Source organism: Hemitrygon akajei, chromosome 17 (assembly GCF_048418815.1).
Source record: "Hemitrygon akajei chromosome 17, sHemAka1.3, whole genome shotgun sequence".
NCBI classification, from domain to species: Eukaryota; Metazoa; Chordata; class Chondrichthyes; order Myliobatiformes; family Dasyatidae; genus Hemitrygon; species Hemitrygon akajei.
The window spans coordinates 66,711,452-66,855,630 of NC_133140.1; the positions used below are offsets into that span (position 1 = coordinate 66,711,452).

The following is a 144,179-nucleotide window of genomic DNA, read 5'->3' on the forward strand; positions in this document are numbered from 1 at the left end:
CAGTCTAATAATAGCCAAATTAAATGAATGAAAAAAAAACAAGCCCACACCAATATCCTTAGAAAATTTGGGTTGCACACACTGGGAAAAATTTGTCTGAGGACTGACATTTAAAATACATCATAAAGACACATCAATTAAGTTGCATGTAGAATCTCCCACATATCAATGACTCCAAAAGATTCAGGAATGGGGGTCCATCGGTGTGCCCCAATTCATTTACAACACTGAGTGGAATTAATGTACTGCAGGAGTGTGTAACTACTACAGGATCAGCGAGGAAGGCACAAGTACTTGTCATTTGTGTCACTCAATTAAGCGTGCTATCCTGTTAACTGTTAGCTTCCACCTGTCAGTAAATGAGCTGAATCATGATGTCCGATAATTACCATCGTGCAATTAAACACATTATATTCAATAAAAGTTAATTTCTTGTTTCTCCAAGTTCCTACATGATACAAGTACCGGTAGTCTAAAATTATATTTGTGTTTAGCTTCAAGAAGTCTATCATAAACAAAATAAAAATTCTGAGGAGCAACACTTACCAAAAAAAAATAGTCTTGTGTAATTACTGTTATGCAAAGACAATCATTAATAATCACTATTGCTTGGGTATGTTTCAGATTTCTGTGCAGAAGAAATAAACACAGAAATAGGAGACATGTCAGGATCAGGAGGCGGTGTATCTGATGTGTCTGCACCACACCTGGAGTGGTTATTGATCCAAATGAACTTCCCATCTGCCTCTCAGTTTTACACCAGAGGACACTGATGTAGGAATGGTGACACCATTCATTCGTACAGAAGTTCCGCACACTGGAAAAAGGTAGATGCATTTTCTTCCTCTGCTTTATTTCATGCTACTTTGAGTTTTCCCATGTTGGTCACTGGACCATCTTGGGATACTTGTTAGATAGAGGTGACTATTATTGCTATGAGATCAAGCCTGCCACTCCACACCCCACTCCCCACATATGGTGAAAGTGCCAAAAGGAGGGAACATAAATTTCCTTTTTGCTACCATTCGCACTCACAAATCGGAGGCTTTCCCAATTGATATGGCCTTTCATGCTATTCTTTCCCAGTCGTTTCATGAAATTGTAAGCATACTTTTTTTTAAATTACTAATCTTCTAATGTGTTTTCAGTCGGTTAATTGCATATTGAGCAGTGGGATAACAAAAGCATAAAATCTGCCTATTGCAGTGGAATCTTAATGAGGTCACTAAACATTCTAATAAGGACATTTTTACAGTGCTTGGTGTGAAATTAACCCTGATAGCCACCCTCTTTTATTCATTATTCTGATGTAGATTTTCAACATTTTGCATAATTGTTAATTAAACACTACACTAGATTCTTGTCAACAATCAATCTCAACCTCCCTTAACAGATCCTGTCATCATATGTTTTTTTTGACACTTTGGTGACTCACATCAAAAAGTTTGGCTTTGTTTTGATATTTCTTTTAACCCCAATATCGCAGTGTTTTAACTTAGATCTTCAAATTACATTTTACTGCACTAATATTGAGATAAGCTGAGGTTTAATTAAAGTATTTATTTAATGGTAATATCCACAATGGCATTTTCTGTAATATTTACAGTACTGTGCAGAAGTCTAAGCCACATGTATTTGTCTGTTTATTTATTTATTTATTGAGGTCCTTCCAGCCCTTCAGCCACGCTGCCCACCAATCCCTGATTTAACCCTAGCCTAATCATGGGACAACTTACAATTAAACTACCAACCAGTATGTCTTTGGATTATAGGAGGAAACCCACTCAGTTGTAAGGAGAATATACAAACTCATTACAGGCAGTGGCAGGAATTGAACTTGGGTCACTGGTACTGTAAATCATTGCACTAATCACTATGCTACTGTGCCGCCACCATATAAATACAGGTAGGGTGCCAAAGACTGTTGCACAGTACTGTAGTAATTTATGTATTGCACCGTACATTAAAAAAAAACAGATTTCATGACAAATGTGAGTGATAATAAACCTAATTCTGATATGGGTCTCTATCGTGGACTGAGAGTGGGAAGGGGGTGGGGAGAGGGGAATGATGGTTGGGAAAAAGGGAAAGGAGTGGGGAGGGAGTGGGAAGCACCAGAGTGATATTCTGTAATGATCAATAAAATCAATAGCCTGGTCTGCATCCACACCACCCCCACCCTGCCCTAGCACTGCTTTTCTACCATCTGCCCCACATCCATTCAGTGGCTCTCTATCCTCACCATTCCCACCATCCTTTGCTCCAGCTGCCTACTCTATGATGACAAATACAGTACTAAGCAAAGGTCATAGGCACCCTAGCTATATGTATGTGCAGTCCTTTAAGTCTAATTTCTTTCCATTTAAATTCCAATCATTTAAAATGGATTTTACAGTAACTGGATGTAGCTGTGAGGCCAAAATTATGACATGGTGTGAAAGAAACAATTATACTGGTGATACAAAGGGGCAGATTGTTAATGTGACTTGTAGACGGCATTGCAATATGTGACTGATTAATTGTCAATGAGAAACTATTAAGAGATAATTTGTGAAGGGGTTTATAAAGTGTAATAAACTATGGGTAGTTAACTCCTAAATGTATATTTAGTAGCTTATTGTTCAATGTCTTCACCGAAGGCTTTGCAAGATTAGATAGTAAAGAGATTACAATTTTCTGAGAAAATCATTGTTTTAACAGAGGAGCAGCTAACAAATTAACTGCAAGTTAGTTCTCAATACTTGCATAACACAATGACAAAATCAAATTATTTCTACACTATAACTTATACTTGATTTAATAATGTATGATAGAAGAACACTAGTGGGATGCAGACACAACAGATTTGTTTCCCTCCCAACAGCACACAGACATCTGTCACAGGGACCCATTTAGACCTGAAATTCACAGCCCGCATCCCAGGTCAGTTAACATGCACTGTCATTTACCCTGCTTCCAAAATGCAGTTGGATATGCCTATATATTAATACAAAATGCAGGAGGAACTCAGCAAGCCAGGCCAGCTTTCATGGAAGAGTAAACAGTCAACATTTCAAGCTGAGACCCTTCATCAGTTCTCCTAATGAAGGGCCTCAGCCCGAAACATCAACTGCTTACTCTTTTTCATAGATCCTGCCTGGCCTGCTGAGTTCCTCTGGCATTTTGTGTGTATTACTTTGATATACAGCATTCGTGGAGTTTCTCTTGTATAAGATATGCCGATATAGTGTGAGTACTGATCCCCAGCAGAGATAGTTTTATTTTAGATATTAGACTTTTATCATTCTCCTAATCAAAATGTAATAATCTTAAAAAGTCTATTAAACACCCCTCTGGCTTTTCCTGTCCATTGACTTTCATATATATAATCAGTTGATCCTCTAATAAAAAGGCTTGCATTTATATAGCACCTTCCATGTCTCCTTTATGTTATACTTCCCTTACAAGAAGTATTTTGGAATATTGTTAACTGCTGTATATCAAGTAATACTGAATCTATTATTGATTTTTGGAATAGATCACTTCTTATCAAGTTAAGTCCCAATTAATAAATTCCTTGTATGGTTAGAATGAAATGCTATTCTAGAAATCCAAAATAAAAACAGAAAATGTGGAGACACTCAGCAATCCAGACAATTTCTATGGAGAGGAAACAAAGTTAATGGAGCAGAGTATGTTGGAACTGTTCCGCTGCCTGAGCATAGTAACCACAGTGCCTGCCTGCATTTCATCATGATTTGGAAGATGTATAGTCTAACTCAAAGATAACATTTCCTGAGGCCCCCCACAGAAATCCTTCTGATAGCTCACTGCTATCAAAGGTCTTTGGACAGCTTTTAAATGAATTTCATAGGATATTTAAGAACTAATCCAATCCTTTGCCCTGCTCTTTCTCCATAACCTGGCAAATTATTCTCTGAAGCACCTGTCCAATTCCTTTTTAAAGATACTGACTGATCCTATTTCCACCACAGGCAGTAAGATTCCAACCTTAACTACTTTCTTTATTCTTCCATTGAACACTTAACCTCATACTTCAGATCTGTTTGTAATTATCCTTGAACAGTCTCCTTGTGATGTATCTAAAGCAGCCATGATCTTCTGCAACATTTATAAGTCCTCTCCCAACTAACACATTGTCTTGTAGCCAACTACCAAACTTTGCTAACTTTTATGTGAATCAGCTCGAACCATTTGAACATATTAAGGAAGCAACATAAATGCAGTCATTATTGCGCTTGATTCATTATTTATTCAGTCACAACTTACAATGAATCTCACCTCCCATTATAGCGTAGTCTGTGCAACTAATGTCTCTCCAGTATTGACAGAATAGTTAAAGTATTGGCTAGGGGAGTTATACTTCAAGCATGTGCTAGCACTCCAATAACCTCTTTAAATCACTGAAAATAGTTCTGATAGTGTATATCGCTGTTCTAGTCCTTCACTGTAAAAGGCAAACATTGATTGAACAGCAATTAGGTGTCGGATTGGGGAGTGCTTTGACAGTAAAAGGCTTCAACATGGCAGGCCATCAAATAAATTAACTTCGGTTGATATCAAGTATATATTGAAGTACGAAGGGTGATTGATAAGTTTGTGGCCTAAGGTCGAAGGAGTCAATTTTAGAAAACCGAGCACATTTATTTTTCCTACATTTACACACTTAGTCCAGCACTGGTGAAGCATACGGATCCCTTCTTTGTAGAAGTCGGCGTCTTGGTCCTCCAGAAGTGGGCCACAGCATGGGGTGATTGATATGTTCATGGCCTAAGGTAGATGAAGAGGAGGTATTAACATCAAACTTTCTGCATTTTTACTCAAAGAGTTAAACAGCATGTGCAAGCAACAAGAGCTGTATAAGTCATCTCAGTCTAGCTTGGGCCACAAACTTATCAATCACTCCTGCTGTAGACCACCTGGAGGTCCAAGACGCTCTCGTAACATGCACGTTCAGCTCAACTCTTTGAGTGACAATGCAGAAAGTCTGAAGTTAATAACTCATCTCAGTCTACCTTAGGCCACGAACTTATCAATCACCCCTGCTGTGGGCTACTTCTACAAAGAAGGGATCTGTGTGCTCCACGACCGCTGGACTAAGTGTGTACATGTAGGAGGGGACTATGTTGAAAAATAAATGTGCTAGGTTTTCTAAAACCGACTCCTTCTACCTTAGGCCATGAACTTATCAATCACCCCTCGTAATAGCATTCTGAGTATGTCATTTTCAACTTTACATATACAAATTCAGGACATTTATACAGTCAAGTCTTATAAACGTAAAATTCATCTGTACTAAAAACTACTTTCTTAACTTTGATTGTCAAAAGAATATATGTGGGTTTTTGCGGATTAAATTGAGGATTTGTGAAGTAATTTCCTATCCCACAAAAGACCAAAATGCTTCACAGCCTGAGCACTGAGAGGGAATGGTGTTGGGAAGAAGGAATGGGATATGATGGGGGCTTGGTGGCACCAATAGTTTAAAATTCTCTCAGATGGACCCCCACCACTCAGGACAATGCTCTCTTCTCACTGCTACCATCAGAAAGAAGGTACACAAGCCTTAAGACTCACAACATCAGTTTCAGGAACAGTTATTATCCCTCAACCATCAGGCTCTTGAACCAAAGTGGATAACTTCACTCAACTTCATTTGCCTTTATCTTTGAAATGTTCCTACAACCTATGGACTCACTTTAAAGGACTCTTCATCTCATTTTCTTGTTATTTATTTATATTATTATTATTTTCTTTTTGTATTTGCACAATTTGTTGTCTTTTGCACACTGGTTGAGCACCCAAGTAGGTGCAGTCTTTCATTGATCCTATTATAGTTATTAATCTATTATGGATTTATTGAGCATGCCTGCAAGAAAATTAATCTCAGTGTTGTATATGGTGATATATATGTACTTTGATAATAAATTTATTTTGAAATTTAGATAAGAACATTACACTTAATGGGCATATGAACTGTATCATCCTTAAGAGATACTGGGTTGGATTTGCATTAGGAAAATAATGCCATTAATGAATGGGCAAATATGATTATGTCTGAAGTTGGCTTTGTGTGTTTTCTTTTTTTATATTACTGTTCTTATACTAGATTAATATTTCTTTAGTTTCAGCTATAGATGAAAAACCTCATATCTATCCTTTGTGCAGTAACTTGTGTCTTGGAGGAAGAGAACAAAGAGTCAAAAACTCTCAAAATAACTACCCTTGGGAGGGGCAATCAACCCAGATCACTAAACCAAGAAGTTGGATTTTACATTTTATTAAAGCAGTTCTGCATATAACACATGCTCAAAAGCATGAAATTATGAAAAGATTATTTTAATAGTTTGTAGTGTTGTTTGTAATGCTGATTGCTATATTAATTTACAACCTTCATTGTTTTCAATGGCAACTGCCTGTAATGGCAGGACCTATTGCAGCTTTGCCATGTACGAGTGACTCCCCAGCCCTGCGAGCGACAGGCTTGTGCAGACGCTGCCAAAGGTCTTTTGAAAGCTTGAGCTAAGTTCTGTGGATTACAACCGTGACACAACAAGTAGATAGATCCTTGAAAATGTAAGTATGTTCAAGCAGATAGCAATGCATCTGGGACCCTGAGCAGCTTTCTGTGTGGTTTGTTCATTCAACCATGAGTTCAAAATTAACATTTTAAGTTATATTTTACTGTCCCATATTCTACCAGCAAGATGAGATACTAATTCTGAGGGCATCATCAACATTATGAATTAGACCTCTGCTCAGTCCAATTTCTCGATGGTTAGGATTTCCACCAAAAACAATCATTAGTTTGCACATAACAGTGTGTAATGTGATAGCGCATAACAAATTAGGCACATGTGTGTCCAAATTTTTGGTTTGAGATTCCAGTGATCTGGGCACATCTGTCTCATGTGGGCTGTAGAAATCATTCCCACTCATAAGGTAAAGATTATGGATAAATGGGATCAAAAATGGCACTGATAAGTGGAGACTCTTCCCAGCCCCAATGGGAATCTTCAAATATACCTGTTTAGGACTATTACAGTTGAAATCTACATCACAGCCATGGGAACTTCAGTAAGCAGCATCATTTTAAGACGTTTAAAAAACAAAATCTTTCAATCCTCAAAATTGACAGGCCCTAAATGGCAGACTTAGTTTGCAAGTGCAGTTCCAATTTAAGAAAACAGAATTGGGGAAGGTGCACTGTTCTACAGGTACAATTGAAACACAGAGGTCTTCGAGCCCTAGCCCTGTCTATCCTGCTTCTGAATGTACAGCCTCTGGAAAATAAAACTGAATACCTCAGAGAAAGATTGCAGTACCATTGGAACATTAGGGATGCTGTGTACTTTGGAAACACGCCATTTCAGACACAGCACTGAAGTTCGATAGCTTTACCATTCCTCATAGACAGGTCAGTCAAGTCTTTTAAAGGTAGAGGACGGGGAGAATACTTCATGATTAACTCATTGTGGTGTACAAACATGACAGTTCATTCTCACACTTGCTCATCTGACCTGGAACATCTCGTAGTCGAGTGCCATCCTTTTTTTTCGAGTTAGATCCACTGGTTGTTGCTGTCACAACAACAACCTTGCACTCAACCAAGGACTTGATTGTGGAATACAAGAAGGAGAAGTCAAAGGAGCACACCAGTCCTCATCAAGGAATCAGCAATGGAAAGGGTGAGCAGCATCAAGCTGGGCGTCAACATCTCAGAAAATATATACTAGGCCCAACGTATTGATGCAATTATAAATAATGCACAGCAATGGCTATATTTCATTAGGAATTTGGGGAGAGTTGATAGGTCACCAAAGACTCTTGCAAATTTCTGTAGGTGTACCATGAGGGGCATTCTAACTGGTTGCATCATCATCTGGTATGGAGGGGCCAATGCATAGGACTGGAAAAAGCTGTGTCTCAAATAGCTTCCCACAACGAAGTCCAGTTCCTGGCTTTCACATGTGGCTTTGCTACTAAGCCTGGTAGAGCTGTTTCTATGAACAAGAAAGGGAGCAAAGGCGGGTGACTCCCTCCTTAAAACCAGTCACTTCAGGCAGATGGGGCTCGTCAGCCATGGTTGGCAGACACACACACACACAACAATAAATTAGGATGGCGATTCTAACCACATCCCTTGACTATGTTTAATAATGGTGGAGCAAGGTACAAAAGTAACTCACAGAAAACCGGCAGTATTTAGGAGCACAGTACGTATTGTCTGAATTTGAGGTTTTAGTCCTAAAGAACATATTTTCTTTGTTATTCCTAAGGAAGGTAAAAAAAAAGGTGGGGGAGTGGCATTGCTAATTAGGGATGGAATCACAGCTACAGAAAGGGACGATGTCGTGAAGACATCATTTACTGAGTCAGTGTGGGTTGAAGTCAGAAACAGGAAGGGAGCAATCACTCTATTGGGGGTATTCGATAGACCCCCCAATAGCAAAAGGGACACTGAGGAGCAGATCAGGAGGTAGTTTTTGGCAAGATCATGATGGTAGGAGAAGAGATGTGGGGAGAAGTTAAACAGAATAGGGAATGGAAAATGAGAGAAGGGGGTTTGGTGGGAGGGCAAGAGGATAGTTTTCCAGACTGGTTTGTGCAGAAGTGGATTCTACATTTCTTTATATAAATGCACGTGTGTGTACATATGGAATATTATGTACAGTTAATGGTCATAAACATTTATTAAAAATTATCCTTTCTGGTTAAAGGTATCATTAGCAGTACAATATGCTACTCACTCATTACCCTTAATATGTGATAATAACCTCCCTATTTAAAATTTTGCAGTCTTGTATTGAAACTATTCCTGCAGTAGTGTGTGTTGAGAATTCCAAAACTTAGAGTGACAAAGAAGTATGGATGTATTTTCAAATCTGTATATTTTGCAGGTTTGGGATGATGGTTTTCTAATGCGACTACTGCTCTTGCCTTTGTAAGTGGAAGAATTTGCAGTCTGCGATACCTACCTGCTTCGAATGTGCAGCAATCGTACCGGTGCTCAAGAAGAGCAGGGTGATTTGTCTCAATGACCATCAACAGGTAGCACTCAGAACCACGATAATGAAGTGCTTCAAGAGGTTCATTATAGCCAAAATTAACTCCTGCCTGAACAAGTTCATGAACCTGGTGCAATTTACCTACTGTTGAAGCAGGTCAACAGGGATGTAATCTCACTGGCTCTCCACTCTGCTTTGGAGCACCTAGATAACAGAAAACGTGGGCCAGCCTCTGTTTATTAGAAATCAATACATGTATCCCCTCAATAATAATCAACAAGCTTCTAAAGTTAGGTCTCTGTATCTCCCCTTGGAACTGGATCCTCAACTTCCTCACCAGGAGACCACACTCAGTATAGATCAGTGATAATATCTCCTCACTGACAATCAACATGGACGCAGCTCAAAAAATACACGCTTCACCTATTGCTCTACACTCGATACACTCAGAAACTACATGGCTAAGCACAGCTCAAATACTTTTTATAGTTTTGTTGCTGGTAAAATCTCAGATGGCAACCAGGAGGAGTGAGATAGATCAGCTGGTTAAAGGGTGTCACAGCAACCTTGCAATCAACATCAGCAAGGCCGCAGAACTGATTGTGGACTTCAGGAAGGGGAAATCGGGAGAACATGTGACAGTCGTTATTGACAGGTCAGTGGCAGAAAGAGTGAGCATCTTTAAGTTCCTGAACGTTAACATCTCTAAGGATCTGTCCTTGGCCAAACATGTTGATGCAATCATGAAGAAGGCTCTAGTTTATTAGGAGTTTGAGTGGATTTGGTATATCACCAAAGACTCTTGCAGATTGCTATAACTATGTGCTAGAAAACATTCAGACTGGTTGCATCACTGGCTGATTTGGAGATTCACAAGAGGCTGCAGAGTGTTGTAAACTCAGCCAGCTCCATCACTGACACAATGCTCTCCACCGTCAAGGATATCTTCAAGAGATGGCACTTCAAGAATACAGCATCCTTCATTAAGGAGCTTCACCATCTAGATCATGCTTTCTTCTCATTACTATGACCAGGGAAGAGGTCTAGGATCCTAAAGACCCGCAGTCAATGATTCAGAAACAACACCTTCCCCTCCATTATCAAATTTCTGAATGGCCCATGAACAATACCTCATTGTTCCTTTCTTTTCCACCATTTATTAACTATATAAGTTGATGTCTTTGCATGCTATGGGTGCTGCAAAACAACAAATTCCATGTCATACAAGACAGGGATAATAAAGCTGATTCTAACTCTGATTCTGAAAGCAAACTCACTAACCAGCACAAATTGAGGAGCTAAGCTGATCAATGACTAGAAGATGTTCATGTATTATGTGGCTAATCATTTCTGAAGTTTCTCTCTCACGCCTAGTGTCTGAATACATATATAACATGGTGAAAAAGATTAACGATAAAATCTTGTAAGTTATACATGTTTTAAATTTTCTACCTTTCTCTATTCTGCGGCAGGAACAGTTACATAGTAAAAATATACATAATTTTGTATACCTTAATAATCTGAATGTTGACCATGATGATTTATACACTTTTACAACAGGAATTTTGGTTGTATATATGATGCCCCATAGATGGATAACTTTGGTAGGTGATACTGTGTAATTAAATTCCATAGTTAACTAATTGCATAAATTAACAATGTCATGAAGGTCTAATTTTAAGAATCTTCACCTGAAAACATGAATTTATTTGTTCTCCTCATGGACACTTCGGACTTGCTGAAAATTCCCAGCAGTTTCTCTTTTTTTTAAACTCAGAATCCAGTCATCCATCTCAGCACGAACTCCAGCAAAATATCCGAAAGGTCATGAAGACATCTATCAACTCAGTTGGTGTATGAGTATAAGCCTGCTTCTAAATAACACTGTCTCAAATATGGTATTTCTTAGTAAATCACCTTCAACCTTATAATGATGGTAAAATAAGATTGGAAGTATTTTCTCAACAGGTCATTTCTTCTCAAATAAAATATGTGTCTATTTGTCCAAGGACATAATGGTGCAAATCCATTTCTATCCAGATACAGACTTGGGCAATTTTAAGTCCAGGTGCTTTTGTAAAATGGGTAACATCCATTCAACTACCTATTATACATCTCTCCTGGTCTTGTTTCCTATTAAAGTCATTGTATTACAAAGGCTGAATTGATAGCGCTGTCTTAACCAGCATCCAATATCAATGTTAACCCCCACTGTGCCATTATGCTCCTGAAAAAAAAGTACAATTTCACTGGCTAATGCAATGTTCCCTCCCTTGCAGGACTCTATATTAAGACTAAAGCTGAAGCCCAGTCATCCTGGGATTCAAACTCAAGAAATCACCCCTTGGATCCTATTCTAGATCCAAAATGTCGAGACCTCATTAATTTCAAAGGGGTTTGCAAGGCTGTGATTTAGAGGTCAACAGAGGAGGCAGGTTATCTCTTGCTGTTCAATGTTATGATGTGGATGCTGATGCCAAGGTCAGCATTTATCCCTCGATCCTTAACACCTTTGAAAATGTGATGGTGAGCCACCTGCTAGAATTGCTGCAGTCCTTCCTGTGAAAGTGCTCCAACAATGTGGTTGGGAATTCTGTGTATCCATGAGGATAGTATTAGGATGGCACAGTGATGCATTAGTTATTGATGCTGCTACACAACTCCGGTGACCTGGGAGCAATCCTGAGCAGCGGTGGTGTCTATGCGGAGTTCTTCCTGTGCCTTGATGGTTTCTCCAGATGGTCACCCCAAGTGTGTGCTAAAGAAACACATCATAATTGTAAATTGCATCTAATGTTGGAAACTGGTAGGAGGATCAGAGGGAGTTGACGGCCATGTGAGAGAGAACAGGTGACAGCAAAATACGTGGGGAAATTTGATTGAGAGCTTACGCAGATTCACAGAACTACTAGTATGTCATATAAAAATGAGAAATGGACTTTAGTTCAGAGCAGTATGTGACTTGGGGGTAGACTGTAGGTGGTGCTATTTGTCATGCTCATATGATTGGTGTCCTTCCTATGCTAGAATCATAAATAGGAAAGCTGTTGTTAGAGCCATTATTTTGCTTTAGCCTAAAGATTTTTTTTAAATCATATTAAGCATTTCAAGATATCATTAGAAAACTTGATTTTTATTCCTTTGTACGTTTTAAATTATATGCTAAATTGTTTACTTAATTTTGAGAGTATTAATTTGTTTCTAAATGTCAAAGATATTTAAAGCATTTTAATATTCTTCACAGAGTTTACATCCGGTAGGCCAGGTATGAGGCATTGCCAGCTGTCAAAGCTATCAAGGTTGTTTTATAGTTAGGAAATCTCATTGTGATGATGGAGCTTTGCCGTCATTCAGACCTCTGAGCAGGGGCCTAGAATGCTTCTGACCAATGAGATTCAAGATTGTTTATTGCCATTCTTCAGTACACAAGTGCAAAGGAGAATGACATGATTATTACTCCAGATCTGATACAGCATAAAAAAACACAATAAGCATAATTCACCTCTGCAACAGATCAGCTAACTGTACTAGTTGGGGAACTACAGTGGTGCTAGAAAGTTTCTATTTCTATTTCTGCTTAAGTATGAAATAAAACGTGTTATTTGTTGGAAAAAGTTTGCTTTCAGTAACTAGTGTGACTCCCTTGGACAGAATCAGAATCAGAATCAGGTTTATTATCACCAGCATGTGTCATGAAATTTGTTAACAGCAGCAGTAATTCAATCCAATATATAATATAGAAGAAAATCAATCAATTGCAGTATATGTATATTGAATAGATTAAAATCATGCAAAAACAGAAATAATATATATTTAAAAAGTGAGGTAGAATTTATGGGTTCAATGCCCACTTAGGAATTTGATGGTAGAGAGGAAGAAACTATTCCCGAATTGCTGAGTGTGTGCCTTCAGGCACCTGTATCTCCCACCTTAATAACGTACAGCAATAACTTCAACCATATATTTCTGGTAACTGTTGATCAGTCCTGCACATTGGCTTAGAGGAATTTTAGGCCCTTACTTTTTACAAAACTGCTTCAATTCTGGGATGTTGTTTGGCTTCCTTGCATGAACTGCTGGCTTCAGGTCCTTACAATATTTCTATAGGATTAAGGTCAGGATTTTGACTTGGCTGAGCCAAAATACTAGTTTTCTTCTTTTTAAACCATTCAGTTGTTGATTTGCTCTTGGCTTTTGGATCATTGTCTTGTTGCATTCTCAAACTTCCATTAAGCTTCAGGTGACAGACTGTTACCCTGATATTCTGCTGTAAAATGTCTTAATACAGTTTTGAATTCATTGTTCACTCAATGATTGAAAACTCTCCAGGCCCTAAGGCAGCAAAACAGCCCCAAAGCACTATGCTCCTTCCACCAGGCTTCACAGTTGGGATGAGGTTTTGCTGTTGGTGTGCAGTGCCTTTTATCCTCTGAAAATAGCAATGTGTATTTCTTTTTTTTAATTTTTTTTATTAGTTTTTCAAAACATTTTACAAAATTAAAAACCCCAAATCCCAATGAGGAGCATTAATACAGTGCAAGATTAAGCATACAATAACAATATGCTACAAAGGAAGAGAATTTAACAAAAAAGCACCTAAAATTAAAGACAAGTGAGCTTAGTGTCCTCCCTAAGCCCCACAACACAAGAAAAAAACAACTCCAGACCAACCACCACATAGTATAAAGAGTATAAGTCCGGACAGTCAAACTCCCAGACTGTGAATACACTTAGCAACAGAGGATAATAATGCCTACTGCCAGAAAAAAAAGGGAGCTGAAAGCAAGGGACCGAAAAGAAGAGAAAAAAAAAGAAAAAAAAAACTCTAGTCAAGAGGAAGGTTATGAAAGTACTCGATAAAAGGTCCCCAGACCTTATGGAACTTTAGATCCGAATTAAGAACTGAATAATGAATTTTTTCGAGGTCCAAGCAGGCCATAATGTTGTTAAGCCATTGCGCATGAGTAGGCGGGGCATCATCTCTCCATCTAAGGAGGATCAAGCGTCTCGCCAGGAGAGAGGCAAAGGATAGTATTCGGCATTTGGTCGGACCCAGACATAAATCAGTCTCGCCCCAAAAACCGAACAGAGCAATTAAGGGGTTAGGTTCTAGGTGCTGATTCAGAATACCCGATAATGTAGTGAAGACATCTTTCCAGAATTTCTCCAAGCTAGGACAGACCCAGTACATATGGATGAGAGAGGCCACGCCCCTCTTGCATTTATCACAGAGCAGGACAGGGCAGGATCGAGATAGTTTAGATTTAGACATATGGGCTCTATGAACAATCTTAAACTGTAAGAGGCAATGGCGAGCACAAAGGGAGGTTGAGTTAACCGATTTGAGAACTGAGTCCCAGCTCTCCTCGGATAAGGAGATATTTAAATCCTGCTCCCAGGCCATTTTAATTTTATCCACAGGGGCCCGTCGTAAGGCTGCTAGCTTATCTCGGATAATTGAAATTAAACCTTTACCTAGTGGATTAATGGAAAGAAATAGGTCCATAGCATTTTTCGCAGGCATTTCAGGAAAGTTAGGAATTAAAGGAGCAGTAAAGTGTCGGATTTGGAGATATCTGAAAAAGTGAGCGTTAGGCAGGTTGAACTTAATGGAGAGCTGCTGAAAAGAAGCGAAGCGATTATCAATGAAGAGATCTTCAAAATGTCTAATGCCCTTCCTGTACCAAACATGGAATGCTGAATCGTACGTAGTAGGTAAAAAAAAGGTGATTATGTGCAACAGGGCTAGAAACGGAAAACCCCTGGAAACCATAGCATTTCCTGAACTGAGCCCATATATGCAAAGTGTGTCTAACCAGAGGATTAGCTATTGATCTGGGCAGACTGCTAGGGAGTGCAGAGCCAAGAAGTGCAGATATAGATAATTCTTTAGTGGAGCTCAACTCCATTGCCACCCAGTTAGGGCACTCGGGTTGACCGTGGAAGAAAGACCAGAAGGCAGCACAACGTATATTAGCTGCCCAGTAATATAAGCGAAAGTTAGGTAAAGCCATGCCACCCTCTTTTTTAGATTTTTGGAGGTGGATTTTATTAATTCTAGAGCACTTATTCTGCCACAGATATGACAAAATAATAGAGTCTAAGGAATCAAAAAAAGATTTAGGAGTAAAAATTGGGATAGATTGAAATAAGTATAAAAATTTGGGGAGAACATACATTTTAACAACATTAATACGACCTACCAAGGACATAGATAGAGGTGACCATTGTACCAGACTCTGGTGTTTTATAGCATATGAAAGATTGACAAAGTTTTCACGAAAGAGATCTTTAAACTTCCTTGTGACTGTAATTCCAAGATAAGTAAATTGATTATGGACTACTTTAAAAGGGAGATCACGAAATATTAGTTCTTGTGCTTCTTTATTAATTGGGAAAAGTTCACTCTTATGTAAGTTGAGTTTATAGCCAGAGATCTGGCTAAACTGGTCAAGAAGTGAAAACATTAGAGGTAAGGATGTAGACGGATTTGAGAGAAAGAGTAATAAGTCATCAGCATAGAGAGAAACTTTATGCTCAGCACCCCCTCTCCAAATCCCGGTCAATTCAGGACAATTTCGAAATGCTATCGCCAGAGGTTCTATAGCCAAATCAAAGAGAAAGGGACTTAAGGGGCATCCCTGACGGGTGCCACGTTTGAGATTAAATACTTGGGATTTCTGAAAATTAGTTAGAACAGAAGCAGTAGGACACAGGTACAGCAATTGGATCCAAGAGATGAAACTTTGGCCGAGGTCAAATTTTTCTAAGACTGCAAAAAGGTAGTTCCACTCTATACGATCAAATGCTTTCTCCGCATCAAGGGAGATAACACATTCAGGAGTCCCAGTTGGAACTGAGTATAAAATATTAAATAGACGCCGAATGTTAAAAAAAGGGAGACGGTTTTTAATAAAGCCTGTTTGGTCATCAGAGATAATGGAGGGAATAACAGTTTCTAATCTATGAGCCAACACTTTAGGTAAGATCTTTACATCAACATTGAGCAGAGAGATCGGCCTGTACGAGGAACACTCTGTTGGGTCTTTGCCCTTTTTTAAAAGAAGAATAATAGATGCCTCATTGAAAGAGGGTGGCAATTTGCCGTAATTAAACGAGTCAGATAGTACTGAAAGTAACTGAGGAGAAAGAAGTGAAGAGAATGATTTATAAAATTCCACAGGGAACCCATCAGGTCCAGGAGATTTCCCTGAGGACAGTGCAGAAATTGCAAAAGATATTTCTTCTGGTGATATAGGCGCATTGAGTTTGGCTTTGAAATCAGATGAAAGTGAGGGGATATTCAGATTCTGTAAAAATTGATCCACAGAGATATTGTCAGCAATGTGTATTTCTACCAGTAAGTTCAACCTTTGTCTCATCTGTGCACAGAACGTTGTCCCAGAAGCACTGTAGAACATCCAGATGATCTTTCACAAACTTGAGACATGCAGCAATGTTTTTTTTTGGAGAGCAGTGGTTTCCTCTGTGGTGTCCTTCCATGAACATCATTTTATTCAGTGTTTTTCTTATATGAAAAGAGACTTTAGCAAGTTCTAGAGATTTCTGCAGGCCTTTTGCTGTTACCCTTGGGTCCTTTTTCATCTCATTTAGCATTGCACGTTGTGCTCTTGGTGCGATCTTTGCAGGATGTCTACTCCTAGGGAGAGTAGCAACTGTAGTCAGTTTCCTCCATTTGTAGACAATTTCTCTTGCTATGGACTGAGGAACACTTGGGTCTTTAGAAATGCTTTTGTAGCCTTTTCCAGCTTCATACATCTCTACAATTCTTCTTTTAAGGTCCTCTGAAAGTTGTTTTGATCAAGGCATGGTGCACATAAACAGATCTTTCTTGAGAAGAGCAGGCTCTATCAGTAACCTGACTCTATGTCTTTTTTTTTTAGGGCAGGACACCTCTACAAACCACACCTCCAATCTCACCTCATTGATTGCAGCACCTGAATCCACATAGTTTTTGTAGAAGGCATTACCCCAGGGGTTCACATATTTTTTCCAACAAATACATATAATATTGGATTAATTTTCTCAATAAATAAATGAACAAGTATACTGTTTTATGTGTTACTTATATAATTGGGTTATCTTTAACTAGATTTTTGGACTTATGTGAAGATCTGATCACATTTTAGGTCATATTTACACAGAAACAGAGAAAATTACAGGGTTCACAAACTTTCCAGCATCACTGTATGTATTAAACGATAGGAGGACTGGAACAGTATGACCTGAAACAGTTCGACAATAGTATTTTGCTTTCACTTTCAGCTGGTGTGATGTGATTACCGAGTTGCTACCGTGCCGTAATCAGCTTTTTCTTCTGAACAAGCCCATTTACTGCATTACTTTTCAAGCTGCTCTTATTAAGCTCGTTTTTCTTTTGTATTTACTTACTGATTCCAACAACAAAAATATGTGAGCTTTCTTAGCAGTTTATATTGTTGTGCATCTATTTAGCATTTATTAAATCCTGCAGGGGTCAGAGATAGCTTAACCAACAAATCAAGTTCTTGATTTATGTATGCAAGCAGCAAACTGTTCAACCTTGTGGTTTCACAACGGGCAACTGAAAAACAAAATAACCCTGCAGATGCTGGAAATCTGAAATGCTGAAATAAATCTGAACTGTTAAGAATACTCAGCAGAAAGATAAAATTAAAACTCACGTTTCTTACTGAAGACCTCCAATAAGAACTGGGAATAGTTAGAAATATAAGAATTATCGAGTTGCAAAGAGAGAACAAGGAAGGTGCCTGTGTAGGAGTAGAGGACCAAGAGATATTGAATGACACAGGTGATGGTGTTGCTTACTGAGAGAGAGTCGCAACTGATGATGCTGAGAGGGCATACAGGAGCGAGGTAGACCAGCTAGTTGAGTGGTGTCGTAGCAACAACCTTGCAGTCAACATCAGTAAGACCAAAGAAGTGATTGTGGACTTCAGTAAGGGTAAGACGAGGGAACACACACCAATCCTCATCGAGGGATCACAAATGGAAACAGTGAGCAGTTTCAAGTCCCTGGGTGCCAATATCCCCGAGTATCTATCCTCGCAACATATTAACATACATTGCTACAAAGAAGGCATGACAGCGGCTATATTTCATTAGGAGTTTGAGGCAATTTGCTATGTCACTAAAAATGCTTGCAGATTTCTACGGATGTATCATGGAGAGCATTCTAACCAGCCACATTGCTGTCTGGTATGGGTGTGGGGAGGTGGGGGTGTGGGGGGGCTACTGCACAGGATCGAAGTAAGCTGCGGAGAGTAGTAAACTTAGTCAACTCCATCATGGGCACGAGACTGTGTAGTATCCAGAACATCTTCAAGGAACAAGGCCCCAAAAGGGCAGCATCCATCATTAAGATCTCCCATCACCAGGTCATGCCCTGTTCTCATTGCTACCATCAGGAAGAAGGTACACTCCTGAAGACACACACTCAGCAATTCAGGATCACCTTCTTCCCCTCTGCCATCTGATTTCTAAATGGACATTGAACCCATGAACACTACCACACTATTTCTTTATTTTTATTTTTGCAGTACATATTTAATTTAACTCTTTAATATATACATTTAATTCATTTCTTTTCTATCATTACGTATTGCATTGTACTGTTGTCACAAAGAGAACAATTTTATCGACATATGCAGGTGATATTAAACCTGATTCTGATTCTGATTCAGCTATTTTCCTCATTTCTTTGTGCTCAATAATCTCCCTCTGTTGTTACCTCCCCCTGACAGATCAGCAATAATATACGAGCCTTCCCCATATCCTCAACCAGCACACCACTTTCTGTGTCATTCAGTCTCCCTTGGTTGCTATTCCTATCATAAACATGTTCTTTTTTTGCTCTCCGCCCTTGGAATTGGAATTGGGTTATTACTGTCACATGTACAGAGATACAGTGAAAAGCTTGTCTTGCAATACTGTTCATACAGATCATATCACTGAAGTAGAAGTAGAACATTGCATTGAAGTAGAACAAGGTAAAGCAATAAAAATGTAGAATAAAATGTGACAGTTACAGAGGAAGGGCAGTGTAGGTAAACAATAAGGTGCAAGATCATAACAAGATGGACTGTAAGATCAAGAGTCCAACTAACCATACACAGGATCACGGAACCATTATTATACTATGTAATAATTTTACAGTCATAGAACAGTTGTTAGAAAACATCCACAAGCCTGATGATACATGCTTTCAGGCTTTTGTATTTTCTGCCCCAAGGAAGAAGGGGGAAGAGAGGATGTCTGGGGCTGTTGCAATAGTGAGGTAGCAAAAAACATAAAAACATAAAATCCATAATGAGGAGGCTGCTTTCCCTGCAATTTAAAAACAAAATGTTTGATTTCTCTCTTTCCTTACTTCTGACAAAAGGTCATTGACTTGAAATATTGACTTGTTTCTCGCCGCAGAGACCACCTGACCCGCTGAGTGCATCCAGTGTTTTCTTTTCTCTCATTAGGCATGCATGCATTTCACTGCTGGTGTCCATAATGACATATCCTCTAATAACAGGACTCCCAAGGCATCGAGCACAATTACCATTAGGAATCCACTAATACCAGAAAGTCAAAGCCTAAATTTAAATAAATTTCAAGAATTCTCATGTTTTGAATATGATTTAACAGCAGGTTATTGATCCTTCAACAAAACAAGCATTAGGCTAAATATATGATTATGGTGTTAAAGTGCTGGAACTTCATGGTCTATCCTTTATTAGACAAATGACGATTGTTGAAATAATACAACATTCCGCAAACCAGCAAAAAGAGGGCAGCATTCAACAGAAAAAAAGCTGGAATATGTGCCATTATGAATTGATGAGCATCCATTCAAAAAGGCTAAGCTATTCAGCGATACTGCTGTTTGTTTGATGTTCCCTTAACTGATGCAAATGAGGCAGCATTTGATGACACACTGCATTCAGTAGTGATCCAAACCGAAACACAAAAGCTTGATGTGTTAAGATGCTACATTTTCGTGGCAAACAAAATAATCTTGATTCTGAATATGATCCTATGTATCCATGAATAAACATGAAATTATGCCTCATTAAGGTTATAGACTATTAAGTTTGGGCGTACATTTAGTGCTTCACCTGGAACTTCCATAGCAACAACTGCCAAGGCAACTTTGGAAGCAGGACCTCTTTGTTACTGGAGGCTTGCTGTTGTCCAGACTAGGACACTTTTTGATGCAAGTGGTTTAAGGAGTGTAGGACAGGGGAAAAAAAAACTTCATAAATAAATCCTAAATAATTTCAGCAAAGATACCTAATCACATAGCACGTTTCATCTAGCAAAATACCTAAATATGTTTAAAATAACTTTTACACACATTACTTAATATTATAATCATATTTTTATAGTGGCGATATATCCCAGAGGAGAGCCAAGAGGACGCAGATGCTGGAATTTGCAGCACTAATTTCCTGTTGCAGGGTTTTGACCTGAAACATATATAGTTCCCGTTATCGCTCAGATACCGCTTACCCACTGCAGTCCTCCAGCAGTTGGAGTGTTGCATGGTGATACATCCCTTCTAAACACTTCCCCCAATGAGAAAATGGATTATATTGCTTGGAACACCAGCTTTACTTTCCATCTTTTTTTGGTCTTTGATCAGCTCAGTGGAGATTAAAATTGAACACTTTGCAAATTTGTCTTTCCCTTTGGCCAGTTTATCTACCTGCCAGGCATATTAGGTCAATGTGCTTCACTGCATTTAAATAACAGAAAAACCATGTGCAGATGAAGGAATTTATTGGAAGGAGGGATTAATTAGAATCCAGGCAGATGGATGTTTAAACAAATTTTCATCTCAGCAGCTAAATTGATGGGAAAGTCCAACACTGACAGTTAATCTTCCTATTAAAGACAAATTACTCTCAGACATTTCCCCATCATTGTCTATCCCCTTGTTCTTTATTTGATCTGAATCTGTTCATTTATTTTACATCGCCAGATTGAGGTGGTTGGATTAGTTCCCTTTCCCAAATGCGCTCACTTTTGGTGAAAATAGATAGAAGAGAAGTGAAAGGAACTTAATCCAGAAAAAATATGACGTGATGCATCAGGAATAGCTGATAAAGGAAGTGAATACTGATAAATGGTAAAATAGCAAATAGATAAGTAGAGTGGTGAAACAGAGCAACATTGGGCAGCATGTCTACAAATCCTTGAAGGAAATAGGTAAGCAAATCAGGTGGTTTAAAAAAAGGCTTCGGGCATTGTTGCTCCATAATAAGAATTGAAGGTAAGTAAGGTAGTTTAAAAGACATTTTGAATAGTTGATTTTGTGGGCTGAAGCATAAAATACAAGAATAGGAAGGAAATGCAAAAGTGGTTTAAAAACACAAGATACTCTTCAGATGCTGGAAATCTTGGGTAACACACACAAAATGCTGGAGAAACCCTACAGATCAGGCAGCATCTATGAAAGGAGATTAAATAGTCGATATTTCAGACCGAGACCCTTCGTTAAGTCTGGAAAGGAAGGGGGCAGAAGCCAGAATAAGAAAGTGGGGGTAGGGAAAGGAGTGCAAGCTGGTAGGCAATACATAAGACCAGGTGATGGGGAAGCTGGGTTGGTGGGGGAAGGAGGGTATGAAAGGATAGGGATAAGAGGTAAAGGGCTGAAGAAGAAGGGATCTTGTAGCACAGTACAGTGGTATAAAGTACTAATTAGGCTAAGGCTGGAATCCTGTGTATAGTTTTGGTAGGTTTTCTAAAATTGACTCCTCTACCTTAGGCCATGAATTTATCAATCACTCCTCGTATAATAACTAGGCAAGATCAAATAATGGACCTTTCTCTTGTACTAATAAGGCACTTCTTTCAAATACAGTAGCACTCTCAGCTGGAAACTCAAAGTTATCCCAGCCGTCTTAGTTGTACCTCAATAATAAAAACCTACTGCAGAATCTGGCCCAAAATGTTTTCTCCCACACTGTCCCTAATCTACTTAATTATGTGTATTGATAATATATTTATGCACACTTGGGGCCCTGTTATTTCTATCTTCTGTCTTGTTACAAGCTTCGATTGCCGCTGGCTTAATGGTCCGTTCTGCAGCCCTTGAAACTAATGTCCTTATTGACTGTAATCAATTCTCAAAACATTGGTCTCCACTAATTTAATTAAAGCAATAAATGAAACTGTGCCCCATCAAAGCTAAGAATTTAAATGCAGTCTACTAATCCGATAATGAACTAATCAAATAGGATGTAGATTGGACAAAGGAAATAACAAAGTAATTGTCAGATGGGTGATGCCTAATATAAAATGTAGTAACAAAGCAGCTTGTTCCTCTGTTTCTCCTGAACTGCAATCCTGAAATCAACTGGGAGAGGCAAAAAAAGAAAAACATTTCTTAAACAAGCTTAGGTTGGGGGGAGAAAACACTGGTGATCTCTCTTAACTCTGCAAGGTGAACAGAAGAAGTTTGTGGAGATAAGTGTGAATTCTCTGGATGTAATTTTTAAACAATGACATTTTGGGCAACGTGGAATTAATTTTTGATGAATGCTGTTGTTCCTCTTACCTTAAGGCTGATCCTGTCTTAATTCTTTACATTCTGAGGTGGAAAGCGCTGGGATAACTTTTACAGTTCCAACCTGAGCTACAGTATTTAAAGGAGGTGCCTTATTGGTAGAAAAAGAGAAAGGTCTTTTGTTAGAGCTTTACTAGTTTATTATAAATCAATAATATTAATAGTTGATCACAAGCATCACATGTATACACAATCTTTGATGCTTAGCAGACACTCTGTTCTCGGTCTCTGGACAAGAACAATGACTTTGGAATAGGATCTAATCATTTGGAAATAAGATATATGAGCGTAGCAGGTCAAGCCTTGCTAACTTGATTAAGTTTTTTGACAAGTAATGAGAGAGACTGATGAGGGTAGTGCAGTTGAAGTTGTCTACAGGAATTTTAGCAAGATGTTTGACAACGTCCCTCATGGGAGAATATTAAGGTGCATGGGGTCCACAGCAAATTGGAAGTTTGGATTCAGAACTGGCTTACACAAAGAGGACAGAGAGTAGTGGTTGAAGGGACTTTTTAGAGCTGGAGGTCTGTAATTAGTGGAGTTCTGCAGGGATCTGAACCAGGACCTCTGCTGTATATAAATGACCTGGATGAAAATATGGATGGATGGGTTAGTGAATTTGCAGATAATGCCAAGATTGATGGAGTTCTGCTTGGTGGAGAAGACTGGCAAAAAATACAGAACAATATAAATTGTTTGCAGATATGGGTTGAGAAATAGCAGATGGAGTTTAGACTTTTGTATGGGACGTTGGAAAAAAAGTTGAATTTCCCCATGGGGATGAATAAAGTATCTATCTATCTATCTATCTATCTATCTATCTCTATCATAAGACATAGGAGCAGAATTAGGCAATCCAGCCCATTGAGTCTGCTCCACCATTCAATCATGGCTGATCCTTTTCTTCTATCTCCTCCTCAACCCCAGTTCCTGGCCTTCTCCCTGTAACCTTTAATGCTATGTTTAATCAAGAACCTATCAATCTCTGCCTTAAGTACACCCAACGATCTGGCCTCCACATTTGAATCTGGCAACAAATACTGCAAATTCACCACCCTTTGGCTAAAGAAATTTCTCTGCATCTCTGTTTTGAAAGGGCGCCCTTTTATCCTGAGGCATGTCCTCCTGTCCTAGACTCTCCCACCATGGGAAACATCCTTTCCACATCCACTCTCTCCAGGCCTTTCAATTTCTGAAACATTTCAATGACATGCACCCTCATCCTTCTGAATTCCAGCAAGTACAGATCCAGAGCCACCAAACGTTCCTCGTATGATAACCCTTTCATTCCTGGAATCATCGTTGTGAACCTCCTCTGGACCCTCTCCAATGCCAGCACATCTTTTCTAAGGTGAGGGGCCCAAAACTGTTCACAATACTAAGGTGAGGCCTCACTAGTGCCTTACAAAGCCTCAGCAACACATCCTTTCTCTTATATTCTAGACCTCTTGAAATGAATGCTATCATGGCATTTGCCTTCCTCACCACTGACTCAGCCTCTAAATTAACCTTCAGGGCATTCTACACAAGAACTCCCAAGTCCCTCCGTGTCTCAGATTCCTGGATTTTCTCCCCGTTTAGAATATAGTCCGCACATTTATTTCTAATACCAAAGTGCATGACCACTCATTTTCCAACACTGTATTTAACTTGCCACTTTCTTGCCCATCTCCTAATCTGTCTAAGTCCTTCTGCATCCTTCCCATTTCCTCAACACTACCTGCCCCTCCACCAATCTTCATATCATCTGCAAACTTGACAACTAAGCCATCTATACCATAATCTAAATCATTTATATACAGCATAAAAAGAAGTGGACCCAATACCGATTCCTGTGGAACACCACTAGTTACTGGCAGCCAACCAGAAAAGGATCCATTTATTCCCACGCACTGCCTCCTACCAATCAGCCAACACTCTAACCATGTTAGCAACTTTCCTGTAATACCATGGGCTCTTAACTTGATAAGCAGCCTCATGTGTGGCAACTTGTCAAAGGCCTCTTAAAGTCCAAATATACAATATTCACTGCATCCCCTTTATCTATCCTACTTGTAATCTCCTCAAAGAATTCCAACAGGTTTGTCAGACAGGATTTTCCCTGAAGGAAACCATGCTGACTTTGAACTATCTTGTCCTGTGTCACCAAGTACTCCATCATCTCATCACCTTCATCTTCTTCCCAACTACTGAGGTCAGGCTAACTGGTCTATAATTTCCTTTCTGCTGCCTTCCTCCTTTCTTGAACAGTGGAGTAACATTTGTAATTTTCCAGTCCTCTGGCACCATGCCAGAGTCCAAAGATTTTTGAAAGATCATTTCTAATGCCTCCACAATCTCTAACACTACCTCTTTCAGAACCCTAGGATACAATTCCTCTGGTCTGGGTGACTTAAGTTCTTTCAGCTGCAACAGTAATTGCACCCACTTCTCTTCCTTCACACAGTACAACACCGGGCGTACTGCTAGTGTCTTCCACAGTGAAGACTGATGCAAAATATTCAGTTAGTTCATTAACCATCTCCTTCATTCCTGTTATTATTTATCCTGCCTTATTTTCTAGCAGTCCTCTATCCAGTCTCATTTCTCCTTTATTTTTAACATACTTGAAAAAACTTTTACTCACCACTTTGATATTATTTGCTAGCTTACTTTCATAATTCATCTTTTCCCTTCTAATGATTTTTTTAGTTGCTCCCTGTAGGTTTTTAAAAACTTCCCAATCCTCTATCTAGCCACTAATTTTTGCTTTGATGTATACCCTTTCTTTTGCTCTTACATTAGCTTTGACTTCCCTTGTCAGCCACAGTTGTACTCTTTTACCATTTGAATATTCCTTCATTTTTGGAATACACATGTCCTGCACCTTCCTCATTTTTCCCAGAAACACACACCATTGCTGCTCTTCTGACATCCCTGCCAGCAGCTCCTTTCACTTTACTTTGGCCAGCTCCTCTCTCATACCACTGTAATTTCCCTTACTCCACTGAAATACTGCTACATCAGACTTCAGTTAAAGTTAAAGTCTGTCCCGAGCCTTATAGGCTCATCAGGCCGGTGCTTATGCCGGTGTCCGTGGCGTGAAGCGACTGAGAGTACGAGACTCCCCCCACCCCCGGATAGATCGCCAGTCTATCGTGAGGTTAACCCCCAGCATTTTGCCGGTACCCATTTTCAGCTGGGTGGACTGGAGCAGTGTGTGGTTAAGTGCCTTGCTCAAGGACACAACACACTGCCTCGGCTGGGGCTTGAACTCATGGGCCTTCAGATTGCTAGTCCAACGCCTTAACCACTTGGCCAGGCGTCACACTACATCAAACTTTGCTGTCTCCCTATCAGATTTCAAGTGGAACACAATCATATCGTGATCATCGGTTCCTATGGTTTCTTTTACCTTAAGCTCCCTAATCCCCTCCAGTTCATTACATTACACCCAATCCAGTATAGTTGATCCCCTAGTAGGCTCAACAACAAACTGCTCTAAGAAGTAATCTCTTAAGCATTCAACAAATTCCCTCTCTTTAGATCCATTATCAACCTGATTTTCGAATTAACCTGCATGTTAAAATCTCCTACGACTACCATAACATTGCCCTTTTCACTCGCCATTTCTATTTTCTGTTGTAACCTGCGGTCCACTTCCCAGCCACTGTTGGGAGACCTGTATATAACTGCCATCAACACCTTTTTATCCTTGCAGTTTCTTAATTCAACCTACAAGGATTCAACATCTCCCAATCACATATCACATCTTTCTACTGATCTGACACCATTCTTTACTAGTAGAGCCACGCCACCCCCTCTGCCTATCTTCCTATCCCTCCAATAAAACATGTAACCTTGGACATTCAGTTCCCAACTACAACCATCCTTCAGCCATGATTCAGTGATGGCCACATCATCATACCTGGCAATCTGTAATAGTACAACAAGATCATCCACCTTATTTCTTATACTGCACACACTTAGATACAACACCTTGAGTACCATATTTACTGTCCTTCTGACTCTGCATCCCTAATGATTTGATACTCAGCCTGTTGGCTGCAAGTCCCATCACCCACCTGCCCTTTCTGACAATATGACTGCACGCTATCTTAACTTTTTTAGCATCAGTCCTTTCCTGAGTTCCTTCACTCTGGTTCCCACCTCCCTGCCAAATTCATTTAAACTCTCCCCAACAGCTCTAACAAACCTGCTTGTGAGAATATTGGTCCCCCTCGGGTTCAGGTGCAACCCATCACTTTTGAACAGGTCATACCTCCCCCAGAAGAGATCCTAATTATCCAAGAACCTGAATCACTGCTCCCTGGACCAACTTCTCAGCCGCACATTTATCTGCCAAATCATCCTGAGTCTGCCCTCACTGGCGTGTGACACAGGCAGCAATCCAGAAATTACTACCTAGAAGGTCCTGCTTCTCAGTTTTCTACCTAGTTCTCTAAATTCTCTTTTCAGGACCTCTTTGCTTTTTCTTCCTATGACATTGGTACCAGTATGTACCAAGACATCTGGCTGCTCCCCCTCCCTCTCCAATATGTTGTGGATGCAATCGGAAACATCCCTGACCCTGGCACCTGGGAGGCAACAGATCATCCGGGTGTCCCATTCACATCCACAGAATCTCCTGTCTGTCCACCTCACGATTGAATCCCCTATCACTACCACTCCCTTCTTCTCTCTCTTTTCCTTCTGCACCACGGACCCATGCTCGGTGCCTGTAACCTGGTCGCTGTGGCATTCTCCCAGGAGGTCATCCCCCACAAAGGTATCCAAAGTGGTATACTTGTTTCCGAGGGGAATGGCCACTGGGGTGCTCCGCTCTAACTTCCTATTTACATTTCTCCTGACGGTCACCCAGCTACTCACCTCCGGCAACTTCAGGGTGACTACTTCCCTGGAACTTCGATCAATTATATCCTCGCTCTCCCGTACAAGCTGAAGGACATCCAGTTGCTGCTCCAGATCCCTAACACAATCTTCAAGGAGCTGTGCTGGATGCACGTCACACAGATCTAGTCCCCCAGGAGACTCTGGGGCTCCCGGTTCTCCAACATCCAGCACAAAGAGCACACTGCAGCCATTTAAATGGTACAGTAAGAGAGAATCAGAATCACCGGCATGTAACGTGAAATTTGTTGACTTAGCAGCAGCAGCTCAATGCAATACATAATCTAGCAGAGAGAGAAAAATAATAATAATAAATAACATAAAACATAATAAACAAACAAGTAAATCAATTACGTATATTGAATAGATTTTAAAGAAAATGTACAAAAACAGAAATACTGTATATTAAAAAAAGTGAGGTACTGTCCAAAGCTTCAATGTCCATTTAGGAATCAGATGGCAGTGGGGAAGAAGCTGTTTCTGAATCGCTGAGTGTGTGTCTTCAGGCTTCTGTATCTCCTACCTGATGGTTACAGTGATAAAAGGGCATGTCCTGGGTGCTGAAGGTCATTAATAATGGACGCTGCCTTTCTGAGACATCGCTCCCTAAAGATGTCCTGGGTACTTTGTAGGCTGGTACCCAAGATAGAGCTGACTAGATTTATAACCTTCTGCAGCTTCTTTCGGTCCTGTGCAGTAGCCCCTCCATACCAGACAGTGATGCAGTCCATCAGAATGCTCTCTATGGTAAAACTATAGAAGTTTTTGAGATTATTTGTTGACATACCAAATCTCTTCAAACTCCTAATAAAGTATAGCCGCTGTCTTGCCTTCTTTATGACTACATCAATGTTGGGACCAGGTTAGATCCTCAGAAGTCTTGATCCCAGGAAAATGAAACTGCTCACTCTCTTCACTTCTGATCCCTCTATGAGAATTGGTATGTGTTCCTTCGTCTTACCCTTCCTGAAGTTCACAATCAGCTCTTTTGTCTTACAGACATTGAGTGCCAAGTTGTTGCTGTCGCATCATTCCACTAGTTGGCATATCTCACTCCTGTACGCCCTCTTGTCACCACCTGAGATTCTACCAACAATGGTTGTTTTGTTAGCAAATTTATAGATGGTATTTGAGCTATGCCTAGCCACACGTGTCAGTGAGGAGGATATGTTATTACCAATCCGCACAAACTGTGGTCTTCCAGTTAGGAAGTCGAGAATCAGATTACAGAGAGAGGTACAGAGGCCCAGGTTCTGCAACTTCTCAATCAGGATTGTGGGACTGATGGTATTAAATGCTGAACTATAGTCGATGAACAGCATCCTGACTTAGGTGTTTGTGCTGTCTAAGTGGTCTAAAGCTGTATGGACAGCCATTGAGATTGCGTCTGCCATTGACCTATTGTGGCGACAGGCAAATTGCTGTGGATGCAGGTCCTTTGCTGAGGCAGGAGTACAGTCTAGCCATAACCAACCTCTCAAAGCATTTCATCACTGTCGATGTGAGTGCTACCAGGTGATAGTCATTAAGGCAGGCCACATTATTCTTCTTTGGCACTGGTATAATTGTTGCCTTTTTGAGGCAAGTGGGAACTTCTGCCCGTAGCAGTGAGAGGTTGAAAATGTCCTTGAATACTCCTGCTAGTTGGTTGGCACAGGTTTTCAGAGCCTTACCAGGTAGTCCATCGGGACCTTCTGCCTTGCGAGGGTTCACTCTCTTTAAAGACAGTCTAACATCGGCCTCTGAGACAGAGATCACAGGGTCATCAGGTGTAGCAGGGACCTTCACATCTGTAGTTGTGTTCTCCCTTTCAAAGCGTGTATAGAAGGTGTTGATTTCATCTGGTAGTGAAGCATTGCTGCCATTCATGCTATTGGGGTTCGCTTTGTAGAAAGTAATGTCTTGCAAACCCTGCTAGAGTTGCCATGCATCTGATATTGCCTCCAACCTCATTCAAAATTGTCTCTTCACCCTTGAAATAGCCCTCCACAAATCATACCTGGTTTTCTGCTACAGGCCTGGGTCGCCAGACTTGAATGCCACAGATCTAGCCTTCAGCAGACAACGTACCTCCTGGTTCATTCACGGTTTCTGGTTTCGGAATGTACAGCAAGTGTCTGTAGGCACACACTCATCCACACAGGTTTTTAATGAAGTCGGTAACAACTGCAGCATACTCATTCAGGTTTGAAGATGAATCTCTGAATACAGTCCAGTCCACCAATTCAAAGCAGTCCTGTAGGCACTCCTGTGCTTCCCTTGTCCATACCTTCTTGGTTCTCACTACTGGTGTTGCAGTCTTCAGTCTCTGGCTGTACTCAGGGAGTAGAAGTACAGTCAGGTGATCAGACTTCCCGAAGTGAGGGAGTGGAATAGCACGGTAGGCATTCTTGATGGTGGTGTAGCAATGGTCCAGTGTGTTGTTTCCTCTAGTATTGCAAGTGATCTGTTGATGGCAATTGCTTAGCGATTTTTTCGGACTAGCCTTGTTAAAATCTCCCAAGACGATGGTGAAGGCGTTAGGGTGCGCTGTTTCGTGCATGTTGATCCCATTGCTCAGATCATCTAAGGCCTGCCCGACATTGGCCTGAGGTGGAATGTAAACTGCTACCAGAATGACCCCAGAGAACTCCCGTGGTAGGTAAAAAGGACGACACTTTACTGCTAGATATTCCAGGTCTAGTGAGCAGAATTGACACAGCACTGTCAATGCAGCATTTGTGCACCAAGAAGAGTTGCTCATGAGGCATACTCCTCCACCTCTGCTTTTGAGAGACTCTATAGATCTATCCTGGCGGTGTATAGTAAACCCATCGATCTGAATCGCTGCATCCAGTACAGAAGGGGTTAACCAGGATTCCGTGAAATAAAGGACACACGCGGTCCTAATGTCCCTCTGATTCAGCATTCTAGCTCTGAGATCATCAATTTTATTTATATTCACCATCAAGATCGACATCAAACCTTGGAGGAAGTTGGAAGGATCTTGGAGGAAGATCTTGATCACTTGAAAGGCTGCACATTCACCATCAAGATCGACAGTATAGGGAGTTTAAAACCCTGTTTCCTAAAACACACTTGTAATCCTGATCTTCACCCACACTTCCTCCAAGGTTTTCTCAGTGGCGATCCACTTTCTCCGCAGGCGAACTGGCTCACAAAATGGCGGATGCGTCGGCAGAGAGGCCAACCCCAAAATGGTGCTGGGCCTTCTTCTTCACCAGCAAGGGGAGAAAGCCCGCGCGCGGGAAGAGACTTTTGTAATGCACCTCTGACGTCATTTCCACCCGGAGAGGGCGGGAACAGAACTGCGTAAAAGCCAGTGCCGCGAAGTTTGAATAAACTAGTCTCGAGTGCAACTTACAGACTACGTGTCGTTATTTCTAGCTCTGTGTGTAGCACATCGCTACACGGGAATATTTAATTGTATCCATTGAGAGTTCTGCTGCTACTCAAGTCGCCCCTTGGCGGACCCAGAAGTCTGATCCTGATTCTGAAAAAAGGATTGCAAGGGACAACATTGTTCATCTGAAAGATCAGAATATGTGAAGAGTAGGGAAGGATCTTAAAGCAGCAGCAACTCTGTGGACCCTATACAAATTACAGGGGAGGAGATGTTTGCTGTCCTGAAGCAAGTTAGCATGGATAAACCCCCAGAGCCTGGCAAGGTGTTCCCTCGGAGCCTGTGGGAGGCAAGTGCAGAAATTGCCGGAACCCTAGCAGAGATATTTAAATCATCCTTAGTGACAGGTGAGTTACCAGAGGATTAGAGGATAGCCAATGTTGTTCAGCTGTTCAAGAAAGGCACTAAAAATTATCTAGTAAATTATAGGCTGGTGAGGCTAACTTCAACAGTGGGAAACTTATTGGAAGGTATTCTAGTACCTTATTGGATAATAATTCTTATTGGATATATTAGTACTTGGATAGACATGGACTGATTAAGGATAGTGAGCTTGGCTTAGTGCATGGTAGGTCATGTCTAACCAATCTTATAGAGTTTTTCAAGGAAGTTACCAGAAAAGTGGATGAAGGCAAGGCAGTGGATGTTGTCTGCATGGGTTTTAGCAAGGCACCTGACAAGGTCCTACATAGGAGGTTGGTAAAGAAAAACAAAAAGAAAACCTTAACAGATGCTTTACACAGATCTAACGCCTCTTCCGAGCCAAAGCCTCTTTTGATCCAAAGCCTGTCGCTTCTATTCTCCCTACTGGCCTACTCCTGTACAATGGGCGCTCCACTTAACCCTTCTGTACTTTTATTTAGTTGGTAGAGCTCTGTCAATGCCGTTGATAGGCCACCTACAGTGGACAAACGCTCTCGAACTCCCTTTTTAAATAACTGCTGCCGACCTGTGGGAAAAATCCCTCTTGGTAGAGCTCTGTTGACGCCGCTGATAGGCCACGTACAATGGTTTAGTGGTTTGAATTAGCAGTTTAACCCAGATAAATGTGAGGTTTTGCATCACAGTAGGGCAAATGAAAGGAGACAGCACACTGTTAAGGATCTTGCCCTCGCTGAGCAGAGAAAACTTGGGATCCAAGTACATAGCTCCTTGAAAATTACTACACAGGTCGATAAGGTGGTTAAAAAGATTATGGAATGCTAGCTTTTATTAGTTGAGACCATTGAGTTCAAAAGTCAGGAAGTTATATTGCAATTTTATAAAACTCTACATCAGGCCACATCTAGAGTATTGCATACAGTTCTTTCCTCCTCACTATAGGAGGGATGTTGAGCCTTTGGAAAGAATGCTACCTGGCTTGGAGAGCATGTGCTAACATGAGAGGCTGGATAACCTTGGGTTGTTTCCTCTGGAGCATCAGAGGCCAGGGGAGATCTGACAGAGGTTTACAAGGTTATGAGAGGCATAAATAGAGTGGACAGAGAGATCTGTTTCCCAGGGTTGAAATGTCTAATACCAGAGGGCATGCATTGAAGGTGACAGGTGGTATGTTCAAGGGGGATGTGAGGGTTAAGTTTTTTATTCTGAGAGTTGTGGATGTCTGGAATATGTTGCCTGGTGTGGTGGTAGAGGTATAATAACTCTTGGTATTAGATGCTTTTAAGAGACATTTGGATAGGCACATGGATGTAAGAAAGATGGAGGGATATGAACATGGTGCAGGAGTTTGGATGTTTTTGATTTGCTTTTTAGCTTGTTCAGGACAACTTCCTAAGTTCATCATTCTAGTTCCAGGAAAGTAAGGTGCTGGGGTGGCAAGATTGAGAAGGACAGTAAGGTTGTTGAAATCCAATTCACTACAAGAGCACATAATCAATGGAATTAAGACACTGAGATGGTTTTACTGTGATTTGCGTTGTCTGTCACAGGCTGATTAAGGGTGGAGTTGGGAGGAGCAGATTAATAAGCCGTTCAGTGTGACCTGACAGAATAAGAAGTACTAATGCTATTTGGTGACTTTAACAATCCTAACAACAACTGAAATAATATAAAGATGTGTAGCTAAGGTGGGAGTAGATCCAGGGTATCTCTCCAGGCCAGAATGCTTTTATATATGGCAAAAAGTGTCTGCAGTGATAGAAAATGGGAAATAACTACCATGGTGTGGTAGGTTCATCGTGAAAATAGTAAACATACGGGAATAAAAGAAACTGCATAAACAAAAAATAGAGCTAGAAATAGAGTTTTCCTGCACTACATCGACGACTGCATTAGAATTGCATCCTGCACCCTTGCAGAGCTTATCGACTTGATAAACTTCACCTCCACCTTCCACCCTGCCCTCAAATTTACCTGGTCCATTTCTGACACCTCCCTCACCTTCCTCAAACTTTATGTCTCTATCTCTGGAGACAGGTTATCTACTGATGTCTATTATAAACCAAGGACTCTTACAGCTACCTGGAATATACCACTTCCCACCCTGTTAATTGTAAAAATGCCATCTCCTTTTTTCAATTCCTCCATCTCCTCCACATCTGCTCTCAGGACAAGGTTTTTCATTCCAGCACATAATTCTCTGGAACTTCTGCCATCTTCAACGGGATCCCACCACCAAGCACACCTTTCCATGGCCCCCACTTTCTGCTTTCCACAGGGATCACTCCCATGTGATTCCCTTGTCCATTCGTCCCTCCCCACTGATCTCCCTCCTGGCACTTATCCTTGCAAGTGGAACAAGTGCTACACCTCCTCCCTCACCACCATTCAGGACCCCAAATGGTCCTTCCAGGTGAGGTAACACTTCACCTGTGAATCTGTTGGAGTCATATACAGTGTCCGGTGCTCCTGGTGTGGCCTCCTGTATATCAGCAAGACCCGACGTAGATTGGGAGACTGCTTCACAGAGCACTTACGCTACATCTCCTAGTGGTCATCCATTTTAAATTCACTTCCCATTCCCATTCCAATAAGTCCGTCCATGGCCTTTTCTACTGTCATGATGAGGCCACATTCAGGCTGGAGAAATAACACGTTATATTCCGTCTGGGTAGCCTCCAAACTGATGGCATGAACATTGATTTCTTGAACTTCTGGTAAAGACACCCCACCCCCACCCTTCATATTCTCCATCTCTTTTTCCCTCTCTCACCTCATCTCCTTCCCTGCCCATTGGCTCCCTTTTCTTTCTTCCATGGCCTTCTGTCCTTCTCCAGCCCTGTATCTCTTTCACCAATCAACTTCTCAGCTCTTTACTTCACCCCTCCGCCTCCCAGTTTCATGTATCACCTTGTGTTTCTCCCTCCCCTCCTTCCACCTTTTAAATCTACTCTTCATCTTTTTTTTTCTCCAGTCCTGCTGACGGGTCTCGGCCCAAAACGCCGACTGTACTCTTTTCTATAGATGCTGCCTGGCCTGTCAAGTTCCCCAGCATTTTGTGTGTGTTGCTAGAAATAGAGTTAAAAATTCTTAGTACAGAAACAGGCCCTTTGATACAACTCATCCATGCCCATCAAAATGCTTACCTATGTTAATCTGATTTGCCTGTGTTTGTACAGTATTTCCTGTCTATGTACCTATCCAAATATCTTTTAACATTGTAATTGCACCTGCGTCTATCACCTCCTGTCAGTTTGCACTCACTCACTGTCCTCTGTGTGACTAACTTGTCCCTCAGGTTCAACGTGAGAAGGAAAAAAAACTTAAAAGGGAACTACGTCCTCTAGGTTTATACCCCCCTTATTGGGGAAGAAAACTGTTTATCTATCTTATCTATGCCCCTCATAACTTTAAAAACTTCACTCCAGGAGAAAACAGCCCCGACCTTTCCAACTTCTCTTTATAACTAAAGCCCTCTAGCTTAGGCAACATTTCTGTGAATCTTTTATTTGTTTATTGAGATACAGTGCAGAATAGGCCCTTTGAGCTATGATATCCAGCAACCTCCGATTTAACGCTAACCTAATCACAGGACAATTTACAATGACAAATTAATCTACCAACCAGTACATCTTTGGATTATGAGAGGAAACCGGAGCACCCGAAGGAAACCCACATGGTCACAGGGAGAACATACAAACTCCTTGCAGACAGCGGTGGCAATTGAACCTAGCTCTCTAGTATTGTAAAGCATTGCACTAACTGCTATGCTACTGTGCAGTCCCTGACTAGTTTTCAGCCCCCACTCTACATCCTTCCTATAACACATTGACCAGTATTGCACACAATATACTTATGATGATCAAAGGAGCTGGGCGACAGTACATAAGACCATGAGACATAGGAGCAGAATTAGGCCATTCAGCCCATTGAATCTGCTCCGCCATTCATTCATGGGCTGATCCCAGATCCCATTCAACCCCATACAACTACCTTCTTGCCATATCCTTTGATGCTATGACCAATCAGGAAACAATCAATTTCCATCTTAAATATACTTACGGACTTGGCCTCTACCGCAGTCTGTGGCAGAGCATTCCACAGATTAACCACTTTCTGGCTAAAAAAAAGTTCCTTCTTACCTCTTTTATAAAGGATCACCCCTCAATTTTGAGGCTGTGTCCTCTAGTTCTGGATACCCCCACCATAGGAAACCTATCCACCCTATCTAGTCCTTTCAACATTCAGTAGGTTTCAATGAGATCCCCATGCATTCTTCTAAATTCCAATGAGTACAAGCCCAAAGATGCCAAAAGCTCCTCATATGTTAACCCCTTCATGCCCAGAATCATCCTCATGAACCTCCTCTGGTCTCTGTCCAATGACAACACATCCATCCTTTCTGAGATATGGAGCCCAAAATTGTTGACAATACTCCAGGTGCGGCCTGACTAGCGTCTTATAAAGCTCAGCATTATCTCCTTGCTTTTATCTTCTATTCCCCATTAAATAAATGCCAGTATTACATTTGCCCTCTTTCCACAGACTCAACCTATAAATTAACCTTCTAGGAGTCTTGCACGAGGACTCCTAAGTCCCTCTGCACCTCTGATGTTTGAACCTTCTCCCCATTTAGATAATAGTCCACACTATTGTTCCTTATTGCCCATTCTTATAATTTGTCAAAACCTACTGTAATCGCATTGCTTCCTCAGCACTACCTACCCTTCCACCTATCTTCGTATCATCCACAAACTTTGTCACAAAGCCATCAATTCTACTTATCTAAATCATTGACAAACAATGTAAAAAGTAGCAGTTCCAATACTGACCCCTGAAGAATACCACTAGTCACCAACAGGCAACCAGAAAAGGCTCATTTTAGTCGCACTCGCTGCCTCCTGCCTGTTAGCCATTCCACTAACCATTCCAGTATCTTTCTTGTAATGCCATAGGATTTTATCTTGTCAAGCAGCCTCGTGAAGTACCTTATCAAACACCTTCTGAAGATCCAAATAAATGACATCCACTGCCTCTCCTTTGTTTATCCTGCTTGTTACTTCCTCGAAGAACTCTAACAGATTTTCAGTCAAGATTTCCCTTCACAGAAACCATGCTGACTTTTGATTTATTTTATTGTTAGTCTCCAAGTACCTCAAAACCGCATCCTTAATAGTAGATTCCAATACTTTCCCAGTCGCTGAGGTTAGACTAACTGGTCTATAATTTCCTTTCTTTTGCCTTCCTCCCTTCTTAAAGAGTGGAGTGCCATTTGCAATCTTCCGGGACCATGCCAGAATCAAGTGATTCTTATAAGATCATGACCAATGGACGTGTTATCTTTTCAACAACCTTTCTCAGGACTCTGGGATGTAGTCAGTCTGGTCCTAGTGACTTATCCACCTTAAGACCTTTAAGTTTACCTAGCCCTTCTTCCTTTGTAATAGCAATGGCACTCACTCCTGTTCCCCGACACTGACAGACCTCTGGCACACTGCTAGCGTCTTCCATAGTGAAGACAGGTGCAAAGTACCCATTATGTTCATCTGCTATTTCTCTGTCCCCCATTACTACCTCACCAGCATCACTTTCGAGTAGTCCAATATCAACTCTCATCTCCCTTTTAATTTTTATATAACTGAAAAAAACCTTTGGTATCCTCCTTTATATTATTGGCTAGTGTGCCTTCATATTTCATCTTTTCCTTTAATTTTTTAGTAGCCTTTTGTTGAATTTTAAAAGCTTCCCAATCATTCAACTTCCCATTCACTTTTGCTACCTTACATGCCCTTTCCTTGGCTTTTATGCAGTCCTTAACTTCATTTGTCAGCCATGTTTGCCTACCCCATGAAGAACAGTTATTAAAAGTGCGAGTATCATTAATATCTTCACCTTAAATCCATCTCAAGGAACCATTTCAGAATTACTACCTTGTCTATGCACAAATATGTAAATGATAGCCAAATTTGACCTAGTAAACGGTTGCATCAACCAGTTCAGATTGAATTTGCAACCACACTGATGACATCCAATGAGAATACACAAATTGTTCATTGAAAGAATTAACAGATTCTTTTTACAAAATTATCAGAGACACTAGTAAATTTGGCCTGAAATGATTAATGTTTACTCCCCTCAAAGTATAAATTGCAACAATTAAATCTTAAGGAGTGGAATTCATTTAAAAACCTACATGTGGCAAATAAGTCACCTATTTACCTTTTTTAAGTTTCCATTTATTACCAAAGTATAACAGCTGATGTAGGTTAACCTATATTAGGTATGCCAAATACGTCTTGATCATACAAATACTTTGCTAACCCCTGTGCAATACTAGATAGTCATTTATCACTTCACTTATGCATGGTCTTGTCAAATCAAGCCCATTCCAATGCTGAATTTCAGGCTAAATTTGTTCTCTTGGCATCTTTGAACAATAAAACCTGTATAGTTAGCATGACACATGGTCATCATCTGTGAGCTGAACAAATGGATATACTTTAGCAGCAGGTAAAACAGGTTATTAAATTATTGTTTTGTCAACTTTCTTGAAGGTTCTTTCTATCCATTCATTCCAGAATAATTTCAAAGGAAGAGAGGGCAGCCCTCATTATTTCACTGATAGACAATCTTCACGTATCCCTGAAAAGTCTATGGCACATTCAAAATTACGAACAATTCAATCATGCATAATCCACCCACACCTGTATTCCCACATTTTTACTAGTTAATAGAAGTAGCCCAGTTGTACAGATTTAGATCAACAATTTTCATTTATTGATAGAAACCGGGAACTTTCTGGTTTTGATACATTCTATAGTACAATTTCTATTGATACATTCTATTGTATATTTTCCATTGATGGATTGCATGAATAGATCTTAATTTCTTTTATAAGTTCATTTTTCTTAACTTCATATTAATGTAATTTCAGAATGGATGTTTTGTGAATTACAAAAAGACAAAATTACATTTTGTATTTTTAATACTGTAATTTAATTAAATTACATCTAAGTAAGTGTTCAAAAAGTGACACATTGATGTGCATAGCATTTTTTTAAAATATCAAATTGCATTTTATTGCATCCATAAATGTTACATTATCTGCAAATTATGTTTAATTATTTTCCTCATTTCGTGGATTTTGACCTTGTTGAACTAGACAGAATTCTAGTAAACCTAATGGCACTTAGCTGTATGTGTTCAGATATACCATTTTAAAAGAACCTCCAGATAAAAATCTAATTAAAAGTAAATGAAGGCAATAAAACTAAATAGAGAATGTTAATTGCAGTTCAACAGTTTCCTTTAAACTAGTTATTGAATAGTTTCACTGTTACTAATTCTGCTAGGGGTCATGTATGTTCAATGCAATTTCTCTAAATGGATTTCTTTAAGGTGCATATTGTCTCTTCCTTAGTTAGATGATTTTTTATTGCTCAGCTAGCAGTTCTTTAAACATTTTAACTTTAGTCAGCTAAAATCAATTTTCAAATTGATATTAATGCCAAGACAAATATAAAAAAACTTCCACACATTTGCTCTGTTAGCCATAATATATTAGAATATTACATTTTCTATTCTCTGCTGAAATCCTTTGATTTTGTTCGTGACGGGGAAGTGCCAAGAATTTTCACCTTCCCAGATAGAACTCTTGCTGGGTGTCAGTTATAACAAGTCAGTTTTCATCTTTATTAACAACAGGGATCAATGCATTTTTACTTGTTCTTGTTTTCTGGGTATTATAAAGGTTCGTAAGTTAAAATTATAGACACACTGAATAAAAGACGATTTTACATGGGTGATCTCATTACCTTGGAGTACTTCACTGTTCAAAAGGACTTCACTGATTTTAGTCAATGGTTTTATGTAGAAGTGAATGACATCAACTATGTCCAATCAATTATCCTTAATTGGAAGCATCTGAAAACCAGATTTTTTAAAATTTAAATTCACACTTCTTTCATTTTCTTTTAGATTGTACAATTAATCATCCAGTTACTAGGTGATGGATGTTTCTACCCAAAAGCAAATAAGTGTGCGATAAGGCACTATGCTTGCCTCATTTCAGGTGCAGGTTTGTTGGAGTTTGCTTCCATGGTGATTGCTATGCTGCAAGATTTTTGTAGTTTGTTGGCAGAATTATGGGGGATGAATGGAACAGCTCACAGCTGGCCTTCAACTTTCTAACAATAATTTGCAGTCACACATCTGTATGTCAGAGAATGAAGAAAGGTATGAGGACTAATTCTAAAATTAGGCGATCGATAGTATTCCAATGTCATTATTTTTGATGATTGTCACTGCTTTAATTTTTTAAAAAAATTTTTGAACAATATTCTTAGTACACACTGTTGTTTTTCCTCAAAAGCTCAACTGAATTCAAATAAATATTAGGTGACTTTTAGCTTAGGTTATACCAGTCATAAAATGCACAAAGTTTCTGTCTGCCATTTTTGGAATTAGTAGGGCAAATTGTCCACTGTTAGCACAATAGGGAGAGGATTAGGTCCAAATTTCTGCAATCTTCAAATAATATTTAACTAGAAACTCACTCAAAGTCTACTGGAAGGGTCAATAGCATTCTGGACATTATTTCATCAGAACAGCTAAGTTTTATTCTGTAAGTCAAGATAGTAAACTGCTAAGTTTCAACACTTTTTTTTTGCTTTAGTACAAAGACAATTAGCCTGATATATATGCTGACTTTCATCAAGAACTGGACAATGTGTTGGTACCTATGGTCTATAGCACATAATTCAATGATAAAAAGGGTAATTATGAAATATTATCCTAGCTACAACATCCAAAAAGGATCTAAATTTAATGTTATAGAGGAGTTGACCCATTTAAGGAACTGCCAATAAGTGCAAGTTTGGAACGTGGACCGCTAACCTAACCGGTAACACAAATAACTAAAATGGACAGGATGATCCTAGTGAACTTACAAGCAATTCACTATTTGAAGCAATTATTTATAATGGTAGTCTGTTGCCAAGGTGGAGTTTTCAGTAGTAGGATACAAAAGCATTTGAGTGCCGTTACCATCACAAATACTTTTGTGTGGGAATTGACTTTGTTTAGATTAGCTAAAAGATTGCAAAATGCTAAACATCAGCTAGTCAGCATTGAAAGCTTTTTAGCTGTGAAGAAGAACACTGAAGCCCTAAAGAAAATAATGATACTTTCCTCTCAGATTATTGGGCTTTACAAAGTTGAAAAGTTATACAGATGCCTATAAAACAAGGAAGGATATTCTAATCCAGCTGTGTCAAAAGAACATGTTGGTTGTCATTGTCTTAAGTGTTGAAGAAAAATCTAATTTTTTCATATGTCTAACTTAAAATTCAGTTAGAGAATTACCAGCCAATAATATTTATCATTCTCATTAAATCATTATGTACTTTAAATGATATACTATCAACAAAGCAAATAAATAAAATTGCCTTCACCACCATGAATTTTCCATAATTACAATTTGCTTTATTTAAACACTTATAAGCAATACTGTACTGGTTTCTCCTTTCTTGGAGAAGAAGTGCATTGCCCAGTAAAGCTCTAAAGCTTACTGAATTTCTGAAATTGAGCTACAAGACTCAAGACCTGCTCAGATGCTTCAATATGTCTTGTCCTCAAGTACTGGGCACTGTTATAATTAGTATCTTCCAGGAAATAACGATAATTAGCCATAATTCCAGAGGATGACGAAATGCCACGAGGGCTTGTGTCAGCCAACCAGTTTAACCGCCACATCACAGCACCATTTTGAAGATGAAAGTTGGCTACTTGATTAAGAGCAGCCCCACGATGTTTTTCTCCGTACAAGTACCAGGCACAAAGTCTCATAAGTGGCAGCTCCAGAACTTGAACAAGTTTTTTGGACTTCACCCACTCATTGCTGATAAGCAAACTCTTAAGTTTTTCTAATACAGGGTCTCCAATAATTTCCTGGATTTCTTTACACTCAGCTTGTGTAAGGATCCTGTATGTAGTTCCTTCCTTCATTTGGTCACTGATGATTGCAATTAACCATTTTGTGAAGCCAGGAATAGGCGACAGACTGGAAAACTGCTTCATGTGAGGAAACTCGCCCTGAAAATTAGATTAAAAAAATGAATGCCAAAGCCACTACACATTTCAAATATAATCAGTAGTGATATTACTCCGGCCTGCTACGCCAAGTTTCGTCTGCTCCTCTTTTTTTTTTATCCCATTGTTCCTTAAAAGTTTAATCTGCATAATACTCAATGTGATAAAACTGCCTGCATTATGAAAGTAGCAATTCCAAATAAATGTTACATACTACAATGCACATTGTCCGAAAACCAGATAAAAAGGTGCTGCAGTTAGACTAATTATAAAGAACTGTGCTTTTCAGAACATGACATGAACCATAAGCAAAAAGGTAGTTCCTCAAGTCATTCAGTAAGGTCACAGTTAAATCCACTTACAATGGTTTTGTTGCTGCCCAAAACTATAGTAATCTTCACCTGAATATTTTTACCTATCGAGCAGCTACAGCCCTGGCAGTTGAGAATTATAAAGAATTACAAATGAATAAAAGCATTTCTTCTCTATGTCTGAGACAACTTCACCTTGTTCTAGACCCTGTACACGAAATTGGATTTAACCTATTTTTGCAGTGCTGCATTTTATCCTAACAGCACTTCACCCAAAAATTTGTGAAATCTGGATAACCTTTTTTTTAGAAATCATTATTGTGATTTATTTTCTTTAAGTAGTAATCAAACTGACCTGCACAACCAAGGAGGCTCCTGCTAGGTCATTCACACGCTGTTTCATGGCAAGCCTCAGACTCCAAGGGGATTAAAGAAATAAGAATGGGAGTCAGGTCTTGGCAACCTCATAGATGACAAACTGATTGTGGAAGTGGGGGTGTGTGCGCAAAAGAATGTTGTAATATGTGGAGTGGACGGGTCTGTAGATAGTGGCAGGTTCGTAGATCCACATTTCCTTCGCCAATATAAGGAACCAATCATGCCATGAGTATCTCTCAGCCACGGTGGAAAGTGGCAACTTTGAGCTACAGATCAAGGCATCACTGAACTGGAGATTCACAGATGCTTGATCTCACTTAGGTTGCTGACAAAGTTTTAATATATTAGAATGGCTGGGGTCGGGGCCCTATAACATACATAAAAAATTCTATAGTTTGGATTATATATGATTCTTTACATTCATCCAGAAGTGTGTGTGTATTACTGAGAGTTAAAAATGGAGCTCTTTTGATCCAATCTCCATTTGTATGTTGTTAATGAGCGCTGCATGCATTGATGATGTTATAATATGCACAAACAGACTTGATACATGTCACTGGAGTTGAGTGAATTACAATGTCCAATTTCCTAAAGAGCATCAGCATGATGCATCAACACATGCAAAACAGATTTTTGAATGACTTTCACGTTAAGAAGGGTGCAAATGCATTAAAAAAAAACAATTATCAAGCAGTACCTGTCTCTCCACAATCTACCATGTCAGTCTCTCAGAATCTTGTAAATTTTGATGAGTTAATCTCTTATTCATCGAAACTTCCATGGCTCAGAAATTCAATTGCATACCATTTTGTTCAGCATTAAGACATATACACATTTTAGTTTACCTACAGTGACCACAATGATCCTGCGTGTCATTTACTTAGCAATACAGCGTGGAGTAGGCCCTTCGAACAGCACAGCCTTGACAATTCTGATTTAACCCTAACCTAATCAGGGGATAATTTACAATGATCAATTAATCTATCCAGTATGTCATTGGACTGTGGGAGGAAACTGCAGAACCCAGGAAAAACCGACATATTCCACAGGGAGGGTATACGCACTCCTTAGAGGAAGCTGGAGCTGTATTCTGAACTCTGACACCCCAAGCTGTAATAGCATTGCATTAACTGCTAAGCTTCTGTGGCACCTTTCAAACCATTCTGGCTGCTTTGTTGGAGTGAATCAAGTTTGCATACCCTAATCAAGCAGAGGATGACATTTTTTTGTCCAAAACTTGTTTTAGAGAATTGCAAGGGAAGTTAGAAAAGCCAAAGTCTTCCAAGGTAAGTGAAAACTGGGGAATGTTGTTGACTCTTGAAAATGTTCCTTGTTCTGTACAATGTTTTTGATCCAGGTTTTAGTCTATTTGTCATTACTGATGAAATGGACAATGTGAGGCTTGTAGTTTCAAAGAATCCTTTCTAGTCCCCTATATTGAGACTTCAAAGGGACTTTAAAGGATAAACAGGTGCTGCCATTTGTGTGACCTGTTTTTCATAAAATTTTGACAGACATGACGTGGGGCAATATTCAACAGCAAAATAAGTTACTGAGTGATGTTGACTTTAAAGTTCTAGTATCCACCCAGATAATCAAGTTGAACTGCACATCTGTGAAACTTGTTTGGTAGCTTGGCAATCAGACTGGGGGATAATGCACTGGGTATGAGAACCACCGCAAAGGCACCCAGGCAGAGCCTGCAAGTTCGCAAAAGTATACCAATCCATGCTTTAGTCTTGTTATCTCCTTTCACTGATAGTTGTACGAAGTGAGCCGCTGGGGTCAGGTCATAGGAAATCTTCTCTCTGGAGAAGGTAATGCCAAATGTTTTAGTGGCCAGGCTCTATGCAAGTTGGAATCTGGTTAGACCATAAGACACAGGAGCAGAATTAAGCCATTCAGCCCATCGAGTCTGCTCTGGCATTTCAATATGGCTGATTTGTTATCCCTCTCAACCCCATTCTCCTGACTTCTCCATGTAACCTTTGGCACCTTGATTAATCAAGACCTATCAACCTCCACCTTAATGACTTGGCCTACACAGCAGTCTGTGGCAATAAATTCCATAGATTCATCACCCTCTGGTGGCGATAAATAAGTTTTTCCTCAAGTGGCTCTAAATGGATGTCCTACTTAGGCTGGGGCTGTACCCTCTGAACTCAGACTCACCCACAGGAAACATCCTCTCCATATCCACTCTATTTAGGCCTTTCAATATTCGATAGATTTCAATGAGATTCTCCCCTACTCCCATTCTTTTAAACTCCAGTGAGTACAGGCCCAAAGCCATCAAACACTCCTTATATGTTATCCCTTTCATTCCTGGGATCATTCTCATAAACCTGCTCTCGACCCTATATATGCTAGCACATCTTTTCTTAGATAAGGGGCCCAAAGCTGTTAACAACACTCCAAGTGCTGACCCACACCTTATAAAGCCCCAGCATTACATACTTGCTTTTAATTTCTAGTCCTCTCAAAATGAATGCTAACATTCCACTTGCCTTCCTTACCACTGATCCAATCTGCAAATTAATCTGTAGGGAAACCTGCATGAGGACACCCAAGCTGCTCTCATCTCTGAGTTTTGTATTTTCTTCTCATTTAGACAACAGTCCATGCCTTTATTTCTTCTGCCAAAGTGCATGATCGTACACTCCTTTACACTATATTCCATCTGCCATTTCTTTGCCCATTCCTGCAATCTGTCTAAGCCTTTCTGCAGACAACCTGATTCCTCTGGGTACCCTCCACCTATCTTCCTATTGTTCGTAAACTTGGCCACAAATACATCAATTCTTCCATCCAAATCCATGACAGAAAATGGGAAAAGAAGTGGTCCCAACACTGACTTCTGCAGCACACCAGCAGCCAATAGAACAGGCCCCCTTTAATCCCACTAAGTTCTAAGAAATACTGCAAGGTCACAACTCTCTCACAAATTACCCTGTTAAATATAATACTACTTTAATGGCATAGTATAATTAGCATCATTAAATTGGAGAGCAAACATCAAGAAATACTACCCCAGTGTAAAGCCCCAGAGGACGCAGTCAGTCAACCTGAAAATGACTGATTTATTTCTAAGCCAAGAAAGGACATTGGTGCAGGTGGTGCCTGATCTACTGATAACCACATTTTGTTTTATTTCAGATTTGCTGCTCATTCTGCTTATTTCTATTCCCTATTTTCTGCCCTTAAACAAAACTAAATTGCAGTCTTGTTTTATCATTTATGCTGATCTTTCTTTTTGCAATCTAACATTCTTCTATCAAGGGACTAAGCAAATAACTTTCCAGATGGCATCTGCTATTGGCAAACAGATGAACCGCTTGGAATAATTTTTTGCTTTCTTTACAGGGCACTTTTTCCTTCAGCTTTCATTGCTCTCTTCATTTAAAGTAACTGAAATGAGGTTTGTGACTCAATCACTATTTGGTGATACTTTATCTGTATATTTAGTAAAGTGTGATGTATTTTTTTATACTTACTTTTCAAGCCTAACAAAAGGGTAGAGTTATAAACTAAGCAAAATAGATTTCACAGCTTTTCAGTTTTTTTTTTATTTGGGGTTTATCATACTTCATGCATACAGTTACAACTGAGTAGAGGTGATACATGTGCTGAATTAAAATAGGGGAGAGAATCTCGCTGCAAAATCTATGTCTGATGTACAGCAGAGCTCCAAAAAGTCAGAAACTGCTGAATGAAAGATGGCAAACTAATGGAGAGGATAGTAGAATCAGCATTTATATTAATTATATCTTTGCTCATAAGTATCCAATGTTGAACTACAAGAAAAAAGCCTACTGGTATGTAGTTTAAACTATATTGTGTAAGTATCAGCAAGGCATACAAAGTTAAGATTTATATAAAGAATGGCCATTTTCATTACTATAGGATAACATTATAAATAATGTATTATAAGATTCTAGTTGAATTTATTTTCATTGCATTTTAAATGCAATGACAAAAGATCTCTACGGCATTAATTTAATGGATTAGCCATGGAAAAGATATGTGCATTATACATATACAGGCAAGAAATAGTCTTCATATTGGTACAATCTTATCTATTAAATAATGTACTAATTCAACCATTCTGATATAATCTAACAGTGCAAGTGATATTGATAGCAATCAGCATCAAAGTCTTTAAAAGTGGAAGACATAGGATTTTAGGTGTTCATTTAAGTAGCACAGAGTGGCATTGAAAAGTAATTCCCAGAATGGGGCGATAGTGAAGGAAAGACAGCTTCCTAAGGTAGAGGAAAAATAAGTGGGATTTCAGAACAAGAACAATGATGTGTGTGGGCTTTGTTGCTGCCTTTGGCTACTAACCAACTACAAAGCAGCCACTGTAAAAGTACAGTCATCACTGAATGGAGGTGAGCTTCTACAATTGCTTCTATTCTAAAATGAAAACACCGGAATTCAAGCAGAAAATCACTAATGTAGTGCATTGTTGGAATTGTCTTCATTCTTACTTACTACCCATTATGCCATTGATGCTTAGGGCAGCGACGAAGGTCCTTCATCTGTCTGTATAGAAGGGTTCTTCATTGCTGCTTCCGTAACAATTATTTTTGACCAGTCAGGGTTATTAGCCCTGAGCTGAACCTCCTAACCTGGAAGACCAATGGACCACTCTTAGTCTGGCCTCTACACTTTGATCTGTTTGGCATGGGTGATCCTACCAAGAGTCAAAGCACAAGGCCCTGACTCCAAGCAACAAACAGTTGCAAGAAAAATTTTGTGAATCCTTTGCTATTACCTGTTTTTCTGCATTAATTACTCATAAAACGTGATCTGATCTTCATCTAAGTCACAATAATAGACACGCTACGCCCAGTGAATGTTATCCAGGCTTTCTGTGTTTTGGATATGGACTACAGATTTTTTTTCAGTCTTAATAGATTTATATTCTGTGTTTTTCACCCAATTTGTCTTGATTTTTTTGTGCAGGGAGGGGAGATTTGGGTGTTGATGATCATGATGCCTTTCTTTTCTTTCTTGGTTTCATGGCTACCCAGCGAAGAAATTCAGAGTTGCATACTTTGATAATAAATGACCCTTCGAAACACAATATGCCTAAACTAATAACACACAAACAATTGTACTTTTCCTGTCTTCATTGAACACATTGCTTAATCATTCACAGTCCAGGCTGGAAGAAGTCTGTGAACCTTTATCTTTAATAACAGGTAGGACCTCCTTTAGCAGCAATAACCTCCACCAAACATTTCCTGTAGTTGCTGATCAGACTTGCACAATAACTAGAAGGAATTTTAGACCATTCCTCCATACAAAACTGTATCAGTTCATCAATATTTCTGGGATACCTTGCATAAACAACCCTCTTCAGGTCATGCCACAGAATCACAATTGGGTAAAGATCTGGACTCTGACCTGGCCTCTCCAAAACACAAATTTTCTTCTTTTTAAACTATTCTGTTGTCGATTTACTCTTGTGTTTCGGATCATTATCTTGTTGCATCACCCAACTTCTATTAAGCTTCAGGTGATGGACCGCTTCCCTGACATTCTCATGTAAAATGTCTTGATACAATTTTGAATTCATTGTTCCCTCAACAATTGCAAGCTATCCACGCCCTGAGGCAGCAAAGCAGCTCCAAACTATGGTGCTCCTTCCACGATGCTTCACAGTTGGGATGAGGTTTTGGTGTTGGTGTGAAGTGCCCTATAGTGGTGTGCATTTCTGCTCAAAAGTTCAGCTTTTGTCTCATCTGTCCACAGAACATTGTCCCAGAAGCTTTATGGACATCCAGGTGGCCTTTTGCAAACTTGAGATGTGCGGCAATGCTTTTTTTTTGAGGGAAGAGCAGTGGTTTCCTCATTGGTGTCCTTCCATGAACACTATCTTTTTCCAGTGTTTTTCTTATAGTGGTCACATGAACATAGATTTTAGCAAGTTCTAGAGATTTCTGCAGGTCTTTTGCTGTTACCCTTGAGTTATTTTTCACCTCCTTCAGCATTGCACATTGTGCTCTTGGTGTGAATCTTTGCAGGCCACTCCTAGGGAGAGTACAACAGTACTGAGTTGCCTCCATTTGCAGACATTTTCTCTTACTGTGGACTGATGAACACTCAGGTCTTTCAAAATGCTTTTCTAGCCTTTTCCAGCTTCATGCATCTCCACAATTCTTCTAAGGTCCTCTGAAAATTGTTTTGATTAAGGCGCAGTGCATATAAACAGATCTTTCTTGAGAAGAGCAGGCTCTATCAGTAACCTGACTGTCATTTTTTTAATATAGGACAGGGCACCTCTACAACCCACATCTCCAATCTCATCTCCTTGATTTCAACACCTGAATCCAAGAGCTTTTGTGGAAGGCATTACCCCTGAAGTTCAAATACATTTTTGAATCTAGAGTGTGGTTGGTTAAATGGTGTACTCAGTATTGACAAGAAGTAGTACAATTGTTTGTGTGTTATTAGTTTAGGCATATTGTTTGCCTATTATTGTGACTTGGATGAAGATAAGATGGCATTTTATGAGTAAATAATGCAGAAAACCAGGTAATTGCAAACTTTTTCTTGCAACTGTTGCTCTCTGGGTCATTGAAGCACAAAAGCCTCCAAGCCCTTTTGCAAGGTTGTGTCCTTTTGCAGGAATTTTCCTTTTCAGCTGTATGAAAAGCCAAAGGCATCATTTTAAAAGTACTGGACAGAGGATATCCCATGTGTTGCAGCCAGTAAGTATTGTTCAACCACCATCAAAAGACACCATCATCTTCCTGTCTGTGGGAATTTGTTGGGGTGAAAATTATCTGCTACACTTACTCTATCACAATATCTACAACTCAAAATAGCTCAGTAATTGTAAAGATTCAAGAGGTATTGAGTCCATGGAAGGTTTGATATCAATATAAATCCTGCTTCCTTTCATTTTTACTTTGGTTTAGTTTGCAGCAAAGGATTTGTGGGGGACTAATTTCCATTTTCAGCATTTACTTAATAGACCATAGGCAGATTGATCACATCCATTGTCTAAAGGAGATTATTTACACTGGGCCTCATATACATTAATGGGGATAAACCTGAGAAAGAAGCTCTCACTCACCACTTTGGTGTGTATTGGTTGCCGACTTCATTGACTTGTATCTAAAGCTAAACATCCTGAAAAGTAAGTCTAGATTTAACATGCTAAGGCTATAATGTGACAGGATATGAACAATAAAACAGATGATGATGTAACTGGTACCTGGGCAGACCTGTACTCAGCTTTACTGCCTCCCAAATCTGTCAAATTTTAAAGTGTTTCTGAGTGAACACTCAGCTTCCTGTGACAGAGCTCCACGTAGATCTGTTCAGTGGTGATGAGGGCTTTACCCATGATGGTCTGGCCCATATCTGCTACTTTTTGTAGGCGTTTCCATACAAGGGCACTGGTGTTTACATACCAGACTGTGACACAACCAGTTAATATACACTTCACCACACATCTATAGAAGCTTGTTAAAGTTTTAGATTCAGCCTGTCACCTTTGCAAATTTCTAAGTAGAGGTGCTGTCAAGCTTTCTTCATAATGGCACTTATGTATTGGATCCAGGAAAGATCCTCCAAAATGATTACAGCTAGGAATTTAAAATTGCTGACTCTTTCCACTCTAATCCCCCAATAAGAACTGGCCTATGAACCGGCAGTTTCTCCCTCCAGAAGTCAATATTCATCTCCTTGGTCTTGCTGACAGTGAGAAAGAGGTGGTTGCTGTGGCATCAATCAGCCAGGTTTTCAAACTCCCTCCTATATGTTGATTTGGCACTACCTTTGATTCAGCCAATGGCAGTGGGAAACAGCATGTGAAGGCAGAAGATGACATTGCAGTTATTGGCTAGACAACACAAGAAACTGAATCAATCCTTCACATATGAATAATTTAACATAATCATTTTCACAATTTTCCATCAAGGCTTCCATCAATGCACTTGGTAACTTGGTAACTGTATGAGCAACATCAAAGTTTGAAGTTCAGATAATTGTAGTCAGCAAGTGTACAGTTTACACAAAAATTACTTTCCCTCCTGTGGTTGCTTAGAAGTAGAATTTGAAGTTCAATGTACTTTACTGTAATAGAAGGAAAATAGGGATTAGGCTAGAGAATGCTAAGGAAAGGCACTAAATTAATCATTAAAGAAATGGATATTGAGTATCTAAAAAAATGAGAAATTGTAAGATATGAGAAGCAAATTCCAAGAGGTCAGCTAAAGTGACTGACAATGCAGAAAAGGAAAATGTATATTGAAAGAGTAAATTCCAACAATATGTTGAAAAGAACCACAGCAAATAGAAATTTAAAATTGCCAAGAACTCAGTAAAAAAGCTGATCTTAATATATATATATATGTGTGTGTGTGTGTGTGTGTGTGTGTGTGTGTGTGTGTGTGATTTTTAATTAATTTTCCCCCCTCACACACAGTTCATTTGTTCGTTACATGCCATGTCATAGGATGCGGGCGATCATGGTCTTTCCATGATCATGATTGTTGTTGGCAAATTTTTCTATAGAAGATTCCATTGCCTTCTTCTGAGCAGCATCTTCACAAGACATGTGATCCCTGATCCCACCCATTACCAATAGTCTTCAGAGATTGTCTGCCTGGCATCAGTGGTCACATAACGAGAACTTGTGATATGCACCAGCGGCTCATATGACCATCCATCACCTGCTCCCATGGCTTCTTGTGACCCTGATCAGGGGAGCTAAGCAGGTGCTACGCCTTGCCCAAGAGTGACCTACTGGCTAGCGGAGGGAAGGAGTACCTTACATCGCCTTTGGTAGAGATGTAGCTCCACTCTGCCACCCAACAGATACAAGTTAAAACTGGAGGCTACATTAGCAGTGCAGTGATACAAGCTAAACACTTGGTAATGTGAAGATGTCAATCATCCTGTTAACAGGTAGTAGAATAATAATATTGAGACTGCTGGTGAATGCAAGTCAATTGACAACTTGGCTTGAGTATCAAAATTGAAATTCAATGCTGGTTAGTTTGAAAAGCACATGTACACAGACTGAGCCACTGTATAAACCTTCACTTGAATAAACAAGGGCGTCGTGCTACTGGGACAGATTATTTTATGTTACCTTAGCAACTTTGAAAAATTATGCAAAAATTAATCTCAACATATGTATTATCATATGTTATGTGTACTACTACACTTTACACCCTGGTTTGAAGATGATGTATACAATCATATACATTATAAGGCTATAGATTATAATATAGTTAAATGACAATAAACTTGACTATTATAGATGTATCTAATTTCTTGTATTAATTTATTTTGATCCTTTCATTAAAAGTAAATTTCTAAGTAGATGTCTTCCACTAGAAAGAATAATTACTGTGTTTCATATGATTGGGAAAATAGCATATGATTGAGCATCAATCCACACTAGTGAAGGGGGTCATTAATTTCGTCAGAACTGATAGCCTCAGAGAGCTGAGAGGTGCAGATGAAGTGAGAAATGGAAACAGCACAGAGGGAAAACAAGGTTATTTTGTTCTAAACCTTTGCTCTACCAGAACTAGCACTACTGACTGATAACAGACTTACAAAAAAAAATTGAAAATAATTTTTTTTTTCAGCACTGACAACTCCAGTCTTCATGCAAAATAAAAGCAGACTACTTCAGTGAAATTAAGTTAGCACAAAACAAAATCAGTTTAGGGAAGAAGCAGTGACAAGCCAGTGGAAACATGGGTCTGAAATAATACATACTATACTGTTTGAGTGAAAATTAATTGAGAAAGATCAATTTATCTTTTACTCTCCACAGTTTAAATTCTGAACTCCATCTACAATCCAGTATATTACAAGTGATAAATAGATAAATTTTATAACATACTTTTAGGGTAACATATAAAAGAATGGCCATCAGTGATAGTTAGGAACATCGAAACAATGTATAATCTATTCTGCAGTTATCAGACATGTTTTGCAGCAAGCTAAGCTCACTTATTGACATTGAACACTAATTGAGCTAATACCAGTTATTGTTGGACAGTGATCCTTGCAGACTACATACTTACTGTGACTAAGACCTACCTGTAACTCTTTTACTACTCGCTTGATGAGATAATTTCCAAGCTCTACCTCTTGCAGTCCTGGTTGTGTAGAACTGATGGAGTAGAAAATAGCTGTAGTGATCTTGTTAACGTCTTCAGTCATCTCAGGAGTGGGATCCCGTCCAACAATAGCCTACCACAAAACATTAATATAAAACTAAAACCCTTATCCTTTTCCATGATCCACTTTCCTTTCAAACATTGGATGCACATTAGATATACAATTGTACAAATTTTGTAAGAAAATACTAACTTTAATTTTCATCTAAACATAAAGTTCCAAAATTATGGCTACAAATATGTCTAGGATTCAATGTTAAAGCTAGGTGACTTTGTTCTCTAAATATGTCAATGATTTACTATTGATTTCACATCTCCTCCATTTCATTTGTGCTTTCAGTCGCAGTCTCCAGACCAGACCTAAGACTGACATAAAATAACAAACCTAATCAAACTCCTCCATATCCAGGCCCCCAATTCATGGCACATTGTATTGGCTTCCCCTTAGTGGTCACTGAATTCAGTTTACCCCTTGGTCCTTAATTCCAGACTTGACCAAATGCAATGACCCTCACTTCACTTCAGGAGATAAGCTCTTTGTTCCATGTTTGAGCTGAGCAATCCCAATGAAACCTAAACAAGGTATTAATGAGCAGGGTTATTAATGTCCCTTTGACAGCCTAGCCAATGACACTGTTCATCACTCTGCTAAGAATCCCAATGCCAATCAATTCATTGTCCTTTATACTCATGTACTGAAGGATGACAATAAACAATCTCGAATCCTGGATGTAAGTTACTTGAAGATAGTAGTTAGCTTGGTTCAATCTGACTGAACAGGACATGCCTGGAGAATTTTGCACATTGTCAGATGCCAGTCTTGTAACTGCACTGGTACAGCTTGGCTCAAGGCTCAACCATTTCTGTAGTTCATGTCCTTAGTACTACCAAGAGGATGTTGTCAGGCCTTATTAACTTTGTTGTATCCAATCTCTCAACCATGGAGAGAATAGAAAAGGTTGGAAACTAGCTTCCCTGACAGTGGGTTTCTCAGGAGGAAACTGGGATAGATCACCCACTGAACACTTCTGACTAAATACAGTTGTCACCAGCTGGGCCTTTTTTAACATTGTGGATGGGAGGTCCTTGGAGGTTTAGTTGCCCACCACAAACCAAGACTTGATGAGGGACGACCCAGAATTTTGATCAAATCATGAAGTTGTGGGATTGCTTACTCTGCATATTGTATGCAGTTTCTGTTGATAGAGCACGTAAATAGCCCTGTGTTGTAGCTTGACCAGATAAGCACCCTATTGCTGGTATGCCTGCTATTGCTGCTAGCACACTGAACCAGGGTCAAATCCTTGGCTTGACTGTAACAGGCAATGAGATTACAGATTGTGCTGATGTACATTGCCGCTGAAGGACTACCATAGTGCTTCATTGATATTCAGCTTTGAATTGGCACATTTCTTCTGAATTTATCCTATTTAGTGCAATTGTACTGTCACATAAATGAGGAAAGGGGTTCATGATGTAAAGATGGGACTTTGTGCCATAAAGATGTATGGATATAAGAGTTCACTCTTATGAGACTTTCAAGTGATCTTGATCAATAATGAACTAGTCATTTTATAATTGGTTTTTAAGTCTCTCTCAACTGCATTATAAAGCTGTAAAAGAAAGTTAAATATCCTAGTACTATTAACACAGAGAGCCCAGAGTTTGTTTTCTTTAATAAAAAAAAGTTTATGCATCCTTTTGTGTCTGACATTCTGTTAAATTAGAATGCTTACATTTCCTAACTCTCTATCATTATTTCTTTTTTATTATATTTGGTTTTCTGTGGAGAAAATCAAATACAATAAAAAAGAAATAAAAGTTCATGGAAATGTATGGCACAGAAGGAGGGCATGATATCTCTGCCAGTTGATGAAAGCAATCTAATATAAACCCATTTCACAGTTCCTGGTTCACAGGCTTGAGATCACTGTACATCTAATGCACATCCAAATGTGACTTAAGTGCAATGATCATTTCTGCCTCCACATCCCTATGAGAAGCAAGTTCTAGACCATACACAACATATGGATAAGAAATTATCATGTCTTTTCAACAAATAAAATCTATGTACCCTTGCCAATTATGTCAACAAGAGTTCTTCTTATCTATTGTAATTATACACATAATTTTACACTTTCAATTAGATGATGTCTTGGTTTGCTATGTTTCAAACAAATACAATCCTCCCCAAGTCTGACAGCCGTGTTGGCATGCTCATAAATCTCCTCCACATCTGTTCTAAGATCATTACAACCTTCTGTAACCAGATGGAATTAAGCATTCAAAATACATACACTCAATTAATATTTTGTTGTTTGGGCATAACCTCCCTTGTGCTATATTCTATGTTTTGCCTAATAAAAGGAAGTTTCTTAATGACCACTCTGCTACTTTCAGAGACATTATTACATGCACTTGTCATTCCAACATCCAGTGCATTCTTTCTCATGCCTTGTTTAATCTATGCTGAATTGAATTCCATTAGCAATTAAGCTCTCCATCCAGACTAATAATACATTTCAACAAATTTCTTTTTAAAATCAACCTTTCAAGCCAAGGTAAAATTAATTTTGACCAGATCAGTCATGACACGATGGGCTAATTCTTTATATGACAATCTAATCAGTAACTACAAATAGAAGCTGCAGTATAGATTTACAAGTGACTTCTTTGATCACATCCAGCCTTGTCCCTTGGCTGCCTCAAAATTTATACAGTACAGTGCAAAAGTCTTAGGTACATATTATATGTAGCCTAAGACATTTGCACAGTATTGCAGTAATTTTATGCATTGCACTGTACTGCTGCTGCATAAAAAAAATTCATGACACATACGAGTGTTGATAAACCTGATTCTGATATGGGTCTCTATTGTGGACTGAGAGTGGGGGAGTGGGAAGAGGACAGGGAGAGGGTTGGGAAAAGAGGAAAGGAGAGGAGAGAAAGTGGGAAGCACTAGAGGGATATTCTGTAATAATCAATAACAAATTGTTATGAATCAAATGACCCTGCCTTATGTGTCTGCACCCAAGTCACAATATAATTACTATGCTCTTCCCTGCCACCTATCCCACACTTATTCTGTGGCGCTCCATCTTTGCCATTCCCAACATCCTTTGCTCCCTCCAGCTTTACAAACTCACTCTCCACTCCATATTGACAAATAGAGTACTGTACAAAAGTCTTAAGACACTCTAGCTATATACATGTGTGCCAAAGACTTTTCTACTCTACTGTATCTTATTTAATCAAGTTTAAAACATTTATTTGTATCACAAAATAATCAGAATGAATAGTATGATATAAATGTTGGCTATTCCTCTATTACTTTGTCCTTTAGAGCCCAGTTATCCACCTGAGCCAGATGGGACTAAACCATATGTGTAAATATTGGGTTGTGTTATGTTGGATTGAATTAAATACTTACAATTTGGGCTTGTTTTAGGTTGGACCATGCTGTGCCAGCTCAGCACTTTATGCAGAATAATTTCAGGTTCATTTACTTGTTTCTATTTTCAAGCAGGACAAGAGCATTTTTGAGATTATTATACCTACAAAATTAGCATGGTTGGGAATAGGAAAAAGTGAAAGCACTTGAGCTCCTATTGGGATAGCTTTAGGTCATTTTAATTACTTATTTTTAGTAGCAATCTAGTTAGGATCTATTTCACCTGGACCTGACAATGTATCTGAATTCTTAAATGCCAATGCACATATCTTTCCTCGCTCTCATAGTCCTAGAATCCTACGTGTGCCAATAAAATTTCTACCAAAACCAAAGCAATGTATGATTACAAATTTACCAATGATGCCTGTGATTTTCTTCCTGGGCCTTTCATATGAATGATACACTATTGCACATATGGCCCAGATACTAGCTGCCAACAATGTACATCTGAACATCTCTTTTGTAAAAAAAGAACTAATGCTTTCTTGGCATATATGATGAATAAACTCTTCTCGGGCTACCTGTATCTGCTGGTAGCCCAAGAAGAGTTTATTCATCTCTTTTGTATATATTGATAATGTGAGCTGGCCTATACAAAGGCACGTGAAGCCATCTTCAACACAGATTAAGAGTACTGCTCCAGTACTGGCAAGCTGACTTTAAAGCATCTAGCAGATGTTCTCTTTCAGATCCCGTAACATTGCAGAATACATGTTGATAAAGATCTGAGCATACCCTCACCCCCATAGTACCCCCAGAGGCTGACTACAACTACTAAATCTCCCTACAATATTTTGACCTTCATGATGCTGATCACAGCAACCATCAAACTATTTTGCCAGACTAATTTTCCTGTATGCTCAAGGCCTGTACTATTTGAACACAAAATCTTGGGCTTCTGTGCAAGAGCTTTGCAGCCGTAGACTATTAAATACATTCACTGCCTTTCACACACAGTACTTTGAATCTGTACCATTCAGCCACTAATATATTTCTGATGCCAGCAGGTTTTTTAAACCCTCATATCTACTTCATCAGCAGCTGCTCATTTGCAGGATCTCTTATGTTTGCTATTCCAATTAGTAATGAAGTTAGTGAAATCTTTTGCAACTCTCGTTGTAATGTTTTCAGACCTAGCCAAATTTTCCAAACACGTTTGCTCTTTCTTCTGCCAAATGTATCGGGTACTGGTACAGCAGGGGATGGGGATCACTGGCACAAGACTTACAGAAACAAGACTGTTATTTTGTTTTCTACTTCAATCCATATAGTTGATATTTCATCATGTGCCACGTTGTATGACGTGGGTGAACACGGTCTTTTCATGATGATTGTTCTTGACAAATTTTTCCATGGAAATTGTCTGCCATTGTCTTCTTCTGGACAGTGTCTTTACAAGATGGGTGACTCCAGCCATTATCAATACTCTTCAGAGATTGTCTGCCTGGCATCAGTGATCACACAACCAGGACTTGTGATGTGCTCTGGCTGCTCATACGACCAACTATCGCCTGCTCCCATGGCTTTGGGTGAGAATGATCAGGGGCTAAGCAGGTGTTTCTCACCTTGCCCAAGGGTGACTTGCAGGCTAGTGGACAGAAGGAATGCCTTACACCTCCTTTAGAAGAGACATATCTCCACCTCACTCTCTGAAGTTTAGTGAAATGAAAAAAAGGGCACAAGAAGTAGTATTTTACTCATCATTACTCAGACTTCCAATGAATTTTTTGTATATTCTCCTGATGGCTGTATTTTAATAGTTCATTCAGTCAATGAGATGTTCAACAACGTAACCCTCCCACCCCTTTACTTTCTTGAGTTTAGATTTTATGCTCACATCTCTAGAGTTAACCTACAACCTAATGACTAATTCACTGGTAAAACTGCTACCACTGAGCAATGGCTAATTAATTGAAAATTAACAATCTTTGAGTAATCTAACCAGGACATTTTATTTTTGAATATTCCATTGATACATTTTATTTAATTTATAAATACTGTGTTCTGACTAACAACCACTGTAAACTAGTAGTAATAATAAGCTCACCTGTATATTTTTAGATATATCATCTGTTAGTGCTACATGTAGAACTATCAGAGGTTCACCCGGCATGGTACCGTGTGTGAAAACATAGCACCTTCTATAAGGTCCAACTCGGCGTTTAATGTCAGTCCAGCTTCTGACTGGATGCACTGCCTCATATCTGAAAGAAATAAATGACACATTCAAGCTGTATTCAAGGTTAAGTGAAGGAATGTTGTCCTGTTACACAAGTTTAGGGAGCAAGTAGCCATTTAAAAGTTGGTCCTCAAAGATTTTCACCTTTAACTACAACCTGGATTGCTTCTGGTGCCACAAGCTACTGAGTATAAGAATAGATAGATCAGATGAATGCATGGCTGAAGGAAGTTAGTATAGCAAGAGAGGATTTAGGCTCCTGGATCACTGGGAGCATTTCTGGAGAAGCAAGATGTGTCGCATGTTAATCAGATAGGATCTGTGTTGAGAGCAACAAATAACCTGCTGTAGGAACTCAGCAGGTTGAACAGCATCTCCCCTAGAGGAGGAGGCAAACTGTCAATATTTTGTGTCAAAGCTGAGTAGGAGGACTGAGAATGGAGAGGGAGGATAGCCAGTTAAAAGAGAAGTCAAGCAATGCAGAATGCAATAAAGACTTGATTGGCGTACTGAGGAATCTCAGCTTATTAACAAATATTAAATGGGCTTACAAGACTGAGAAGGGATGAACTTTTCAAGGTGTGCCTTGGAGAGCTTTTTGACACATTAGGTACATAGGTCAACCTGGACCTCATCTTCAAGAATGTAGCTGGTTAGGTGGAAAATGAGAAGGGTACCATTTTGGAGATAGTGACAATAACTCAATAGATTTTAAACTGATTGTTGAAAAGGTGGACCATTAATAAAGGTCTTAAATTGGGGGAGGAAAATTGGAAGCATCTACTTGCAAGTTAGTCTATGTGTACATGCAGTTCATGTGTACAAAGCTAGGCAGGGAGTTAAACACTTTCTCAAAAATCACCCAAGCTGGAAGCTTTCTTCAATGTTATTAATGACAGCTAACTTGTGGAACAATATTGCTGTTTTAAGAGCACATGAAAAGTGGACTGAGATGGATGTTTTTCTTCCATGTGCCTCAAGTCAAAATCCAAATTAATCCATCTTTTCAACAATCAGTTTAAAATCTATTGAGTTATTGTCACTATCTCCAAAATGGTACCCTTCTCATTTTCCACCTACCCAGCTACATTCTTCAAGATGAGGTCCAGGTTGACGTGTCATATCCTGCATGGAGGTCGGTGACCAGTGTTGTGCCTCAGGGATCTGTTCTGAGACCCTTACTCTTCGTGATTTTTATCAATGACCTGGATGAGGAAGTGGAGGGATGGGTTAGTAAGTTTGCTGATGACACAAAGGTTGGAGGTGTAGTGGATAGTCTGGAAGGCTGTCAGAAGTTACAGCGGGACATTGATAGGATGCAAAACTGGGCTGAGAAGTGGCAGATGGAGTTCAACCCAGATGTGTGAAGCGGTTCACTATGGTAGGTCAAATATGATGGCAGAATATAGTATTAATGGTAAGATTCTTGACAGTGTGGAGGATCAGAGGGTTCTTGAGGTCCGAGTCCATAGGACGCTCAAAGCAGCTGCGCAGGTTGACTCTGTGGTTAAGAAGGCATACGGTGTATTGGCCATCATCAATCGTGGAATTGAATTTAGGAGCCAAGAGGTAATGTTGCAGCTATATAGGACCCTGGTCAGACCCCACTTGGAGTACAATGCTTAGTTCTGGTCACCTCACTACAGGAAGGATGTGGAAACCATAGAAAGGGTGCAGAGGAGATTTACAAGGATGTTGCCTGGATTGGGGAGCATGCCTTACAAGAATAAGTTGAGTGAACTTGGCCTTTTCTCCTTGGAGCAAAGGAGGATGAGAGGTGACCTGATAGAAGTGTATAAGATGATGAGAGGCATTGATAGTGTGGATAGTCAGAGGCTTTTTCCCCAGGGCTGAAATGGTTGCCACAAGAGGACACAGGTTTAAGGTGCTGGGGAGTAGGTGCAGAGGAGATGTCACGGGTAAGTTTTTTACTCAGAGAGTGGTGAGTGCGTGGAATGGGCTGCCAGCAATGGTGGTGGAGGTGGATGCGATAGGGTCTTTTAAGAGACTTTTGGATAGATACATAGAGCTTAGAAAAATAGAAGGTTATGGGTAAGCCTAGTAATTTCTAAGGTAGGGACATGTTCGGCACAACCTCATGGGCCGAAGGGCCTGTATTGTGCGTAGGTTTTCTATGTTCTACGTTCTAATCCACATAGAAAATGATATAAAAAACAGCTTATGTACAGGAAGTGATGTTCATACAAAATAAACTGCATACAAAACAAACAGCGCCTCCAGAGGCCAGAACACTCCCCACCTAGTATCCATAGGATGTCAAGCTTAACTACTGAAACTAAAAGTCAAACGATTATTTCATTAAGTCTTTGGCAAAAGGAGGATAGTCTCAGAATAGTCTTGAAAACAGTCTTATTACATTCTTTAACCGTTCTCACTTCAAAAATGTTGGCCTTGATTACCATTTGCTCTTGGTAATGACTAGTGAGCAGAGAGGTGATATAATGCTTACCCAGAATGATGATTGTATGAGTTACCTCTGAAGTGAGCTGTACCCTCTTAATACTTCTCACAAAGCCCCCTCAGTGTCAAGAAATGGACAGAGTTTACTGAGGTAACTTTGGATTGGGAGAAGTTCCTCTGCATACACTATTCTTTGAACAACAAGAAAGATTCTCACCATTGCCCGTTTCAGATGCTATGTGCTAAGAGATTGCTTACAAATGTGCCAGAAACAGTAAAGGTTGTCTTTGGCTACTCCTGTAAAGGAATGAGAAATACGCAAGAGCCAGGCAATTGCTCTGGTAAGCAGCTTCCGGCTTGAAAATCACTCCAAGCATGCACTGCCAAGTTGGAGCAGTGATAAATGAATGATGTTAGTTGAGGCTTGAGTACTTATTTGTACATCTACCTCAGGGTCGGAGAAGTCAATAGTCTCCTGCTGACTATGTTCTTCTTGAGGATCTGCTGGAGACACTAACTCAGTATAATTGTTCCTTAATCTCTCCATGAACTCCACATAATGATCCTTCATTTCTGTTATTCTCCTCAAATGTGTGACTGAGGGACATGAGATGACTAATGGCTTGCTCTCTGTTGTTTGGTAGAAGTGTCATGGAGAGCAGTAAGGTAGGAGAGCTACCAAACTGTTTGAATTCTCATTTTGTTCATGATTCAGAGGAATATATCTTCAACGGAAAGTGCTAGCTTGTAATCATCTTCCAAGTGACAGGTGATCAGCTTGCCTAAATCTGACTGAGCAGAGGTAAGTATGGTCTGCTTATCTACAATATTCTCTTTCATACAGATTCTACTCTCAGGGTCTGAAATGGCTTGGGGGCCCGCTCTCCAGGGCATTAATTTTAAATGTACTGACAGTGGACCATCGAAGTAGCTTTCACCCCTATGACCCAACACGTCCAGTCATTGAGCACAAGGTGCATTGTGCCAACCATTGCACTGTTCACGTACCTTACATGCACAGATGGTGTCTCTGCCTAGCACAGAATAATCTCAGCAGAAGAGTCAAGTGGGGCAATTTTATCAGCTATGGCGTTAAGATGTGAATAACCTCATGCAGCTTCATGAGTTGGCTTTTCTTTCAGCAACTTCTGATGTTCCAGAACATGTCTTTAGACTGTAGAAGTAAGTAGCTACATCTGATGGATGTTCAACTGGCTTGTGCTGTGCCTTGTTGTGGGTGTGCTGGAACCAGCGGTAGCCCAGGTAAACACAAGGAAATCTGCAGATGCTAGAAATTCAAGCAACACTTACAAAATGCTGGTGGAACGCAGGAGGCCAGACAGCATCTATAGGAAGAAGTGCAGTCGACGTTTCGGGCCGAGACCCTTCATCAGGACTAACTGAAAAAAGTTAGCCCTGACGAAGGGTCTTGGCCTGAAACGTCAGCTGTACTTCTTCCTATAGCTGCTGCCTGGCCTGCGGCGTTCCACCAGCATTTTGTGTGCGTAGCCCAAGGTACTGGCCTTGCATGAAGTGCTGATATGCGCTGTACACTGCTTCACTCAGTGCAATATATAATAGCTAAAGTAAAGTAAGATGCACTGGCTGTTATAACGGCAAAGCATGACTGATTCTGGCTATAGGTTTACCACTGTTTAGGCCAGCTGCTGCTTCATACACCTTTGCCTCTGTTAAGGCAGCCTCAACTCCTACTCCTCGAGTGCACTCAACGTAGCCCCGATACATGCTCTCTCCATGTCTTTACAAGCTTTCGCCATTTGCCTGTCAACTTCACAATTAGCATATGCTACTCTCACTTCTGCCGCCTCAGCACTAGCATGGGCCTGTGTTGCAGTTATGCTAATTGTGGTTTGCTTGAACATTGGTGAAGATGTGATCAATGTGCTACGTTGTAACCTGACTTCTGGGGTACTGCGATCAATGTTGTCTGGGCCAGAAGCTGACTTTCTTGCATATGGTGTTCAGACATGTCTCCAGTCTATGTGCAATGCGTTTGAAGACGTTATTTTTTTTCACTCTACTGCCCTCGCAGTGCATGGGTACAAAGCTAGGCAGGGAGTTAAACATCTTCTCAAAAATTGTCCAAGCCAGAAGCTTTCTTCAGTGTTTTTGTAAAAGAGAACTTACTTGTGAAAAGATCATTCCTTTTTCAAGGGCAAATAAGGAGTGGAGGGAGACGGATGTCTTTCTACTGTGTGCATAAAGTCAAAACCCCAATTAACCCATGAAGGAAATAATATAAAAGATATCTCACAGTAAAGTCTAAAACGTTAAGTGCAGGAAGTGATATTCATACAAAACGAACTGTGCCTCTAGAGGTCAGAACAAACAACATCTGCAGAGCAAGAAGAACTCAAAGGAGTAAAAAGAAGTTCAAGGCCAATATGTTCCTATAAGGGTAAAAAGCTGGGTTAATAATATAAGGAAACCTGAATGTCAAGAGATCTAGAAGGTTAGACAAAGAGAAAATAGGAAATATATGATAGGTATAGAAAATGAATGATGGAGAAGCATGTTGAAAGTATAAAAAGTACAAGGAGGTTCTTAAATAACAAATTAGGAAGGCTAAGAGAGATCACAAAAAAAATCACTAGCAAGCAGGATTAAGATTAATTTGAAGGTAGTCTATCAGCATATTAAAGGCAAAAGAATAACCAGGGATAAAGAAGGGTGCATTATGGACAACATGAGCAATCTGTGCATGGAACGCAAAGATATCAATGAGGTCCTAAATGAATACTTTTCATCAATATTCACAAAAGAAACAGAACTGTTGTTGGAGAATTCAACAGCATGTCTCCATAAATAAAAGTTATCAATTCTTTAGCAGACTTAAAAGATAAATAAATCCACGGGATCAGATGGGATTTATGCCAGGCTGCTGTGAAATACAACGAAAAATATTGCTGGGGGCTCTGGCTAAGATTTTTAAATCTTCTCTGTACACAACTATGGCACTAGATGATTGGGGGACAGTAAATGTGGTCAGAGTTTTCCAGGGAAGCAGGGAAAAACAAAGAACCATGAGCTTAACATCAGTGGGTAGTTGAGAGATTAATAGAAACAAAAGATGAAGGAGAGAATTTGTGATCACTTAGGAGGATAAGGACTAATCAGAGACAGCCAGCATGGCTGTCTTTAAGGAGGCAGAGAGGCAAAAGAAAGGAATATATAGACCAGTTAGTCTGACCTCAATGGTTGGGAAGATGTTGAGTCCATTAAGGTGACAGGGTACTTGGAGGGACATGATAAAATAGGCCATAGTTCTCAAGGGAAAATCTTGCCTGACAAATCTGTTAGAATTCATTGAAGAAATAACAAGCAGGATAGACAAAGAAGAATCAGCTGACATTGTGTAATTGGATTTTCAGAAGGCCTTTGACAAGGTGTCACACATGAGGCTGCTTAACAAGCTACGAGCCTATGGTATTACAGGAAAGATTCTTGCATGGCTAAAGCAGTAGCTGATTGGCAGGAGGCAATAAGTGGGAATAAAGGGAACCTTTTCTGGTTGGCTGCCAGTGACTAGTGGTGTTCCACAGGGGTCTGTGTTGGGACCGATTCTTTTTCCATTATACGCCAATGATTTGGATGATGGAATTGATGGTTTTGTTGCAAAGTTTTCAGACAATGTGAAGCTAAGTGGAGGGGCAGGTAGTTTTGAGTAAGTAGAGAGGCTAAAGAAGGACTCAGACAGATTAGGAGAATGGGCAAAGAAATGGCAGATGGAATACAGTGTTGGGAAATGTATGGTCATGTACCTTGATAGAAGAAATGAAAGCGTTGACTACTTTCTAAATGGAGAGAAAATACAAATAACTGGGGTTCAAAGGGATATGGGAGTCCTTGTGCAGAATTCCCTAAAGGTTAATTTGCAGATTGAGTCTGTGGGGAGGAAGGCAAATGCAATGTTAGAATTCATTTCAAGAGGACTAAAATATAAAAGCAAGGATGTAATGTTGAGACTTTATAAAGCACTGGTGAAGCCTCACTTGGAGCACTGTGAGCAATTTTGGGCCCTTTATTTTAGAAAAAATGCACTGAAACTGTAGAGGGTTCAAAGGAGGTTCATGAAAAATTTTCCAGGATTGAATGGCTTGTCATATGAAGACCATTTGATGGCTCTGCGTCTGTATTCACTAGAATTCAGAAAAATAAGGGATGACGTCATTGAAACCTATTGAATGGTGAAAGGCCTTGAGAGAATGAATGTGGAGGGAATGTTTCCTATAGTGGCTGAGTCTAAGTCCAGAGGACACAACCTCAGAACAGAGGGGCATCCTTTTAGAATGGAGATGAGGAAGAATGTCTTAAGCCAGAGAATCTGTGGGATTCTTTGCCACAGAGAGCTGCAGAGGCCAAATCTTTATGCATAGTTAAAGCAAGATTGATAGATCCTTGATGGGTCAGTACATGAAAGGGTATGGAGAAAAGGAACAAGATTAAGGATGGGAGGAAAATTGGATCAGCCATGATGAAATGGTGGAACAGACTCAATGGGCCAAATAGCCTAATTCTGCTCTTATATCTTATGGTCTTACGGCTTTGACAAGGGTGGATTCTGTCTAACCATGAATACAACAGATTCTGCAGATGCTGGGTATCTTGTGCAACACACAGAATGACAGAGGAACTCAGTAAGTCAGGCAGCAGCTACGGATTCAGACTGGGACTGGTTGTGTCCTGTCTGACAAATATCATTCATAGTTTGAGGAGGTAAGAAAGTACATCAATGAGGGCAGGAAAGTAGATAAAATCAAAATAGACTTCAGTAAGCCCTTCAATGTGCTTCCACATAGGAGACTGATTCAAAAGATTATGGCCATCAAATCAGAACAAGTTGGCAAATTGGCTTGACAATAGGAGACTGAAGGTGATACTAGATTTTTTTTGTGATTGGATGCTTGTGACCAGTGGTGTGCTACAAGGATCAGTGCTGGGATCCTTGCTGTTTATAATGTATGTGAATGATGTGGAAGAGGGAAGTATAATCATTTCATTTTTCAATCTTTTTATTGATTTTCAAATAAAGAATATACAAATCAGGGGAGAAGTTTAGCAAACAGATAATATAAAAGACATATAAACAGCAATAATAAAAACAGAAAGTATATAATATCAGAATCAAATTAGGTAAAATATTATGCTGTTATATATACAATGGTCAAAAACAAACTACAACTCCTCATAGCAATCATAAAAAAAGATTGGAAATTTTATTGATAAAGGAAAAAAAAAACCCACTAACTAAACTAAAGAAAAAAAGAAAGAAAAAGAAAGATTGGGCAGTCCAATTGAGGATAAAATTTTTAAAAAGAGAGAAAAAAAAAACATCCTTCCAGTCATCTCTGAACCTTCATGGATAAGGATTTTCCCCAAAGAGAATAAAGAAAAATAAATAAATAAATAAATAAAAATGAAATCATGTGAAAATATTGAATAAAGGGTCGCCAGACTTGTTCAAAATTAAAGGATGTATCAAATGTCCAGCTTCTAATTTTCTCCAAGCTTAAACATGACATAATGGAGGAGAGCCAATAAAAAAAGTATAATCAATAAATATGAAAACTAGCAGTGTTGTTGCCCGTGTGAAAAGTAGTTTTAAGCTGCAGACAGATGTCGATATGTTTATGGAATGGGCTGAAAACTGGCAGATGGACTTCAATCCTGACAAATGTGAGGTGACGAATTTTGGAAGTACTAATAAGGCTAGGGCACATACCATGGAAGGAAGAGCCTTAGGGAGTATTGAGGAACAACTGGATATTGGAATACAGGTCCAAAAGTCTTTGAGGGTGGCAACACTGTTAGATAACATGGGTAGGAATACATATGGGATATTGGCCTTCATGAGTAAGGTTATCAAATACAGAAGTAGAGAAGTTATGCTCCAACTTTATAAAATCTTTGTCAGATCTCACTGCTCAGATCTGGTCACCATGTTATGGGCAGGATGTGACTGCAAAGATTCACCAGAAATTGCTCGGGATGAAGCAATTCAGTTATGTGGAGAATCCAGTCCCTAGAGTAGAGGAGGTAAAGAGAGGATATGACTGAGGTATATTATAAGGAGTATAGATGGAACTGACTGTAGGTAAAGTTTTCCCTACATCAGAGATATATAAACTATAGAACATAGATTTAGGGTAAGGGGGAAGAGATTTAGAGGGGACATGAGAGGCATTTTCTTTACCCAGAGAGTGACATCCCTAGAATTCGCTGCCAGATAATGGTAGAAGCAGGGTCACCCACCGTATTTAAGAAGTGTCTCGATAGTACATAGTATAGCAGGCTAAGGGCTAAGTGCTGAGAGATGGGGTTAATGCAGAAGGATGCCAGCCGGTTTGCATGGATGAGTTGGATCAAATGGAATGATTCCATGCTGTATATGATTCAAGGTAAAAGTGGAACCAAAGTCAGCGTCATAAAAGATGTTTACAAAACTGAAATGCAACCATTAATCAGTCACAGACTAAAACTGTGTGTAGTGAGGCAGATTATAGATATAGATAATTTATTCAAAGCAAATTAAAAATAATTTCCCCAATCTTACTTTGGGCTAGTGGGCAAAAGAGTGACTTCAAATATACTTCCTATAAAAGAAATCAATTTTAACTCAAGGCTTATTTTCATGCTTTATCATTAACGATCCATCAGAAACTAATGATTGATAAGCCCTTCAAATGCCAGCCAACTTTGAGTGCAAAAAATAATCAATACTAGAACTTGACCTTATTGAAGCACTACTAAATTTTCTTGTAGTTCTGTCGACAATTTAGGGGTTGTTTCTAGCACAGAATGATTAAAAGACGCTTACTGACTAATTTTCTGCAGCAGCTCACAAGAGGATTGCCAGGTGACACGTTCTAATTTCAAGAATCCTGTAGAAAACCAATTTGAGAGTAGTGTCTTCAATATCCCATTCATTTCCTGAAACACAAAGTTTGTCAGAAAATAAAATTAACTTCTGAGGCCTAGTAGAATATGCTTTTCTGTTCACATAATTCAATAGTACCATGTAGATTGTTTTTAAGGTAGCCCTATCAACTCCATTAGTTTTAAAATAAAATCCCAAATTCTGGTAAATTATTATACAGTTTAACTAATGGGCTTCAATCATGTACAATTTAAATGTTATCCATCGAATAAAATACACAAAGAACTGCATTTATATTTTCAATGAACAGATCAGTACTGTTTCCTTTTAAAACAATCTGTTTGTTATAGTTGGATGGTTGCATTGGATAAAAGCTCATGGGAAACGAGATGTGGATTTAAGACAAATTATAATGCTTGGAGTACACTGTAATAGCCAATGAATTTGGCCTAAAACATAATCATTGTAGACATTTGTTTTAACAATAGAACATGGAAAAGCTGGACAAATAAGATGTAAATACAGTACACATCAATATCACAATGATGAAAAAAAACCCTGCTGCAATACTTTTAGCTGGTTTGTTATTGTATATATTTTGGTCATTTGTACATATGTTTACATTATCAAAGCAATTGCAATTATATATAAAGTGGTTCATATATAAAGGGGCTCATGATTGAAATGCTGAGGCCTTAAACTCCAACTCTCTGGTGATGTAACGTTTCCGGAAAATAAAATTGAAGATCTCAGTGCAAGATTGCAGTGCCAGAGGGATATCAGAGACTGCTGTGTACTTTACTTCATAGAAACATGACTAACCCCCCCCCCCCCCCCACCTGGTAGCCATGTACATTCCACCTCAGGCCGCCAAGCAGGCACTGGAGCTGAGCACCATGATCAGCAGTCATGAAACAGCACACCCTGATGCCAGGCCAGCTTGAAGATGCCAGGCCATCTACCACCAACATATCGCCTGTGAAATCAGAAGGGCCAGCGCACTTGACCACTGTTACACCAAGAACTCTTACTGTGCCACCCCACCCCCTCACTTTTGAAAGTCCAAACACCTCACTCTACTTCTACTCCCAGCATATAGGCAGAGACTAAAGACCACAGCACCAGTGGTGAGGACCAAGAAGGTATGGTCAAGGGAGGTGGAGAAGTGCTTACAGGACTGGACTGGATAATATTCAAGGATTCAGCTTTGAATCTGAATGAAAACACCACAGTTGTTACAGATTTCATCAAGACCTGTGTAGATAAGTGAGTGCCTTTGAGAACATTCTGGACATACCAAAACCAAAAACTGCGGATGAACCAGGAGATTTGTAGACTACTGAGAGCAAGATTAGTGATCTAGAACTATACAAAAAGTCAAGTTACTACCTATGGAAGGCTAGTTTAAGAGCAAGAAAACAATTCCTATTAAGTTAGAGACAGAATTGGATACACTTCAGCTTGGGCAGGATTTGCAGGCCATTACTTCCTACAAAGTGAAACCTAACATCATGAATGGTTGTGATGCTTCATGGTTAGATGAGCTAAATGTATTTTATACACACTTTGACAGAGTGGTGAAACTATTCCTGTGTGAATACCAACAGCATCTGGTGACTTTGTAATCTCTGTCTCAGAGGTTGATGTCAGAACACCTTTCATGATGGTGAGCCCATCTGTGCCAACCAACTGTTGGAAATGTTCAAGGACATCTTCAGTCTTTCAATGCTGCAGTCAGGGATTCCAACTTACATCAAAAGGGCAATAATCATACCAATGCTCAAGAGAGCAGGTCGATATTCCTTAACGACTATTGCCCAGTTGCACTCACATCTACTGTGATGAAGCACTTTGAGAGGATGGTTATGGTCAGAATCAAATCCTACCTAAGCGAGCTGCAATTTGCCTATTGCCACAATAGGTCTACAACAGATGCAATCTCACTGGTTCTCCACTTGGCCCTGTATCAGCTGGACAATAGCAATACCTAAGTCAGGCTGCTGTTTATTGATTATAGCTCAGCATTTCTGAACCACCCTACCCCCTGTACTAATCAACAAGCTCCGAAACGTGGGCCTCTACACCTCCTTCTGCAACGATCCTTGACTTCTTCACCAGGAGACCTCTCCTCCTCACTGACAATCAACAATGGCACACCTCAAGGATGCGTGCTTAGCCCACTGCTCTATTCTTTCTACATCCATGACAGTGTGGCTCAAATACCATCTGTAAATTTGCTGATGACACAACTATTATTAGCAGAATTTCAGAAGGTGATGAGAAGACATACAGGAGTGAGATACATCAGCTGGCAAAGTGGTGTCATGGCAACAACCTTGCACTCAATGCCAGTAAGACCAAGGAATTGATTGTGGACTTCAAGAGGAGGAAGTCAAGGGAATACATACACCAGTCCTCAGCAAGGGATCAGCAATGCAAAGGGTGAGCACTATCAAGTTCCTGGTTATCAGTCTATCTTGGGCCCAACATACTGATGCAATTACAAAGAAAGCACAACAGTACCTATATTTCATTAGTAGTTGAGGAGATTTGGAATGTCTGCAAAGACTGTTGCAAATTTCTACAGATGTTCAATGGAGAGCATTCTAATTGCATCACCATCTGGTATGGAGGGGCTCTTGCATAGAACTGGAAAAAGCTGAAGAAAGTTCTAAACTTAGCCAACTCATCATGGGCACCAGCCTCCCCAGTATCGAGAAAATCTTCCAAAAGGCAATGCCTCAAAAAGGCAACATCCATTAAAGCTACCGTCACCCAGGACATGCACTCTTCTCATCACTACCATCAATGAGGTGGTACAGGAGCCTGAAGACACATACTCAATATTTTAAGTACAGCTTCTTTCCGAATGCCATCATATTTCTGAATGGACAATATAACCCATATAGACTTCCTCAATATTCTTTGCTTCTTTGCTCTTTTGGCACTACTTATTAAATTTAATTATAATATTTCATATTATAATTTATAGTTTTTAATGATACATTGCAATGTACTGCTGCTGCAAAACAACATCTTTCATGGCATATATGCCAATGGTATTAAACTTAATTCATTAATAAAGAATATTCAAAGGATTAGAGGTCTCCTTGAAAATGATAACTACAGCATATTTTGAATTTGCTATGGTTAATTCTGTGAACATGGTATTAACAATGAAGTCTTCCAATACTCCTAACAAATTTTAACCAAATATTATGAGTTTCCATAGACTGGCAAGTTATGAATTTCTGCGCATTTTATGAACCCAGTTCAGAAGCCTCTATGGACCTACAATTCCCTTCATAATGATGCAAAAGACACCACTGAGCGTGCTCTTGATGTTAGTTCTGATATGGAAAAGAATTAATAATATAGGAAAAAATGCCGTGGCATACTGTGTGATTTCCAGAGCAGTGTGCAGTCATTAATCACAGAGTGGAAGTGGAAATATGGCAGTCTTCTTATCACTCTGCTGAACTTTTATCATTTCTGATACTTTTACTGAAGTGAATGAGAGGACAGGCCTAACATTAGAGATGCTGAAGATAAAGCTCCTGCCTTCAACTACCCCATACTGTTTTTAGACAACTAAGATCCACAACTTCACCCTGGAAAATGTAAAGAGCCATCTCTCAGTGAAGGCAAATGCTGATAATGAAATGTACTCTCACCTCTGGTATACCAGAGGTACAGCTTTCTACCAACAGAGGAATAGAGGTTGGAGTTTGCAACCTTCAGGTTGGTTCTGAACTCAAGACTGCAGAGATTCCCACCAATGTATGCTGCGTGCATGAAGACCACCTGCAGTAATACCTCAAAATACTAATTCCACGCAACTGTTGTCTTCATAAAATCCTCCAAATCCAATGATAGAACAGGCAAATGTCAACAACTTCTTGCAACCAACATTCCCCAACGTGAGGGCTATAATCATGGTCAACCAGGTCCAAACTACATTATCCACATACAAGAGAAAATCTGCTGATGCTGGAAACCAAAATAATATACACAAAATGCTTGAGGAACTCAGCAGGCTAGGCAGCATCTTTGGGAAAAGAAAACAGTCAACGTTTTGGGCTGAGACCCTTTATCAGGACTGGGGGATTATCCACGTTACATTATCTGCATGCCTGACATCAGATTTCCGAACAAAAAGCACTTTAATCCAAGCTTCTGTATACTAAGACATTTCAAGATGACAATAGAAATGTGTTAAAGGCATTTTTAAAATCTCCTTGGGAAAAAAAAACAGTATTTTCACCGAGCCTTGGGAATTCCCAGTCTATGACTACTCAAAATAGAGGAGCGTCACAGAAAGCAATGAGCATCTCGTGTCTCTGCAACTCAAAACCCATGAGTAATGAGGGGAATGAGGAAACACCATGCTAAACAGCACACCCACCAACTCTGTCAAGCTTCAGCTCCTCTAGTCCGCAGATCCCACATAGGACATTAGCTATCTCACAGCAAGAATGAAAGTAAGCCATCCTCAATCCTGAGGCATTGCCTAAAAAGAGTCATTAAAACCAAGCTGTACAATTCCAGTGTAGATTTTGAAAATGTTATCAAGCCTATGGGAACTCAAAACTTCATGTGGAGCACTTTTGGGGTAAAATTCCTGCCTTTCTCATAACATACAACACTCTTTTTAAAAGAAATATCTTAATTTCAAGCTCTTGCATATGGCCTTCCAGTGACTCATGGAGTATGAATTATTTAAGATCACAGTTAAGAACACTTTGATGATTCACACTGTTAATATTAATACTACTGCTTGGTGCCTAGGAGATTGGACTCAATCTACAGCAAAACAAGCTTCTGTTAAGCATTCATCCTAGCTGGCAAAAATACTCCTGACTCTAACTTCTGTATAACTGCAGTCACAGTAAGAGTTTGCCTTAAAGGAATTGCTAACATGCTGTATCATCAACAGCTCAATTTTTTCTTTGATACATCGAACACAGACTAATGGAATAATAAATCAGTTTGGGAAAAAATACAGAAAAATGACCATTAAAATAGATTAGCCAATTTTGTTTAAGTGTAGCTAATAACATTTTAACAATTTATATTTACACCAGCTTGTAGCCATAAAGGTTTAAAATAAATCAAGATTAAAATGCTTCTCTCTACAAACTTCATGTTTAGAAACAGCAGCCTCTTAAATTTGTGCTATTCATACAGTCTGCTTTTTGTCTGCACTGGGGTGGGAACTATGTTAAAGAAGTGCTGGCACATCTATATTTTTAAATCTATCTTAGTCTCATCAAAATGACAAATCTAAACAATATTCTTAAAAGCCCCAAAAGGTCTGTAATGTTTTCATAACATACTTCATTGAATCATGCATCCATCATTTAACTTTGAAAAGACCACAAAAATGAAGACCATTTCTTCCAACATTTTTAAACTAATATTTCTTCCTCGTTTTGCAGCGATTCCATTGGGAGAGTCATCATTGTATGACTGCTGACCAAATTCAATCTCTGTCATTTGCATGGGGTAAACACCAGAGGCTGTAAATTCATACCATTCTACAAAAAATATCTATGTTAGTAAAGAACACCACCATGGAATTAATTGCAAGACTTAAAAGGAGAAAAAATATATATTTTTTGAATGGCTATAGCTGGCTTTGGCAAATCTTCATCGCAGTCATACACATACAGTGGCATGCAACAGTTTGGGCACCTCCATCAAAATTTCTGTTACTGTGAATAGCTAAGCGAGTAAAAGATAACCTGATTTCCAAAAGACATAAAGATGACACATTTCCTTAATATTTTAAGCAAGATTACTTTTTTTATTTCCATCTTTTACAGTTTCAAGATAACAAAAAAGGAAAAGGGCCTGAAGCAAAAGTTTGGGCACCCTGCATGGTCAGTACTTAGTAACACCCCTTTGGCAAGCATCACAGCTTGTAAATACTTTCTGTAGCCAGCTAAGAGTCTTTCAATTCTTGTTTAGGGGATTTTCCCCCTTTCTTCCTTGCAAAAGGCTTCTAGTTTTGTGAGATTCTTGGGCCGTCTTGCATGCACTGCTCTTTTGAGGTCTATCCACAGATTTTCGATGATGTCTAGTTTGGGGGACTGTGACGGCCATGGCAAAACCTTCAGCTTGCGCCTCTTGAGGTAGTCCATTGTGGATTTTGAGGTGTGTTTAGGATCATTATCCTGTGTAGAAGCCATCCTTTTCTCATCTTCAGCTTTTTTACAGACAGTGTCATGTTTGCTTCCAGAATTTGCTGGTATTTAATTGAATTCATTCTTCCTACCAGTGAAATGTTTTCCAAGCTACTGGCTGTAACACAAGCCCAAAGCATGATCAATCCACCCCCATGCTTAACAGTTGGCGAGGTGTTCTTTTCATGAAATTCTGCACCCTTCTTTCTCCAAACTTATCTTTGCTCATTGCGGCCAAAAAGTTCTATTTTAACTTCATCAGTCCGCAGGACTTGTTTCCAAAATGCATCAGGCTTGTTTAGATGTTCCTGTACAAACTTCTGATGCTGAATTTTGTGGTGAGGACGCAGGAAAGGTTTTCTTCTGATGACTCTTCCATGAAGGTCACATATGTGCAGGTGTCGCTGCACAGTAGAACAGCGCACCACCACTTCAGAGTCTGCTAAATCTTCCTGAAGGTCTTTTACAGTCAAACAGAAGTTTTGATTTGCTTTTCTAGCAATCTTACAAGCAGTTCTCTCGGAAAGTTTTCTTGGTCTTCCAGACCTCAACTTGACCTCCACCATTCCTGTTAACTGCCATTTCTTAATTACATTATGAACTGAGGAAACGGCTACCTGAAAACGCTTTGCTATCTTCTTATAGACTTCTCCTGCTTCATGGGCATCATTTATTTTAATTTTCAGAGTACTAGGCAGCTGCTTAGAGGAGCCCAAAGCTGCTGATTGTTGGGACAAGGTTTGAGGAGTCAGGGTATTTATAAAGCTTTGAAATTTGCATCGTCTGGCCTTTCCTAACGATTACTGTGAACAAGCCATAGCCCTAACAAGCTAATTAAGGTCTGAGACCTTGGTAAAAGTTATCCGAGAGCTCAAATCTCTTGGGGTGCCCAAACTTTTGCATGGTGCTCCTTTCCATTTTTTCACTCTAAAATCGTACAAAACAAAAATAATACAGTAATCTTGCTTAAAATGTTGAAAAGAATGTTTTATCTTTAACCTTATGACTTTTGGAGATCAGGTCATTTTCTACTCACTTAACTATTCACAGTAACAGAAATTTTGACCAGGGGTGCCCAAACTTTTGCATGCCACTGTATTTTCATTTATAAACATTTAAAGAAAATAATTAATAGTTCTATAGTATCAAAAAGATTCTGCAGCAAGCATAACAGATGTATTAACATTTTGTTTTTGTTTCTTTGACTCATAATTAAAATCATATTGGGAGAGAATCTAAGACTGAGTTTGTTTGCCCCCACATCACTAACAGTGCCAAACAATGAAAATTGTAGAGAAGTAGAACACATAAAACACGGAACAGTACAGGCCCTTCAAACCATGATGCTGTGCCAACCTATTAACCACTCTAAGACATGTTACAGCTGTGAGAGAACTTTAGAAGTTTACACCAAAACACCACAGCTTTCTCCACATACTTATCACACAAAACTCAGAAGATAACTTGCATACATTCTAAAGTTAGTGTAACATTGCAACCCACCAGAGGGCAACTTCAGCAGAAGCCACATGGTCATCTTCTCCCGGCCTCAGCATACGAGAGGTGATTGATAAGTTCATTGCCTAAGGTAGAAGGAGTCAATTTTAGAAAACCTAGCACATTTATTTTTCAACATAGTCCACACTTTATACACTTAGTCCAGCGGTAGTGGAGCATACAGATCTTGAACCTCCAGAAAATGTCCACAGATGGGTGATTGATAAGTTTGTGCCCTAAAGGTAGAAGGAGATGAGTTATACAGCTGTCATTACATGCACATGCAGGTCAACTCTTGAAGTGATTATGCAGAAAGTTTGAAGTTAATAACTCATCTCCTTTTACCTTAGGCCACAAACTTATCAATCACCCCAATGCGAGATCCGTATGCTCCACAACCACTGAACTAAGTGTGTAAAGTATGGACTATGTTGAAAAATAAATGTGCTAGGTTTTCTAAAATTGACTCCTTCTACCTTAGGTCACAAACTTATCAATCACCTCTCGTAATGTGTGGCAATAGCAACTTTTAAATCCACTTAGAAAACCTTTCCACAGACTTACAGACCATCAACCAGCCTTGCAAACACAAATGTTAAAAATTCAAATTGTTTTATAAACAATTTTAGAAGTATACAAAGTTATATGAAACCAACATTGTAAAATGATTTTGTATTCAATGCTGCTGGATAACACTGTGTCTTATTGAAAGTTACATTCTGTGTGGCAGCTGACTATAGGGCATATTGAAGGCTGAACAAAAAGCTATTAAAACCATTATTTCAAACTGGATGACATGTTGATTGAGGATGCAGATTATTTGGGCAATGTAGCATTCCACGCCTCAACATCTGCAGCAACAGCAGTGTTTGAACAAATTTATCAAAATGCCAAAAAAAATTTTGAATTCTCCAACATAAAAAGCATGACACAAAAATACACAAAGGTTCATGATGTAAAATTAGATGATGATAAATTATATCAGTAGTACAATACATTTATCTCAGTAGGGTAAAACACATCATGGCAATAACTACATATAATGCAGTGAAACTGATGAGAAAAACATCCATCAAATTTTCAGGTATCTAAATTAAAACCAGAAATATTTTCATATCACCTTGGATATCCTACATATGAAGCAGATGTCATTCTAAATTTTCTTCATTGACAAGATACAACAATGAATTATTTAAGGTGCATTCTGGATCAAGTGCCTTAGAAAATCCATAACAACAAATAAATAGGGAATAAAAAGAACACAGAAGTTCAAAGAAAACTGCCAGCTAACACAAACGGGCACTGGCAACTTACAGTATTTCAGATTGAATGCAAAATAAAGCACTGCACATAAAGCTGGGGTAATTCAAAATTTAGAGATTTTGTTTTTTTAAAAACATCACTTACTCATTAGCAAAATTCAAGGCTAAACCTCTACAGCCTTGGGAGCAAGAGAGTGAATAATTAAAACAACTGAAAAAGGTAGTAACTTCAAAATAAAACAACACACACAAAATGCTGGTGGAACTCAGCAGGCCAGGCAGCATCTATAAGGAGAAGCACTGTCGAAGATTCCAGCCGAGACCCTTCGTCAGGACTAACTGAAAGATGAGATACTAAGAGATTTGAAAGTAGTGAGGAGAGGGAGAAATGCGAAATGATAGGAGAAGACCAGAGAGGGTGGGATGAAGCTAAGAGCTGGAGAAGGGAAAGGATCATGGGACGGGAGGCCTAGGGAGAAAGAAAGGGGGAGGGGGGAGCACCAGAGGGAGAAGGAGAACAGGCAGGGTGATGGGCAGAGAGAGTGAAAAAAAACAAACAACTAAATATGTCAGGGATGGGGTAAGAAGGGGAGGAGGGGCATTAACGGAAGTTAGAGAAGTCAATGTTCATGCCATCAGGTTGGAGGCTACCCAGCCGGTATATAAGGTGGTGTTCCTCCAACCTGAGTGTGGATTCATCTTGACAGTAGAGGAGGCCATGGATAGACATATCAGAATGGGAATGGGACGTGGAATTAAATGTGTGGCCACTGGGAGATCCTGCTTTCTCTGGCGGACCGAGCGTAGGTGTTCAGCGAAACGGTCCCCCAGTCTGCGTCGGGTCTCACCAATATATAAAAGGCCACACCGGGAGCACCGGATGCAGTATACCACACCAGCCGACTCACAGGTGAAGTGCCGCCTCATCTGGAAGGACTGTTTGGGGCCCTGATTGGTGGTGAGGGAGGAAGTGTAAGGGCAGGTGTAGCACTTGTTCTGCTTACAAGGATAAGTGCCAGGAGGGAGATCGGTGGGAAGGGATGGGGGGGGGACAAGTGGACAAGGGAGTCGCGTAGGGAGCAATCCCTGCGGAAAGCAGAAAGGGGGGGAGGGAAAGATGTGCTTGGTAGTGGGATCCCGTTGGAGGTAGCGGAAATTACGGAGATTTATACGTTGGACCTGGAGGCTGGTGGGGTGGTAGGGGAGGACAAGGAGAACCCTATCCTGAGTGGGGTGGCGGACGGATGGGGTGAGGGCAGATGTGCGGGAAATGCGAGAGATACGTTTGAGAGCAGAGTTGATGGTGGAAGAAGGGAAGCCCCTTTGTTTAAAAAAGGAAGACATCTCCTTCGTCCTGGAATGAAAAGCCTCATCCTGAGAGCAGATGCGGCGGAGATGGAGGAAATGTGAGAAGGGGATAGCATTTTTGCAAGAGACAGGGTGGGAAGAGGAATAGTCCAGGTAGCTGTGAGAGTCTGTAGGCTTATAGTAGATATCAGTAGATAAGCCGTCTCCAGAGATGGAGACAGAAAGATCAAGAAAGGGGAGGGAGGTTTCGGAAATGGACCAGGTAAATTTGAGGGCAGGGTGAAAGTTGGAGGCAAAGTTAATGAAGTCAACGACCTCAGCATGTGTGCAGGAGGCAGCGCCAATGCAGTCGTCGATGTAGCGAAGGAAAAGAGGGAGACGAATACCCATATAGACTTGGAACATGGACTGTTCCACAAAGCCAACAAAAAGGCAGGCATAACTGGGACCCATGCGGGTGCCCATGGCTACACCCTTGGTTTGGAGGAAGTGGGAGGAGCCAAAGGAGAAATTATTAAGAGTAAGAACTAATTCTGCTAAATGGCCTCTTCTTTTTGGATTCCAGACCTAACCAATTCCCCTCTACCACCACTCTCCTCCGTCTAGTGGAATTAGTTCTTACTCTCAATAATTTCTCCTTTGGCTCCTCCCACTTCCTCCAAACCAGGGTGTAGCCATGGGCACCCGCATGGGTCCCAGTTATGCCTGCCTTTTTGTTGGCTTTGAAGAACAGTCCATGTTCCACATCTATACAGGTATCCTTCCCCCTCCACACACCCAAAATGAATAATTAATCAACATTATCTGGTTTTTCAATTAACTGTTCACAGCTTTAGGAACCTATTGTCCAGGGCTACATTTTAAATTTAATCTACAATCCACGTTCAGGTCTAAAGATTGGTTGCTGAAGTTAAAAATTTGACATGTACACTAAGTCTTGAATATACCCAAACAGAAGGAAGGAAAGGAAGGTAGCGAGAAGGTAATAGATGAAGCCAAGCGGGTAGGAAAGGTAAAGGGCTGTATTATACTTCTCCAATCCCATCTTAACAGATCTAAATTTCAATTTTACGGGAAATAAGTTAATTGATTTAACTATATAAGGTTACCCTATAGTAAGACATCTTCCTACATGCTTCAAATGCTTAGAGTTAGTTCAATCTTCAAGTACATGATCCAGGATATAAAACAGTAAAATAAATCTGAAAGCCTTGAATTAAGTTCGGCACATGGTATTTGGACTATCGAGAATTTTTCTTTCAAAGAATTACCACTAGGATTTAGATACTAGACAGTAATACAAATTTTGAGCTCTGAAACCTTTACTAGTCACGACATGTGTCAAGTCAAGTGAAGTTTATTGTCATTTAACTACATATAATAGATAAAATTATATATAGAAATGAGACATTTCTTCAAACAAGGGTGTAAAGTACATAACACACGGTAACTTATGAAGTTATGGATAAAATCTACATAAATAACAAACTGAAGTGCTTTAATATTACATAGTGTAAGGTATGAAACAGGTTACCCAGTGACACGTCGAATACGATGTGGGCGGCAGTTCAGAAGCCAAATGGCCTGGGGAAGAAACTGTTTCTTCTCCTGACCATTCTTGTTTTCTTTTTGCGCATCATGGTCTCCTGCCTGATGGTAGAAAGTCAAAGAGGATACTAGATGGATGGGTGGGATCATTAATAATACCAAGGCCCCCATGTATGCAGTGCTCCTGATAAATGTCCCTAATGGACGGTAGACCCCTATGATCCTCTCAGCTGTTCTCACAGTCCTTTGTAGGGACTTCAGGTCCAATGCTCGACTGTTCCCATACCAGATCAGATGCAAATTGTCAGGATGCTTTCAATGGTGCTCCTGTAAGACACAGTTAAAATGGAGAGATGGTAGTCTTGCTTGCCTCAATCTTCTTAGGAAGTGAAGGCACTGCTGTGCCTTCTTGTTCAGGGAGGTGATATTAAGGGAACCAGGTGGGACCATCATTTGTAATGTGAACTCCTCGGAACTTAGCACACTTAACTCTCTCTACAGAGCAGCCATGTATTCACTGAGGGGAATGGTTTGTCTGCACCTTCCTGAAATCCAGTGATTTCCTTTGTCTTTTCCATGTTCAGGCTTAGGTTCTTCTTCTTATACCAATCCACCAGCCTCTCCACTTCGTCTCTTTACTTCATCTCATCATCTTTCTTGTTAAGGCCCACTGCTTTTGTTTCATCCGCAAATTTTGATGACACGGTTTGAGCTGGATCCTGCTGCAGCCTTGGGGAATGCCAGTGCTCAGCACAATGGGATGAGAGAAGTTGCTGCCCACAAGGACTGATTGTGGCCTTTCTGTTATCTAATTGCAGTGGGAGGTGTTGAGACCCAGCAAGGACAGTTTCCCTACCAGTCTCTGGGGTACAATGGTGTGAATAGCATTCTGGCACATGAGACCCCATTTTCCAAGTGGAACGGGGGGAGTGGAGGGCAGAGGCTATTGCATCATCAGTGAATCACTAAACCAATGTTCAGTGACAAACATATTTAGAATTCTCAATTATTGTTCCATATCATAACGAAAGATAGTCGGTATTCCAAAAACTCAACATTAATCACTCAAGATATCAATAAGATCATCAGACTACTCTGGAACTTGGTGAAAGATTAATATCAAGGGCCTTGTGCAATTACTGAAGAAAATACTGCCTCTACAATAAAATTACAAATATAAACTGCAATGTCATAGATGAACTCCAACTGCTTAGCTAGCCAGTAATGGAACATGTAAGTCTTCTCATTTATAGCTTGTAGGTTTCACTGGAAATGTACACTTTACTGGCTACTCTAATTATAATTTTCTACAGTCCTGGTGGTGTTCCAGGAAAAAGAAACTGGAAAATGAAGGCAGTCCATCTCACCAGCACATTTCAATTTCATGTCAAAAAACCAGTGACCTTTAACCTGTCTAATATCATGTCTTGCCTGAGAATACTTACTTTACAGTTTAGCTTTCATCATAGCAACACTTCAGGAGATCAAGTCTGGGTTTGTCTAAGAAATGAAAATTCCTTCCATTAATGAACTGGAAAACCATTATAGCTGTATGGAAGTAAAATAGTAATACGCTCATTCTGCAAAAATATTGTACTATATCTTTTGAAAGTCACATCTCAAAGTTTTAGGCCCTTATCCCCTTCCTGACAAAGAACGTGGTTTAAAATTATACACCCTGAATTTTTCAATTTTATATTGTGGAACGAAGTTACTTTACATCACCAGAGTCATTCATCCATACTATTCAGGATTTAATAAATTTAAATCCAATGTTATCTTTGGATACCGGAACAAAGAAAAATCCCTTAATTTTCAATTTTACCACATTCCAAAATTATTTTTATTAAAGGCACAGGATGTGACCAGTGAAAAATAGTATTTTAAAAACTCAAAATGCCAGAATGTGGGAGCATGAAGGAGATAAAAAGAGAAGGGGAAGAGAGCAAGAGAGTGACAGAAAGAAAAAGAACTTTATATAGATTCTAATTCAGAATCAATTCTGAGGGTAATTAGCTGCTGAAACTATCCAGTGATTTACAGCGGTCCCAACTTATAACATAAAATATATTGCAATTAGTTTCACATAACAAATTTCACGTCTTTCATTCCACTTATTCACCCTGCTTACATGTCTTTGTCTACATTTACAATGGTCTAATTAAAAACAGTATTTATGCAAAATAATTTCTTTTTTGGTTTAACAGTGTTTACACAGCCAACCATGGATTTTCAGAGGTCACCATGTAACTCCAGCTTCATGATAGGGTAATTTTTTGTAAAGGAAAAGATTAGGTTCCAATGTATTGTGCCATTCTGCCAACCTATTCTCAACATCAAAATGCAAATTTATTCATCTGGACTATTAATTGGCAATACAATCTGATGATCTACATCCCAGAGTTTTGAAAGACACTATTGAAATAGCAGATTCTCTAATTATCTTCTTCCAAAATAACGAGGAATTATGAAACAGAAATCATGTTCAACTGATCCAGAGTTCTTAGAGGAAGCAGCTAGCAGGCAGAGAAGTACAAACAAATGGCTAAAATGTAGAGAATTCTGGTTAATTGGGGTACATCAGGACTAGTACATTTTGGATTAATTAAGTAGCAGCCCCAATTTGCCAAAGTTTCATGGAAACTGTTAAAATGTATCAAAAAACAAACTATCATTTAACTGAGTAATCGCTTATGTATATACCGGTAAATAAAACAGAATTAGAACACTGCCAACACCTCTACAGTACAATAAAACTGTGTATTAGTTCTTAATAGTTATTGATGGAGGAATTCATCTGCTATGTTTTTTTGACTGACTGTAAATAAACAAAATCAGCACAGGCACCTAGTGGAGATAATGGACTGCCTTCATATAGCCTGAGTTCATCAGTCTGATGACCTGGTGAAGAAACTGCTAGTCCTGGCTTTTATGCTGTGGTACGGCTTCCCACATAGTAGCAATGGGAATAGATTGTGGTTCGGATGACTTGGGTACCCAATGATCCAAAGGCCCTTTTTTACACATCTGTCCTCGTAAATGTCCTGAATCATGGGAAGTTCACAACTACAGATGCACTCGGCTGTCCGCACCACTCTCTGCAGTCCTGCGATTAAGAGATGCAGTGATGCAGCCAGTCAGGATGCTCTCAATCTACTTCTGTTTTAATGTTCTGACATCCTTCTTGCATATTCTATATTCGCATAACAGATACGCGGGCCACTCCTACAAGAATCCATAAATCTCCACATCACATCCGCACATCTCTTTGAATTGTGTGTATGAAGAGGGTTGGTATTTGGTGATGTTGTTTGTATGGAGGGATAATTAGACAGCTTAGGGATTAGAGTTAGGATAAATGTAAACGTTAAAGAGTGCAGGAGTGCGGTATGTTTTTGGGGCTAGTAGTAGGTTGCAAGGGTGGTTATGTAGTTTAAGGATTAGGATTAGGATGTACATGTAGGGTGTTTGGGTGCAGGAGTTCGGTGGATATTGGTGGAAATCAAATCACAAACAAGAGAAAATCTGCAGATGCTGGAAATCAAGCAATACACACAAAATGCTGGAGGAACTCAGCAGCCCAGGCAGCATCTATAGAAAAAAGTAGTTGCCCCTCCCCCCCCCCCACTTCACCATTCTCCATCCCGTTTTCCCTTTCACACCTTAAGGTTTCTGTGGAGATTGTGGTGAAGTGTGTGCAGATTCGAAATACAGTAACTGTGTTGCTGGTAGATTAATGTCATTTTGGGGAATAGTGGGATGCCTTAGGGTAGTCATGGTACAGAGAAAGGTTCTCTTGTGGGTGTGGAGGAAAAGGCCAGAGAGCTGGGATGCAGTAGTATTTGGAGAAAGTGGTGTCTGCTGGAAGGGACTGGCAGCAGTTGTGAGGCAAGCATGTAGCTTCGGTGTGCAGTGTGTGCAGGGAAACACTACCTCTCTGGTGCCAAGTGTGTGTGGAGAAGACTGACAAGTCAAGATGATGTGTGATGGGCCACTCACGTCAGAGTACAATGGGTATAGTTATGTCAGGATATCAAAGAAGTATCAAAGAACTCTGCTGCATCAAGGCGAAGTAGGGGAAGACTCTTGCATTGAGACGCAGTGGGGGAAGAATTATGACAGAGGTTGTAGGTATGGCAACATGTATGGAAAAAAGTACAGTCAATGTTTCAGGCCAAAACATCAACTGTACATTTTTTTTGTAGAAACATAGAAAACCTATAGTACAATACAGGCCCTTCGGCCCACAAAGCTATGCCAAAAATGTCCTTACCTTAGAAATTACCTAGGGTTACCCATAGCCCTCTATTTTTCAAAGCTCCATGTACCTATCCAAGAGTCTCTTAAAAGACTATTTTGTATCCGCCTCCACCACCGTCACCACCAGCCCATTCCACGCACTCACCACTCTCTGTGTAAAAAACTTACCCCTGACATCTCCTCTGTACTTACTTCCAAGCACCTTAAAACTGTGCCCTCTAGTGCTAGCCATTTCAGCCCTGGGAAAAAGCCTCTGACTATCCACACAATCAATGCCTCTCATCAACTTATACACCTCTATCAGGTCACCTCTCATCCTCCATCGCTCCAAGGAGAAAAGGCCAAGTTCACTCAACCTATTCTCATAAGGCATGCTCCCAATCCAGGCAACATCCTTGTAAATCTCCTCTGCACCTTTTCTATGGTTTCCACATCCTTCCTGTAGTGAGGTGACCAGAACTGAGCACAGTACTCCAAGTGGGGTCTGACCAGGGTCCTATATAGCTGCAACATTATCTTTCGGCTCCTAAACTCAATCCCACGATTGATGAAGGCCAATGCACCATATGCCTTCTTAACCACAGATTCAACCTGCACAGCAACTTTGAGTGCCCTATGGACTCAGACCCCAAGATCAAAAGTTAACTGGACGGATATCCTAGCAGAAAAGACAGTGGAACAGCAATGGCAGGTATTCTTGGGAATAATGCACAAGGTGCAAAATCAGTTCATCCCCCAGAGAAGGAAGGATTCAAAGGGGGGAAAGGGGCCACAGTGGTTGACAAAGGAAGTCAGAGATTGCATAGCATTAAAAAAAAAGGAAGTATGACAAAGCTAAGGTGAGTGGGAGGACAGATGATTAGGAAATTTTTAAGGAACAACAGAACTTAACTAAAAAGGCAATATGGGGAGAAAAAATGAGGTTCGAACGCAAGCTAGCCAGGAATATAAAGGAGGATAGCAAAAGCTTTTTTTAGGTATGTGAAGAGAAAGAAGATAGTTAAGAACAATGTTTGGCCCTTGAAGAATGAATTGGGTGAAATTGTTATGGGAAACAGAGAAATGGCAGAAAAATTTAATAAGTACTTTAGATCTGTCTTCTCTAGGGAAGACACAAGCAATCTCCCAGATGTATGGATGGGCCAAGGACATAGGGTAACAGAGGAAATGAAACAGACTGACATTAGGAAGGAAATGATGATGAGTAGACTGATGGAACTGAAGGTTGACAAATCCCCAGGTCCAGATGGTCTGCATTCTAGGGTACTAAAGGAGGTGGCCCTGGAAATTGCGGATGCATTGGTAATCATTTTCCAATGTTCCTTAGATTCAGGATCAGTTCCTGAGGATTGGAGAATGGCTAAAGTTATCCCACTTTTTAAGAAAGGAGGGAGGGAGAAAACAGAGAACTGATGTCAGCCTAACATCAGTAGTGGGGAAGATGCTAGAGTCCATTATCAAAGATGAAATAGTGGCATATCTAGATAGCAGTGACAGGATTGGGCCGAGCCAGCATGGATATACCAAGGGCAAATCATGCTCGACTAATCTATTGGAGTTTTTCGAGGATGTAACCAGGAAGTTAGACAAGGGAGATCCAGTGGATGTAGTGTACCTCGATTTTCAGAAGGCATTTGATAAGGTCCCACATAGGAGATTGGTGGGTAAAATCAGAGCTCATGGCATTGGGGGGAAGATATTGACATGGATAGAAAACTGGTTGACAGATAGAAAGCAAAGGGTAACGGTGAATAGGTGTTTCTCTGAATGGCAGGTGGTGACTAGTGGGGTGCCACAGGGCTCGGTATTGGGACCACAGCTGTTTACGATTTACATCAACGATTTAGATGAAGGCATTGAGAATAACATCAGCAAGTTTGCTGATGATACTAAGCTGGGTGGCAGAGTGACATGTGATGAGGATGTTAGGAGAATTCAGGGTGACTTGGATAGGCTGAGTGAATGGGCAGATATTTGGCAGATGATGCTTAATGTGAATAAGTGTGAGGTTATCCACTTTGGGAGTAAGAACAGGAAGGCAGATTATTATCTGAACGGTGTAAAGTTAGGTAAGGGAGAAATACAAAGAGATCTAGGAGTCCTTTTTCATCAGTCACTGAAGGTGAATGAGCAAGTGCAGCAGGCAGTGAAGAAGGCTAATGGAATGTTGGCCTTTATTACAAAGGGAATTGAGTACAAGAGCAAGGAAATCCTTTTGCATTTGTACAGGACCCTGGTGAGACCACACCTGGAGTATTGTGTACAGTTTTGGTCTCCAGGGTTAAGGAAGGACATCCTGGCTATAGAGGAAGTGCAGCGTAGATTCACAAGGTTAATTCCTGGGATGTCCAGACTGTCTTACGCAGAGAGGTTAGAGAGACTGGGCTTGTACACACTGGAATTAAGGAGATTGAGAGGGGATCTGATTGCAACATATAAGATTATTAAGGGATTAGACAAGATAGTGGCAGGAAATATGTTCCAGATGCTGGGAGAGTCCAGTACCAGAGGGCATGGTTTGAGAATAAGGGGTAGGTCATTTAGGACAGAGTTAAGGAAAAACAACTTCTCCCAGAGAGTTATGGGGATCTGGAATGCACTGCATCGGAAGGCAGTGGAGGCCAATTCTCTGGATCCTTTCAAGAAGGAGCTAGATAGGTATCTTATGGATAGGGGAATCAAGGGATATGGGGACAAGGCAGGAACCGGGTATTGATAGTAGATGATCAGCCATGATCTCAGAATGGCGGTGCAGGCTCGAAGGGCCGAATGGTCTACTTCTGCACCTATTGTCTATTGTCTATCCCTCTGATCTTCCACACTGCCAAGAGTCTTAACATTAATACTATATTCTGCCATCATATTTGACCTACCAATATGAACCACTTCATACTTATCTGGATGGAACTCCATCTGCCACTTCTTAGCCTGTTTTGCATCCTATCAATGTCCCGCTGTAACCTCTGACAGCCCTCCACACTATCCACAACACCCCCACCTTCATGTCATCAGCAAATTTACCAACCCAACCCTCCACTTCCTCATCCGGGTCATTTATAAAAATCATGGCCCAGAACAGGTACCTCTGGCACACTACTGGTCACCAAACTCCATGTAGAATATGACCTGTCTACAACCAGTCTTTGCCTTCTGTGGGCAAGGCAGATCTGGATCCACAAAGCAATGTCCCCTTGGATCCCATGCCTCCTTACTTTCTCAATAAGCCTTGCATGGGATATCTTGTCAAATGCCTTGCTGAAATCCATATACACTACATCTACTGTTCTACCTTCATCAATGTGTTTAGTGACATCCTCAAAAAACTCAATTCGGCTCGTAAGGCATGACCTGCCTTTCACAAAGCCATGCTGACTATTCGTAATCATATTATGCCTCTCCAAATGTTCATAAAACCTGCCTCGCAGGATCTTCTCCATCAACTTACCAACCACTGAAGTAAGACTAACTGGCCTATAATTTCCTGCGCAATCTCTACTCCCTTTCTCGAATAAGGGAACAACATCCGCAACCCTTCAATCCCCCGGAGCCTCTCTCGTCCCCACTGATGATGCAAAGATCATCGCCAGAGGCTCAGCAATCTACTCCCTCGCTTCCCACAGTAGTCTGGGGTACATCTCATCTGGTCCCAGTGACTTATCCAACTTAATGCTTTGCAAAAGCTCCAGCACATCCTCTTTCTTAATATCTACATGCTTAAATTTTTCAGTCCACTGTAAGTCATCTCTACAATTGGCAAGATTCTTTTCCGCAGTGAACACTGAAGCAAAGTATTCATTAAGTACCTCTGCTATTTCCTCCGGTTCCATACACACTTTTCCACTGTCACACTTGTTTGGTAATAATCTCTCACATCTTATCCTCTTGCACTTCACATACTTGTAGAAAGCTTTGGGGTTTTCCTTAATCCTGTCCGCCAAGGCCTTCTCATGGCCCCTTCTAGCTCTCCTAATTTCATTCTTAAGCTCCTTCCTGCTAGCCTTATAATCTTCTAGATCTCTATCATTACCTTGTTTTTTGAACCTTACGTAAGCTTTTCTTCTTCTTGACTAGATTTTCAACAGCCTTTGTACACCACAGTTCCTGTACCCTACCATCCTTTCTCTGTCTCATTGGAATGTACCTATGCAGAGCGCCACGGAAATATCCTCTGAACATTTGCCACATTTCTTCCGTACATTTCCCTGAGAACATCTGTTCCCAATTTATACTTCCAAGTTCCTGCCTGATAGCCTCATATTTCCCCTTACTCCAATTAAACGCTTTCCTAACTTGTCTGTTCCTATCTCTCTCCAATGCTATAGTAAAGGAGATAGAATTGCTAGCAATATCTCCAAAATGCTCTCCCACTGAGAGATCTGATACCTGACCAGGTTCATTTCCCAATACCAGATCAAGCACAGCCCCTCCTCTTGTAGGCTTATCTACATATTGTGTCAAGGAACCGTACTGAACATACCTAACAAACTCCACCCCATCTAAACCTCTCGCTCCGGGGAGATGCCAATCGATATTTGGGAAATTAAAATCTCCCACCACGAGAACCCTGTTATTATTACACCTTTCCAGAATAGATGCTGCCTGGCCTGCTAAGTTCCTCCAGCATTTTGTGTATATTGTTTGTATTTCCAGTATCTGCAGATTTTCTCCTGGCCGTAGGTGTGTAGGTGTTATGTTTTTAGCTCCAAAACATAAAACAGACGAAAACAAAAACAAGGGAGCCAGAGAGATGTGGGTAAGCTTTACTTTTAGTGAGGCACACCCATCTGACATATGCCATTCACATACTTTTACATATAACCTGTCATGAATTAGGTAAACAAGAATGCTTAAACAATTTACAATATTACTGAAATATTAAATATATAACACTCCTCCCTGCTCAACTATGAACTCCAACTTAATATAAAATTCATTTTAACTATGTACATAGTATAGTATATGATATAAAACAACTACAACATAGATATCCACAGCATAGTAAATTTATATTGTCCCATTCCGGCCTCAAGATTTAATCACTGTGGAGGATTTCTTACTTGTGATATAACATCTTTGCTGATCAAGGAGGTCACTCAGCTTGGCTTGAAGCAATCTCGGGTTCGGGGGCCTCCGCCGGGTGGTTACAGGAGTTGACTCTGGGACTGCAGGAAATGATTCTGACAGCTCTGGATACTTTTCTTCTGCAGGTGTTGGCATCCTGAACAGTGTATGGCAAGCTGCTCCATCTGCTTAACTATCCCAGCCCACCTGACAAAGCTTTGAGCCAATGCATTCATTTTGACCACACTAAGATGACCAGCATGTAGCTCCTCCAACACATTAGCTCTCAGCTTGGATTGTACATCAACTTTCAATCCCCACATAAGGCAACCCCCTACAAGGGTAAGTTCATTATGGCACTGGTCAAAACGGGGTAACTGGGATTTCTGCTGTACATTCCCTCCATTTGGGGTGGCCACGCAGGCCTGAGAGAGTGTGGTGTCTTCTCTGGTTTCCCTTTGGATTATCTTTGGCATAATCGGGAGACTTTCAACTTGCATTAGGGAAAATATGTCAAGAGAAGTATCCGCTTGTAAATTTTTCAGGAGTTTCTTTTTCGGAGGATAATCCGACAGCATTTCTATGATTAGTTGTCCTCTTGAATTCAGTCTTATAATTGCGTCCTAGAAGAAACAGAGCCCATCTCTGCATTCATGCTGCTGGAATATCCTTCATAGATTGAAAAAGGAGACTAGTGATCGATTATCAGTAATGAGGGTGAACTCTCTCCCGTACAAGCACTGGTTGAAATACTTTACACACCAAACCAGACTCAAGGTCTCTCTGTCAATTTGTGCATAATTTTCCTCTGTAGCAATAAAGGAGAGTGATGCACAGGCTATGGGGCGTTCACTGCCATCACTCATAACATCTGACATGACTGTACCTATACCAAAATGCAAGGTGTCACAGGCAAGCTTCACATAATGTGCGAGTACAGTGTCTGACGTCACCGCTTCCTTTACCTTTTTGAAAGCTACCGAACACTGCTTTGTCCATTGCCACTTCTTCCCAATCTGTACTGATGAGTTTAAGGAGTGGAGCACAGTAGCCAGGTTTGGCAGAAACCTGTTAAGAGTAATTGACAAATCCTAAAAAGGACCGCAACTGTGACATTATCTTTGGCCTTAGGGCTTGAATTTTCCCAACACACTTGTTTACCCCTTGTGCGCAAAATGGTGTAACCACAGTAATTGGTGCTTGTTTTAAAGAACTCACACTAGTTGCATCGTGCTCTGAGCCCCTAATCTTCTAATCTTTTTAACACTGTCTTGAGATTTTGGAAACGCTCCTTGTCATTCTTACCAGTAAAATGATGTTATCCAGTTAACACAGAGTGCCTGGAACTCCATAGCTTCCTGCCAGTGTAGGTACAAATTTAAGCCTATTAGTGATAAAGCCATTTGTGAGTGTTTACAGTGCCTCAGCTAAGTCCACTTTGCTGAAGTGTTTTCCCCCAGTAAAGTTTGCAAAGGTATCCTCATACAAATGTCATTTCCACAGGAGTTAACTTTTCTCCAGTATAAGTTCTTAGTTGGATATCTGCAGGCTTCAGTTCAGTATCTTTGAAATGTAATTTAATCTCAATTTGTGGAATGACTGAAACAGCCCAGCCAGTGTCCAATTCCATCTTAATTAATTTGCTGTTTACTTCTGGTACAAGTCATATTGCTTATCTATTGATAGTTTTCACATTGTAAATTCCAAGCGAACCAGTTTTTCATTACTCTCATCAGACTTTTCATCAACAACTTGCAGATTACTGCTCTTTATGAAACTGCAACTTGATTTTTTATCTTTTTCACTTCCCTGTAGTCTTTTTACTTTTGTCTGCCCGGCATGCTCTTTGTATGTAACAAGAGTGAGAGCGCGCGCGAGAGAGAGAGTGCACTTTGCACAGGTCAAGAGCAAGAATTTTAAAAAGGAGTGCTTCCCGGGGCTCGGTGAATTAGCGGTGGATCAATTGATCTGCGATTCATTTGCAGGAGCAAATAAAAGTAAAGTAGGGCCAAAGTAGAGTGGCCATTGTGTGAGTGGACAAGTGTAGGAGTGAGAACATGAGGCTTTGGCAGGGAGGCACAGGTATGGCTTTTGTAGTGGTTGAATAAAAAGTCACTAAATTACAGATAATTAAATAAAGGGATGATGCAGGATCAGGAGATGAGCTGTAGCTGCATGATGTGGGAGCTGGTGGACCCCATTGTGGTTCCTGGTGACCACATCTGCAGTAAGTGTTGGCTGCTCGAGGAACTCGGGCTTAAAGTTGATGAATATGAGCTTCAAAATTGCGTCACATCAGGGAGGGGGAGAGTTACCTGGATTATCTGTTTCAGGAGGAAGTCACACCCATTAGATTAGCTGCCTCAAATTCAGTCTGTGGTCAGGGGCAAGAGGGTGTGAGGCAGATAGTGGGATCCAAGAGACAGTGCTGGACGAGCCTCAGCCCGTGAGCTTGTCCAACAGGTCTGAGATTCTTGCTCCCTGTGTGAATGAGCATGGGGGCTGTAGGAAGGATGAGCAAGCCTAACTGTGGCACCGTCAGGGAGTCATTTGAGAGGGGGGAAGAGAAGAGAAGAGAAACGTAGTGGTAATTGGGGATAGTATAGTCGGGGAATAGACAGAGTTCTTTGTCACAAGGATAGAGCATCCTGAAGGCTGTGTTGCCTGCCTGGTGCCTGGGTTTGGGACACCTGCCCTACAGAGGAATTTGCAGTAGGAGGGAAAAGATCCAGTTGTTGAGGTTCATGTGGGTACCAACAACAGAAGTAGAGCAAGGAGAAAGCTTCTGCTAAGGGAATTTGAGCAGCTAGGGACTAAATTAAAAAGCAGAACCAAAAGGTAGTAATCTCTGGATTACTACCGGAACCACTTGCAAATTAGCATAAAATCAAGATTAGAGTTAAATGCATGGTTCAAGAATTGGTGTGGGAGAAGTGGGCTTGAATTCATGGGAAATTGGCACCAGTATTAGGGAAGAAGGGAGCTGTACCAATGGGATGGGCTCTACCAGGGCTGTAATGGGACCAGGAGCCAAGCGAATCACATAACTAGGGCTGAGAATGGAGCTTGAAACGAAATAGTAGGGGGGGTTGGTTCAACAGACTGGAGAACTAAAGTAAAACTAAAGTGTTGATACGGATTAAAAAAAGCAAAAAATAAAGAGAAAAGTAAGAGTGGAGTGAAGTCAAGTGCAAAAGAGTAAAGGATTACAAGATTTTAAAAGCATAATGAGTGTAAGGGCACTTTATTTTAATGCCTGCAGTATTCGAAACAAGGTCAGTGAATTTGTAGCACAAGTCAGTATAAGGGGGTATAATTTAGTGGCCATTACAGAAATGTGTTTGCAGGGTGGACAGGATTGGGAATTAAATATCCAAGGATATCAGGAAATACGGAAGGATAGGCAGGAAGGTAAGGGAGGTGGGGTAGCGCTCTCAATTGAATTTGAGATCAGGACAATAGTGAGAGATGATACAAGATCTAAGGAGCAGAATGTTGAATCCATCTAGGTAGAGATTAGGAATAGAAAAGGGAAAAAAAAAAATCACTGGTGGGAGTTAGTCAATCAGCCATCGAATAATAACACTAGTGGCACAGGCAATAAACCGAGAAATATCTGAGGAATGGAACAGCAATTATCATGGGGGACTAATTTGCATAGACTGGGTGAATAAAGCTGGCCAAGGCAGTCTTGAGGACGGCTTCATAGAATGTATTCATGATGCTTTCTTGAACAGCATGTTACTGAACCTACAAGGGAATATGCTATTTTAGATCTGGTCCTGTGTAATGAGACAGATAAAATCAATGATCTTGTAGTTAGGGAATCTCTTGGAAAGAGTAATCACAGTATGATTGAGTTTCTCACTGGAGGGTGCAATAGTTCAATCTAAAACCAGTGGTATTATGCCTAAACAATGGAGACTACAATGGGATGAGAAAGGATTTGGCTAGTGTAGACTGGGAACACAGGCTATATGATGGGACAGTTGAGGAACAGTGGAAGACTTTCAAAGAGATTTTTCATGGTGCTCAACAAAAGTATATTCCAGTTAAAAACAAAGCCAGCAAAGGTGGGGAGAAGCCAGGCTTGGGAAACTAAGGAAATAAAAGAAGACATCAAACTAAAAGCTTGTGCATACAAAGTCGCCAAGAGTAGTTGGAAACAGGAAGATTGGAGAAACCTTAAAAAAGCAGCAAAGAACCACTAAGCGAACAATAAAGAAAGAGATGCTGGATTACAAAAAACAGATAGTAAAAGTTTTTATAATTACATAAAACAGAAAAGGGTGGCTAAAGTGAACATAGGTCCCTTGGGGGACAAGAAGGGGGAATTGATATTGGGTAATAAGGAAATGGCAGGGGTTTTAAATGACTATTTTGTGTCGGTCTTCAAGGTGGAGGACACATCTAACATGCCAGAGATGTCATGGATGCATTGGGAGAAAGGACCTCGATACTACAGCTATTACTAAAGAGGTAGTGTTGAGCAAACTTGTGGGCCTGAAGATTGACAAGTCCCCTGGTCCTGATGGAATGCATCCCAAGGTACCAAAAGAAATGGCAGAAGTTATAGTAGAAGCTTTGGTGATAATTTACCAAAATTCTCTGGACTTTGGGCAGGTCCCAGCAGATTGGAAGATGGTGAATGTCAAGCCACTGCTCAAAAAAGGATGTAAGCAAAAGGCAGGTAACTATAGGCCAGCTAGTTTAACATCTATAGCTGGGAAAATGCTTGAAGCTATCATTAAAGAAGAAATAGTGAGGCATCTGGGAAGAAATGGATCCATCAGGCAGACACAGCACGGATTCAGCAAAAGCAAGTCCTTCTTGACAAATTTACTGGAGTTTTTGAGGATCTAACAAGCACAGTGGATAGAGGGGAGCACATTGTTGTTATTTACTTGGATTTCCAGAAGGCATTCAATAAGGTGCTGCATTAAAGACTTGTGCATAAGATAAGGATGCATAGAGTTGAGAGTGATGTATTAGTATGGACAGAGGATTGGTTAACTAATAGAAAGCAGAGAGTTGGGATACATGGGTGTTACTCTGGTTGGCAATCAGTGGTGAGCGGCGTACCTCAGGGGTCAGTGCTGGGCCCGCAACTGTCCACAATATACATTAATGATCTGGAAGAGGGGACTGAGTGTAGTGTATCTAAGTTTGCTGATGTTACTAAATTAAGTGGAAAAGCAAATTGTGCAGAAGATACGGAGAGTCTAGAGAGATATAGATAGGTTAACTGAGTGGGCAAGTGTCTGGCAGATGGAGTATAATGCTGGTAAATGTGAGGTCATCCACTTTGTATAAAGAAAAATGAAAGAGCAGATCATTATTTAAAAGGTAAAATATTGCAGCATGATGCTATGCAGAGGGTCTTGGAAGTGTTTGTGCATGAATCACAAAAGGTTGGTTTGCAGGTGCAGCAGGCTATCAAGAAGGCAAATGGAATGTTGGCCTTCATTGCTAGAGGGATTGAATTTAAGAGCAGGGAGGTTATGTTGCAACTATACAGGGTACTGGTGAGGCTGCACCTGGAGTACGGTGTGCAGTTCTGGTTTCCTTACTTCAGGAAGGATATACTGACTTTGGAGGTGGTGCAGAGGAGTTCACCAGGTTGATTCCAGAGATGAGGTGGTTTGACTATGAGGAGAGATTGAGTCGCCAAGGACTGTACTCGCTGGAATTCAGAAGAAAGCCACTTCTGCTTTGTTTTAAAATTCATGATTGTTATCGCGTGATATTCACTGTTTATGAACCTGTGAATTTGTCCATTTTCTGCCTTTTTTTTATTTGGACGTCTCTTCTCTTCCAAAGAACACATGATGTGATTTTTTTTTAACTCTAATGACTCACTGCATTTTTTTAAAACTGGAACAGCTCGCTACGCTGCAACAGGTAAGTTATCATCTCGGGTGTATTTAAAACTTTCTCGTCGCCACTGTTATATTTTGTACCTTCAAAATATAAAATTAAAAAGAAAAACAATGGAGTATGAGAGATGGCGTGTAAATTTGGTTCTTTACTATCAGTGAGACGCACATGTATGCCATGGTGACATAACGGATGTCATTCACATAATTTTACATTATCTAAACAAAAATTCTTAATCTTAAAATATATTTACAATATTACTGAGACATTCTATACACAACAGTAGGGTGGATGAATACTGAGTGTTGTGGAAGAATGTAGTCTGGGGGGGGTGTGGCTAGCTGCGTCCCTAACAACCCCCTACTCTCACCTTGATGTGAGGACTGTCGGCAGGCTTCATTTTCAGGTACCGCAGGACGTCAGCCCGCAGGTCGACAATGAACTTCACTCCGTCCTCCAGGCGACCGATGCGGCTGATGAGGACGCTGTAGCGAGGTGTCAGTGCGTTCCGCAGCCGCTCCTCTGCCTGCAACAGGGCGCCCAGGTCTCGGCTCTGGGCCTCGGCCAGCCGGCCGCACAGTTCGCCCACCCGGCCGTGCTCCACGCCGTACTCGGCTGTCAGCTTGGTCAGAAAGTCCGGCCTCTGCTCTGCGCTTAGGCCGCGATAAAAGCGCACAAACTCTCGCGTCTGCTCCTCGAACAGAGCCGCCGGCGCCGTCTTCTCCCGGGGCTCGCAGGCCGCGACCGTCCGCCGGAGCACCTCGTCCATCTCGGGGCCTCGGGCTGCGCTGCAGAAGCGAAGCCCGGCCGGGTAACGCAGCAAAGTGGCCGCCTGCCGCCCGGACGCCCACAACAGCGGCCAACGCATTCTGCCTTGGTTCAAATCGGCCTGCGCTGCGCCCGTTCTGAGCAGCTCCCCTGGCAACTGCACCGGCACTTCCCACCCACCTCGCCCGTGCCCGGAACTTGACATTTCTACACAGCGCTCGCCGAAATATGGTTAATGCACATAGTCTTTTTTTTTTCACCTGGGAAAGGGAGGGAACAAACAAAAACTAGTAGTCATAGGTTTAAGGTAATTTAAAACGGACCTTGTGGCAACTTCATACACAGAGTGGTATGTTGAACGAGCTGCTCGTGCTGGGTACAAAACCACTTACTTGGATGAGTACATAGATGGGAAGGTGTAGAGCAGAGGTTCCCAACCTGGAGTCCATAGACACTCGGTTAATGATAGGGGTCCATGGCATAAAATAGGTTGGGAACCCCTGGTGTAGAGGGATCTGGGGTCAAATGCAGGCAAATCTGAGGAGCTTGAGAGGCAACATGGACCAGTTGGTTTGAAGGACTGCTACATACTTGTATGATTCTCTCCATCATAGGCTTCAGCTTGCTGGCTAAACATTGCAAAAATAGTTTAATTCACCTACCTACATTCTTACTCTGGCCTTATTTGCTACAGATTCTAACACTTGCACTCTCTTACACCTTTCAGGAAACCCAACTTGAAGAATAGCACGTCATCTTCTGCCTGACATATTGTAGCCTTCCTGACTCAGGTGCAAGTCTTCTGAAGATTATTAAAATAAGTCCTGATGGGATCTACCCCTTACATCAATAGGAGTGAAAAGGGACAGTATGGCTATCTGCAGAAGAGGTCATGCTTACAAAAGTAAGTTTTTTGAGGTCATAGAGATGATTTATGAGGGTAGGGCAGTGGATGTTGCCTACACAGACTTCAGTTAAGCTTTCAATAAAGCCCCTCATATCCACAAGATTAAACCACATGGATACCATGGAACTTGGTAGATTAGGTTCAAAATCGGAAGGCAAAGAGGAGTGAAGGATCAGTGTTATTCTGATTGGAGGTCTATAACCAATACATCAGTGTTGGGACCTCTCGTTTGTGATAATGTAAATAATTTGGACAAAAGTGTAAATGGGCTTAGTGAATTTGCAGATGATACTAAAATCGGCAGAGTTGTGAATAGTGAGGAACATTGTCAAGAGAAACAACTTTATATATACCAGTTGGAAATATTGGCAGAAAAGTGACAGATGGAGCTTATTCTAGATAACATTGGCAAAACCCTTAGGACCATTACTTATGGAGGGATCTTGGGCTGCAAGTTCAAGGAGATGATTGTGGACTTCAGGAAGGGTAAGACAAAGAAACATTAATCAATCCTCTTAGAGGGATCAGAAATGGAGAAAGTGAACAATTTTGAGTTCCTGGGTGTCAAGATCTCTGAAGACCTAAGCTGGTCCCAATATATCAATGCAGCTATAAAAAAGCCAAGACATATTTCATGAGTTGGGGATTTGGTATACACCTAAAACACTGAAAAACTTCTACAGATGTACAGTGGAGAGCATTCTAACAGGCTGCATCACTGTCTAGTATGGAGGAGGGCAGAGGATCGAAAGAAGCTACAGAAAGTTGTAAAATTAGTCAGCTCCATCTTGGGTATTATCCTCCATAGTATCCAAGACATCTTCAAGGATTGGTGCCTTAGAAAAGCAGTGTCCATTATTAAGGACCCGCATCACCCAGGACATGTCCTCTTCTCATTGTTACTGTTTGGAAAGAGGTACAGAAGCTTGAACGTACACACTTAGCAATTCAAGAACAGCTTCCCCTCTGCCATCCAATTCCTAAATGGACATTGAACTCATGTATACTATCTCACACTTTATTTTTTTTATATTTCTGTTTTTGCACTATTTTAATTTAACCATTTAATATACATATATCTACTTACCATAATTAATTTACTTTTTTTCTCTATCATGTATGCCTTGTACTGCTGCTGCTAAGTTAACAAATTGGCCAACATATGCCAGTGGTATTAAAGCTGATTCTGACTCCGATTCTATTTGTTCTCAGAAAATGGCACAACTTTAACAACTTTGTTAAAGTTGTAACAAAGACATACGGCATACTTGCCTTCATCTGTTAGGGCACTGAGTGTAAAAGTTAGGAAGTCGTTTTGCAGTTGTACAAAACTTGGTTAGACTACATTTGAAATATTGTATATCGTTCTGGTTGCTACATGACAGAAAGGTTGTCGAGTTTGTAATGGATATTCATTGTCTAGGGCTAGATGATATGTAAGCTTTTTGCCAAGCTCAGCTTTCTAACATAGCAGCTGACACTTCTAGAGATCAAAGAGTTGTTTTTGAATAACAACCAACATATTTTGTTCAGCTTCTTGCCATAAACAAGTCAGTCTTCAGTTCCTAATGTAAATGGCAACCAGAAATCAGTCTGAAGTTAAAACGACAGCTAGGCAAACAAATAGTACCATTGTAAATGACTTGGAAAATATGTAGCTCAGGACATTGATGGTTGGGTTGAGTTGTTCTCCAATCAAACACTTCGACACCATACAAGGAGACATCATCAGTGCACTGTTCATTTGTGGTGTGCCCTTCGAATGCTTGGCTTTTATATACTTATTAATTGATTGATTGGTCGCTTTATGGAAACTCAATTGTGACAAAGGGAGGAGGTCTTGTCGCTAATTGGTTGCATGGTAAACTTTGTATGTTGTCTGGAATTTTGCCCACATTGGCTTATAAATAGGATCAAGGTCCATGTCTATAGAATCGTTTGCTTCTTGGAATTCTCTTGCGTGCCACTTATTTGCTTGTGTCATGACTTTCACTGATGCCCAGTTGAAATTGTGCCCCTTTTGATCTTCATGAGCAAAGACTAGTGACAATTGGTCATACCACTTAACAGACAATTGAAGTTCATGGATCCTTGTGGATAGTTTTCTATCCATTCAACAACTCAACCCAAACAGTATTGTCTATTAAGCACAGGCCACTGGCCCACAGCACAGGCTGGTTACTCAAAATATGTACTGTAAGACAATAGGGTTGTTTTAATTCTGTATCAAACTAGGCAACACAAGTTGTTTTGTTCAAGGAAGTTTGCAGACCAGACTGGTACTGTCACCACATCAAATATCTGATCTATCAATAGTTGTAAAGATTGTAAACTTAGCTTCACAGTATTAATTGTGGGTGTTTGGGAACTCTATGTCTCTAGAGGTTTTTTAGACCATAAATGTGAAAAGGCATCTTAAAGAACTAATATGTGTCTGAAGTCACTCAAGTGGCAAAACAAGTATAAATGTAATAAAAGAGTCAGGCTTGATAAGAATGGTCAAGGAACATCAAGAAGAATGCTCTATAGGAAGTTTTGATTGCTTGCAAAGCGGTCCTGTGAACCATTCCTCTGCCTTCGATTTCTGTGAGGAATGACTTAATCATCTGTGACTCATTTGTATGTCTTTATAGGGACCTTATAGGGATTGGACCTGTGTTTTGGAAATCCTTTATGTTTTAGAAATTGTTTAGAATTTGGAATTCTTTTATGAGGTAGAAATCTTCTGTTTTTAAACAAGCAACACACACACACACACACACACACACACACAACATGCTGGAGGATCTCAGCAAACCTGGCTGTTTTTAAATGTGTTTTCAGAAATTTATCTAAATTTAAATGTGTATCACTAAAATTTAATGATCTGTGTTGAAACTACTTCGTTAGCTGGAAGCATCTTCTTCGTAAGGAGGTGAGACGGGTATCAATAAATGAACTGTGTTTAAGCTCTTGTTGGCTGCAAGTATCTCTTCTTTGGTAAGGAGGGGGACTCGACTTACTGCTCAAATCGTGGGGATTGTCAGCTAAACTCACTGTGGAGGATAAACAGGGGAGTGACCTAGTCTTTGAAGAGAAGGTGGCTACAGAATAACCTCCCTTTAGTGAGTTACCCGTAGCTAATCTGTATCAGATACAGCTTAAGATCTTTCTCTGAGTTTATAGCTTCATGGTCAGCAAATGCAATACAATCACAAGCTTTGGAGAGGATGCAGAAGAGGTTCACCAGGATTCTACCTGGATTAGAGAGTATTAGCTATAAGGAGAGGTTGAACAGGGCAAGAATAGGATGACAGTACAGACACAGGAAACTGGGTGACACTCAGGGAGGGGAAAGGGGCTAAATAGCCAGTGTAGCCTACCCTTGTGGCCAACCCCCTCAACAACAGGTATACCACTTTGGATACTGTTGGAAGGGATGACCCAGCAGAGGTCTCTGGCACTGTCTGTCTCTGTGACTCGGAAGGAGAGGGGGGAGAAGAGGTAAGCTGTGGTGATAGGGGGATTCTTTAGTTAGGGGAACAGAAAGGAAGCTCTGTGGACAAGAACGAGATCCCCGCATTGTATGTTGCCTCCTGGGTGCCAGGGTCTGGGACATCTCAGATCAAGTCCTTAGCATTCTTAAATGGGAGGGTGAACAGTTAGAGGTCGTGGTCCATGTAGGTAACAATGACATAGATAGGAAGAGTGATGAGGTTTTGCAAAGGAAGTTCAGGGAGTTAGGTGCTAAGTTAAAGGGCAGGGCCTCCAGGGTTGTGATCTCAGGATTGCTACCCATGCCAGTGAGACCAGAAGGAGGGAGATTAAACAGTTTAACACATGGCTAAGGAGTTTGTGTAGGAGGGAGGACATCAGATTTTTGGATCATTGGGCTTTCTTCCAGGGCAGGAGGGACCTATACAGAAGAGAAGATTTGCATCTGAATTGGACGGCGACTAATTGTCCTGCACAGGAGGGTGTTAAACTAGAATTGCAGGGGAATGCAAACCAGAGTGCCAGAACAGAGAAGTTGTGGAGATGTTGTTAAGAAGTCAGTCAGGAATTATAATGTTGAGCATGGTGCAACTAGTGTCCTGAGCTGTATATATTTCAATGCAAGAAATCAACACTTGGAATTAACCATTAGTGAGACTTGGTTGCAGGAGGAGCAGGATTGGCAGCTCAATATTCCGGGGTTTCGTTGTTTTAGATGTGACAGAACAGGAGTGATTAAAGTAGGAGGGGTGGCGTTACTAGTAAGGGAAAATGTTATGGCAGTGTGCAGCCAGGACAGACTGGAGAACTTGTCTAGTGAGGCATCTTGTGTGGAATTGAGTAATAAGAAAAGTTAATGGGGATATATTACAGGCCACCCAACGGTCCGAGGAATTTAGAGGAACAAATTTGTAGAGAGATCACAGACTGTTTCAAAAAACTTAAGGTTGTAAAAGGACTAGATGGGGGATAGAATTTGTCATATGTGTTCAGGAAAGCTTCCTTAATCAGTAGGTAGAAGTCCCGATGAGAGTGTGCGAATCTGTATCTGCTACTAGGGAATGGGACAGGGCAGGTGACAGAAGTTTGTGCAGGAGAACACTTTGCATCTAGTAAAAACAATGTTGTTAGTTTCAAAGGCAATATGTAAAAAAAAAAATAGGTCTGGTGCATGGGTTGAGATTCTAAATTGAAGGAAGGCCAATTTTGGTCCTATCAGTGAGATCCTGGCAAGTGTGAATTGAGACAGTCTTATTTTCTAGCAAAGTTGTACTTGATAAGTGGGAAGCCTTCAAAAGTGAAATTTTGAGAGTACAAAGCTTGTATGTTCCTTTCAGAATAAAATATAAATATAAGCGGTGTAGGGAACTTTGGTTTTCAAGAAATATTGAAGCTCTGGTTAATGATAAAAGGTGGTGCATAGCAGATATAGGCAGTTAGGAACAAACGAGTCACTTATGGAGTGTAAGAAATGCAGGAAAACACTTAAAGAAATCAGGAGGTCTAAAAGAAGGCATGAGGTTGTCCTATCAAACTAGGTGAAGGAGAATCCCAAGGGATTCTACAGGTATGTTAAAAGCAAAAGAATTGCAAGGGCCAAAATTGGTCCTCTGGAAGATCAGAATGTTAGTCCATGTGTGGAGCCAGAAGAGGTGGGGAACATCTTAAATAAGAGAAAATCTGCAGATGCTGGAAATCCAAACAACATACACAAAATGCTGGAGGAACTCAGTAGACCAGGCAACATCCATGGAAAAGAGTGCAGTCAAGGCTTCGGGCTGAGACCCGTCAACAGGACTGGAGAAAAAAAGAATATTTACTCCTCATCTTTTTTTTTTCTCCACTTCTGCTGAGGGGTCTTGGTTTGAAGTGTTGGACAAACCCAACTTGTTGATGTAGAAATTTGGAGGATCAGCTGATTTCAATGAATTCATCAGAATAAATATCCCTTTCCTCTGTAAGGTCCAACATTATGGTAGATTTTCAACAGACCAAAACAAAATGAAGACAAAAGAGTATTCAAAACGTCAGGGAAATAATAATAAAGAAGCACAAATAGGGGAAGGGTACAAAATCATCTCAAGGCACTGAACATAAATCAGAGCTCAGTGTAGTCTATCGTGAAAAGGTGGAAAAAATATGAAACTATAGCCACACTGCTTTGGTCAAGCTGGCTCTCTAAACTTAGTGGCTGGGGAAGAATGGCACTTGTAAGAGGAGCAACTGTGATGGCAACAGTCACTCTGAGTGAACAGGAAATCTAGTCAAGATTGATGGGAAGATGAATGCTTCTAAATATAGAGAGATCCTGGATAAAAATCAGCTGGACAATGACCCAAGGCACACTGCCAGAGCAACCATGGAGTGGCTTCAAATGAAGAAAATTTATGTCCTTGAATGACCCAGTCAGCGTCCTGACTTTAATCTGATCAAACATCTATTGGAAGACCCGAACTAACTCCCCAACTAACCTGGCACAGCTTCAGCTATTTTGCAAAGAGGAATGGGCAACCCTTGCTCCATCACGTTGTGCAAAGCTAATAGAGACTTATCCAAAAAGATTACTGGCTGTAATAGATGTGAGAGGTAGTTCAACTAAGGACAGAGTAAAGGAGAGTTAATACTTCTGAAGTGCTGTCATTTCAGTTTTTGAATTATTAGTTCTTAATACTTTACAATTTTCCTGTTTTGGCCCTACTGTGCAAAAAGGAGCAGGTGATTCATAAATAAAAATTCTGAGTTAAATTGCTCAAAATCCCTGGTTGTAATACTCATTTGTGTGAACAAAGGGCTTTGAACTGAATACTTTTACAAGGTATTCTATATTAACATTATATAAAAGGCAATGCCAGCCGAGTAGCAATAAATCCAATGTCTGTGGGAGCATTTCAATTACTGTGTGGGCGTGTACCTGCACACCGTAGGGGGAACAGTGGAGATTTGGCTGAAAGAAGATCATAGTTGTGAGCTTTACATCCAATGATACAGCTTGCATCAAAAGGATACACAGGGAGACAGGTAGTAGGTAGGTGGGGTGGGTCTGTTGGTAAAAAATTAAATCAAGTCCTTAGAAAGGGGTGGCATAGGATCAGAAGATGTTTAATCCCTTTGAGTAGAGTAAAAAGACCCCAAAGAGTAGCCAGGATGTGGGATATAAATTTCAATGGGATGTTGAAAAGCCATGTAGTGAAGGAATGTTACAATAGTCAAGCATTTCAATATGCAGGTAGATTGGGAAAATCAGGTTTGTGTTGGATCCCAAGGGAGGGAATTTGTAGAATGCCTCCAAGATGGCTTTTTGGAGCAGCTTGTGGTCAAGCCCAATAGGCGAAAGGCAATTCTAGATTGGCTGTTGTGTAATAAACCAGATTTGATTAGGAAATTGAAGGTAAAGAAACCTTTGGGAAGCAGTGATCATAATATAATAGAATTTACCCTGCAGTTTGAGAGGGAGAAGATAAAGTCAGATGTATCAATATTACAATGGAGTAAAGGGAATTAAGAAGCATGAGAGAGGAGCTGGCCAAAGTTGACTGGATGGGGGCACTAGCAGGGATGATGGCAGAAAACCAATGGCTAGAGTTTTAGGGGGAAATTTAGAAGATGCAGGATAAATGCTTCATAAAGATGTAAGGGAGGATGAGACAACCATGACTGACAAGGGAAGTCAAAGACAACATATTGCAAAAGTAGTGGGAAGGTAGAAGATTGGGAAGCTATTAAAAACCAACAGAAAGCAACAAAATAAATCATAAGGGGAGAAAAATGAAATATGAGGGTATGTAAATTAGCCAATGAAATCAAAGAGACACCAAACATTTTTTTTTCAGATATACACATACATAATGAGTAGAGGAGAGGCAAGAATGGATATTGAATCACTGGAAGATGACACTGGAGAGGCAGCAATGGAGGACAAAGAGCAGACAAATTTAAGTAAATATTTTGTGGTAGAAGACACTAGCAGTTTGGTTGGAATTTGAGTGCCAGGGAAAAGAAGTGAGTGTTGTTACTATTACAAGGAGAACATGCTGGAGAAGCTGAAAGGTATAAAGGTAGATAAGTCACCTGAACCAGATGGACTACACCCCAGAGTTCTGAAGGAGGTAGCAAAGAGATTGTGGAGCATTAATACTGATCTTCAAGAATCACTACATTCTGAAATGGTTCCAGAGGACAGGAAATTTGTAAATGTCACTCCACTCTTTAAGAAGGGAGGAAGGCAGAATAAAGGAAATTTAGTGCAGGCTGGTGGCGTAGTTTGCCGGCTGGTGGCATAGTGGCATCAGCGCTGGACTTCAGGGTGAGAGGTCCCGAGTTGGAATCCGGCCAGCTCCCTTACATGCTCTCCATCCGTGCCTGGGTTGAGTGTCGAGCTAGCAACTCAACCTCATAAAAAAGAACCTGGAGAGGGATGGACTCCGCCAGGTTTCAGATGCCCAATACACTCCATATGATGAGTAATCACCAAAAAGATCGGTTCAAAAAGCTTGTCATGACGGCGCCCGACAACTTCACTAGGAGTTAAGGGGGTGCACGCGCACACACACACAACCCCCCCCCCCCCATGGTGGAAGGAATAAAAGCATAGACTATTTTCTAGTTGGGGAGAAAATTCAGAAATCACAGCTGAAAAGGGATTTCAGAGGTCTTGTGCAGGATTCCCTAAAGGTTTTACTTGTTGATTGAGTCGATGGTGAGGAAGGCAAATGCAATGTTAGCATTCATTTCAAGTGACTGGAGTATAAGAGTAAGGATGTGATGCTGAGGATTTATAAGGCATTAGTAAGGCTTCGCTTGGAGTATCTGAGTAGTTTTAGGCCCCTTATCTAAGAAAAGATGTGTTGGCATTGGAGGCGGTCTAGAGGAGGTTCACAAGAATGTTTCCATGAAGGAAAGGGTTAATGTATGAGGAGTATTTGATGGCTCTGGGCTTGTACTCACTGGAGTTTAGAAGAATGAAGGGAAATCCCATGAGACCTATTGAATATTGAAAGGCCTAGACAGAGTTGATGTGGAGAGGATGTTTCCTATAGTAGATGAGTCTAGGACCAGAGGGCAAAGCCTCAGAATAGGGGGAAGTCCATTTACAACAGTGAGGGGAGAAATTTCTTTAGCCAGAGGGTGGTAAAGCTTTGGAATTTGTTGCCATGGACAGCTGCGGAAGCCAAGTCGCTGAGTATATTTAAAGCAGAAGTAGGTAGGCTCTTGTTTAGTCATGATATGGAAGTTTACAGGGAAAAGGCAGAAAAATTGGGTGAGGAGGATAATAAATCTTTGTCTCGGGGTGCAACTGTCATATCATAGAGTGAAGGGGGAAGGAGATCTGTGAGGCAAATGATTTTTACACAGTAAAAAGTAAGAGCAGATACTATATTTAAGTGTTCAGACAGAAAGACTGCTTCTAGGCTGGATACAGTGGACATGGATGTTGTGCTGGTAGCTGAGACTACTGTATGTCCTGGAATGCACTGCCAGAGGAATTGTTGGAAGCAGATATGATAGCCATGTTCAAAAGGCATTTAGATTGGCACATGAACAAGCAGGTAATAGAGCAATGCAGAGCACGTGCTGACAGTTGAAATTAGTTTCAAGTGGCATCATGGTTACCCGCACAGACATAATCGGTAGAAGGTCCTGTTCTTGTGCAATTCTGTCATGTTCTAGTATCAAATTCTCCATCTTTAAGTATCCATAAGGCTGTAAGCACACAAGATATAGGAGCAGAATTAGGATATTCAGCCATCAAGTCCACACTGCCATTTCATCATGGCTGATCCCGATCCCATTCAACCACGTACACCTGCCCTCTCACCATATCTCTTGATGCCCCGAACAATCAGGAACCTATCAACTTCGGCATTGAATATACCCACGGACTTGGCAGAACATTCCACAGATTCACCACTCCAGCTAAAAAAATTCCTCCTCACTTCTGTTCTAAAAGGTCGCCCCTCAATTTTGAGGCTGTGCCCTCTAGTTCTGGATACCCACGCCAGAGGGAACATCCTGTCCACACTCACCTTATCTCATCCTTTAAATATCTGGTAGATTTCAATGAGATCCCCACAGATCGTTCTAAATTTCAGTGAATACAGGCTCAAAGGTGCCAAACACTCCTCATCATTCTGGAATCATTCTCGTGAATCTCTTCTGGACTCTCTCCAATGACAATACATTACTTCTGAGATTCAGGGCCCAAAACTGTTGGTAATATTCCAAGTGTGGCCAGAATAGTACCTTATAAATCTTCAGCATTATCTCCTTGTTTTTATATTCTATTCCCTTTGAATTAAAGGCCAACATTGCATTTGCCTTCTTTACCACAGACTCAATCTGTGAATTAGCTCTCTGGGAGTCTTGCAGGAGGACTCCTAAATCCCTTTGCACCGTTGATGTTTGAATTTTCTCCCCATTTAGATAATAGTCTGCACTATTGTTTTTTTCATCAAAATGCATTATCATTTCCCAGCACTGTATCCTATCTGCCACTTTTTTGCTCATTTTTCCAATTTATTTAAGTCCTGCTGCAATTGCATTGTTTCCTCAGTACTACCTAACCTTCCCTCTAGCTTCATATCATCCACAAACTAAATCCACTATCTAAATCATTGACAAACAATGTCAAAAATAGCGGTCCCAATACTGACCCCTGAGGAACACCACTGGTCACTGGCAGTCAGCCAGTGATTCCCACTCGATGCCTCCTGTCTGTCAGCCATTGCTCTATCCACTCCAGTATATTTCCTGTAACATGAGGATTTTATTTTGTTAAGCAGCCTCATGTGAGGCACCTTATCAAATGCCTTCTGAAAATCCAAGTAAGTGACATTGACTGCCTCTCCCTTGTCCACCCTGCTTGTTACTCCCTCGAAAAATTCTAATAGATTTGTCAGGCAAGATTCCCTTTATGCAAACCATGCTAACTTTGACTTATTTCATCATTAGTCTCCAAGAACCCCGAAACCCCATCCTTAAAAATGGAATCCAACACTTTCCAAACCGCTGAGGTTGGGCTAACTGACCTATAATTGCCTCTCTTTTGTCTTCCTCCCTTCCTAAAGAATGGTGTGACATTTGCAATTTTCCGGTCGTCCGGGACCATACGAGAGTCAAGTGATTCTTGAAAGATCATGACCAATGCATCCGTTATCTCTTCAGCAACCTCCTTCAGAACTCCAGGTCCAGGTGACTTATCTACCTTAGGACCTTCCAGTCTGTCTAGCACTATTTCCTTTGCAGTTACTCCTGCTCCCTGACACACACAGACCTCTACCATACAGCTAGTGTCTTCCATAGCAAAGACTGAAGCAATGTGCTTATTAAGTTCATCTGCTATTTCTTTGCCCCCATTACTACCTCACCAGCATCATTTTCCAGTGATCCAATATGAACTCTTACCTCCCTTTTATTCTTTACATAACTGGAAAAAACTTTTAGTATCCTGCTTAATATTATCAGTTAATTTGCCTTCATATTTCATCTTTTCCCTTCTTATAGCTTTTTTAGTTGCCTTCTGTTGGATTTTAAAAGCTTCCAATCATCCAACTTCCAACTCACTTTTGCTATCTTGGCCTTGGCTTTTATTCAGTCCTTAACTTCCCTTGTCAGCCACAGTTGCCTAGCCCTGCCATCTGAGAACTTCTTCTGAGGGACATACAGTATCTGTCCTGCACCTTGTGAACTATGTCCAGAAGGTTCAGCCACCTCTGTTCTGCCATCATCCCCGCCAATATCCTCCTTCAATCCACCTGGGCAAGCTCCTCTCTCATGCCTCTGTAATTCCATTTCTTACATTGCAATACTGATACATGTGACTTATGCTTCTCCCTCTCAGATACAGTATGAATTCAATCCTATTATGATTACTGCCTCCTAAGGGCTCCTTTACGCTAAGCTGACTAATAAAATCTGGGTTATTACACAACACCCAATCTAAGATGGCCTTTCCCTTAGTAGGCTCCAACACAAGATGCTCTAAAAAACCATCTTGTAGGCGTTCTCTTGTGATCTGACACCAACCTAATTTTCCCAATCCCTGTGATATTTAAGTCCCCGGTCACAATTGTGACATTTCCCTTATTACATGCCCTTTCCAGCTCCCTTTGCAATCTCAACCCCATATCTTGGCTACTATTTGGAGGCCTATTAATGATTTTTTTAGCCCTTGCAGTTTCTTAACTCTACGCACAATGTTTGACATTCTCTGACCCTATGTCATCTCTTTCTAAAGATATAATTCCATTTCTTACCAATAGTCACACCACTGCCTATGCCATCTTGCCTGTTCTTCTGATACAAAGTATATCGTTTGATGTTAAACTCCCGACTATGACCTTCATTCAGCCATGAATCAGTGATGCCCACAATGTCATACCGACCAATCTCTAATTGCATCACTGGTTTGTTCACTTTCTTCTGAAAGCTACATGCATTTAAAGTCAGCACCTTCAATCCTGCTGAAGTTACCTTCAGTAACTTGCTCTTTCTTACTGTATCAGAACTGGTCATTTATCCAATTATCCATAGGTGATCTTGAGTCTCTATCTCTAATATATATTGTGGCCATATTCTACAACCCTGCTATAGACCAGACATAACAGACAATCTATTACATTTAGTCAATTTAGTTTCACCCCATCAGAGACATTCTTCCCCAGCACCCACTTGTTTCTCCTATTACTCCCCCCACCTTCTTGACAACGTAAAACTAATTTCCTTTCTCTTTTTGTAATTCTTAAGGAAGGCTTTGGGTCTGAAATATTAACTTCATTTCACAGATATTGCCTGACCTACAGAGTGCTTCCGAGATTTTTGTTTTTATTTCAGATTTCTAGTATCTGCACTTTTGAATTATGCTTTTAACAATCAAGTTTCTCATTCAACCTTAGACTATTGTGATGGCAAGAGGAATAATTTATCTTTGTTTTATATTTAATAATTATTAATTCTGTCCACTCTTATTTTAGAGCCTGAATGGTCCAGCAGTCCCTGTGATTGGTCCTAAAAACATGCATAAACTAATTTACTGTTTAGAAAAAAAAACTTAGAAATGTAACAGGATAGGAAAAGGACTAAATGTTTCTGTAAATTAAATGGTAAAATAAACTAATTTCTGGCTGGTGGCCCAAGAAATTATGTAGTTTGACAAAGATGATAAATGGGATCATAGATTTTATTAGAAGTTATTTCAAGTCAAGTCACTTTTATTGTCATTTCAACCATGACTGCTGGTATAGTACATAGTAAAAATGAGACAACGTTTTTCAGGACCATGGTGTTACATGACACAGTACAAAAACTAGACTGAACTACGTAAAAAAAAGACAGAAAGCTACACTAGACTACAGACCTACACAGGACTGTGTAAAGTGCAGTGCAGTGCAGGCATTACAATAAATAATAAACAGGACAATAGGGCAAGGTGTCAGTCTAGGCTTCGGGTATTGAGGAGTCTGATAGCTTGGGGGAAGAAACTGTTACATAGTCTGGTCGTGAGAGCCGGAACACTTCGGAGCCTTTTCCCAGACGGCAGCAGGGAGAAGAGATTGTACGTGGGGTGCATCATAATGCTGTTTCCTTTGCGGATGCAGCATGTAGTGTAAATATCCGTGATGGCGGGAAGAGAGACCCTGATGATCTTCTTAGCTGACCTCACTATCCGCTGCAGGGTCTTACGATCCGAGATGGTGCAATTTCCGAACCAGGCAGTGATGCGGCTGCTCAGGCTGCTCTCAATACAACCCCTGCAGAATGTGATGAGGATGGGGAGAGGAAGATGGAGTTCTACTTCGCAGAAAGTAGAGACGCTGCTGGGCTTTCTTTGTTATGGAGCTGGTGTTGAGGGACCAGATGAGATTCTCCGCCAGGTGAACACCAAGATATTTGGTGCTCTTAACGATCTCTACCAAGGAGCCGTTGATGTTCAACGGGGAGTGGTCACTCCGTGCCCTCCTACCAATGAAGGGATTTATCAAGGAGCAGAGATGAGCACGAACCTGGGTTAGGTGAACTAGTAAATGAAAGATATTCATTGTGATTATACTGTGATTCCAGAACAGTTGTGCCTATGCAATAGTTGGGCAATTGGGAGAGTAAACTGCAACATGAGGCTTTGGATGCTTAAGTGAAGCAGTTACGAATTTATTTGCTGCTAAAGGAAGCAGACCCTTAAAACTTGTCTTTCCCATGTTGGAGATTTCCAAGGAAAAGCACTGTTTTTTTCTTTGAGAGCAGGAAAATGAATGTGTTTGCTGAAATTATTGACTGCTCTAAATATGACACTTGATTTTGTTTCAAGGAGATTTATAAGCAAATCAAATCTTTTTTTAAAAATTTTTTTTAAACACACAGAAGATGGTAGGTGCCAGGAACACTGCCATAGGTGGTGGTGAAAGTTGATGTGATAGCAATGTTTAAGAAGAATTTAGACAGGTACATGAACAGGCAGGGGACAAAATGATATGGAACAGAAATGAACAAGCTGTCCTGCAAAAAAGCATCTACTCATTAAGGTGAAATAAAGGTGGCCATGAAGGATAAAGTGGTAGCATTGGCAGTAGTGGAGCCAACTCTATTTTCTACACTGTTGCCATGATGCTCCATGTAAGCTTAAGGTTTAAACTTTTGTTTCAGCAATGTTGCAGCCTCATTGTCCGAATATCAATATTTTTAACTTTAAACAGGCTAGATTATACTCTGTAGCTTGGGAAGAATGAAAGGTTATCTCATGGAAACTTATCAAATTCCTACAGGGCTTGATGCAGGCACCCTTCTTAGAATGTCTAGTCCCCAATTAATGGGTTAGCTGTTCAGTATTGAACTGAGAGAAATACCTTCCCCCCGAGACTAGTAAATATTTGACATTTTCGACCCAAGAGTGTGTAGGAGGCACAGTTACTAAGTTTATTCAATACAGAAATAAATTTAATTTTGAATATAGGAGGAATCGAGGGATGTGGAGTTAGCACTGGAAAGTGGAAATGTGATGGCAGATCAACCACAATATTTTTCAATAGTGAAACAGTCACATGGTGCCAAGAATTCTTATGCATATGTTACTTTTCTCATTGTCACATTCATTAAAAGTAGTGAATCTATTGAGGTAGCCTTGCTGACTGCTTGCTCAGAAGCCGACGTGTAAACTATCATTGAAAGTTCAACTTAGTGTTCCCATAATAAAAACTCTCTGCCAGACTGGTTTTGCTGAACCATGCTGCCCTCCAATGACAGATGGAGACCCTAGAAAAAATGGACTACTTCCAATATCAAGGGAGCCACATCTCATCAATAAGAAATTCAGCACTGTCTTCAGTGCATTAGCACAGTTTAAGGGGAATTTAAGGATACTTGAAGAGTAGAACCTCAGACCTAGCACAAAGCACATGGTGTACTTGACAATAGTGATCTTTGCCCTTTAAAATGCTTCTGATCCTGGACTGACAACAGCCGCCTCTTAAGGCACTGGAAAATATGTTGTCACTGCAAAATGCTTCAAATTCACTGAAATTACATACAATCTATTGTGTACTTAATATTTCAGTAATATTTGAGTAATATAAAAATATTGTTTAAGTCTAGTCTATTGTGATTTAACTATATATGTATATAACATGTATAACCATATAATGTATATAGAGGTGAGACAACATTTCTCTGAACCAGGGTGTAAAGCACAGTGGTACACAACACACAACTTAGGAAGGTAAAGATACAATCTACAGATGAATCACACCTAAATAACAAACTAACATGCATTAAAATTAAATATTGTACTGGAACAAATTAACCAATGACACTTCAAATACAATGTGGCCAGGAGTTCAGAGGCCTAATAGCCTGTGAGAAAGAACTGATTCTTATCCTGACCATTCTTGTTTTTATGCATCGTAGTCTCCTTCCTGATGGTAGAAATGAGCCTGGGTGGATGGGTGTGATCCTTAATAATACTTAGGGCCCTGTGCACGCAGCGCTCTTGATAAATATCCCCAGTGAATGGTGAGGAGCTCCCAGCTGTTCTTAGAGTCCTTTATGGAGACTTCCAGTCTGATGTCCGACTGCTGCTAGATAGAGATGCAACTCATCAGGACGCTCTCAGTGGTGCTCCTGTAAAACACAGGAGCATCATTGAGAATGCAAGCATTCTTTGTTTAAATAATTAACTACAGGTTGTATGTAAAAGTATGTTGAATGGCATACATCATCACAGCATCACATCATACATATGTGCCTTGCTTAAAATAAAAACTAAGCATCACTTGCTGTCGTCACACCAATGATGCACAAGCATTACACAAGCGTGCTGAGAAAATTCAAGCAGTGGTAGATTCTCCACAGCCAAAGGGCATGTCACAGGTGCAATCCTTTTTAGGATTTGTCAATTACAATAATAAGCTCCTACTAAAGCTGGCTACTGTGCTTCACTCCTTGAACTCATTACTACACATCAGGAAGAAACGGTAATGGACAAATCAGTGTGAGGTGGCTTTCCAAAAGTTAAAGGAAATGGTGTTGTCAGACATTATGATCCACATTGTCCAATGAAGCCTGCCACACGTTCATTGGGATGCCAACACATACAGAAGAAAGTTGTCCAGAGCTGTCAGAACCACTTCCTGCAGCCTCAGAGTTGACTCCTACAACTGCCATGGAGGACCCAAAACCTGAGATTGTTTCACAGGCACATCTCTCCTGCCAAGCAGAGTGACACCGCAACCACCCCACCCCCACTGCCCTGCCCTCCGGTCTGGAAAGATGTTCTCCCACAAGAGTAAGAAATCCTTCACAGCAACTAAATCTATCGATCTGAATGGAATGGTACACTTAATTTTACGATGCTATGGATGTTCAAGGGTTCATTTATTATCAAACTATAGTGCCTATAAAAAGCATTCCCCCCCCCCCCCAGAGGTTTTCATGTTTTATTGTTTTACAACATTGAATCACTGTGGTTTTAATTTGGCTTTTGATTGACACAGATCAATGACAATAGACAGTAGTTGCAGGAGTAGGCCATTCGGCCCTTCTAGCCAGCACCGCCATTCAATGTGATCATGGCTGATCATACGCAATCCCGTTCCTGCCCTCTCCCCATATCACTTGACCCCGCCATCTATAAGAGCTCTATCTAACTCTCTCCTAAATGCATCCAGAGACTTGGCCTCCACTGCCTTCTGGGGCAGAGCATTCCACATATCCACCACATATCCGCATCTGTTCTAAATGGCCTATCCCTTATTCTTAAACTGTGGCCTCTAGTTCTGGACTCACCCATCAGTGGGTACATGCTTCCTGCCTCTAGTGTGTCCAATCCCTTGATAATCTTATATGTTTCAATCAGATCCCCTCTCATCCTTCTAAATTCCAGTGTATACAAGCCCAAAAATGGAAAAAGACTCTTCCATGTCAATGTGAAAACAAATCTCTACAAAGTGATCTAAATTAATTACAAACAAAAAATAATCGATTACATAAGTATTCACCCTCCTTTATTATTACACACCAAGTCATCACTGATGCAGCAAATTGATTTTAGAAGTTACATAATTAGGTAAATTGAGATTTGTTTTTGGAGACCTGTGTGCAGTCAAGGTGCTTCAATTGATTGTATTAAAAATACACCTGTATCTGGAAGGTCCATCTGCTGTTGAGTCAGTGTCCTGGCAAAAACTACACCACAAAGACAAAAGAACACTCCAACTCTGAAAAGGTTATAGAAAGCACAAATCAGGATGGATATAAGAACATTTCCAAGTTACTGAATATCCCTTGGAGTACAGTTAAATCAAAAGAATATGAAACAGCTGCAAGTCTGCTGTCCTCAAACTGAATGACCATGCAAGAAGGGGACTAGTGAGAGAGGCCACCAAGAGTCCTATGACAACTCTAGAGGTGTTACACGCTTCAGTGGCTGCAATGGGAGAGACTATGCATGCAACAACTGTTGCCCGGGTGCTTCACCAGTTGCAGCTTTATGGGAGAGCAGCAAAGACAAAGCCACTGTTTAGAAAAAGCTCACATGAAATCTCAGCTAGAGTTTGCCAGAAGGCACGTCAGAGACTCTGAAGTCAGCTGGAAGAAAGTTATATTGTCTGATAAAGCCAAAATTGAGATTTTTGGCTATCAGATTAAACACTATGTTTGGCTAAGCCTAACACTGCACCTCATCAAAAACACACCATCCCAACTGTGAAGCATGGTGGTGACTGCATCATGCTGTGGGGATGCTTCACTGCAGCAGGCCCTGGAAGACTTGTGAAGGTAGAGGGTAAAATTAATGCAGCAAAATACAGGGAAATCTTGGAGGAAAACCTGATGCAGTCTGCAAGAGAACTACGACTTGAGAGAGGATTTGTTTTCCAGCAAGACAATCATCCCAAGTATAAAGCCAAAGCTACAGAGGAATGGCTTAAAAACAATAAAGTTAATGTCTGGGAGTGGCCAAGTCAAAGATCGGACCTTAATCCAATTGAGAATTTGTGGCTGCACTTGAAAAGAGCTGTTCACTGATGATTCCCTTGCAATCTGCCAGAGCTTGAGTAGTTTTTTTAAAGAAGAATAGGGAAATTTGCAGCATCCAGATGTGCAAAGCTGATAGAGACTTATTTATACAGCCTTGAGTCTGTAATTGCTGCCAAAGGTACATCTATCTGAAGGGGGTTAATACTTATATAATCAATTATTTTGTGTTTTATATTTGTAATTAATTTAGATCACTTTGATCTGTTTTGACTTTGACACTTGAGAATCCTTTTCTGTTGATCAGTGTCAAAAAAGCCAAACTAAATCCACTGATTCAATGTTGTAAGACAATAAAACATGAAAACTTCCGGGGGGGGGGTGTGTGAATACTTTTTATAGGCTCTGTATATAACTCTGAAATTCTTCTTCTCCAGATAGCCGCAAAACTAAGAAAGAAAAGGATGGCAGCATGATCATCAACTGCCAAATTCCCCTTCCACGCCCAAAAATTGAACAAAAATATAACAGGCACACCGACCCCCAAATCCCCCTTCCCCACACACAAAAATCAAAAAAGATCAGGTGAAAAACAGAATATAAAAACTATAAGACTGAAAGAAACATCCATAGTCCAAGTCCATCTCCAAAACACAGAAAACCTGTTTAACATACTCCAGGCACAGCAGCAGCTTCCTTCCCCGGCAGGTCAATCCCACCAGTGATCAAAAGGCAGTCTCCGCTATGCAGCAGAACAATCCCACAGGTAACCAAAAGGCAATTTTCCATCTCCAGCAGCAGTCTGATCCCACCAGTCATCTAAAGGCTAGCAGCTTTCCGCATTCATCTCAGTTTCAATCTCCTTCGTTGCTTTAATCAACAAAATGTTAGTCGAACATCAACTTGTGCCTTGCCCTGCAGCCTTCTCTCCATGAATCCTCTCGGAGACTGCAGAGCACTGAAACACTCAGACGATCTCCAATCCGCAAATCACAGACTCCCAACAGTTCCAAAACCACATTCCAAATGAAAAGCAAATGTGAAAGACATAAAAGAAGTGAAATACATAGTTTCATGGTCTATCAAGAAGATGTCGTCCATGGAAGTGTCACGCACAGATGCCTTCCTGACTGGAAAGATGTCTATATTGTATTGTACAATATACTGTGTATTATAAACTATCCAGCACATTGTAGAAGGTGCAAGATGCAGGCAGGGACAGCAAAGACAGAAAGGCACAACCAAGTTCCGAGAATTGTGTACAGTATCACCTGTGGAGAGTATGGATTGGACACTCCCAAGTCCAAATGGGAAACTCCCAAGAAGGCAGTGGAGAATGACAGAGCTAAGATCCTGTGCGACTTCCAAATACAGACTGATGAGCAGGTACTGGCTAACCAACCAGACATAGTAATACTGGACAAGGAACAGAAGAAAGCAATAGTAGTAGATGTGACAATCCCTAATGAGAGTAACATCAGAAAGAAAGGATATGAGAAGCTGGAGAAATACCAGGGCTTGAAAGAGCAGACAGAAAGGATGTGAAAGGTTAGAGCTAGAGTATTCCCAGTGGTGATAGGAGCACATGGAGCTGTGACACCTGGACTGGGAGAGTGGTTCCAACAGATCCTGAGAACAACATCTGAGATTTCATATCAAAAAAGTGTACTACTAGAAACAATAAGGATACTGTGTAGAACCCTCAAGCTGTCATAAGGGGACATGAGACTGGACCCAAATGCAGGATACAGGCACTGAAGTACTAGGGGCAGGACAGGAACAGCTAAACAATAGAACAAGATGTGGGGACCATGGCATGCGTGAGGGACATGGCATTCAAGGTAATCCTGGGGTTCAGAGAAGGTCTTGGAGCTCAGAGATAGTCACAGCTAGGCTAGAGGATGGGTTTTGGGGACTAGGAATGCTGGGAGTATAGCCCCCTGGGCAGGCCACAGACCTCCTAGGCAGGTCACAGGGCATAACCCATAGGAGGCAAGGGATCAGAAGGGGCAGAGTCCCTCACCAGACAACAGCTGTCCAGCCTGGCTTACCTGACAGAAGCAAGGGATAGGAAGGGAGCTTGGTCCAGGGTGACTTCCAGACTCACTCACAGAACTCATCTTTAACAGTGGATACTCCCAGCCAGAGCAACCCCCAACTATACACACTCTCAGAGTCCTTTATATACACCATCAAGCAATAGGCATCAGGTGCACCTCCTTGAGCCCAAACAAGCCAAGATGATCCTCAGGTGTGACTATTTGAGTTCAAGGCGAAACGAGGGGCAGTCGAAGGACCCGGAGTCCGGAGTCCGCGGACCGGATCCAGAACCGGAATGCGGGCTCCAGACCAGACCATAACACAAGCTCCCAAGCCTCTGGTAGTTGCATTCCATATTCAGTTGATACTGTTTGATTAAACATTCTTTGTTTGAATAATAATGGGTTATACTATATGTACAGTAAAAGTACGTGAATGGCATATGTCATTACACCACCACATCATGCAGATGCTAAAAGTAAAAATGGAACTAAGTCATACATTTCCAGCTCCGTGTTTCCTTTCAATTACTTTTTATATTTTGGAGTTATAAAACATAACACAAACCAATATAAATATTTTCATACTAAGCCAACATCCCTGGCATTGAAGCCAATTTATACTCACCACTAGGCAGATCATTTTGTTCACTCGGCTAAAAGTAGTTTCGTACTGGATTTTGGAGGATTGCCTAGAAGTTTTTCGGAGTTGCTTACAGGCATTTTTTTTTCTTCGTGTAAGAGAGTACAAAATGCAAGAAGAACCTTGCAGAAAACTTCTGGCAGAATGAAAAGTACCTTGACTCAGGTATGCTGCTTTCATTTTATCAGTGATGTAATAATTTGAAGATCAAATTTAGGAGTTGAGTTTAGTGTTTGAGTAACATTGGGATGAGTACCCTAAAACCTGCTGTATAAGGCACTTCTATTTTGTGGTCTTCCGTTTTGGGATAGATCTTTCTCCTTTAAGCTTCATAGCAATATGAAAAAAGTTCTAACTTTGAAATTCTATTTAATTCTTTAATCTTGTACTGTGTCATGTTTTACATTTTATTTGTTTCATTTAATAAAATATGAGCAAACTTGAAAGTGGTTTTCTGAAAAACAAAATTCAACAGCTACAAAGATCAATTTTATAAGACAAACATAGCACTGTATAATTTCTAAGACACACCCACCCAATTCCCGCTTTTTGGCACCTAGAACTCAAGTTTATGGACCAGCTTTTGCTGTAATTAATTACCTTAATATTGTTTCTTTGGCCTTTATGCATCGCAAGCTTCACAGGACAGCCATCAGGACAGTTTGCCAGTGACTTCATTTTTTCTGCCTCAGAGCTTAGAGCCTTGTGGTGCCACAGTCAGACACCATGGGATCCAGTTAGACAATTAGTTAAGTTTTCACTTGCTAATTCATGAGTCAAAATAAATAAGAACAGATACTCACGCTGAGAAAGTACTTTGCTAGTCACCAAACTTGAAGCATGGAGGCTTTTATTGACAATATTAGAGCAATATTATAAACTTAGATTTTGACAATTGTGCCACAACGTGTTCCATGATAGCAAGCTATAGAAACAGATTTAGAACATTTAGTTCCTTAAGCATGATTAACTTTCCAGTGTAATCATAGCTGATCTGTAACCTAACCCAGACATTGCTTCAAGAGAGGGAGGATAGGAAAAGTTATGTCTGGGGGAATGTTAATTCAATTGGCTGTATATATGTACAGTGAGATGACAATGAACTTGATCTAGAGAAAATGCCATTCAGTTCTCTTGTTTCTCCCCTACTTATATCTAAACCAATACACAAAACATGACCTTGTCTTCCATTATCAATTCTGCTTTTGCATGCTGATGCACTTCACAGGTTGGGCAAGGTCTTGAAAAGGCAGGAAGTTGAGTCAGAGATATTTTTGTAGCCAGTACAATGATCCAAGAGAGAGCATCTGTCCCTTTCCAAATGACACAAGATGAGTCACATGGCAAGAAAGGTGAGAGAAATGAAATGCATATCAGAATCAGAATCAGACTTTAATCGCCAAGTACCTATGCACATACAAGGAATTTACTTCCGGCAGATGTTGTCTCTCTGCTCATAACAATGATAATGATAAATATAAATGAAAATATAGATTATACATACAGGTAGTGCAATCCAAGTAATAGTTAGCCGACAGTTAACTGGCAGTTAACTGTTCAGCAAAGTGACCGCAGTAGGGAAAAAACTTCTCCAGTGCCTATTAGTCTTAGTCTGGAGGGATCTGAAGCGCCTACCAGACGGAAGCAGATCAAACAGTCCGTGTGCAGGATGGGAGGAGTCCTTTATGATGTTCCCCGCCCTCTTCTTCAACCTGGAAGAGTATATGAGTATTTAATCAAAAGTACAAAATTGAAATAAGAGGAAGAGGAAATACTAGTTCTGCCATAGACGGTCCCAAGCCAGGCTGCAAAAAGAGGTGGGTTGGGTATGGGGCTAGCAACCCCATCCCATATAAACCCCGAGCCAGCAGAAGCTCCAAAGACCACATCCCTGAGAGAGAAGGATCTTTGCTTAGATGTATGAAGTCATGTGGTGAAAATGGAATCCACAGGGCCAGTCAACCTTCGACCCAGAACAGAGGACTGTGGCGAGCTGCTGTTGACAGCCTATTCCCCAGTAGGGCTGATGGGCTTAAGAAGAAGGGGAATTATTCCATAGATCAGGCAGCATCAATAAAGAAGACAGTAGAGAAAATGTTTTGGACTGATGGCCAAGTTCTAATGAAGTCATCTGTCTAAAGCACTCTGTTTTCTCTCTCTGTGGAAGCTGTCTGATATTCTGAAGTATTAGCAATTTTTTCTAGTTTTACTTAGAATTTCCAACATCTGCAGTTCTTTTTTGTTTTTATGCACTGACAAAAAGCTATATTGTTTGAATTATGATTATCTGATACAGTAATGCAGAAATGGACTATGCTTTAGTATCACCCTCATATCTTTCCCATTATTCCTTCTGAGTACCAATTCAAAATCAACCTCTCTTGCATTGTGTCTTACCTATGAATAGGTCACCACACATGTTGTTGCTGCTAGAGATGCTGAGTGCCTTCCTCATATGTAATGCCAAGGAGCCTTTTATCTGAATCTTGTCAGCTCAGAATCCTCAGAGGCTGAATAAAGCTCCATCTTCACAAGCGCTCACTTTCAATTGTTTGCCAGAGGGTATTGAGACACCAGGTGCAATCAAGTTTTTAGCCAGAAGGGACTATAATAATTTGTAAAACCCACTAGAAATGATATTTCACCATTTCCCTGGTCAGTTTCCCAGGAACTCAAGTTAAATTCAAACTCATTAAAAAACAATTTTAAAAGCTGTTTTAAAAATGCTCGTTAATATGCTTCAGTCATGACATTAACCAACGAAGTACCTGCTTGCATCCATTTATTATGTCCTGCAGAAGATCTAAGTTGCAGTAGAAGTTGGAAACACGAAATTAAAATTAAAATGCTAGGAATCCTCAAAAGTTCAATCTGCATTTGTGGAGGAAGAAACAGCTAACGTTTCAGGTTAATTACTCAAAATCTTTTTCTGAAACCAGTTCTGCCAAAGAATCATCAGCCTGAAATGTTAACTCTGTTTTTCTGTCACGAGACAGGAAAATTTTTAATTGGGGAAGGGCAAATTATGAGGCTATAAGGCTAGAACTTGCAGATGTGAATTGGGATGATGTTTTTGCAGGGAAATGTACTATGGACATGTGGTTGATGTTTAAGGATCTCTTGAAAGATGTTAGAGATAAATTTGTTCAGGTGAGGAAGATAAAGAATGGTAGGGTGAAGGAACCATGGGTGACAAGTGAGGTGGAAAATCTAGTCAGGTGCAAGAAGGCAGCATACATGAGGTTTAGGAAGCAAAGATCAGATGGGTCTATTGAGGAATATAGGATAGCAAGAAAGGAGCTTAAGAAGGGGCTGAGAAGAGCAAGAAGGGGGCATGAGAAGGCCTTGGCAAGTAGGGCAAAGGAAAACCCCAAGGCATTCTTCAATTATGTGAAGAACAAAAGGATGACAGGAGTGAAGGTAGGAGTGATTAGAGATAAAGGTGGGAAGATGTGCCTGGAGGCTGTGGAAGTGAGCGAGGTCCTCAATAAATACTTCTCTTCGGTATTCACCAATGAGAGGGAACTTGATGACGGTGAAGACAATATGAGTGAGGTTGATGTTCTGGAACATGTTGATATTAAGGGAGAGGAGGTGTTGGAGTTGTTAAAATACATTAGATGGATAAGTCCCCGTGCCTGATGGAATATTCCCCAGGCTGCTCCACGAGGTGAGGGAAGAGATTGCTGAGCCTCTGGCTAGGATCTTTATGTCCTCGTTGTCCACAGGAATGGTACCGGAGGATTGGAGGGAGGCGAATGTTGTCCCCTTGTTCAAAAAAGGTAGTAGGGATAATCCGGGTAATTGTAGACCAGTGAGCCTTACATCTGTGGTGGGAAAGCTGTTGAAAAAGATTCTTAGAGATAGGATCTATGGGCAGTTAGAGAATCATGGTCTGATCAGGGACAGTCAGTATGGCTTTGTGAAGGGCAGATCATGTCTAACAAGCCTGATAGAGTTCTTTGAGGAGGTGACCAGGCATATAGGTGAGGGTAGTGCAGTGGATGTGGTCTACATGGATTTTAGTAAGGCATTTGACAAGGTTCCACACGGTAGGCTTATTCAGAAAGTCAGAAGGCATGGGATCCAGAGAAGTTTCGCCGGGTAGATTCAGAATTGGCTTGCCTGCAGAAGGCAGAGGGTTGTGGTGGAAGGAGCACATTCAGACTGGAGGGTTGTGAGTAGTGGTGTCCCACAAGGATCTGTTCTGGGACCTCTACTTTTCGTGATTTTTATTAACGACCTGGATGTGGGGGTAAAAGGTGGGTTGGCAAGTTTGCAGACAACACAAAAGTTGGTGGTGTTGTAGATAGTGTAGAGGATTGTCGAAGATTGCAGAGAGACATTGATAGGATGCAGAAGTGGGCTGAGAAGTGGCAGATAGAGTTCAACCTGGAGAAGTGTGAGGTGGTACACTTTGGAAGGACAAACTCCAAGGCAGAGTACAAAGTAAATGGCAGGATACTTTGTAGTGTGGAGGTGCAGAGGGATCTGGGGGTACATGTCCACAGATCCCTGAAAGTTGCCTCACAGGTAGATAGGGTAGTTAAGAAAGCTTTTGGGGTGTTAAGCTTTCATAAGTCGAGGGATAGATTTTAAGAGTTGCGATGTAATAATGCAGCTCTATAAAACTCTGGTTAGGCCACTCTTGGAGTATTGTGTCCAGTTCTGGTCGCCTCACTATAGGAAGGATGTGGAAGCATTGGAAAGGGTACAGAGGAGATTTACCAGGGTGCTGCCTGGTTTAGAGAATATGGATTATGGTCAGAGATTAAGGGAGCTAGGGCTTTACTCTTTGGAGAGAAGGAGGATGAGAGGAGACATGATAGAGGTGTACAAGATATTAAGAGGAATAGATAGAGTGGATAGACAGTGCCTCTTCCCCAGGGCACCCACTGCTCAGTACAAGAGGACATGGCTTTAAGGTAAGGGGTGGGAAGTTCACGGAGGAGATTAGAGGAAGGTTTTTTACTCAGAGAGTGGTTGGTGTGTGGAATGCACTGCCTGAGTCAGTGGTGGAGGCAGATACACAAGTGAAGTTTAAGAGACTACTAGACAGGTATATGGAGGAATTTAAGGTGGGGTGTTATATGGGACGCAGGGTTTGAGGGTCGGCACAACATTGTGGGCTGAAGGGCCTGTAATGTGCTGTACTATTCTATGTTCTATGAGACACCCTGCTCTGCTGGCTATTTCTGTAGTGTCCAATTTTATAGTAAATCCAGGACTCTGGTTCCAAACACATCGATGTTCAATTCAGGTGTTGGTGCATTGGAGTTATGATGCACCATAATAACACAGTGTGTCATAATTAGTTGTTATGTCTTCAAATAAATTAGTACATTGCTGGCATTTTGGATCTCAATGGTCTTTGGAAGCATAAACTCCAGGCTTACAGTAAATTATAACTGATCTTTTAAACTGCAAATCTGTTAAGTGAGACAATAATACACTACAGTGTATTATATAGGGATATTTTAACCCAGCGAAACAATTTTGAATCACACAACATAGGGTGAGACATCAATTGTACAGATTTCTTAATATTATCTTTCATTGGTATCTATGTGGGATAATCATTGCCTGGGGAATGCATACAATCACTCTTCCTCACAATCTAACCAAGGAATCTTTTACATCAGATAATAGAGAGTGTCTTGGTTTTAGTTCTCATCTGAATGATCCTCTGACAATGCATAGATTGTCATTTGTAAAATAAGTGCTGGTTAGATGTTGTTCACTTGAGTAAAGAAAAATGTGCAGATGAAAGAACGTTTCTGGAATGAACAGCATTAAACATCTGAGACCATACAATTGCCTGGTATAGCAAAGGAAGTATTGGTGTAGCAAATATGTCAGTTTATTTGCTATTCAATTTTAATTAAAAAATTATTACACCTGAAACATATGAAGAACTAAATATAATCTTTCCCTGATCTACTATAGTTTATTGTCCCCAAAATGTATTTAATGTTGTGATTAGTATTAAAAATTGAAGTATTAAAAATCTGTACTTTTCTAACATTTTGCTTATAATTTAACTGTCTCCATGTATTTTAGGAATATATATAGCTAGAACAGATGTTCATCTTTCTGTTGTGTTTGTGTAGTATTTGGCATATGTTCCTGCACCAATAAAGACTGCTTCCTTTATAATGTATTTAATTTTTCAATCACCGCAATAAAAATACAGCAGAACTGACTATTTTATTATATTGTTTACTGTATTTACTTGGAAAGTTATCCCATTTTATATGAATTATTTTATACATTAACTTAAAAATCCTATTAATATTACATTATAAGATAATTTTATTACCTGGCCTACGGGAAAATATGCCCCAACCAATCAAGAATATGTCAGGAATAGTATTTATCCTGTGAGAAAAGACTGACCGGTTCAATAGACCAATGCAGTAGTTCTCAGCAATTTTTTTACAAAGCCCAATTTCTTAACATTAATGACCTATACCAATGCAGAAAACAAATAGGAGCAGTCTACCTCAAAATTGGTAAACAGCTCAACAAGGCAAAAATCAATATCAAAAGCAAAAGACTACCAGCAATAGAAACATCCATTAGCCCTAAGCGACATTTATCATTGTGCAGTTTGAAAAGAAAACTATAAACACGACACTGAAAGATTAAATGCTGCTGTAAAATATAAACTATATATTCATATCTGGTACAAATATTGTTGTATAGTAAATTTGATATTACATATAATGAGATACCTGATCTTGAATTTCTTTGACTAGTTTATTGTGGCTTGGTTTGTCATCAACATAAACTGAAGGTCACAATCATTCAGTTTGTCCTGATTTTATTCTTTATTTGAGTCAAGGCAGTGAATCCTATTTTCAACAAGTATGCTGCATTGAAAAATAACATGATTGTTATGAAATGAGAAACAGAAGTAGTATATCCTCCAGGGGAAAGGCAAGAGTAGGATATCAGAAGCAGCTCCATGCCAAAGGCTGAATGGATCATCTTAGATTGTTTCTTCAGTAAATCAGAAATACAAGGTAAAGTGGTCAGTTGAAATTCTTTCCACCCTATTGGTTCGTAGTTTCCAGTACAGCTTCAAGAGAATCCCATCATCCATTCTTTGCCATTGAGTTTCATTTCTTTGAAGTAATCACAGAATCTTGTGTCTGATTTTGTCAATTACTGGTATATTTTGCACTGCTTTTCAGCAGACAGAATCCATTATGAAACATGACTATTTCAAACATGTTTGATCCACAGAGAAAATTGTTTTATTTTAATGCAGCAATTTTGCAGTTGCTGAAAGCAATTATGCCTTCTGCTCTGTAAAGGTGGATTCAAATCTGATCAAATATACTGTATCTGCCATATATGCAACATGAGCAGCCATGTATAATTATTTTTTCCAAGAAAAGCTGCCAAATCATTTTTGTATTTACATAAATGAGACAGCCTTTGAACCTCACAATGGTATAAAGCAAATTACATGAAGGAGCTAGAGTACAATTTGTCAGAGTTGTGAGGATTCCAGGAGACTGAGAAATACTCATTGTAGCAAAGCAAAACCTTCAGAAGATTCTTTAAGTCTTATATTTTTCATACTTACATTAGAAGCGCACGCGCACACACACACACACACACACACACACACACACACACACACACACACACACACACACACACACACACACACACACACACACACACACACACACACACACACACACACACACACACACACACACATACTTCTGCCTCTCGCCTTCATCCCGGTTAGCACCACCTCACTCATCAATGGCAGGGGTTTTATCTGCCAGAATTATACCTCTGCATACAAATGAGGGGTATTTACAAGCACGCTGAATAGATGTAAAAACTTAGACTTCAGTTGTAGATTAAAATTGCATAATAATCTGGTGCAAATAATTGCCTGTGGGACATGTATCACTGAGTTGCATTTTCCCAAGCAAACATCCTAAAATAATTACAGGTTTATGCATTACAGCACTGTGGTAATTCCACATATCAGCTCTTCATACACAATCCAGCATTTAGCAAACAGTTAAATCTCCATTCCAATGTATTACATTAATATATATCTTTACAAATATATGTGAAGATATATATTAATGTAATACATTAAGATACCTTGTGCTGAAATCCCACTGCACATGCACTCATGACATTCTCCCATTCTCATGAGATGTGACAGATGCTGGAGACACACCATATAGGACATAGGTCGTGTACAGCTTTTGCATTGTGAGTATTCTTACAATCATGGACCTGCTTCATCTGGAAGCTGTCTCATTGATGAAGCTGCTTCATCAGGACCTGCTCAAAATTAGATACATACCTGTTGATTTTGATAATCACAGATGATTGTAATCTGCATTGAAAAAACGTGTTTCCTGTAAATAAGTCCCATACTGACAGCCAACAGTGTCACTTCTTTCAACATAACGAATGGTCCTTTCAGATATATCCAGAAGTCTACATTTCCAGAAAGCTGCAGGCTGTAGTACACTGTAAGCAATCTCACTGTAAATAAGAACATGCTTGAGGCTGAAGTTTAATATTTGCAGGTGAACTTTTCTAAAGGACAACCAAACATGTATTGCTTTGCATTTAAGCTTTCCAAAGTCAATATGCATTTCTGAAAAGGAAATTGTGTCTGTGCACAACCGGACATTAATTAAGTAAAAGCACGCACGTGAAAGATGGCTTTAACTGGTGTATTCACATTGCAGAGAGAGAGAGGGAGATACTGTAACTGCACATGCATAGACAACAGATCAATACATAGTGATAAGGGGCGGGTCATTGATATAAAGGAAATAGATCCATACATTGCATTGCCCCTTAGATTAATGCAACATAAAACTGAATATGTACAAAACATTCATAAACCCATATTCCAAATAAACATGGTTTCACAATAATGGTCTGAAACTAACTTCACAGTTCTAAAGATTCTGTCTTTTGGGTGGTGCTCTTTTTTAAAATTTAAGATAGTGCTTCTGGACCTGTGGAGTGTGATCAGGTTTGGTAGGTGTCTTGTCCAAGACAACGTTCTCGGTTTCCCATGTCATGTTGCTGTCAATGACATGATTGTCACTGTGAGGCAAGTCTTGAGATTGTAATGTGTCCATCTTGTTGCATGCAATCGACTCAGCTCTGTTCTTTGGTTGAGCATCGAGTATCTGGTCTACATGACGTCTCTATGTTTGATCTCCAACATCCATTGTGTACATCAGTGGTCCAGTTCTTGTAGCTATCCTACCGGGTACTTGTCCACTTGTCTTCAAAGTAATCATGCGCTAGGACCTCCTGTCCAATCTTGAAGTTCCTTGCTGCTTTACTTGTCTATTGGCTGAACTGTTTAATCTATATTACCCTTCAGAGACCTGGTTTCGGGAGGTCTATGCAAGATCTCAGATTCCTGTTCTTGAACAGCATTGCAAGGTTTTGGTCTGTCGTCGCATAAACAGAGTTCCGATACACATAAAAGGAAGATGGCAACATTGTGCTGTAGAGAAATATACTCATTGTCCATCGCTTTAATGGACTTCTTGAAGGCTTGGATAAACTTTTCATCTAATACATTTGTTACTGGCTGATGAGCTGATTTGAAATGTTGATGGCAATTTTCTTCATGAACAGTCAGAATTCTCCTGATGTGTATTGTGGTCCGTTGTCACTCACAAGTTGTTCTAGTAAGCCATTTCTGGTGATGGTGGAGACAATCTTGTTGAGGTGGTTGACTTCATTGGTATATGAAATGAGCATCCACAGCAATTAGGAACATGGAGTCCATGAATGGCTCAGCAAAGTCAATATGTACTCTTTACCATGGTGAAGACGGCCACTCCGATGGGTGTAATGGGTGCTCATTGGGGTGCATTTTAAACTTTTTGGCATTCCAAACACCATTTGGCCAAGTTTTCAATCTGTTTAGCTACTTCCTTCTCAAACACCTTGTCATTAGCATTAAGCAAGTGTGGCAGCCTCTGGTTCGTGCTACCATTTGGCTGTTGATGCCACATTGAGATCTTCGATGAGTGGCAGTCTAGTCAACAATACACATCAGAAATGTGGTGGCCCTCCACTTTTCAATACATAACGCTCTAACTGCTGTATTTAGCCTTCATACATCACATACTGCTTCAGTTTGTCATTGAGGGACACTTTTTTTGCCTGTGTAAATCTTTAGCATCATTGAGGTCTTTTCTAATTGTATCTTAGAAAACAATCTGTTGAAGTCAGCCTTTGGAATTATAGACAAAGCTGACCCTGGATTCAGCTCCAATTACATTTTTACACCAGACACATCTATTGTGATCCATATTATATTGCGATCTGCTTCAGTAATACTATGCAGTTCTAGGCATGACAGTTCACATTTGTCAGACTCTATGTTGTCTGATTCCATTTTGCATTTGCTTAGTTTTGTGTTTGAGACTTCTCACTCAGTTGTGTTTTTAATCTGCCTTGCACACTCTCTGTGTGTGAACTTGCCTGTGACACTTCCTGCAGACCTTTTCTTTGAACCAGCAGTCATTTGCATCATAAACAAGAGATGCTGGAAATCCAAGCAACACACACACACACAATGCTGGAGGAACACAGCAGGCTAGGCAGCATCTATGGAAAAAAGTACAGTCGATGTTTCGGGCTGAGACCCTTCGGCAGAACTGGAGAGAAAAACACTGCCCTCAACCACATCTTTTCCATTTCATGCACATCTGATCTTATCCCATCCTTCTGCCACTCTAACAGGGATAGGATTCCACCTGCCCCACCTATCACCCCACCAGCCTTTGCGTCCAGCATGTAATTCTCTGGAACCTCCAGTTCTTCAACGGGACCCCACCACCAAGCACATCTATCCCTCCCTTCCCCACCCCCCAACTTTCTGCTTTCTGCAAGGATCACTCCCTACGTGACTCTCTTGTCCATTCATCCCTCCCCACTGTTCTCCCTCCTGGCACTTATCCTTACAAGCGGAACAAGTGCTACACCTGCCCCCACACCTCCTCCCTTATTACCATTCAAGGCCCCAAATAGTCCTTCCAGGTGAGGCGACGCTTCACCTGTGAGTCTTTTGAGGTCATATACTGGATCTGGTGCTCCTGGTGTGACCTCCTGTACATTGGCAAGACCTGACATAGATTGGGAGACCACCTCGCCGAGCACCTACGCTCTGTCCACCAGAAAAAGTGGGATCTCCCAGTGGCCACCCATTTTAATTCCATTTCCCATGCCCATTCCAATATGCCAATCCATGGCCTCTTCGACTGTCGTGATAAGGCCACACGAGGTTGGAGGAACAACACCTTATATTCCCTCTGGGTAGCCTCCAACCTGACGGCATGAACATCGATTTCTCAAACTTCTGGTATTGCCGCCCCTCCCCCCTTCACCATTACCCATCCACTTTACCCTCTCTCACTTTATCTCCTTGCCTGCCCATTGCCTCCCTCTGGTGTTCCTCCCCCTTTTCCTTTCTTCCATGGCCTTTGGTCTTCTATTAGATGCCCCCTTCTCCAGCCCTGTATCTCTTTCCATCTCTTTACTTCATTCCCCCTCTCCCATTTTCACCTATCACCTCGTGCTTCTCTCTTCCCTCCCCCACCTTTTAAATCTACTCCTCATCTTTTTTTTTCCAGTCCTGCCGAAGGGTCTTGCCCTGAAACAATGACTGTATTTTTTTCCATAGATGCTGCCTGCCCTCCTTAGTTCCTCCAGCATTTTGTTTCTGTCATTTGCATCATGGGAGGATTTGCCATATCAATAACATTTTTGGCTTGATTGTTCAATTCAGGGTCATTTTGTGCATTTCACATTCTAACCTCTTGTTCTGCTGCATCTTTTGCTGTAGTCTCTAAACGTATTGCAATAGTCAATGCCTTTTCTAAGGTTAAGGTCTCTTTCCACAGTAGCCTCGTTTGATTGCTTTGACTGTGCATGTCATATACATGCCTGTCCCTTAATGCATCAGAAAGTCCATCTCTAAAGTCACAGTACTGAAAAAGTTTGTGCCTTTCTGCAATATTTCATCTTCTGGTTGGTTCAATTTGTAAAATCTAAATCTGTCAGCTAATGTCAACGGGTTAGGGCTCAAATGATTTTGTAAAATTGAAAAATTTTGTCGCACATTTTGCTTCCTGGTTTTGCAGGGGTTATTAAGTTACGTAGGACTGTATGTTCTTGGTTCCATTAAGCTAAGAACAGTAGGGGCTTTCTTTTGCCCCTCCACATTGTTCACATTACAGTACAGTTCAACCTTCTCGATATATGACTCCAAGCCTTCATTAGTGGCTATCAAGTTCATCAACTTTCCCAGCTGAAGCCATCGCCACGTTATTTTCACTTTAAATTCAGTATGTCTTTCACTGTTACTCATGGGTCCTTTGGTTTTCTCAAGCAGTTTAACTCTCGCTGTTTCATCCCATAACTGTTGGTGCAGTTCACAAGATATTCTGACATTAAGGTTTGTGCTCATCCTCCATTTGTTGTGTCTGTGTGCAACTACTTATATTTAAATAAAAGCACGCATGAATGCGAAAGTTGGCTTTAAATGATGCATTCTCATTGATGGCAGTGCATACGCAGAAAACAGATTAATCCGTGGTGCTGGGGGGGCGGGGGTGTGGTCATTGTCCTAAAGAAATAGATCCATACATTACAAAAATTATGTTTAACAAGCCAACTGGAGTTTTTTTTCTTGTAAAATAACTGATAGAATAAATAAAAGAGAACCAGCAGCTTGAAAGTTGCACATGGAAGTTTATTGTGCAAATTTAAAGTGGATGGTATTGTGAGTTATGCATTTCCATAAATTGAAAACTGGTAGACACAAAACAGGAAACAGGAATAAATGTGTCTTTTTCAGGGTAAGTAATGAGATCTCACAGGAATTATTGCTTGGACTTCACCTATTCATAATACTATCAATCATTTGGAGGAAAGTGCAAAATGTAATATCTTAAAGTTTGTTGATGGCATTGGAATATGAATCGTGATGACGTAGACAAATAGCAGGAGTAGGCAAAACTTGACACTTGAAGTCTATTAGGTTTGAATGAATTGGACTTCATAGATGTGGGAGAGAATATAACTGAGCATGTAGTACAATGACACAGCCCATCAACAACCTGGAATCAATTCTGACCTCAGGTGCTAAGAGGCATTCAGACAGACCCATGAATAGGCAAGAAATGGAAGGATATAGACAACGTGAGGGCAGGTAGTTTGTACAGACACTGTGGGCCGAATCACCTGTTCTTCTGCTGTACTGTTCTATTGTCTATCTGTGCAGAGTTTGGATGTTCTCTATGTGATCTCATAGGTTTCCTTTGGGAACTTAGGTTTCCTCACACATTGTAAAGACATGCTGGTGGTTTAATTGGCGACACTAACTTGCTCTTTCATGTAGTTTCAAGGTAAAAAAAATCAAAGCGGAATGATGGGTATTGATCTGTTGTCTAAGCATGCACATTGCTCTCCCTCTCATTGCAATGTGAATACACCAGTTAAAGCCATCTCCCGCATGTGTGCATTTATTGATATGTAGTTGTGCACAGACTCAACAAATTGGTGCTGACTACAAACCTGAATGTCAGAAAATATCATAAACTGCAACAACAGTTACAGTGAGAGTTGAACAGTACGAGAAAACTGAAAGTCCCGTGAGTAACAGTGAAAAATGCGCTGAATTTAAAGTGAAAATAACATGGTAATGGCTTCAGTTGAGAAAGTTGACGAATTCGATAGCACTAATGAAGGCTGAGAGTCATACATCAAGAAGCTTGAACAGTATTGTAACGCAAACACTGTGGAGGAGCAAAAGAAAGCCCCTGTACTTCTTAGCTTAATGGGTCCAGGAACGGACACGTACAATCTCTTACGCAACTTAGTAACCCTTGCAAAGCCAGCAAGCAAGACATTTGATGAAATTGTTACAATTTTACAAAATCACTTGAGCCCTAAACCACTGGCAATGGCCGAGAGACTTCAATTTTACAAAAGGAACCAGTCAAAAGATGAAAGCATTTCTGAATACATTGCAGAACTGAGCAAATTTTCCCAGTACATTGACTTTAGAGATGGACTTTCTGATGCATTAAGGAACAGGCTTGTATGTGGCATGCCTAGTCAAAGCACTTAAAAGAGGCTACTGTCTGAAAGAGACCTAACCCGAGAATGGGCATTGACCATTGCGATATCATTAGAGACTGCAGTAAAGGATGCAGGAGAACTACAGAAAAGGAGATTAGAATGTGAAATGCACAAAATGCCCCTGAATGGTGCAAATTCCAAAAATGTAATTGATATGACGAATCCTCCCAGAATGCAAATGACTGTTGGTTCAAAGAAAAAGTCTGCAGAACGTGTCTCAGATAAGATCACATAGAGGGTATGTGCAAAGCAGACAAAAAGCACAACCTATTGAAAAACGTCAAACACAAAGTTAAACAAACGCATAAAGTTACCGAATGTAAAACAGAATCAGACTACATAGAGTCTGACAAAGGTCAACTGTCATGCCTTGAAATACATAGTATTACTGAAACAGATTACAAAAATATTTGGATCTCATTAGATGTGTCTGGTATAAAACTGAAAAAGAGAGCTGGATACAGGGTCTGCTTTTTCCCGTAATTCCAGAGGCTGACTACAACAGACTGTTTTCTAAAATACCATTACAGAAGATCTCAGTGATGCTAAAATCCTACACAGGTGAAAAAGTATCTCCCCAGGGAAACCTGAAAGTAAATGCAATGTATTGAGGCCAAACACAATAGTTCAGAGATTTATGTGTCAAAAAGTGGAGGGCCCATACCTTTCAGACATGAATCATTGAGAAATATCCATCTCGAATGGCCATCAATTGAAGTTCTCAATGTGACATCAACAGGCAACGGCAGCCCAAATGGTAGCACTAACCAGGAAGTGGCATGGCTACTTAATGCTAATGAGAAGGTGTTTCAGAAGGGGGTTAGTAAATTCAAAGCCATTAAGGCCAGAATTGAACTAGATGAAACAGCAACATCAAGATTTCATAAAGTGCGTCCAGTGCCTTATGTAGTATGTCCTAAAGTGGATGCTGAACTACAGAGTTTAGAGGCATCTAGAATTCTCTCCAAGGCTGAGTGGAGCAATTGGGCCATGCCCATTTCCCGGTGATCAAGACAGAGAAGACTGGAGCTGTTCACATATGTGGGGACTTCATGGTGAGCATCATCCCAGTGCTGCATACTGTGCAGTATCCCCCGCCATGAATAAAATACTTCCAGGTTGTGGGGTTTTACTTCTAGCCTTTTCTGCCAGGTGCGCATGCGTGTACCTAATCAATCTGGGGTCGATCTTGCCTTTCACTAAGGCCGAGGTAGGGGATCTTGGGCTTAAAAAGGTTGGTGACCTTCTAAAGTTTACCAAGTTTAGTTTAGTTTGTGCTAAACTTCTAAAGTTTAGCACAACATATTGATCTGTTGTCTACGCATACATATTGTTCTCTCTCACAGTGCAATGTAAATGTACCAGTTAAAGCCATCTCCCATGTGCGTGCTTTTATTTAATTGATATGTAGTTGTGCCCAGACACAACAATGGGCATGTGTGAGGAAGAATGAATTACAAGAGTGCAGGGAAATGGGGAGGGGGGACCTTGGCTAATGTGATACTCACCAGAGAACTGATGGATCAGGTAACTTCCTCCTGTGTCGTTATAAGAAGCTCACAAAATTCTGACCAGGTTAAAAAGTTTTGATCTGGGGAGGAGTTTTCCCTGGCCAGAGGGGTGCCCAGATTAGAGGTCACAGTTTCAGGACATAGGACAAGAGATCTAGAACACAAAGATTAGGTGATTTAAAGAAGGAGATATATTAGACATAAAGGAATCAAGGTGTAGGGAGTGAAAGATAGGAATGTGGTATTCAGATAGACTACCTGAACAAATAAATAATATCTGCCATCCTCCAATCTTTCATACTATTCCTGTAGCCAGTGAGGACACAAAGATTATTAGCAAAATTTAGCTACATAAGTTGAAATGGAGTCCTTTTGAAGCAATGAATCTCTTCATTTTCTTCCCGTAATAACCTGTGTTATACCTGTATGGCCACAAGTGTTGTGCATTTAATATTTAAGTTGTATTTAAATATATTGTTGATTAAGCATTCTTTATTTGGTTAAATAATTCATAAGAGATTATATGTAAAAATACGTGATTTGCATACATCATGACATTACCATGTGATATGTACATACCTTGCTTAAACTAAAATCAAAGCTAAGACCTTATTCCTGCTTCCATGTTTTTCCTTACAATTAGTTTTTTACGGTTTGGAGTTAACCAAAAAATAACAGCAGTGATAAACTGAGATGCCTCTTACCTGTTGAAGTGCAGAGAGATATTCAAGAGTTTTTTTTTAAATGCAGCAAAAATTGGTTGAGTTTAAAAAAAAGCACAGCACTGCATGTTTTTTTTTCTTCACAAGAAGAGGAAGTCAGTAAAGTTTTTAAAAAGGCAGAAAAAGTATAAATTCACTGGTTCATAAACAGTACACACCAGGTGATAATCATAAATCAAAAAGTGGAAATGGCAGACTACATCAGAAAGATAGATGCATTCTTTAGCTCAAGAAATTACTGGTTCATGTATGCTGAGCTAATTGAGAGTATTTTAAAGTAAATAGAATTTTGCTAAGTGTATTGGATTTAAAAGTATATAATGTGCTTAGAAGTTTAACTGCTCCAACCAAACCAGTCAAAATTAACTTTGCAGATGTTATTAAAGTAATGCAGGACCATTTAGAACTGAAACTACTGTTAATTGCAGAATGCTTTTGGTTTCATAAACAGAGTCAAAAGGAAAGGGAATCCATTTCAACTTATGTAGCTGTTTTGATTGTCTGAGCATTGTCAGTAATTGTCGGTATTGGGCTTAGTCATACACTAAGAGATTGAGCATTGAGCGTACACTGAGCATTGTCGGTAATGGGCTTAGTCATACCCTAAAAGATCATTTACTTTGTGGAATCTTACAAGAAAGCATTCAAAAATGGCTCCTAAATTAAGCACAAGTTACATTTAAAAGAGCAGTTGAAATAGCTGTATCAATGGAAACAGCAGACTGAAACAATTGAGTTACAATCAGGAATAAAAGTGAGCAGGAACAAAATTGCAATGTCTAACCAGAAACCAGCCTGGCTGAACAAATCATGTTACCAGCTAATTTTACATCAGAGCATGCAGCAAAGTAGAACACATACAAAGAGCATGTAGAGCAGACAAAAATCAACGGACTGCACAGAGAAGAGAAAAAGTTAAACAGTCAAGTTGCAGTTTCAAAACGAGCACTAAAATGGTAAGTTTGATATAGGACTTGAGATTTACAATGTGGAAACTAACAAGTGACAAGCAATTTGGTTTACACCAGAAGTGAACGACAAACTAATTAAAATAAATTGGACACTGGCTCAACTGTTTCAGTCATTCCACAAAATGAATTTGAATGGCATTATAAACATATTGACCAGAAGCCTGCAGGTATCCAAATAAAAACTTATACAGGAAAAAAAGATAACTCCAGTGGAAATGACATTCATAAGGCTGTCCGGGCACTAAGTGTTTCCTTGATGACATCATTCATACCAGTATGGATAACAAGGAACATCTCCAAAATCTCAGCACAGTGTTAAAAAAGGGTTAGAAGATTATTGTCTCAGAGCACAACATAAGTCTGAAGTATTTAAACCAAGCATCAATTTTTGTGTGCATACCATCAACGAGCAAGGATTACATAAATGTGCTGAGAAAATTCAAGCAGTGGTGGGATGCCCCAAGACCAAAGGGTGTGTCACAGTTACAGTCCATTTTAGGATTGATCAATTACTACAACAGATTCCGGCCAACCCTGGCTACTGTGCTCCACCCTTGAAATCACTACTTCACTTAGTGAAGAAATGGCAATGGACAAAGTAGAGTGAGGTGGCTTTCCCAAAGGTAAAGGAAATGCTGACATCACGTATTGTACTCACACATCGTGATCCACATCGTCCAGTGAAGCTTGCCATGCACTGTTCGGGATGCCACCACGTCCAGAAGAAAGATGCCCAGAGCTGTCAGAGCCACTTCCTGCAGTCGCGGAGTCAACTCCTACAACCATCATGGAGGAGTTCCCAGAATCTGAGATTGTTTCACAGCCACGAGTCTCTCCTGCCAAGCAGAGCGATCACACCCCACCGCACCCATGTCCCCGCCAGTCAGAAACATAGAAAACCTACAGCACAATACAGGCCCTTCGCCCCACAAAGTTGTGCCAAACATGTCCCTACCTTAGAAATTACTAGGCTTACCTATAGCCCTATATTTTACTAAGCTCCATGTACCTATCCAAAATTCTCTTAAAAGACCCTATTGTATCCGCCTCCACCACCATTGCTGGCAGCCCATTCCACGCACTCACCACTCTCTGAGTAAAAAACTTACCCCTGATATCTCCTCTGTAACTACTCCCCAGCACCTTAAACCTGCGTCCTCTTGTGGTAATTATTTCAACCCTGGGAAAAAGCCTCCGACTATCCACACGATTAATGCCTCTCAAAATCATATACACCTCTATCAGGTCATCTCTCATCCTCCGTTGCTCGAAAGAGGAAAGGCCGAGTTCACTCAATCTGTTTTCATAAGGCATGCTCCCCAATCCAGGCAACATCCTTGTAAATCTCCTCTGTACCCTTTCTATGGTTTCCACATCCTTCCTGTAGTGAGGCAACCAGAACTGAGCACAGTACTCCAAGTGGGGTCTGACCAGGGTCCTATATAGCTGCACCAGGGTCCTATATAGTCAGGAAAAATGTTATCCCACAAGAGTAAGAAATCCTGCACAACAATTAAATCTTTAGGCCTGAATGGGACGATTTATTATTTACTATGCTGTGGATGTCTGTATATAGTAGTTGTACTATATAATATACTGTGTATATAATTGAGATGCATTCTATATTGAGTTGGAATTTATGGCTAAGCAGAGAGTAGTGTTTTGTATGTAACATTTCAGTAATATTTGAGTAATGTTGTAAATATGTTGTTAATTAAACTTCCTTTATTTCTTTAAATAGTTCATAACAGGTTATATGTAAAAATATATGAATTGCAAATGACATGACACTACCACATGAAGCATATGCGCCTCACTTAACATGAAAACTAAACTAAGACATTATTCCTTACTCTTTTTTCTTTCAATTAGTTTTTATGGTTTGGAGTTACAAAACATAACACTGGGAACTTATCTATCCCAATGTTTTTCAAAAGTTCCAGCACATCGTCTTCCTTACGCATGACATAATCCAGCATATTAACCTGTTCTATGCTGACCTGACCTTCATCAAAGTCCCTCTCACTGGTTGATACCAAGCAAAGTGTTAATTAAAAACTTCCCCGAACTCCTCCAGGCACAGTTTCTCTTTTATCTCTGATTGATCCTATCTCCACTCTCGTCATCCTCCTGTTCTTCATACTTGTAAAAGGTCTTGGGGGTTCTCCTTTATCCTACTCACCAAGGCCTTCTCATGAACCCCTCTAGCTCTCCTAAGATCCTTCTTAAGCTCCCCCCTGGCTCGCTTATAATTCTGAAGAGCCCTGTCTGAGCTTAGCTTCCTAAACCTTGAATAAGCTCTCTTCTTCCTTTTGACTATATGTTCCACCTCTCCTGTCAACCATGATTCCTGCACTCTGCCATCCTTTCCCTACTTCAATGGGACAATCATTTTCAGAAGCCTACACAAGAGCCCCCTAAACAACCTCAACATTTCCATTGGACATTTCTCTAAAAGCATCTGTATCCAATTTACAATTCCAAGTCCCTCCCTCAATTAAATGCTTTCCCATACTGTCTGCTCCTATCCCTGGCCTAGGCTATGGTAAAGGTCAGGCAGATGGCCACTGTCTCTAAAATGCTCACCCACTGAGGTTCATTGCTTGGTAATTGATCCAGTATGGCCTCTCCTCTTCCTGCAGACACCTAACAAATTCTGCCCCACTTTTTGCTCAAGGAAGGTGCAAGTCAATATTAGGTAAGTTCTCTTGGTTTTCTTGGGTACTGGAATTGTAGTGGTCTTCTTAAAGCAGGAAGGGACCACAGTCTGAAACAGGGAGATATTAAAAATGTTTGCAAATGCCCCTGCCAGCTGAGCTGCATGGGATCTATTATACAGCCAAGAAAGTCGTCCTAACCTGATCCTTTCCACAGGTTCGTCCTCCAGAAGAATGATCATAAATCCACCATGGTGACTGGTACACTGGTGACTGTCAAAGTGGTTGTTGATGTACTGCATCTGTTCCCTTCTGTTCAAAACGTGCATAGAATGCATTAAGCTCATTTTGAAGGCATGTGCTGTTGTCATCAACAATGCCTCTCTTCACTTTATAATGCATCATAGTCTGTAGGTCCTGCCATGGCTGATAGCCAGACTAGGACACAATTTTGGACTGGTGCTGTCTCTTAGCAATCTCTGATAGATTTACAAAGGTGAAATTTTGATATCTTGTATAGGTAGTTGTCACCTGATTTAAATGTTGCAGACATTTAAATGTTTCGGAAGAGGCCGAATCTCCCGGTTTATTCATGGTTTCTGGTTTGGAAGCACTCAGATTGCTGATTGCTGATGAAGTATGTGATCATAGTGGCATACTGAGTTTTTGAACATAGACCAATCTATTGACTCAAAGCAGTTGTGCAGAATTTTTTGTTTCCTGAGACCAGCACTGTATGACTTTCTGTACTTGATTCTCCCATTTTAATTTCTGTTTGTGTGCAGGGAGTAGGTGCCATGGTGGAATGGCAGAGCAGCCTCAATGAATCAAATGACCTAATTCTACTCCAATGTCTTATGGTCTTATGAAAATGTACTATATATTTAAAAAAACAAGAGAAAATCTGCAGATGCTGACATCCAAACAACACATACAAAATGCTGGAGGAACTCAGCAGGCCAGGCAGCATCTATGGAAAATTTCTCGGCCCGAATCGTCGATTGTACTGTTTTCCATAGATGCCGCCTGGCCTGCTGAGCTCCTCTAGCATTTTGCGTGCATTGCTAAATATTGAAAAGCTTGGATAGAGTGTACATGGAGAGGACATTTCCATCAATGGAAGATTCTAGAACCAGGTATCACAGCCTCAGAATGGGATGGCCCTTTAGAACAGAGATGAGGCGGAATTTCTTTTGCCAGAGGATGGTGAGCCTGTGGAATTCATTGCCACAGATGGCTGTGCAGGCCAAGTCGTTGGGTACACTTAAAGTGGAGTTTGATAGGTTCTTGTTTTATTTATTTATTTAGAGATACAGAGGCCATTCTGCCCCAAAAAGCCTCACTGCTCTGCAACCTACCTATTTAACCCTGGCTTCATCATAAAACAATTTACAATGACCAATTAACCATCTAACTAGTACAACTTTGGACTGTGGGAGGAAACCAAAGCACCCAGATGAAATCCTTGGCAAGAATGTACAAACTTGTTCACAGAGGCACTGAAATTGAACTCCAAACTCTGACACATCCGAACAGTAATAGTGTAGTATTACCTGCTCACAATTCATCAATAACTGCTCCTCATCACTGCTCACAATGCATTTTAACCCTTTGTCATCAACAAATATAAGAGTATGCAAATATTTCTTGTGCATTCCTCAGGTATCTTCTCAATTATTCTAAAAGAGAAATATTGAACTCAGCTGCATTTGAACACTCAAGGCAGCTCTGTGGAATCTGGTAGCACAGATCAATAAATGCTGTCAAACTCCCTCACAGTATAACAATTTAATATTAATAATAGCTGTGCACTCAAAGGTTTATAAAGGGTGAATTACAATTGAAGCAATATTTCCCCCCAGAAATCCTACAGTTCATCAGAGTAATATCATAAGTCTGCTCCCACAGTAAAAGTCAGTATTCACTGATATACTACACTTGTGGAAATGTGAGCTTCATCTCGACACTGTGATGACACTGCAAGCTGCCAAGTATTAGCAGGGCAGTTCATGCTTCATTCCTTGCTGTTTAAGAAGTGTCACGCATGCTTATTGTTTGAAGAATTGGAAAAAGATAGAGTTAGAAGTTCGCTATTGCACAGCTCCTGTTCTTTCACAGAGACCTCACACGGTCATGGAGACATGAACATTGCTGTCAAAGTATTATAATACCGCACATCTGCAATTGCACACATCTAAATGTCAAATAGGCTGCAGAGTTAGAGGCTTCAATGCAGCTTCAAATTATATCAACAAGGTATGAATGTGTTTCTTGATCAACAGAAACAATAACCAGTTTCAGGTGCTAGGTAAATATTTAATTGGATTAAGATATTATTAAATAAAAATAGAAAATGCTCAGTCTGTCAGGCAAAAAATGTAGAGTGTAAACTTGGGTTATGTTAAAAGCTAATGATCATTCATCAGCTTTGATAACAGTTAACAGTTCTGCAGCATTTCTTCTGCTTCTTGTTCTATAAATGTTGCCTGCCATGTGAGTGTTTCCAGAATTCCTCTTTTTATTTCTGATTTCCAGCATTTGCAGTAATTAGCTGTAACTAACTAACCTTCTGATTTCACTGAATATCACTGCTACTTTGAATATTCAGATCTGTAATTCCCCTCGGACTATTTGATGGCACTTTTTTCTTGGTGTGTTCATTTGATGAAGATCTATGAACTTGAAAATGGCTGCTCACCATATAGGCCTTCAGGTTAATTCAGGATGCAATTCAGGTGTTAGGAAAAGTTCAAAGTTTAAAGTAAATCTATTATCAAAGTACGTATATGTCACCACGTATTGCACTGAAATTCAATTTCTTCTGGGCATTCACAATAAATACAAACAAACACAATAGAATCAATGAATAACGGCACACAACAAAGATGAACGAACAACCATAAGACAGTAAGATATAGGAACAGAATTAGGCCAGTGAGCCCATCAATTCTGCTCTGCCATTTCATCATGGCTGACCCAATATCTCTCTCAGCCCCAATCTCCTGCCTTCTGCCTGTAACCTTTCATAACCTGACGAATCAAGAATCTGTCAACCTCAGCCTTAAGTATACCCAATGACTTGGCCTCCACTGGCTAAAGAATTCCTCCTCATCTCCATTCTAAATGGATGCCCCTCTATTCTGAGGCTGTGTACTCTGGTCTTAGACTCTCCCACCGTAAGAAATATCCTTCCAATTGCACTCTATCAAGGCTTTTCAATATGTTTCAATGAGGCCACCCTTCATTCATCTGAATTCCAATGAGTGGAGGCCCAGAGCCATCAAACACTCCTCATGAATTAACCCTTTCAATCCTGGAACCCTCTCCAATGTCAGCACATCCTTTCTTAAATAAGGAACCCCAAACTGCTCACAATACTCCAAGTGAGGCCTCAGCAGAGCTTTGTAAAGTGTTAACATTACATCCTTGCTTTTATATTCTGGTCCTCTTGAAATGAATGTTAACATTGCATTTGCCTTCCTCACCACTGACTTAATCTGCAAAGTAAATTTTAGGGAATCCTGCATAAGGACTCGCAAGTCCCGTTGCACCTCAGGTTCTTGAATTTTATGTACATTTAGCAAATCATCTACGCTTTTATTTCTTCTACCAAAGTTCACAGCTATGCACTTCCTGACACTGTATTCCATCTTCCATTTCTTTGGTCATTCTCCTAATCTGTCTAAGTCCTGTAGGCTTTCTGCTTCGTCAAAATTACCTGCCCCTCCAGCTATCTTTGTATCATCCAAACATTTGGCCACAAGTCCATCAATTCCATCATCCAGGTCATTGAAATAATGTAAAAAGAAGCGGTCCCAATACAGAACATTGTGCAATACCTTTAGTCACTGGCAGCTAACCAGAAAAGACTCCATTTATTCCCACAATTTTCCCCCTGCCAATTAGCCAATGCTCTACCTATGCAAGTATCTTTCCTGCAATAATATGGGCTCTTAACTTGTTAACCAGCCTCATGTGTGGCACATTGTCAAAGGTCTTCTGAAAATCCAAGTACACAGCATCCACTAATTCTACTTGGTCTATCCTGCTTGTTATTTCTTCAAATAATTCCAACAGATTTATCAGGCAAGATTTTCACTTGAGGAAACCATGACCAATTTTATCATGTGTCTCCAAGTACCCCAATATCACATCCTTAACAATCGACTCCAACATTTTCCCAGCCACTGAGTTCAGACTATCGAGCTTATAGTTTCATTTCTTCAGCCTCTCTCCCTTCTTGGAGTGGAGTGACATTTGCAATTTTCCAGTTTTCCAGAACCATACCAGAATCAATTGATTCTTGAAAGACCACGAATAATGCCTCCACAGTCCCTTCAGCCAGTTGTTTCAGAACCCTAGGGTGTATACCATCTGACATATCTATTTTCAGTTTTCCAAGAACCTTCTCTCTCATAATAGCAACTTCACACACTTCTTTCCCCTGACAAACTAGAACTTCTGGCATTCTGCAGGTGTCTTCCACAGCGAAGACTGATACAAAACACTTACTCAGTTCATCCACCGTTTCCTTGTCCTCAATTAATCCTTCTCCAACATTATTTTCCAGCAGTCCAATATCTACCCTCACCTCTCATTTACACGTCATATTGTATATCTGAAAAAACTTTTGGTATCCTCTTTAATATTATTAGCTAGCTTACCTTCGTATTCCAGCTTTTCCTTCCTAATGACCTTTTTAGTTGCCTTCTGTTGGTTTTTAAAAGCTTCTCAATCCTCTAATTTCCCACTAAATTTTGCTCTATTACATGTCCTCTCTGGCTTTTATGTTGGTTTTGACTTCTCTTGTCAGCCATGATTGTGTCATCTTGCCTTTAGAATACTTCTTCCTCTTTGGAATGTATATATCCTGTGCCTTCCGAAATGCTCCCAGAAATTCCGGCCATTGATGCTTTGCTGTCATCCCTACCAGAGCTCCATTCCAATCAATGTTGTCCATCTCCTCTCTCATGCCTCTTTACACACTGTAATACTGATACATGTGACTTTAGCTTTTCCTTCTCAAATTGCAGGGCGAAGTCTATCATATTATGATCACTTTCCCCTAAGGTTTCTTTACCTTAACTTCTCTAATCAATTCTGGTTTATTACACAACACCCAGTCCAAAATAGCTGATCCTCTTAGTGTGCTCTGCTGCAAGCTACTCTAAATCCATCTCATAGGCATTCTAGAAACTCCCTCCCTTGGGACCCAGCACCAACCTGATTTTCCCAATCTACCTGCATATTGAAATCCCCCATGACTATCATAACATTGCAAATTTGACAAGTATTTTCTATCTCCCTTTGTAATTTGTAGACCACATCTTTAGTAGTGTTTGGAGAATTGTATACAACTCCCTTCAGGATCTTTTTACCCTTGCATTTCCTTAGCTCTACCCACAATTATTCAACAACTTCCTATCCTACATCACCTCTTTTTAATGATTTGATTTCATTTTTTACCAACAGAGCCACACCAGCCCCTCTGTCTACCTGCACGTTCTTCTGATACAATATGTATCCTTGGATGTGTATCTTCGATACAATCTGTATTCTTGGAAGTGTATCTTCAATACAATCTGTATCCTCAATCAATGTGCAAAACACAATAAATTGCAAATGCAAAAAGAAAAAAAAAACAAAATAATAATACATAAATATGCAATAACTTTTGAGAACATGAGTTGTAGAGTCATTGAAAGGGCGTCCATAGGTTGTGGAGTCAGTTTAGTATTGGGTGAGTGAGGTTTAGTGAAGTCATCCCTTCTCGTTCAAGAGGAATAGCGTTTATATTTTCCATGACCTAAGCTAACATCAAACAAACATTCAATGAGATCAATACTTTTCAGTAAGTTAAGCATTGGGTGGTAAATCCCTCATGTGTCAAATCAAATGAAAAATCCCAAAACCTGCAAACAAAATAGTGAGGCTGAAAAAGTATTCATCGCTTTTGTACTGTAATTACTAAGCTAACTTTCCTCAGGTGTAATACTAGATACAGTGCTGCTAGAAACTTTGTGAATCCTGTAGAATTTTCTCTATTACTGCATCAATAAGACCTAAAATGTGATCAGATCTTCATGTAGGTCCTAAAACTACATAAAGAAACCCACTTAAATAAATAACAAAATAAACATTATACTTGTTCATTTATTTGTTGAGAAAAATGATCCAATATTATATGTATTCATTGGAAAAAGTATGTGAACCTTTGCTTCCAGTAACTATTGTGTCCCTCTTGTACAGCAATAACTTCAACCAAACATTTCGGGTAACCATTGATCAGTTCTGCACATCGGCTTGGAAGAATTTTAGGCCCTTACTTTCTACAAAACTGCTTCAATTCTGGGACGTTGGTTGGCTTCCTTCCTTCTTCTTCAGTGTTTTTCTTATAGTGGACACATGACAGAGACTTTAGCAAGTTCTAGAGATTGCTGCAGGTCTTTTGCTGTTACCCTTGGGTTCTTTTTCATCTTCTTCAGCCTTGCACGTTGTGTTCTCGGTGTGATAGTTGCAGGATGTCCATTCCTAGGGAGAGTAGCAACTTACTGAGTTTCCTCCATTTGTAGACAATTTCTCTTACTGTAGACTGATGAACACTCAGGTCTTTAGAAACGCTTTCGTAGCCTTTTCCAGCTTCATGCATCTCTACAATTCTTCTTGTTTTGATCAAAGCCTTTTTTGAAAAGAGCAGGCTCTGTCAGTAACCTGACTGTGTATGTGTGTGTTTTTATATGGCAGGGTACCTCTAAAATCCACACCTCCAATCTCACCTCATTGATTGGAGTACCTGAATTCAAATAGCTTTTGTAGAAGCCATTGCCCCAGAGGTTCACATTCTTTTTCCAACAAATACATGTAATATGGATTATTTTTCTCAATAAATAAATGAACAAGTCTGATTTTTTTGTGTGTTATTTACTTAATTATGTGTTCTTTATCTAGTTTTAGGACTTACATGGAGATCTGATCACATTTTAGAATATAATTATGCAGAAGTAGAGAAAATTCTGCAGACTTTCTACAGAATTCACAAACTTTCCAGCACCCTTGTATTACCTTACCAACTCACCAATTTTTGATGTAGAAAATTGGAGGATCACCTGTTCTTAATGAATTCATAAAAATAATTATCTCCTCTCTTTTTAAGGTCCAAAAATATGGTAGATTTTCAACAGACTAAATCAAAATGAAACAAAAGAGCATTCAAGACAAGTCAGGGAAATGATTATAGAGAAGCACAAATCTGGGAAAGGGTACAAGACTATCTCAAAGGCACTGATCATGCCTCAAAGCTCACTGTAGTTCATCATGAAGAAGTGGAAAAATATGAAACCACAGCCACACTGCTTGGGTCAGGTGTCCTGTAAACGTTGCCACCAGATTAAGCATCTCTGGCAAGACCTCAAGATTGCTGTCCACCGTCACATCCTAACTAACCTGGCAAAGTTTGAGCAAATTTGCTAGGAAGAATGGGAAAATCATGCTCCGTCACATTGTGCAAAGCTGATAGAGACTTGTCCAAAAAAGTCTGTAATAGGTTTAAGAGGTGGTTCAACTATGTACCGAGCAAAGGGAGATGAATACTTTTGATTAAGTGGCATTTCAGTTTTTGAATTTTTAATTTTTCATCTTTGCACTTTTTCCTGTTTTGGGGGATTGTGAAAAAAGGGATTATGGGATTCTCAAATAAAAATTCTCAGTTAAATTGATCA

At 40.2% G+C, this 144,179-nt stretch overlaps 1 protein-coding gene across 1 annotated transcript; it reads right to left on the reverse strand.

The window, feature by feature from the left end:
- Positions 1 to 38,006: 38,006 nt before the first annotated feature.
- mlycd (malonyl-CoA decarboxylase) lies at positions 38,007 to 95,011 on the reverse strand. Its single transcript, XM_073070319.1, has 5 exons — positions 94,514 to 95,011; positions 67,086 to 67,198; positions 57,695 to 57,851; positions 52,117 to 52,269; positions 38,007 to 41,353 (listed from the first exon to the last, which is right to left on the reverse strand). Exons 1-5 carry the CDS (start codon positions 95,009 to 95,011, stop codon positions 40,820 to 40,822), a joined length of 1,455 nt encoding a protein of 484 aa, XP_072926420.1. The 3' UTR covers positions 38,007 to 40,819.
- Positions 95,012 to 144,179: the final 49,168 nt, after the last annotated feature.

Bases quoted from the DNA above. Each gene is read 5' to 3' on its own strand.
- mlycd (XM_073070319.1), bottom strand. From the start codon at position 95,011: ATGCGTTGGCCGCTGTTGTGGGCGTCCGGGCGGCAGGCGGCCACTTTG. The intron at 52,270-57,694 runs GTGAGCTTATTA...GTTTTGTGGTAG, and splicing joins ATATATCTAAAAATATACAG to GCTATTGTTGGACGGGATCC. The intron at 41,354-52,116 runs GTAGGTCTTAGT...TCTAATTTTCAG, and splicing joins GAGTAGTAAAAGAGTTACAG to GGCGAGTTTCCTCACATGAA.